We start from the raw sequence: 137,726 nt of genomic DNA, 5'->3' as shown, positions 1-137,726 counted from the left end.
GCCTGAAATTTTCAAATGTGGTAATACTTTGGGATTTTTCACTGATCGGTGGTAAAAGGATAGTTTTTTATCTTTTGAAAAGAGAATTAAATTCATCGTAATCGTGAATTGTTAGTAATGATTTCATCGCTTCTTTTTTCTTTTTCTTTTTACAAAGGCCTTCCTTGGTACACTACAAATCATTTGTACTGCCATAGAAAATCTCTTGTGAAATCATTTTCGTTTTTAGTTGATATTGGAAATGTAAAAATTGTTGTAATGATTTCTTATAAAAATAAAATATGAAAACAATTTTAATCATATATATATATATATATCTCGCTTTCAAAATTACAATAACTTACCTATTGAAATTATAAAAAATGCCCATCATCAAAGAAACTATTTAAATTATAAAAGTACCTTCAACATTTGTAAAGGGAATATATTCATACGAGGTTGAGTAGGTTAAAGAAGGTTTAAGTCTTTAAGTTCAGTTCATCAAGATAAATATTCTATTGGTCAAACATAGTTAAATGATCTAGTAATGTGGCCTCAACTCAGTGAGGCAACATAGTCATATTCTGATGAAAAAACAAAATTAAAATAAATTGATAAGAAGAAAGAGTTTACAAAAACAAGGATATCACATAAGATAAAAGGAGATATGTTACATGAAGTGGGATTAGAAGTTTACACAAATTGGACTCTTTCTATCACACACGCAGAGGCCCGAAAGTTGGTTTCAGTCATCTTTCTTTAGATTGCTTTGTTTATATATCGAGATAAGTTTGTATCAATACAATCATTATGTTTTGGACTTTAAGTTTCTTTATACTCTTTCTTTTTCATGGTATCAGAGCTCTAATAGATCCTGGCTTTCTTATTCAATGATATCTTTGAAATTCACGACTCAAACCTTATACCAGCTATCAAGCTTTGTGTCAATCAAACTTACATCAAACAATTACTTAATGTGGAAGGAACAACTCCAGTCAATTATGGAGAGCCAGGATGTGCTCGAATTCGTTTGCCCATATGACTAAAGATCGAGAAAGACTACTAATTACAAAACTTCATTTGTGCAAGAAAGGCATTTCCACCATGACTGGATATCTCAAGAAATTCAAAACCATATGTGATGAACTTTCTACAATGCAAAAGCCAATTTCAGATGATGATAAGGTCAGTTGGTTGGCCAATGGTGTTGGGTCACACAACTTGAATTTTGTTGATAGTCAACTTTCTAAGCCTCCTCTCTACCAACTTACTTCTCAATTTATCACCACATTGCATAATCATGAGCTTCGAGCTCAGGCTTATGGAGATGAGAAGCCTGTAACTCATACAATGGACTTTATGGTCATCTCTGTTATAATATATTTTTAATTATCCGATCTACCTTTTCTCTCATCTTCTTCACATTCTTAGGTTCTTCAATGGCGATTGTGATAATTTCCGCCAATTTTCGATCATGAATGATGTATGGAAGATGATATACTCCTAATTTCGAACATTTAGTATTTTTTTCAAATTGTATCGACGATTTATAAAAGAAAATTTGAAGAATGAGATTCTAAATTTTTTTTAAAGATTATGTCATAATTTTTTATTCTAGTGTCTGTTTCGCAATTATGATGTATGCATTTTAGGTATTTCAAGAGGATTTATCCAATAACAAAGTCAAAAAAATCGATAAAATTAAAAAGGAAAAGATCTGAATCACATTTACAGTGTCGAGTTTACCACTTTTTACTAATGAATTTGACATTTTTTATTGTCGAGCTCATCACTTTTTATCGTCAAGTTCAACATTTTATTCGTGACTTTGACAACTTTTAAAAAACTTGAAGGTAAGCATTTGCAACAGCCCATCAATCACCGCCCGTGCTAGCTAAATGGCTCACAAGAAGGTTAAATTTTTTTTGGGAAAATTACTTAATGGACCAGCTTTAGGGATTTGTTTCTAAGTAGTCCTTAACTTTTGGGTGGTATTTTAATAGTCTACTTGACAAAACTTTCTTTCTAAAAGGTCCCTCACCTTAAGGAAAATTTCCAGTGGATATCTTTTTATGGTGTACACCCATTGCAGGAAATTGAATTTTTATGATTTGTGGAGTCTAATGGTACTATTAGGATGAAGTATTGTTCATCATTTAACACAGTACTCACCGAAAATTTTCTCAATGGTGTTTTTGAAATTTTATTGGTATTATCTAAAATCCTAGTTATATTTTTTTGGAGTATATATTTCTCTTTTTTAGTGAAAATGGGTAATTTGTAACTACAAGTTTTCTCTACATAGTGGAATTAATGTGACCTGTAGAGTACTTCAATCTTAAGGGATCCACATAAAATCTTTGTGTGTCTGTGCGTGATTACATCTTTTCAGTTTCTTCTCATCCTCCGTTGCTTATGTTTTTCTTAACAAATGCAAAGATTAACGACAATTATTTTCGATCTCCTCCAAAAAGACATGCTCCTACCCACAACATCTCATCAAGTTTATGTTTGAATGTAAAAGTACACATATATGAACTTCCTATATGCATATGAAGCTACTTGAAGCTCACACTTCACAACTTGGCTCAAGGCATCTTGTAAAGAAACCCAATTTCTTCTGCAAAGATTAAAAAAAAGCTGTTACATGTAAAGCGAAAACTGGGAATTGGACTAACATTAGAATTAAAAAACAATTTTTGTACAACGACACTGCATCAGATAATCATTCTAAGTAAAAATCAGTTATATGTAACGTCGGTTTTTTCATAAACGACATTACAGTTAATCTATTTTAATGTCGATTTTAATATAATCGACGTTATAAATCTCTTTAGCGGAAAAAAAATAGCTTTTTAATGTCGTTTTAATTGAAAACCGATGTTAAAAAGTTAAAATGGGGCGATTCATATTCATCTCGGTGTAGTAGTGAACATAGCTGATTCTGTGGTTTTGGCAAAATAAATAGCTGTTTTAATAATCTACTTGAAGATATTTGTGACCAATACCTTAGGTGTCCTCTTGTTAATGTAAAGAATAGTAGATTATGAGCGGAGACTTATATACCTTCTTGGAGTTTGAGTGGAGTTTATGGGGAGGAATCATGTAGAGGTCTTCGTCAACAGCTTTAGGAGGTCTAGGAGTTGGGGATTCCTTCGTTTCACATACCCAGCCTTGCTTGTTCTCCTCATTATCAAGGGATGAACCTTGTCTAACCTTTTTCTGTACAATATAGTTCTCCATATCATTTATATATCTTCGACATCATACAAACATACAATATATATATAGTGCATAAATATGCAAATTTTTTAAGAAATTGGACTAGTATTTTACAGAAAATTAGAACCAACCAGTCATTTGTTTTTAATATTTACGAAATTAATTATATATCCAATTTTATAAATATATATATTTTTTACTAAAATGATTACTTGATGTACTAATCACATTTTCTATATATGTACTTATGGGTAACTTGTGGAAAAATGTATGATCCCGATCATTAAACCATTGAAAATCCAATGGTCAGGATTAATCAGCAGAATACGCATTATTGGGATATGTATTATTGAGATACACATAAATCTCAATCACTAGATTTCACATTTTAATTATTAGGGTCATGTGTTTTTCCATGAGTCATTTTTAACAATCCGTTCCTGTGAATTTACATTTAACTTAAGGCTTTAAGGTAGATTTATGAAATTGTTCGTGCAATAAATTGTCTCTTGTTATTTTTTTTCCCTTCGTGATAGGGGATCCAAACCCATAGGCCTAATTAACAGTGACGAGACAACTAGCCTCTTAGAGCATCATATCTCACAGAATCCCCTATTTAGATATATGTAATACCCCACAAATCATATATACCAAGTAAGTCAGGATAAATCCTTGTGTGTAGCCAATAAGGGCGTTTGAATTCAAAACCTCTCCTTTTTGGAGGGATGTCTTGGTCACTATGCCCAACCCTCATTAATTTAGATTGACTGTTTTGGTAAAATATAATTGTGAAATGGGTATATGATCATTTTTATAAATGTTAAAATTATAAGTGTAATTGTTTTAGTTATATAATTTCTCCAACATGTATATATGGTCATTTTCATAAATGTTCAAATTATGGGGGGAAAAAATACCCTTTTCAATTGAGAAAAGAATTTTAGATTTTTTTTTTTTAAACAAAAAAAAAAAAATACCTAAACTACGAATCTTTAGTCTTTTATAGTGATGAATAGAGAAAGGTAAGTCTGTTCACAATGGAATGCGTGTGGAAAAAGCAAAAAAGAGGTGTGGAAAAAGCGTACAAAATCTCTTCTTTAGGAGCACCTTTAACACACGTCTCTATCAAAACTTAGATAAAGACATATCAAATTGCCGAATTGGTGGACCTAAGCACTAAAAACAAAATTGACTAGTATTTTTATGTTGACTAGGTGGACCTCACGTGGCATTTCAAGCTTGTCTCACTCGGACTTTTGTCCTCATCATCATCGTATGAAAAAATGAAGAAAAAAGATGGGTTCTAATTCTTCTGTGATTTACATGCTTAATAAGGTTGGCATTAACAAAAGTTGGTGTGGTAATAGAATATCTTTAATTTTATCAAAGAAATTAGAAATTTCATAAGATATGTGCTTGGCCTCTAAATTCAAATGTATTGAACATGGTTTTCTATCTCATTCAAACAAAACATAAGATTTCTAATCACGTAAATATAAAATTCAACAATTAAAATTTATCCTCAAAATAAATATCTTTGAGATTTATGTAATATGTATACATGTAAATGCTGACCATTAGATTTTATGTTTGCATGATCGAGAGATCATGTGTTTTCTCATGCATTCTTCATGAGTCGTTGTAGCCCTACCCCTTTATAATAATTTTTATTTATTTATTTATTTATTTTTATAACAAGTATTACACTTACACAGCATGGTAAGGTAAGAATAAGATCACATTTACTATTTACTTATTTGCCCTTTATATGAATCAAAATTTTCCTAATAACAACGAGCATAAATCACATAACCATTTGGGTAATTTTGGTAAAATATATATGATAGTTTTTGAAAATATTAAAGAAACTTGGCTGATTCAGTAATTTTGGTAAAATATATATATATATATATTTGTTTTTAGGCAGATTTACCAAAACATGCACAACTTTTCCATTATTTACCAAAACGGTACATTGTAGCAATTAATTCCGAAAACGGTAAATTTACCGTTTTCGGAATTAATTTATTTTACCAAAACGGTAAAAACAGTAAACCAATAATTTTTTTTCCCGAAAATACCCTTTTGTTAATGTTTACTGAAAATACCATTTTGTCCTCGTCTCTTTTGATAAAAATGTCTGAAATTACAGTTGAAAGGGTTTCCTTCGAACAAGTGCAACAAGAAATCGAAGACGAAGAGGTATGACCGTAAATTTACCGTTTTCGGAATTAATTGCTACAGTGTACCGTTTTGGTAAATATTTTCCAAAACTGTACCGTTTTGGTAATTTTTCCTTGTTTTTATTTTAGGGAAAAAATTGAAAAAGGAAAGTTAATATTGCTCACACTTACGGCTTACCTTTGTACGAGAAATAAGAGTTACAGTAGTTGGTTTCTTGATCATCAGGTCTTCACCGTATAAATCGGAACCGTCCCTAACGTATAAATCGCGTTCTTCTCCAACACTTTTACTACTGTAGTGAAGCAGACCAGTGGCCTGTCTTGCAGACTCGAAGTATTGTGTCATCGGAACACCATCTGCGTAATCCCAGTCTCCAAATGCTGGAATTTTACTCGATTTCAATTCCTTCTAAATCAAACCAAACCAAATAAAGATTAAGCCAATAAACAAGTGAGAACGAAAAATAATTGTTTTTTTTTTTTTTTTTTTAAATCTGATAATCTACTTACATCCATCATGAGAAGAAAAAGAACCAACCAAGTAACAGAATTAAGTCTCTCTCTCTCTCTCTCTCTCTCTCTCTTCTTCTTCTTGAGAGCAATGTAGCTATGAAAGAGTTTGTTTTGCTTGCTTTTTAATTAATTGTTGGGGGTGGTTATCTTATGGGATGGGTTAAAGAAAAGAATACATATAAAAGTGGGAAAAGGAGTAGTTTAGTGGATCCAAACTCCAAGGCATAAATTCTGCTCAATTAAAATAACAATATATGAATTTCTTTTTCGAAAATGAATTCTACCCATTTGATAGCACCCTAGAAAATTTAGAAAAGAGAATTGGATTTTAGTTTTAAATGGGACTAGCCTTATTAACTTAGTAAGATTTCAACTCTTGCTAAGTACCGCTGACCTAGCTTGTGGTATCAAAAAATATGATCCGATACCACAGGGTTGTAGAGGACAAAATTATATCAACTTTGAAAAAATATATTTTGGAGTGAAATTTGAATTTTAAATTTGAGAGTTCTCTGATTGTTCATTTTCAAAAGCTTGGAAGAAGTCTACCTAAAAATATTTTGCTTTTTTTTCCTAATTAGAGTTTTACCATGAAATCGGGTGAGTTGTGACGTTAGATTGCCAATGTGGTAATCCATTTTAGCTTAGTAAGACTTAAAATCCAATTAAGTTTATAAGCAAAGTGTTTTCGTTGATTAGTGTCAAACCACGAACCACTGCGAGGTTCGCTTTGTAGTGGGTTCGTAAAAGCATTGAGTGAGACAAATCCCCTTGTTTTGGTGAAGTTTTAGAGACGCCTCCACAATTTGGTCAATATTAGAAATAACTCTTATTTTGAAAATTTCAAGATTTAATGAATGTTAAAGATACCATTTATTTTCAATCTAATGATATGCCCCCTTATCTGAGTCTTATTCTATAAGATTAACATAAATGACTTATCCATCCTCTACGAATTAGGTTCGTTCAAGAATGGCAAGCCATGAATCCAAATTTGCACCTATCGATCCAATGAACTAGATAACATAGGACGATAGTGATGATGAGAGCATTACAATAGGAGTTCGGGATATCTTTTTCCTCAGGTAAGGGTGAGAAACATTTTCCCTCCCTTGAACTGGAAAAAATGTGCGATATTCAATTCACATTTCCTCTCTCATTTTCCATTTGATTGGAGGGAATTCATTCTCATGTGATTATGAATTTCTTGAAAATTGTTATAGAAAAATGAATTTCAATGCTTGATTGTGCCTAGGAAAATATAAAAAAGAGGGTTTATTTTCGGCATAATTTTAAAACTCATCGTGTCAACCTAAACACGGTTGAATCAACTCAAATGTATTAGATTTTGAGGTGACCTACTCCCAAAACTCGATGGAACCAAATTGCTACATCAACTTGGAAAATTACCAAGTCAACTTGTCAATTTGACTAAATCAATGAGAAAATGCAACAAGTCATATTAGGAAGTAGACCAAGTTATCTGGTTATGCGAGTAATTGTTTGCTCATAGCGCTATGAGGAAATTTGCTCACAGACCAACACCATTTTGACATGTGGCATTGATGACGTAAGTAATAAGAAGAAAATTTCTCGCTCCTACCCACACATCCACTGCCCAGAAATCTTTATTTTTAGATTTCAAATTTTAAAAAGTATAGTGGGATCCAAATTAATTATCATATTGGCAATCGAACACCACAAACCTCTAGGTTTCATGAAAACTTCATGGTAAAAAAGAAACCAAAAAAAAAAAGAATTTCGAGCTTGATCAATGTTGTTGAAAATGGACGGCTACCTAGTACCTAAATTTAAAATTAAAATACAACGGTGAAAAATAATCTTTTTAAATTTTATTTTTTAAATTAATAGAATTTCATCCTCTACAACACTTTTGTGTTGGATCAAATTGTTGAATGTGATAAAATGATCTTATTAGGAAATTTCGATTTTTCTTATCATGGGTAGGAGAGACAAAAATTATCTTATTATTGTTTATGTCATCAATGCCACATGCCAAATCAATGTTGGCCTGTGAGGAAACAATCACTCTGGTTATGCATATTGTTTTGTTGATAATAATAAATAAATAAAATATTTAAAATTATTTTTAAAATATTTATAAGTTTAATATATTTTAATTTGACTTGTCCTAGAGGATGGATTCGTAACTTATCAATTTGACTAGAATTCTTAAGTTTTGGAACTATGGTTTCTAGTTTTGGAGTAAGATTAATCGTCTAAGATTAACAATAGAGATGGAAAGATCATTTTCTCAATAGGTGGGGTAGGAAAACATTTTCCCTCCTATGATTAAAATAAAAAAATCAGATAAAAAGAATTAAAATCCTAGAAAAATACATAATCAACTAAATTTTAAATTTTCAATAAAAATTATTTTCTATAGTGAAAGTAAAGCATATAATATACATTTAAAAGAGGGGAAAAGGTATAGTTTCATGGACACAAACTCTAAAGCATAAATTCTGCTCAACTAAAATAAATGGAGTGAAGGGAGAGGAGAGGATATAGAATCCTCATTTTCTAAAAGGAGAGGAGAGAAGAGTGCTTTGCTTTTTGGTTGTCGTCTCATTATTATGATTCGTACAAAGTCGGATTTCTCGAATCTCGAGGCAGACAGCAATGGTCCTTCCCCACGTTCACATCCCCAATCGATCGAGAAAGTATAAATCGCAAATAAAGGAATAAGCGTGATGATCTCATGCTCACGGGACCATGACAATTTATCTTGCTCAGTATACGTGGCAGTCAAAGATTTCAAAAAAATATATATTTAATTTTTGTTAAATTATTAAAGAGCTGCTATCGACACCCACCTTTATTTATTACATCCTAATTTCTTAAATTATTTATCACACCCCCAATTAAAGATTGAAACACACTCTTCAAATATGACAAATGTTTACCTCAAATTATAATCTTAACATTACAAAATATTATGACATTTATCCCAACAATTTCACATATTTGTTTACAATTATGAGTAGACTCATATAAAATGTTCCAAAAACCTTATAACAATAACAACAGAGAGAGCGAGCGAGAGAGAGAGAGAGAGAGAGAGAGTGCGCTTCTATTCTCACCCCAACTTTTTTTCATTCTCAACTATTCTTATATTTTCGTTATTTTTAATTGGGGTGTAATAAGTAGAAGTTGGGTGCCAATTATAGTCACGAAATTCTTTAAATTTTTCAAAAAAATCATAAAATTCTCTAAATTAGGGGTTAATCGATCAATTTGGCGAATTGACAAATTAATTGATGATCCCTCAATTAATCATGAAATATGGTAACATTTTTATCATTCACCTCCAAAATTTTATTTTTTTTCAACATTCAAACATCAAGAAGAAGATAGAATTTAGAGAGAGGTTGAAGATGATAGGTTTTGGTAAGAAATCCAATAAAATATTTTGTATCATTTTTAAAATTTTACCGATCTTTTATGAAAATTTTCAGAATTTATCTAAACCAACCAAATCACTACTACACCGAGTGGAATAGGAAGTACTCATGTTTTAATTTTTAATGTTGACTTTCAAGTAAAATGGCGTTATCAAAATTTAATTTTTGCAAAAAGTTGCACAAAATTTTTATAAAGGTATATAATGTCGATTTTTCATAAAACTTACGTTATAAACGTTATTTAAAAATTTATAACGTTTATAACGTCGGTTTTATGATAAATCGACGTTACAAAACTTTTTCTTTTCACGATTTTTCACGCGAACTCTAAAAAGGTTTATAAGAACAATTTTTACTCAAACTGGCATTATAAAACATTAAGTGTTTGAGGAAACCCACAAATTGATAAGCAATCATTGTGAGGTAGCTGGTTGGTGATCGAATGAAGTTCGATTATATATATATTATTTATTTTTGGATTAAGTAATATGGTCAAGAAGCAAAATATATATGGTTTATAATGTCGATTTTATAAAAAAACCGACATTATAAAATCTATATTTCGTGGATGGCATTTTCTTCATTATTTATTTCAATTATAACGTCGATTTAAAAAAAATCGATGTTATAAACTTGATGGCCTTTTCGTAGTATTTTATTTTAATTATACAATTTAATTTTTAAATATAATTTTAATAATTTTAATTTTAATTATAATGTCGGTATTTAGTGAAATTGACATTATAAAATTGATGACATTTTTGTAATATTTTATTTTTAATTACAACAGTGGTATTTAGTGTAACTAACGTTATATTGAATTTTTTATTTTAAATTATAACGTCAGTTTTAAGTAAAACCAACGTTATATAATTTGATGGCATTTTTCATAATTTTATTTTTTTAATTATAACATGGTTTTAATTAAAACCGATTTTATATACATTTTAAAAATTAGGGCTTTCTAACTCAATCGGTAAAAGTTTCTTAGCTTAATTTTTTCATTACTAAGTTGACCTAATCGAAAAAAAAAAAAAGTCTAAGTCATAAAAGGAAACAAGTAAGAGCTTCACAGACGGTTCGATATTGTTCTCCCTCAAACAAGGTATCGCTCTATAATTTGTTTTAGTTTCATTTTTTTTAAGTGGGTGATTTCACAACTAAAGTACAACCATATATAAATCAAAGTCCTATTGATCAAATAATATTGAATAATATTAGCTCTTGTATTAGTGATCCCATTTATCTGAGATACCAATCGTTGCATATGATGAAGAATGATTTTTAAGTTTTAGAATGACCAAAATATGATCATCTTTGTTACCGTATAACTATGTGTCTTCATATTTTTCTTTCGACCATAATTAGAGTCAATTCTATATTCATTCATCATTTAGGATTTGTAATGGCAAAGAAAATGATTTTACTTGAATTTGCTGACAAATTTCCTGACAAAATAACAGATAAAAAACAATTACAAAGGTTTCTAGGATGCCTCAATTATGTTCTTAACTTCATTAAAAATCTAAAACCAGAACGCAAAATTCTTTTTGACTTTCTTAAAAATCCAAAGAAAAATGGTCCTAAAAAGATTTGGACTACAGATCATACTCTTGCAGTTCAAAAAATAAAACAAACTGTTAAGGTACTGCCTTGTCTACATATTCATAATCCTAATCTACCAAAAATAATACAAACAGATGCATCCGAAACAGGATATGGAGGAATATTGCTACAAAAAACAGAAAAAGAAGAACAAATAATAAGGTATACTACTGGAATTTGGAATCCCTGTCAACAAAATTACTCTACAATAAAAAAAGAAATATTAGCCATTGTTCTAACTGTTTTGAAATTTCAAAGTGATATATTAAATCAAAAGTTTTTGTTAAAAATTGATTGTAAATCTGCTAAAGAAGTTTTAGAAAAAGATGTCAAAAATCTTGCTTCAAAACAAATTTTCGCCAGATGGCAAGCTTTACTTTCGATTTTTGAATTTGACATTGAATTTATCCCTAGGTCTCAAAACTGCCTTCCTGATTTTTTAACCAGAGAATTCCTTCAAAAGCCACAACAATGAGCACTTCCAAAAGTCATCAAAAGACCAAAGGAAAAGACAAGATACCCATTGAAATCTCCCCTTCTAAATTCTCTCCAATATCCCCAAAGTCTGAATATCTCCACAAAATGAGTCAAGCTTTATTTTCTCTATCTCAAAAGTCATATGAGTCTTTCTCAATACCCCAAATCCAAAAGCAATTGTTTCTTACAAACAATCTGTTTAATCCCAAACAATCCAACCTATCTTCAAAATTCTATGAAGCCATTCTTTCCCAAACACAAAGTGCGATTGTATCTCACAATCTCGATCAAGATGGCCAAATAGCTTATTCAAAAATAAAAATTCAAAAAATAATCTTTGAACAAGACTGGGGAAGTTCCTTTTGGACTTCCAGATATGTCAAATCCCCTTCCAACCAACAAATTCCTTTTACATACTGGGACTATCAAAACGCTTGGGAATACGTTCTACTCATTCAAAATACAAAAGGGTCTTCGTTTGAATATTACAAAGACTTTGAGACTGACTGACTGACTGAACTTGGCTCTGATACCACTTTTGAGGATCTTGAGGTTTGAGAGTTTCTTTTGAGAATTGAGAATGATGGTCGAAGATCTGGTCGGAAATGATGGTCGGAGATTGGTCGGAGACCACTTTTGAGGATCTTGAGGTTTGAGACCACTTTTGAGGATCTTGAGGTTTGAGAGTTTCTTTTGAGAATTGGGAGTTTGAAAGATAGAAATTATTTGAGGTTTGAGAGTTTCTTTTGAGAATTGGGAATGATGGTCGAAGATCTGGTCGGAAATGATGGTCGGAGATTTGTTGGTCGGAGGTTGGTCGGAGATTGGTCGGAGATGATGGTCGGAAATTTGATGATGGGTCTGAGAAGTCGGAGGTTGGTCGGAGATTGGTTAGATGATGATGGTCGGAAATTTAATGATGGGTCTGAGAAGTCGGAGGTTGGTCGGAGATTGGTTAGTCGGAGGTTGGTCGAAGATGATGATGGGTCTGAGATTTGTTTCCAACTTGTTTTAGAAGAAGGAGAGGTTCTCCTTATATAGACCCCTTTTGAATCCCCCAAAAGAGATAAGATTTGAGCCGAATTATTGACAGGCGCACTCACTCCACAGACAGCATAATTAAAGATAAAGAGAGCACTGACTACAGACAGCATAATTAAAAATAAAGAGAGCTCTGACCATATACAGACAAAGGACTTTTAAGTGCATGCACAACATAACACTATACAGACAAAGGACCTTTTAGAGCATGCGCACCGACATATCTCCGACCATCATTTCCGACCAGATCTTTGTTACCGTATAACTATGTGTCTTCATATTTTTCTTTCGACCCTAATTAGAGTCAATTCTATATTCATTCATCATTTAGGATTTGTAATGGCAAAGAAAATGATTTTACTTGAAAATGATTTGTGGTTAATTAATTCAGGAAAGTTTTCAAATAATTACAAGTATTTTTATTTATTCCAAAAGTGTTATATGGGTTGACAAAACTATCACATGGCGTTGATACTTAGAAAAACAGTTTATCAACACTATGTAATAACTCTATCAACACATGTACCACTTTGGATATTTCTCAAAAACTTCAGTAATTATTTGGAAACTTTTCCAATTATTTTCAACAAAAACTTCAATTATTTTTAACCTAAACTTCAATGTATTGTATGTCAACCTTATCTTAAGCACTTGTAGAAAACTCTGCTCGAAGTTCTATCATCTCTTCCATCTCTCAAACTTCAATCTTGTTTTCTAAATTTCGAAGGTTTAAGGGGATGGAATATTAAGATTTGAGACAAGGACGAAACAAATTATTTGAATGGTCCATTTCTTGGTGAATCTACACACAAAAGATCAATTTGATTGGTGATGTGCATCCATTGATAATACCATTGTCTTAAGAATGATATATAATCGTTGGACTTAAACTTTTTTTCAAGAGCTTAGATACAGTGGATACACGTTGTCAAACACTACGATTTTTGGTACATAGGTTCATCATATTTCTGTTTTTGATAACCTTCTTTCATTCACTTGGTAATCATTCATTCAACTATAGTATGTGAAGTCCTTCTAATATTTTAAATCATTATTCATCATTTTTTGACTTGTCATCAATGTTATATACTGGATTCAATTTTTTTTTTTTTTTTTTACCTTTTAGAAAAGAATATAATTACTTAAATGTATTATAATGTTATAGTTTTTGTCGTGTTGTGAGATCGAAGCATGCTTATTAAGGATTAATATTCATGAATCTAGAGGTAAAGGTTAAGGATATCGAAACTTGCTTATTTATTCTATTAAGAATAATTATTTGAGAATTAAGAAGTACGTAATTTAAATATTGATAAACTAAATTAATTTTATTAGTAGAATCAATTAACAATTATATGAGTTACCATTTTAAGTTAGAAACATAATCCAAAGTTAAGAACAATCTTTAAAGTTTGGTACTTAGAAAATGAACTTGTAGTATCACATATGATTCCTTCACCACAACTCGATTTTTAATATAGATTATTAATTAGGTTTATTTTTTAGTTATTATGAACAAAATATTTGACCATATTTCTAATTTTAATGTGTTAGAGTTGATTATTGATTTTAGAAACATGATCTAAAGTTAAGAACAATCTTTGAAACTTGGCACTTAGGAAACGAGCTTGTGGTATCACATGTAATCCCCTTACCACAACTTAATTCTTAATGTAGATTATTAATTCGATTTATTGGTTAGTTATTGTGAACAAAACATTTGTCAATCTTTCTAATATTTATGTGTTAGAGTTGATTATTGGGTTTAGAAATATAATCCAAGGTTAAGAACAATCATTGAAGCTTGGCGCTTAGGAAATGAATTTGTCATACCACATGTAATCCCCTCACTATAACTCGATTCTTAATACCGATTATTAATTAAGTTTATTGTTTAGTTATTGTGAACAAAACCCCTTATACTATCATTCCAATATGCATTTTTATAGTTGATTATTGTGTTAAATTGCTATTGTCAAAATTTATTGCAACCTATGATATGCAACTTGTATATGGATAGAATGTGAACCGGATTGATAGGAAATATAGAAAAAAGATAGTTAGGGTGCATATTTAGAGGTAGATGATTATATTCAAATTGGTAAAAAAATATGTTGAATGTATGAAATGGGTTTTTTTTTCCTTTATGACATGTGTTTAAAGTTAGAATGTTTTATGATTATTATAGATAGACAAATCTTGGATATATAAAAATAGATTATCAATAGAATATGAGGAGGTGAAAGCGCCCTCGATCCGTAGGGTGCCGATCCGCTTTTGATTTTTGAGGTTTGGGAGTCGTCACCTAGTTATTACGGTCTAGGAACCGAGCATTGACTCTAAATAGATAAAAACAACTAATCTATGAATATAAAAAAATATGGTCTGGGAATCATGTTACGGGGTTGGAAGGTGTTAGGCACCAACCCCGCCTAGCAAACGTCGGTCTCTACTATTTTTCAAAAATGATTACATAGCTAAAAGACCTAAAATCAATAAATAAATAAAAATAAAAAGTATACCTAAATGATCGCAATGATTTGTTCCCTTAGAACTGGTAGAGAGACTCATCATATGAGATTCTTTGCTTTGTTTCCGTCACTGGATCTGCTTCTGATCTCTAAGTTGAGGTATCTCGATCTGAGTGTTTTCTATATTTTTTTTAAAGGATTTCTAGATGTTTTTGAAAGTTTTATAAGTATTTTTTTAATAAAAATTGGGGTTTGGATGATAAATAGGGAGTTAAGACTTCAAAATTAGGGTTTGGAGAAGGCTAGGGAGATTTTTTGACCTACTTTTTCTAGAGTTTATTTTGACCTGCGAAATTAAGTTTTGGAGGCTCCTATTTATAGATTTTTCGAAAGAGTTGATATTTAATTAGGTTTCTTTTAGATAAGGTGAATTAGGGTTTAATTAGGATTTTGACTTAAGTCTTATTTGATTGACTAGGTTTCTTTAGATTAGGATTTTGATTTAAGTCTTATTTGATTAACTAGATTTCTTTAGATTAGGGTTTTTAATCTTGTATACAATGAAATAATATATTTTTAAATTTTTGAAGAACCCCTTAATTATATTTTAATTCTTTAGGCTCCTAGATGGAGGGGTCTTTTAATAAATATCAGGGGGCTCCATTTAAATACGTGGGCAACCATCAACAATTTTGCCTGAGAGCTTGATTAATTGATTTTCTTTGTTCAAAATTTTAATTTAATTTTATTAAGGTTTCACGTTACATTAATTAATTTTTAATTATTAATTTTGAAATTTTAAATTGTTAAAATTGAAAAATTATCGTTTTGCCCCCGAAGAAGACTTTTGCTTTGAAAAGTCATTTTTTGATATTTTGAAATTTTTTGAAATTAATTTTTCGTAAGGAATTTAATGAGATTATCGGTTTGTGTCATTTATGGATTTTTGATGTGAAATGATCGTAGACCCTATAAAGAGCATTTTCGTAATTTTGTCAAAATTGACAAAACAGTTTATTTGGTTTTAGTTTATTGTTTTATGCGTTCGAAAGGATTTTTCTAAGTGTAATGTAGGCTCTAAAGATGTTTTGAGGTTAGAGGTATTTTGATAATTTGATCATTTTTAGTGATTTTTATCGTAAAGCTTTTTTTTATCTAAAAAATGATGATTTCTACGATGTGAATCATATTTTCCTAGCATAGCGTGATTTCTAGAGTTTTGTTTGCTTGAGATACCTCATCTGAATTTCTGAAACATATCTAGTAACAGATATATCATTGGAATAATCATCCATCATTGGGAACCATCGCAATCGAATTGACAAGTTGACTAATCAGGCAAGCGTAAAAATGAGGTGTCTACAAATGCCTCTCTTTAGCAGAGGGTTGAAGCAAACTAGATAGCAAATCTATTTTGATAGATAGTACGATATCCAAATGCCAAAGCTAATGACAGTTCATTTTGCAGCCTGATTTAGCAATTCGTCGGGGCATTCGGATCCTTGAGGGTAAAACTCTCCCCAAACTAAAAATTGTCAGGTCTTCGAGCACGAGCTCTCATTGACAGTGTCAGATCCTTGAATTTTAAAAAATTCTCTCTGATTAAAAGAACAAATGTGCAAGTGTATACAATTGAAATCTGAGAAAAATCTCAAAGGGTCTGAGAAAAATTTGAGCAAAAACTGAGTAAAATCTGAGCATAATCTGAGGAAAAGTTGAATGTTTTACTCTACATACCCTAGGTGAAAGAGTAATGAACAAATTTTTTTTTGATGTCCTACTCTACCTACTCGGGGTGAAAAAGTAATAAATTAATTTTCTTGGAGTTCTACTCTACCTACTTGTGGTGAAAGAGTAATGAACTATTTTTTTTTGAAGTCCTACTCTACCTACTCGAGGTGAAAGAGTAATGAACTATTTTTTTTTTTGAAGTCCTACTTTACCTACTCGGGATGAAAGGGTAAAGAACTAATTTTCTGGGAGTTTTACTCTACCTACTCGGGGTGAAAGAGTAATGAACTATTTCTTTTTAGGAGTCCTACTCTACCTACTCAGGGTGAAAGAGTAATGGACTAATTTTGTGAAAGTTCTACTCTGCCTACTCTGGGTGAAAGAGTAATGAACTATTTTTCTGGGAGTTATACTCTACCTACTCTGGGTGAAAAAGTAATGAACTAATTTTCTGAGAGTTCTACTCTACCTACTCGGGGTGAAAGAGTAATGAACTATTTGAGTAAAATCTGAGTAAAACCTGAGAAAATCCTCGGTGGTATCTGGTTGAACAAAACCCGAGAAAACACTTGGCGATATCTGGCTGAGCATAATTCGAGAAAACCCTCAATGGTATCTGGCTGAGCATAATCCGAGAAAACTTCTTGGCGGTATCTGAGAAAATTTTGAGAAAACCCTCGGCGGTATCTAAGCAAAATCCAAGAAAACCCTTGGTGATATCTGGCTAAGCATAATCCGAGAAAACCCTCGGCGGTATCTGGCTAAGAAAAATCTGAGAAAGCCCTCGGTGGTATTTGACTAAGAAAAATCCAAGAAAACCCTCGGTGGTATCTGACTGAGCATAATCCGAGAAAACCCTCGGCAGCATCTGGCTGAGCAAAATCCGAGAAAATCCTTGGAGACATCTGAGCAAAATCAAAGTAAAATCTAAGAAAATCCTCGACGGTATCTGAGCAAAATCCAATAAAACTCCTTGCGGTATCTAAGCAAAATCTAAGAAAACCATCGGTGGTATCTGAGCAAAATTCGACAAACCCTCGAAGGTATCTGAGCAAAATCTGATAAAACCTTTGACAGGGTGAATCTGAGAAAGAATGAATGAATCTAGGACTTAATGAATGAATCTGAGAAATGATGAATAAATCTGGGAATAAATTAATGAATCTAGGAAAGAATGAATGAATCTGAGAAAGAAAAATGCCCTATCTCCTATTCTAGGTGAAAGGATAACCTATGCAAAGTTTTACAAAAGAAACTTTAGCATTAATGAATAAAGCATACTAAATCATTTTAACATATGCAAAGTTTTACAAAAGAAACTACGATTAACTGGTACATATAGTCAGGGATGTGCAACTAAATATTTTAAAACTCATATTACATCATCAGTAGTGGTTACTATAACATTTTCTTTTGTACAAATCTAATTGACTAAATGGAAACATTAAACATATATTTCATTTTATATGTCAAAATAAGGTAACAGATACATAATGCACAATGGTGGAGTAGTGGAATTAAAGAGTTGAGATTCACAACTGGATCGCTCCTAGTCGGGAGATGATGTTTTATAATAAAGTATTAGTTCCTGATTTTGTGGCTGCCGATTGTTTACCATACTTACGGGACCATTTATCCTACTCAAACTGATCGTTTGACATGATCGTAAGTAATGGGCCTCTTTTTGATATGTCAGAACGTTCGACTACTATAAATTATTAGTGATCACTAACTAATCATCTTCGTCTATGCCTATCAGGTGTGCATGTGATTCTCAAATATACAATCCATTCGTATACGACCACCTTTACATTACAAGTTCACTAGTAAATACAGAGGAATAAATTCAGATCCAGTTGTTACTCCACTCTCATACATGTCCCATACCATGTATGAGTTTGGTTGTCCTTACCGTATATTTCAGGATAATATATCACTCTAGATAATATGACAGACTATCCCTTCAAGTATTCACAAGCTCTTTAATAGTTCAAAAAATAGCTATATATACATATCATTTCTTTTCTTTGAAAACAAACAAAAAATTCTTTGAAAATAAATAAGAAAATTAATATTACAGAGTTGAGAATGGATATCTAGTTTCCTACCATGTAACTGTTGGCACACGACTAAAAATAAATAACAAAACATAACACAACTTGTACCTCGCGCTACAAAAAGTAAAAAAATATGTTACCAATATCATTATCCCTAGATATCGGTTCACCAACCCACACACAGCATTAAAATGTTAAATATGAACATCACCCCTCGGGTGTGATTCTTACATTTTACAATTTCATCCCCTTTTCTCTTTTTTCAATTCTTACATTTTTTTATGTTTTCTAACACATCATTCATTTTTAAGATTCATTCACTTAAATATTCATTTTTTCGATATCAAATCATTTTTTAAACTTTGAAATTCATTTTTATCATTTAAATTGAAACTTTACAAAATTTATATCAAAACAAGGTCTGAGTAGTGCATAGGACCCAACTGACAGATATAACCCAGTAAAATATCTTACCCACGTATAATTTGTTATAAAATATAATTAAATATATCAATTATACAAGATCTTGAGTGAATTTGAAATAACAAAAAAAATTCTATATTTTTGAAACATATAACAAATTTTCGTTCAAATCCTATATGTAATTTTTACAATATACGGTTATCAATAAAAATTGAAAGCCCTTACAAATCCCTGTGTGAGAGAATTAAAGCACATGCATGAAAATCGAGACAATCAACATGACAATCGAGGCAGAACGAATGTTGAGGCAACTGATTTTTGAATCTGACCCTGTGATTTTGAAGATCTTGATGTCATGGTCCTTTTTTCCTTTTGCATTGGAGGATGGTTTGACCCCAAAATGAATGAAATCAGAGGTTAAAAAATCGAAACCCCCATATCACATACGATTGATTTTTTATGATATGGAGCGAAAAAAGAAGAAAAAATGAAAGGAAATTGGGTGAATTTTGCAGAGGTCGAGGCTGCAGACATTTTTTTCCTTTTGCATCAGAAGTCAACGACAGCCCGTTCGAAACAATTCTGAGGTTGGAAGTCGAGAAAAATCTAAAATTATTTCATTAAAACCCACGGCTGGTTTTGGATGATTTTAAATGATGATCAATAGTAAATTAATTTAAAAAACTTATTTATATAAGTTTTTGGACAAAATCGGTATTTTACCTATTGTTTCGTTTGAAGATAACTTGATCATCCGCACTCCAAAAGTGGTGAATGAATACTCTATTTTATCTAATTTTTGTTTTGGATCAAATGGTGTGGTTAATTTCTATAAATTATTCTCTAACACAAATTTACTTTTTCGACCCAATGGGACCTTAAAATTAACATCGTTTTCGTTTTTGACGATAATTTAACTTTTTGAACTTCAAAAATGAAAAGTAAATGTCTATTTTCTCTAATTTTTTGTTACAAAAATAATGGTATGATCAAATTTTAAAAATTTTTACTATAGTTATTATTTAGTCTGGTCCGACTTGAAAATCGAGGATTTTACAACTTTTCTGTTCGGATTCGCATTTGAGTATGCTTATAAGCTAAAATATATTTTTCGACCATTTTGAATCTATTAGTGAGATCAGATTTTATTAAAAATGATTAAAACAAAATCCTACAATTTTACTTTAAGTCTCATTTTCAGAATTTTCTCAAAACTTTACTATTTATTTTTTCTCGAGATACGAATAAAAAATTTGGATTTTTACATTCTCCGCCTTTAATACAAATTTTGTTCTCAAAATTGAAATCATACCTTATCAAGCTTTGTCGCAATTCTACTAACACGACACGTGTAATAAACAACATCTCTTTTCGTTTATCATCTATTCTTGATTCTAAGTTAATCTCATTTTCAATTCATAAACCTTATGTCACATATTTTTCATCAACCCAATACATCCATCAATTAATCATTCCAAATCACTCTCATATTCCAACTAATCCATTATTTGTTTAACCCTAAGATAACAATGAACTCACATGATATCAATTCCCCACCAATATCTATCAACAACAATCTTTTCACATCTTCTTTATTTTTTATCTTTTTTTTACTTCTCTCACCAATTACACCGTCTATTATGCTTTACTCATACTTACCATGAATATTACTCTTCGATGCATAGACTTATTGTAAACACATCACTACTATTTGCACATTATTCAATACTTCTTAATAAAATAATACACAAAATCCACATTTAATATATCCCTACTATAATACAAATATCTACTAATACTAAATTCACAAACTGCATTAAAATCTCCATTCCCAATACACCAGTATCTTTATATTCAATGTAATATTTCATTTTTTACTCTACTTTATCGTACCTATTTCATTAATATTCTTTGTCCCATACTACTCAATAACTTTTTATCAATTATAGTCTCCTTGTAGTGTAGATAATTTCATTACTTGATCAATGTTAATAGTTTCCAACTCTTGTAAGTTTGCAAAATCTCAGTAGAATTATATGATCTAGAGGAACCAATATTAAATAGAACTCTATTTTTTAATATTATAATTAAAAATCATACTTTTCAAAACTTCGTCGAAGAGATGTATTTTCTCTTTGGTTACAACCTTTGCTTGTTACTGTGATAGAGGGCACTCTCTCTTAATATGTCTCACTTGACCACACTCTTAACATGTCAACGATCTTGTCTTCGTAAGTTTCTATGGAGTGGGCAGTTAGTTGACCGAGGTCTGTAGGCTTTGAACCTGTCTTGTTGGTTCCTTTGGCCTTGTTGGCATCATTGGAGCTCCAACTGCTCTATAACTCGGTGATGGGATAACTCTACAACTCAGTAGTTGAGGAATTTTATGTTGTGGGTTCGTTGATCCGAGGGAAATTGGCATCGAATACATCAACTTCTTGGCCGGGTCTGATCTCAAAGGAAGAGAGGTCTTGGGTTAACTGGTTTGTCCTCGGGACATCTGTAATTTCATTTCTTCTCACTTTCAACTGCTAGTTCGGTCTATTTGTCGTGGTATAAGTATGTTATCGACCTTGTTAAAATTCGATGGCCTTTTTGTTCATTGAATTGGCCCACATTTTTTTAAGCTACGTATCTTTAATTGGTTGACGTCGACCCGAATATTACTCCCCTTTATGTCCCAACTTACCACATTCGTAATATGCCACTACTATTTTTTTTGACTGATTTAATATTATATGTTGTTGTTTCTTATAAAATTCATCTATCTCCTGAGCGGGTATTTCTATAATATCGTTTCTTATGTATGGTTATTTTTTCCATGATTCTGCTAGTTTCGTAATTGTTTGCCTCTTATTGGATCCTAATTGCCTTTCTTCTACTAGGCTTTAAGGCGGTGATTATACTATCCCTATTTCCTCTCATAGTCCTCCCTGTGGTAGGATATTTACTCTTTGATCCTTTTGGGATTTATCCTTAAATTGGTGGTTGAGCATTTCTTCTATCCTCTCTAATATTTTTGTTAGTTGACCCACCATGATCATTTGGGTTTCAAACATCTTTGATTGTCTTATTTTCATACGAACTTGACTTTGGGATAATTCAGAGACTACTTTTATCAACTATTTTATCTTGGTGAGTTTACTAGACTTAGGTAGATCTTCCCCACCAGTTTGACTCCTTGTCGTGGGTCCAGTTGAACCTCTATTTCCTTACATCTTTCCTAACTTGCTAGTTTAGTAATCTTCTATTTATTAGAAGTAAGGCACTTCTCAGAATCACGCCAACATAATTTTCATGGAAGCATTAACTACTAGTATAATAAGGAATCTAGTAATGAACATCATTTTCATTACTAACAGAATGAACCTAAAATCTTATCCTACACTTACTAAGCTTTAAGGACTTTTAGACACCGAAAAGCTCGCAATCCCAATACGAAACTACTAATGAACTAGAATATCAGATTCGTAGTGACACTCTGTGATTATCTCCAATGTCTGTGATATCAGCTTATTCCTCAAAACATAGCAGATTTGTATCCCATAATTTAGTACTATGCTTTGATACCATTTGTGACGTCCCGCCAAACACTAACACAAAGCCCCATGTCAGATCTCGAGGTACTAGGTGGTGCCTCAAAATTTTGGCATGGTCTCCTTTGTTTATGTTAGCATTCCAAGGTGTTAAAAACCTGTACCCAGTAGAGAAGCAACAATTTCTACCAATAACATATCATAACATGAAACTACGATTAACTGGTATATATAGCCAGGGATGAGCAAATAAACATTTTAAAACTCACATTATATCATCAGTAGTACTAACTATAACATTTTCTTTTTATACAAATCTAATTAACTAAATGGAAACATTAAACATGCATTTCATTTTATATGTCAAAATAAGGTAACAAATACATAATACACAATGGTGGATTAGTAGAATTAGAGAGTTGGGATTCACTATTGGATCACTCCTAGTTGAGACATGATGTTTCATAATAAAGTATTAGTTCCTAATTTTGTGGCTGGTCGTTGTTTACCATACTTGCAGGACCATTTATCCAGCTCAAGCTGACCATTTGATGTAACCGTAAGCAATGAGTCTCTTTTAGATTTGTCAGAACGTTCAACTATTATAGATTGTTAGTGATCATTGACTAATCATATTCGTCTATGTCTATCAAGCGTGCATGTGATTCCCAAATATATAATCCATTAAAAATGATGAAAACAAAATCCCACAATTTTATCCTAAATTTCACTTTTAGGATTTTTTCAAAATTTTACTATTTATTTTTTCTCGAGATACGAATAAAAAACTTGGGTTTTTATAATGTATGTCATTGAACACTTGGTAAACATAACATCAATCATTTATTAAAACATAATACTACATAAATGTTCGAAGATGTGTATCATTAAACACTTGATCTACAGAACACAAATAATCGAACAAACATTTGAAAGTATATGGTTGTGATGTTTGTCGTGAGTTTTATGATGGTAGGCTTTTAAAAACATTTCTAACTTAATTTACACCTAAAAATAAATTTTAGAAGAAATTGATTGTGGTGTTCGTGATAAATCAACTTGGTGGTGGTGTTCACAGTGTTCAATGTGGTGGTGGTATTACTCATATGAAATAAAATAAAAACTTACTCGATACTCCGACAATTGATATTGATGAACTTCGATGGTTGTATTACGTAAAAAAAATGGAGAGGATTGCATTTTGTAAGGAACTCCGATAATGATGGCAATTCCGATGATTGTGTTGGATGAAGGGAATCTAAACTATTCAAACTGATGAAGAGAATGGTTGCACTAATCGCGAAATAAAACATATGAGGTTGTCTTTGGTACATGTGTGGTCCTAATGAATTACTAGGGTGCCTGTATAGTTTCTAAAAAAAGAAGGTAAAATGGTAATTATTTTTTTATTATTACAAAAATCACTTAAGTAAGTGCAATGATTTATTTTGGTGTGCAAATAGATCTACCCCATGTCGAATTCATACATCAAAGAATTTTTTCAGATTTGGATATAGCTGTATTCAAACCAGTAAGTGTAGACATAGACTTTTCGTTGAAAACTTAATTTCTATTTGGATTTAGAGTTGCTACCATTGTTTTTCAGAATAGAGTGTAAATGGGTACCCGAATTATTATTTTTTTGAAAAGATTAATTTTGTAGTGACTTTCGTATGGATTTGACACTAGCCTACCTAAAATCTAGGTAATGGGTCAATTTAAGAAATAAAGTAGGTGTTAGACACCTTATTTCCTCCACCTTATGTGGTAACCTATGCATTTGTTATTTTTTATTTTTTGAAAAAATCTATTAAAGAAAGTTGATAAAAAAAAAACTTGTATACTCAATCTTTTAGGGATTATATTTTAGGCCTTGATCATGGAGGATACCTCATTAAGAGAGGGACCCCATAGTGACTAGACCACAAGAACTTACATTTTAAGGGAGGTGAACCTTCAAAACTAAAAGAATAAGAAAAGTGAAAGTGGAAGATAAAAGATGGAGATGGATAAGGGGGACTTATTTTCTTACACCCGCCTTGAAACTTTGAATCGCTTTTTTGAATCTTCTTCTTTGTATTCTTGAAATGTTTCTTGATCTTAACTTCAATGTAAAATTTTGAGATATTTATAGTATGGGGATTTGAAGTTGATGGATTTTAGGTTAAGAGTTGAGTGAGTTGAAGTGATGAATTGAGAGGTTTTAGTAGGTTTGAGGGTTATGTGAGTTGAGAGGCCTTAATGGGTTTGAGAGTTGAATGAGTTGAAGTTTGAAATAGGAGGTTCAGGCCTTGGGTGGTTTGTGAGAAAGGGATGATATTTTATAAATTTTTAAGAGATTTTTTAAGGGTAGAATGGGGTGAAAATAGAAAATGATGGTAAATGACTTGAATTTGTGTATTAAGTGTAGGGAATTTGTGGTTAGGAGAGAGTAAACTTCGTAAAATGGGTTGAAATGAATTACTTGACCCATATAAGTTGGATCTCCCAACCCATATGAGTTGAGTGTTGGTAAGGTTAAGGGGTATAGATATTGGTTGGAAGAATGATTATATAAGGAGGATATGTATTTTGATTTTGGGAGGGTGAAGGATATTGTGACACATGACAAAAGGGTATGAAGGAGTATGGGTTATGTGAGTTGATTAAGGAGAAGGGGTGTGAGGATTGCTTATGATGAGGGTTTAGAGAAAATGATGGGGGTAGGTTATGACATGAGGTATGGATTGAGGATGAAGATGAGATTAGGGCTGTGGTGGTGACAAGTGTTCATCTTGATAATCATTGATTCTTTTTGTGGTGATTTGTTGAGAGCATGGACGTGGTTTTGATTTTGGGAATGAGTAGAGGTGTAAAATAAGCTTTTGTGTATGTTGAGCTTAAGTTTATGTTGGAATTGGTTTAGGTTAGGGTTAGGTTTAGGTTGAAGTTGGTTCAAATTTTATTGGATGGGATAACCTTAGGATTGGAATGAGTTAGGGTAAGGATGTTCTTAGTGGACTTGCAATGGGCTTAAGACTTGATAGTAGGTTGGAGTGAGGGGCTTAGGATTTTGAGAAATTTTTTGAGGAAAAGATTTGTGAAATGACCTTATAGGTTCTTTAAAACCTTGGAGTCTTTATTTGAATTGAGAAACAAACATCATAAGGTTTTGGGCCCTTTTTGACTTTAAAACTCAATATTTGGGTTGGTATATGCACGGGGCCTTTCAAATTGGGGTGTCTACATTAAGGATATATTTGTTATGACTTCTTTCACATGCTTTTTGAGCTTTTTTGTCTTTGAGTTGCAAAAGTCATTTATTTTAAAGCCAAAAGTTGAGTTTTATAAAAGAGTTGTGTTAGAGAGCCCTTAGACTAAAACCTTATATCGCACTTCTTGAGGTGAAAGTGGATAAGAACTATATCTTAATGAAAACATCATGGTTCCCATACATTTTCAAGAAGTATGATATGAGATTCCAGCCTGAGTCGTGCTGGAGTGACCTCATATTGGCATCTAGGGTTCTTATAGACTTTCACGTCAAGAAATGCGATACGACGCTCTAGCCCAAGGTCACTTCAACATTATACTTTATAAAAACAGGTACAAGCCTCCAAGGTTGCTTTTGCACGAGAGCCACTCAAGAAAGTCAATATGAAAAGACTATTCATGTGAATAGTCGAAAATACCCTCAAAATACAAAACAAAAAAAAACTTTTTTTTTTTAGTGCGATTTGTTGACGCATAGTAACCGCGCAATCCTATTGGAGGATTGCTTGGAATATTTTTGCAAAAGTCCCTATATCTTAATTTTGTTTACAATCTATATACTCTTTATTAATTAAATTCAAATCCAAACGCCGTCATTTTCAATTGAAATAGTAAAACACTTGTCTTACTAACATAATAAGATTTTAATCCTTACTAAGGGTCTTTTTACTCATATGGATAACCACATCACCAGTCCAATACTACCAAACCCTCTACATTTCATTGAAAGACTCATATATATAAAAAAAAAAAAACAAATTCAAGAAATAATTTATTTTTTTGAGCTTGAGGTAAGTTTTTGAAAATTACCGAACTTCCAAATAACTCCAAAACTTAAAATTGAACTACAACGGTGAAAAATAACTTCTTTGGGGATTTATTTTTCTAAAGTTCATATACTTTGGATGTCAAAAGGTGAGCCCAAGGTTAGTAGAAAATATTAAAATATTTTAGAGAAGCATTTTTCCTACTAACTTAGTAAGATTTGAAATCTTGCTAAGGATCATTGAGCTCAAATGGATTACCAAATTGGCAATCCGAAACTAAGGTTTCTGATCCTAAAAAAAAACATTTATGAAATAAAAACTATATTTTTTTCAATGAAAATGATTTCTTTGAAAAATTTAGATTAAAATAATAATAATGAATGAAAAATATTTTTCTAATTAACCTATAAAAATAAAATGAGGTGTTTCAACTTTTTACTATGAGAGATATTTTAAGAGAGGGGTATTGACACCCCAACTTTTAACTTATTATATCTCAATTACTTAAATTAATTATCACTCCCTAATTAAAGATCAAAACACACTCTTCAAATATTACTAAGGTTTACCTCAAATTACACATCTCATCATAATAAAATATTATAGCATTCATTCAAACAATTTTAGTAGCTTTTTACAATTAAAAAATGTTTATATAAAATCCTAAACCTAAAACAAGAGAATCTAAGAAAAAATAAATGAGAGTTTCTATTGGCACCCCAACTTTTACTTATTCTTAACCATTCAATTATTTTCTTTATTTATTACTATGGTTTGCCTCTAATTACAATCTCAATATAATAAAATATTATAGCACTCATTAAAAAAATTTCAATAGTTTTTTATAATTAAAAAAAAAATGTTCAAATAAAATTTTAAATCTAAAATAAAAGAATCAAAAGAAAAAAAAAATGAGAGTTTCTATTGGCACACCGACTTTTCCTTATTTTTAACCATTCACCTATTTTCTTTAATTATTATTAAAGTTTGCCTCAAATTACAATCTCAACATAATAAAATATTATAGTACTCATTCAAATAATTTTAGTAATTTTTTACAATTAAAAAAAGATTCATTTAAAATCCTAAACCCAAAACAAAAGAATATAGGCAAAATAAAAGAAAAAAATGAGAGAGTTTCTATTAGCACCTCAATTTTTACTTATTCTCAATCATTCAATTGTTTTCTTTATTTTTAATTGAGGTGTAATAGGCAAAAGTTGGGGTGCCAATAATACCTATCTTAAAATATCTCTCATAGTAAAAAGTCGAAACACCTCCTTTTATTTTTGCAGGTTAATTAGATAAATATTTTTCATTCATTATTATTTATTTATTTGTTCATTTTTTTATCTGATTTTTCAAGGAAATCATTTTCATTTAAAAAACATAATTTATTTTACATAAATTACTTTTTTGATTTTTTTCATAATCGAAAACCTTGGTATTGGATTTCCAATTTGATAATTCATTTGAGTTCAACAACCTATAGTAAGATTTCAAATTTTACTAAGTTAGTAGGAAAAGTGCGTCTCTAAAATACTTTATTGTGTCCAAGTAACCTTGGACTCATCTTGTGGCATCCAAATATATGATCTGTGGACAAAAGTATATGAACTTTGAAAATACAAATCCTTAAAAAATAGTTGTTTTCCCCCCGTTGTATTTCAATTTTAAGTTCGGGAGTTATTTGAAAGTTTGATAGTTATTAATTTTTAAAAACTTGGATCAAGCTTAAAAAAAAAAAAATTTGAATTTTTTTTTCTTTTATCTAAGTTTTTAACGAAACTTAGAGGGCTATGATAGTGTTGGGCTGGTGATGTGATTATCTATACGAGTAAAACGACCCTTAATAACGATTAAAATCTTATTGAATTAGTAAGACGAGTATTTTGCTATTTCAATTGAAAATGACGGTGTTTGGATTTGTATTTAATTAATAATAAAGAATATGAAGATTGTAAAAACAATTAAGACGGAGGGACTCGTGCAAAAATAAAATTCCAAGCAATCCTCCAATAGGATTGCGCGGTCACTATGTGTCTAACACTATAGGGGTGTCAATGGATAGTCGAAATCTGAATTCGAATTCGAAAAATCGGATATTATCCGAAATTTTTGGATATCGGATTCAGATGTTATTTTAAAATTCGAATGAATTTCGGATATTGTGAAATCCGATCGGATAATATCCGCTTCGATATAATATACATATTATGTATTCATGTTTTACAACAAAAATTTTATATATGTATATATAAGTATCGTGTATTCATGTTATACAACAAAACATAACTTTTTAACCTTTATCTTCTCTCACAACACACAAGAACCAGCAACCATTAACGATCGGTGAGGGGGGTTTCGACTGTGAGTTCCATACCCATCATCTTCTCCGGCCGACAACATCCAGGTACACATTTTCTCTCTCTCTCTCTCTCTCTCTCTCTCACCTCTAGGTAAAATCCAACCGACGGATCATAACTATCGTTTTCTCCGACCGACGAGCTTCCAAAGATACTCTCTCTCTCTCTCTTACACACACACACAAAAAATAAAATTCCATTTTATCCGATTTTGAAGACTGAAATAGTTAGAAGATTAAAAAAAAAAATGAAAATCGATTTGTTTTTTTACAAATTGAGAATGAGATTTTTTTATCGGATCGGATATCCATTACATTTTTCGAATTCGGATTCGAATGTTTGTTAGTGATATCTGATCGAATTCTGATATCATTATTTTTTTTTGGATTCGAATTCGGATATAGTACTATTCGATCGGATACCTATCCGTTGACAGCCCTATAACACTATGTGCATCAAACAAAATTGCACCCGTTTTTTTTTTTCCCCTCTCTGACACTGTGTTTGGATTGAAGGAAGGGAAGGGAAGATAATGCTATTTTCTCTTCCTTTCTCTTGTTTGGATTGTTTAGTGAGGAGGGAAGAGAAGAATAATAAAGGGAAGTGGAGGGAAGAGAAGGGAAAAAATAAAAAATTTTGTTCCCCCAAAAGTGGAGAGAGGGATGAGAACGTATTTTTTATTTCAAAATTGCCCTCGCTCTTTCATAAAATTTTCAAAAAAAATAGATATGGACAAGCCGTTTATTACCACTTACACCCCAAGTAATGAAATACACAGTCAAATTGCAGAAACCCTACACATGCTAATCTTCTTCTTCTTCTTCTTCAAAATCGAATCAGACCTACTGAGAGAGGAACGAAGGTTTCTCATCGATCACATCCAGGTAATCTATCTCTCTCTTTCTTTCTTGATTTAGATTTACCAGAGACTGATCGATCAATCGGTTCGTGCATGTTTCCATTAAAGATATATCGATCGATTCTCTCTTTGGATGGATTGTTTGTAACATCTAGGGTTTGGATTGAGCTTTCCCCATTTTCATTTTAATCTTATTTCGATTCCTAGAGATTAGAGTTCCTTTTATGATTAGAGAAGGGGCGATGTGGAACTACTTTCCTGAAGAAATCATCTTCGACATCTTTTCAAGGCTTCCTGTGAAGTCTCTGTTACGATTCAGGTCTGTATGTAAGCTTTTCTGCAACTTAATCAGTAACCCTAGTTTCGTTAAAGTGCACATCAGTCAATCAATAACTGAAACCAAGAACCTTGCTCTCATTAGAACGCCTCAAACCAACGGCCTTACTCTCATGTTAAACCATTCTCGTCTCTTGTCTATAGATCTTGACTTTGATGAAACATCATCTAAAGAAGTAGTTGTGATCAATTATCCATTTCAATCTCCAGATAATCAGCCTAAAATAGTGGGTTCTTGTAACGGATTGATATGTTTAAGACCTTGTGAAGATGTCATTTGTCTTTGGAATCCAGCAACCAAAGAATACAAGAACTTACCAACCTCTGTACTAATTGATTCTCAGAGGGATGGGAAGTTATTTTGTAGCATTGTATACGGATTCGGTTATGATCCCATTGTTGACGACTACAAGGTGGTTAAAATTTCCTACTTTGGTAGCATTGGTGCCAAAGATTTTGCTTTTGAAGTCACTATGTATGAATTGAGAACAAATTCATGGAGAAGAATCCGAGACATTCCTTATGACCTTTGTTGTACAGAACTACATGGGTCCGTTGTGAATGGAAATCTGCATTGGGTTGTGTTTCATCGTAATCGCATATCGGATTTATATTCTTGGGTAATCCCTTCTTTCGATATTAGGAATGAGCAGTTCCAAGAGGTGCCACAGCCTGATTATGTGGGTCCTGTATTTGGCATGAGTGTGGGGGTATTGGAAGGATACCTTTGCATGTATAATACTTCATGGTATTCTGTTATGAGGTATGGGGGATGAAGGATTATGGTGTGAGGGAGTCTTGGACTAAGTTATTCTCTATTGTAGAACCGACAGTTATGTCACGTAAGGTCTTGAAGCCGATTTGCTTTTCCAAGGATGGTGAGATTATAATAGATACTGATATGGAAGGTCTTATTTTGTATGACCCAAAGACTGAAATTATGAGGCATTTTGTGATATGTGGTAGGCCGATCATTTTTTAGATAGAGATGTACGTGGAAATAGTCATTTGACAATAATAATTTCTCTTCTCTTCTCTTATGAATCCTAATCAAACAGGAGAAATTTGATTTTTTTCTCTTCTCTTCTCTTTCAATCCAAACAGGGTGAAGAAAAACTAGTCTTCTCTTCCCTTCCCTTCCCTCAATCCAAACACAGCGTAACGTTTTCACTCGACAGAACCTCTCTCTCTCTCGACAGAACCTCTCGTCTGGGGTTAGGCCATGATCTAGCATCTAACGCAGAGCTCTGTCTGAGGTCCGATCGATCTTTGTTGATTTCCAAAGGTAAGAACCTCTTGCCGAACGCAAATAGATCATCCATTTGTGTTCCATCAACCCTTTAATCATTGTATTCTTCGATCTACTGGTGAGATAACGTGAGCATTGTGTTCTTTTGATTTTGTGCAGACTTCTCATCATTGAGCAGTGGTATCACTCCAAAATCCATTCAACTGAAATTTGAATGTCCTTAAAATAACTACTCAAACCAAACCAAACCAAATGAAGATGAGATTTTTTTAATTCTTATAGATTTTTCAATTTTTGTTTATATTATATCCATCTTATTTGAGAATAATAGATCTTATGTTTGTTGAATAATGTTATTATAGTGAATTATATCATCTGAGCAAATATACATCTGTTTTTGTATTTGATAGGAAGCGTCTTTACTCAACATAACAGATCAAGCTTGTGGAATTTTTACCTCTGCTGAGGTAATTCTGGTTTGAAAAATTAATTAATTAATGTTGGAGCTTATATTTCAAAAGCAAAAAAGAATTTGTTGGAACTTGGTAGATGTGAATATGATTTAAATACTTCTTCCTGCTTGTTTTTATACACTTTTGTAGCTTCAATTATCATGCTTGAAATGATTGGGGTTTGAACTTGGTAGATATGAATGTGATTTTCCAAATGATAGGGCTTTGAATGTCTTTTGAAACAATGTTTTCTTTTCCATGTCATTGTATATGATTGAATTCTTTTCAGTGTTTCAAATTAACCCCTATTCATAATGTAATATAATTTTTTTATTACTATTTTTAGAGTAACATTTTTTACTTCATCTTTGTTTGAAGGCATGTAATATGCTAAAACTTATTGATGACATGTTTATGTTATCTATTTTTATATATTTGTATGAACAGTTATCAAGGTTTTGGTCAAAATGTTGCATTTTACAATTTTTATACATGTAAGGGCATTTTGGTCATTATCACAGAATCCCACAAATAAAAACTGTGAAACAAACATGCTTTTTAGGCTTCTGTGCGAAGCCCAGTACTTCTGCTGCTTCTGTAACATACAAGATTTTCCTAGAGGCAGCTTCCCAAGCTTTGGGCTTCTACTTCCTTCTCTGCTCTCTTTGTGTAGTAGGTCTGCTGCGAATTCTAAGCTGAAGATGGTTCAGAAGAAAGGAGGCAGGGGGGCTTCCGAAGATGTGGAAGAGTTGGCTCACGTTCCCTTGCAAGCCATTCTCTTAGCTGACAGCTTCGCTCAGAAGTTTCGCCCCATCACGCTCGAGCGCCCTAAGGTATTACTACCCACCCTCCTCTCTCTTTTTCTCTTTTTGTATCTGATGAATTTGGATGTATGATCGATCGAAGGTACTCTTACCACTTGTTAACATCCCTATGATCGGCTACTCCTTAGCATGGCTCGAGTCAGCTGGGGTTGAAGAAGTTTATGTATTCTGCTGTGCTCACTCTAAGCAAGTTATTGATTATTTAGAGAATTCTCACTGGTTATCTCTCCCTAAATTCTCCGTCACAACGATTGAGTCCCACGATTCTGTTAGCGCTGGTGATGCACTTCGCTTGATTTATGATCGCCATGTGGTACGTATTTTATTATTATTTTTCAACAAAATCTGTAATCTTGCAATAATATGGCATCATGTTTTAAAATATTGGAATACCAATTGTAAACATTGACCTCAAAACATTCAATGTTTCGGTAGATACTGTTTCGTTCTTTTTTTCATTAACCAATCAATATGATATTTTAAACCGTGTGTGGCATTTCATTTGATTGTTTTCTAATTTTACAAGAATATCATGTCATTCGATTATTATTTTCCATCAAAATTTGTAATCTTGCAATAATGTGGCAATGTATCGGTTTAAAATATCGGAATGTTTCAGTCGATACTTATCGGTATTGGCCAATACTCTGATTCGAAACATTAACCTCAAAACATTCAATGTTTCAGGAATGTACTGATACTGTATCAGTTTTTCCATTAATCGCAACATTCAATCTATATGATATTTTAAACCTTGCGTGGCATTTCATTTGATTCTTTTCCAATTTTACTAGAATATTATATTTTACTAGATTATTATTTTCCATCAAAATTTGTAATCTTGCGATATTTTGTTAATTTATAGGTTTAAAATATTGGATGTGTCAGCCAATACTTAATCGCTATTGGCCAATATACAAAACATTGACCTTGAAACATTCAATGTTTTTGGAATGTATCGGTATGTATTGAATTTATCGATCGATACTGTGTCAGTTTTTCCATTAACCGAAACATTCAATCGAAATGATATTTTAAACCTTGTGTGGCATTTTATTTGATTATTTTCTAATTTAACAAGAATGTTATATTTGATTCAAATATTATTTTCTAATAAAATAACTTTCAGAATTTTTAATTTTGTAATAATCTAACATTTCTTCTTTTTTGCCATATGTGAAGATACATGGAGATTTTGTCCTAATTAGTGGAGATACTGTGAGCAATATGTCCCTTACAGAAGCACTTCAAGAACACAAGGAGAGAAGGAAGAAAGATAGTAATGCTGTAATGACTATGGTGATTAAGAAGTCGAAGCCTTCTTTGTTGACTCACCAAACTCGACTTGGTAATGATGAGCTATTTGTGGCAATTGATCCCGATACCAAGCAGCTTTTGTATTACGAGGATAAGGCTGATCACTTGAAAGGGATTTTATCTCTCGATCAGACATTGCTTGTGGATAATCCTGCTTTTTCTTTGCACAATGACAAGCAGGTTTTTTCTTAATTCGACTTATTTATTTATTTTTTGTCTTAAATTTTAGTGTTACTACTTTTCTATAATTAGCTAACCGAAACCTGGTAATATTTTCTTATTATTATTTTTTATCTTGGATAATGAAGATGATTTAGCTAGATCTTCGATTATACCATTGTTTCCCCTCTTTCGCTATGATAAGTAATTCAATTTATAAAGATCTATCCAGTGTTGAGGTCGTAAAATTGAAAGATTTGAAGTATCAAGATTGACATTTACAGTGTCGAAATCGATGTTTTGAAGTATTGATCTTGAAATTTTAAGCATTGATCTTGATGATTGGATCGAAATAAGTTGATCTCGATGTTTTCACCATATTTTTATGTTTTGTATGTCAAAATAGGTCCATCAACATCAAGAACAACACTTGAACATTAATCATTGAGATCGATGACTAGAATGTTGATCTCAACACTTTAAGAGTCGATCTAGACGTGTAAAAAATTCCTTGATTCAAACATGGATATCGATGATTTAACTATTTATTCTTGTGCTTCAGAGAGAGAGAGAGAGAGATAGAGAGAGGGTTCATTTCGGTCGTTATAATATATGCATTTTGGGAATATCTATCTAGTGTTGATCTAGAAAAAAAAAATTGAATCATCAAGGTCGATCTTTGAAGTGTTGAGATCAATGCTTCAAACTTTGAGATCGATCCTTCAAACTTCAAGATCATCACTTTAAATGTCGATCTCAACTCCGCAAACATCGATTGGAAGTTACAGCTAAATCTTCAAAACTATGAGTGTATCATCCTGTATTTGTCATTCGCATTCACAAATTGTTGGAATGGATTGCAATTGCCATGTGCAAACTTGTTTCTTTAAGAGAGGGATAAGGGCTAATTATTACGAATGAAGGGTATTTTCAACCTATTTTTTTTGGTTACTGTAGCAAATGGATCAATTTACTGTATTAGTTTTGAAGTCGTCCTATTTGCTGATTAACATATTGTTGTGGATTTTTGAGCTAAAAACTATTTCTTAAGATATATTTATGTCATGCAAGACCATGAATGCTTATTTGGAATATAAATGAAATCAGGACCCCCTGCCTTTTTTTATAGGAATTTTCACCCCCATAATCTGTAATACACAGAAATCTTCCGTAAATGTGCCATTGATTCACATATTTGACGTATTTACACCTCTAAACCCAATTTAGCATTATTTATCTTCATCTGCCCATTGATTTTGGCCTGTCGGATATGCATCTTTCTCCTAGATCCACTCCATAAACCCTCTATGAGGATCTCGAACAAATGCTGGATTGAGACGTCCAGGAATCATGGCTTTTTTAAACTGACTAGAAGGTGGTATGTGCAAATGTATATATATATATATATATATTTACTTATAAAAAAAATAAAAAAAAAAGGATATTTTTGTAATTTTGACAAATAACCAACGTGATTTGAGGGATGTGTGATTGCAATCTTCTTGGTTTTGATCAAAATGACCCTGATTATATTAAATTTAAATCTTAAGGTGGGGGCATTTGTGGAATCCAAATTTTGGTGTCGAACCACTTCTACTCCGCCTTCTCACATTATAATAATAAAGATAATGTTCCAACATTTGAATAAATTGTTACTAACTTGCTAAATGCATTCTTTGCAGGATTGCTACATTGATATCTGCTCTCCGGAAGTTCTTAGCCTTTTCACTGACAATTTTGATTATCAACATCTTCGGCGCCACTTTGTCAAGGGATTGCTTGTTGATGATGTAGGTTTGGTGTTCACTATAAGTAACATATTCCTAGGGCTGCTTGAAATCCTTTCATGAATTAACATTAGCATATGAGCTTATTAGAAATTTTGTGGGGATAACTATTGATACGATAATATGATATGGTTGAGTTATAGCCTTTATATATATATATATATATATTTTGATGAGTTTAGAAATTTTGAGAATGTATCCTTATTTCTTCTCAAAATATTCTGTACTTATCTCGTGAAGTTTATGATGTAAGACAAATTGGAGTGTTTAAAAGTAGTTCATGATAGGCTGTCTAAAAAGGGCAATCAAATTGCTGAAGAACCAGGGAATTGTGTGGTTAAACATATATTAATAGTTCTTGTCACTCTCAATCAATGTTTAAAATCTCGTCTTGAGGCAATGTTTTGTGGTTAGGAGAAAAATTGGTCTCATCTCTGCCTAAACATTCCGAGACTATCAGAAACATTCCCAAAACATTGAATTTTGTGATCAGTGTTTCATATTGGTCTTGGTTGAAACCATTGCGTTTCGAACGAAACATTCCGAAATGGTATGGAACTTTAAACCTTGCTCTCACTTCTTGTAATACCTAGTCAATGTTTGAACTTATTTTCTTCATGGAAACTTCTAAATGTGATGTGATTATGTTTTTGTTTTTTTGGTTGCTTAAGTTATTGGAAAACCCAATTTTTGAGCACATTTATGATATTTCACTCATGTATCTCGTAAATATGTGGTATGTAAATATTCTATGGGAGTCATGAATTCTTTTGTTTAGTTTGTGGGATTTTGTGTTGTACCTACTTATTTATGCAAATTTTCTTTTTTGAAATCTTGTCGAGTTCTTGGTTTTGCTTTTCAGATTATGGGGTACAAAATTTTCACTCATGAAATCCACTCAAGTTATGCGGCTCGAGTAGATAATTTCAGAAGCTATGACACAATTAGCAAGGATATAATACAAAGGTGGACATACCCTTTTGTTCCAGATGTTCAGTTTTTTGGGAATTTCCCAACTAAACTAGAAAGACAAGGGGTGTACAAAGCATCAGGTAAACAATATGATCATTAAATGGACCTCTCTTCAAATGAGCTTTAGCAAAAAGGCTTCTTTTCTATATGTACAATTTGATGGAATTAGTAGAGTTTCCTTTTTTAACTTCAGAAATTTATAGATGCATTCTTATTTGTTGCATTTCCGGTATTCTCCATGCTATGTCATGGAAACTCGTTGTGCTTATATATACTAGAGTTCACCCGTGCCTCCGGCACAAGCGTCCTCTTTGCAATTAGGGGGTAAAAGCAAAAAAAATAATTAAAGTTGAGTCCCACAAAAACTATAGTTGGATAGGATGTTTATCCTAGCTGGATGAAAGTTTGTCCCCCACAAAAGTGGTCCCTACAATTGTGTTTTAGTATATATACTAGAGTTTGCCCATGCCTATGGCACGGGCATTCTCTTTGGGAGTTAAGTGGTAAAAGAGGAAAAATATGGAGGGCTATTATTAAAAATCTTTGGGGTTGAAGGGATAAAAGAGGAAAGATATTAATGTTATAGGGGTATTATTGAAAAAAGGAAGAGAGTGGGGGAGGAGAAGAGTAAAGACAATAAATTTAAAGATAAAGGAGGAATGCAATAAATTGAGGTCGCTATAGCTAGATGGGACGTTTATCCCTCACAAGTGGGCCTCACCGTTGTTTTTTATTCTGAGTCGTGCTAGAGTGACCTCAAGATTGGACCTCATATCACACATCTTGACGTGAAAGTTGGTAGGATCCATAGATGTTTTTTCACTCGTATCTTGAGGAAAAACATCTATGATTCCCATTCACTTTCACGTCAGGGTGTGCGATAGCTTGATATGACATTTAACAAACTTTTTATTTCTTAATGGTCCCTCATTATGGGCGAACTCACAACTTTTTTGTTTATTGTCGAGTTCATCACTCTTTATTTATTGTTGAACTCAACGTTTTTTCACTTAGTGTCGAGGTCACAATTTTTACTGTTGAACTCACCACTATTTACTGCCGAACTAGATATTGGTAAAACCCACCCATTTTCAATTTTCGAGTTTTTTCGACTAAAATTGATGTATCACCGACGAGGGGAGATAAGAAAATGGAATTTGATTTAGGCAAAATCGGGGATTTTGGAAAATCTGGTTGTGGATTAGGTTGAGGATTTGGGTGACAATAGGAGATATAAGAAAATGGAATTTGATTTTTTGGAATTTGGGTAAGTATGAATCTTAATGTAAGAAAATGAAATTTGATTTTGGATTTTGGGCAAGTACGACTACAATCTCAATGTAAGAAAATGGAATTTGATTTTGGTTAGAAAAATGAGAATTTAGGGTATTTGGGTATAGGGTAGATTTAGTTTAGGAGTTAATGAAGTACGGATTAAAGGAACTGGGGGAGGATTAAAGGGTAAAACAGGATGGGGTTTGTAGGTTTCAAGAATCAAGAATCAAGAAAATCAAGAACAAATGATTAAAAGAAAATCAAGAACATGATTCTTTATGGATTCAAGAATTCAAGATTGCAAGAAAATCAAGAAAATTAAAAGAATAAAAAAAAGAAAAATAAAAATTAGATGAAGAAAGAGATATTGGACTCGCTCCAAAATGGCGTCACACCACACCCATTTTTGGGAAAATCAAGCTCAAGCTTTCTTTTTATTCATCATTGTTCATTCATTATTAAAAAAACCCTAATACAATCTATATAAAGAAAATAAATTTAAGAATCCTAGTCAAACTAAATACCAAATAAATAAACCTAATTTTCGTAATTTTTTCTCTCTTAATTTTCAAACCCTAATAAACTTAAATAAAAGATAAAATAAAGTTACTAAACTTCTCCTAAATATTATACTAAGACCATGGGCCAATAAAACACAAAATAAGTTCAAAAAATATGAAAATAAAGTCCTAAAACATAAATCTAGATAAAACTAAAATCTATTTTTTAAGATTTGATGTCCCCATCAATTCTCCTTGACTGGGAAGATTTCGCCACTTGCGAAATAAAATTGAAGTAGTTCTCATCATCAGTTGTGTTTCACATAAAAAATATATGGAAATATTGACTAAAAACTTGAGATAACGACTTGTTTAGATTATTTCAACCCAAAAGAACCATTCTAAATCGATTTTCATCTAAAAACTAAGAAAAAGTGAAAAAATCATAGTTTTTTACATATATCTTCAAAATGTTCGAAAATAATCCTTGAAAATGGCTTCTTCTTCCTTCTTGAATCTTTTCTGACAGAATGGAGTCTCTGAAACTCGATTTAGATGCCAAAAATCTAATTTTTTTGGATGAAAACGAAGAGTTCGAATGATTAGGGCATTCAATTGTGAGAAATGTGGGAGATGAGGTTTAGGGACTGTTAAGAAAAGAAAAATTTACGAAATGGACTATTAAGAGATCGCCCAAAACTTATGGATTATTTAGAAAAAAGTCCTTCCACCAGGGTCCTTTAAGTAATTTTCTTTTTATTATATATATATGTTTGCTACAAGTATGGGGGACAAACTTCCTATCCACCCCTTTGTGTGGCTCCCACTTTATTGCCTTCCCTTTTCACCCTTTCAACTTTATCGTGTTTCCTCTCCCTCCCCTTCCATCTCTTTTTTCAATAATACCCTTCTAACTATTATTTTTCCTCTTTTGCCCTTTTGACCCCAATTTTTATTAATAATACCTCTCTAATTTTATACCTTTTTTTAAGGTAAGATCTAGCAATTTCATTGTTGTCTTGCTAAAGCTTAATAAACCTGTATGCCCTTGAACAATGTCCCTGATAGTCTGAAACAATAGTGTGAGGAGTTAAAGATTGTTGGCCAGTGATAAGTTCAAAAGGACTCTTGTTGGAGGAAGAGCTTTTCTGAAGGTTAAAATAAAACTGTGCGACACTAAGAAGATTCGCCCAATCCTTCTGGTTGGTAGCAACACAATGCCTTAAGTACTCCTCCAACATGGGATTAAATCTTTCTGTCTGCCCATCTGTTTGAGGATGCTCGTTGCTCGAAAAGTCAAGCGGAGACCCAAGTAATCTGAACAGTTAGGTCCGCAACTTTCCTGTAAATCTTGAATTTCTATCACTGACAATGTTTTTGAGCACACCCCAATATTTGATGACATGCTTCAGAAATAAGTGAATTGTTTCCTCTGCTGAGTAATATGTTGATGCCGAGATAAACGTGGTGTATTTGGAAAAATGATCTACAATCACTAGGATGGAACCATACTCTGCAACTTTCGGCAAACCTGAGTCAAAGTCTATAGAAACACTTTTCCAAAGCCTTTGAGGGACTGGAAGATGTTCCAGCAACCCAATAGGTTTGTCCTGTTCGATCTTGTCTTGCTGGCAAATGAGGCAGGTCCTCACATAGTTTAACACATCATCTCGAATGTTCGGCTATTAGTATCTTCGTTCTAAGAGAGCTAATGTGCGGCGCCATCCTGGATGGCCAGCCCATGGAGTGTCATGGCATTCTCTCATTAGTTCTCGTTTCAGCCCGTCCGCATGTGGAACATACATGCAACTCTTGGTGGTATATAACAACCTATTCTGAAGCCAGAAACGATGTGTTTTCCCTTTCTTCACCATATCGAGTATGGTCTTCGCTTGGGGATATCACTGCTCAAATCATTTTGAATTCTTTGCTGTAAAGTGTTGGTGACTTGAGAAACGTGTTGTTGAAGGGCTGCTAGCTCTGCTTTGCGACTTAAGGCATCGGCCACACTATTGTTCTTCCCTGGTTTATAATCCAATCCTGGCCAAGTCAAATTCTGCGAGGAACTCTTGCCAACGAGTTTGTTTTGGGGTTAACTTCTTTTGAGTCAGGAAATAACTTACGGCCACATTATTAGTCTTCACCTGAACTTGTAATCTTAGCAAATAATGTCTTCAAATTCTCAAGCAATGGATGACGGCTAACAACTCTTTCTTTTCAGCGGTATAACGTCTCTCAACATCATTGAGCTTCCGACTTTCATATGCAAGTGGATGCCCATCTTGTAATAACACTTTACCAATAGTAAAATCAGATGCATCAATCTGAACTTCAAACGGCTTGGTGTTGTTGGGTAGAGTTAAGACAGGATTTTACATAACAGCAAGCTTGAGGTCTTCAAATGCCTCATGGCACTTGTCCGACCAGGACCAAGTGATATTTTTCTTCAATAGGTCTGTGAGAGGTGCGGTACGTTTGGAATACCCTTGGACGAAACGTTGATAGTAGTTCACAAGACCAAGGACTGACCTAAGTTCTGTGATGGTTGAGGGGGTTTTCTATTCATTAATGGCACGCATTTTCTCCATGTCCATTTGAATCTGTCCCCACAATATGGCCAAGAAACATGATTTGTTCTTGAGCAAATGAACACTAATCTAACTTGACATACAACTAATTGTTGCGAAGAACTTGGAAGACCTTGTGTAAATGCTGACCGTGTTCTTCAAGAGTGGAGTTATACACCACAATATTATCAAGGTTTATTACAACAAACTTGTTGAGGTACTCTCTGAAGAGGTCATTCATCAAGGTGTAGAATGTGGCAAGTGCATTGGTTAGGCCAAAGGGCATGACTAAGAATTCATAGGCACCATACCTGGTGGAACGGGGGGTAGGTTTCGGCTCATCTCCTTTTACAACCCGAACTTGATAGTAATCTGATCTCAAATCCAACTTCGAAAAGTACTTGGTTGCCCCAAGTTGATTAAATAAGTCGGCAATCAGTGGGATAGGATACTTGTTCTTGACAATAACCTTGTTCAACGCTCGGTAGTCAACACAAAGTCACAATGACCTATCATGTTTCTTCTGTAATAAAACAGACACCCTATAAGTTTCTTAGGAAGGTCTGATAAATCCAAACTCTAGAAGTCCATCAAGTTGCTTACGTAGCTCAGCTAGTTCCGGAGGACTCATCCTGGAAGGCCCTGTCGTTGGAGGCATGGTACCAGATACTAGTTCAATCTGATAGTCAATCGGCCTGCGTGGCGGTAAGGCCTTAGGAAGCTCATTCGGCATCACATCATCAAATTCACTCAATACCTGTTTAACCTGAGTGGGAGTTAAACTATGGTCCTGATTATCAGGTTTAACTCGTAGAGTAGCAATGTACGTTTGCTCTCCTTTCTTCAACCCTTTTTTCAGCTGAAGGGTTGAAATCATCTTTCCCTCTTCTTTGCCTGTGGAGACGGGAATGAAGTTTAGGCATTCACCTAACATGCCCAATGTGTTGGCGATTAGCATCGGAACGGTCTTGTTCTGTCGCAAGAAGTCCATCCCAATGATGACTTTGAATTCATCGAGTGGAACTATGAGCAAGTCAAGCTTACCCTTCTATATACCTATCTTGATGGACACGGACTTGGCCGACCCTTGGATACGAGTGGTTTGGGAATTTATAGCTTTCATACGGCTAAAATCTTTCTCGAGCCAGATATTGAGGTGTTTCGCCTCTACAGGGGAAATGAAGCTGTGCGTAGCTCCTGTATCAACTATTGTCTTGGTGGTCTTGCCATTAGTCTCAATGTCTACATACATGAGACCCTTCAAAGGTCTGTTTGAGTGCATTCAACAAATGCATTGCTCCCATGTGAGAAGAATCGTCATCATCTTGCCTACTTGTACTCTCGTGACTCGGGTCACTTTAGGAGGCTAGTAGTGCGTTCAACTTGCTTCACTGTAGGCACTTGAACGTCTTGTAATGACCACCACACAAATAGCATTTAAGCTTGTTGTGGTGCTTGTTAGGTGAGGTACTTTTGTTTTTTGAAGGGGAGGAATCCTGCTGGGATCCCTGGCTAGAATTGTATCTATGCCTTCCATTCTACTTTTAGAAGACCCATCGGTGTGCTCACGCTGTGGAGAGTACCCCTTCGATCGAGGGTGTACCTTCTTTCTACTCCCATTCACAGGAGTATAATCCGTTAACCGCTTGACTACGGCAATAGCAGTTGTAAGGTCTTGCACACGTCGCTTTTGGAGCTCTGTTTGAACCCAAGGCTTAAGTCCTTGGAATGAGAACAACTTGTCTTTCTTTGACATGTCACAGATATCAAGCATTAAGACGGAAAATTGCTTGATGTAGTCGTGCACTGTACCCGTCTGGTGGAGTTGCCTCAACTTTTTGCAGGCAATGAACTTTTCATTCTTGGGTAGAAATTGATTTTTCAGCCCCCCTTTAAGGTCATCCCATGTATTGATGGAACATTGACCACTTTCCATCTCGGTGTACTTGGTTTACTACCATAGTTTGGCATCACCTGAAAGATACATAAAAGTTGTGATGACCTTTACATCTTCTGAATGTGGACGAGCTGCACGGAAGTACTGCTCCATGTCAAATAGGAAATTTTCGAGCTCTTTCGTATCTCGAATACCACTGAAAGCGCGTGGCTCGGGGACTTGGAAATGCGAGGGAGGAGCTTCACTACTGGTAGGCCATTCATTGCCAACGGCTTTAACCAGGAGACCTACCTTGGTAGTAAGCTCCGTGATCTGTTCCTGTAACTTTGCTAAGGATCCTCGGGTATCTTCCTCGAGGTCAACTAATCTAGCGCTGATTGTCACAGATTCGTTATCCAGTGTGTTCTGACGATCATCTAGTTGTGCAATACCATCAACGAGACCCGATAGCTAGGCCATCTTATCTTCGAGTAACTCAATACGTTTCTTGTTTGTACGTGCGGGTGGTGGAGTTGGAGCGGGTTGGTCCATGGTACTTTTTTCTCTTCTTACCATTGTTCGCGTGAACTAAATGGAATTGGGGGAAGAGCTTGGTGTTGAAACCAACTTGAACCTGATACCAACTTGGCTCTGATACCAACTATCATGGTTGTGTTCTTTCGAAGCGAGGTCGTGCGGCGCAAGGGGTGTTAATCCACAAACAAGCCTGTAACAATAATCTCACACCACAAAACGTATATAGCAAGTAAGAGAATGGGGGCAATATGAGGCAAAGCCTGGAGGCAATTTTGTTGATGTATAAAAATTACATGATGTAACACATTACAAAAGCAAATAGGTGTGTTACAAGCAACTTATGATCTATGACATGCGGAACTCCACGTAGCTTGGTGTGAGGGCTTGAAGTCAATGTGGGTGTAGGCTGGGGATTGGGGCACTAGACACCCTTCCTACAAAGATTACGCTAAGAGTCAGAAAACGATAGAGAGAAAAGTGATTATGTTTATCTGCCCTAATTGGGCTTTAACTAAGAATTACAAGACTAAAAAATTGAAACGACTAAAAAGGACAACTAACTAAAAAACACTCTAATAACCCAGGATTATTCAACACTAAGTCCTTCCTAGGTTTCTAGAAGGAAACATCATAAGTAGAGCCCGGTCATACTCTTTTATTACTAAAATGCCACTAAGCTAATAGATATGCTCTGGCACGGGGTTGATATGGCTTCATATACGAGCCTTACATAAGATTACATGGGTGCTCCCGACTTTGGGGCAAGTTACACCTAACTCTAGGTGTCGAAGTGCATGGCCTTCACACGTAGGCAGGGGTGAACTCTAGTATATATATACCAACAAAGGTGGGCTCACTTACATCAATAAGTTATGGGCTCAATACTACCTACCACATAAAAATAATAAAAATAAATTCAGAACTCTAACACTTACTTAGGATGTTGGATTTTGTTTTCAAGTAAAAACAATTCCTTTTATATTGTGTGAACAATTTTTATTCAGATATTGTATTACCAGTTTAAGACTGTAAATCCGTACCCAAAAGGTCAATTGGTTAAGGAGAGAATGACCTTAACACACTTTTCTAGACAATGTGCATCAACCAGGAATTTGGCTAGATGTCCAAGAAATAAAAGAAAAAAATTATGCCATAATATTATATTCAGATGATATAGTCTGATTTCCTGGTTATTCAGAAATCAGCTGGACCAATGGTTGAAGTGAGCTTCGCAATTTCCTTTTGATAACCAAAAGAATTTTATTGAGAAGAGGACAAGAAGTCCTCTGGGAGAAATACAGCAGCGAAGGCCCTAAGGCAACAGAAGATAAAAAAAAATCAAGACAAACAAAACAAAATCCACAACACACTTAAGATCATTCATCATCACACACAAGATCGTACCTGAACAAGAAATCTTCAAATGAGAACCCCTTGAACTCTTGAAATTGCTTACACCAGTGGAACGAAAGACCACAATAGAAAAGATGATTTCCTGCAAAATGAGCTCCAACAAATGGCTGGAGGAATAATGGAAAAGATGACCTAGCTGAACAATTGATGGGTCCTTTGGTTGAACAATTATATCATGAAGAAAATCTTTACAAGTTGATGGTAACACTTTGTAATACTGATATATTAATATGATAAAAAAAAAAAAATACTTACATCTAGTCATTGATGCTATTGATATAATCAGTGCTTCCTATATATGGTGTTTTACAATTATATGCTTTTATAATGATCACTTCCGATGTCGTGCTTTGTATTACACTTCCTTGATGGAAAATATAACTCCTGGAGTGTAATGATGAAATACAATTCATGTTGAGTGGCCCAATGTTCAATCTTGATGATTATCCTGTTTTTATTTTTTTGGTCATGAGAGTTGCCATGTTAATAGTTGATGGTTGGCCTTCTTGTGTTTTAGCATTTCAATTAGCTGTCCTCTTAAAAAATTAATATTCTTCAGAGATAGGGCAATCACGTTCAGCACAAATGGGCCCTTTTACGGTTGTTGGAAAGGGGACAATTATTGGGGACCATTCCAAAATCTCAAATTCAGTTGTTGGTGAAGATTGCATTATTGGATCTGATGTATCAATTGAAGGTTCCTATATTTGGAACAATGTCACCATTCAAGATGGCTGTAAGCTAAGGCATGCAATAGTTTGTGATGGGGTAGTAATGAAGCAGGGAGCAGTTTTGGAACCTGGTGTGATTTTGTCGTTCAAGGTAAATGTCACTATGCTGGTCTTCAAATTACAAGATTCTTCCTTTTTTTTTTTTTTTCTGGTAGAAGTTTAAAACTATTTTAAAACTTAGGCGCTGTATGGAAAGCATAAAAACTAAATATATCTATAGAAAGAAACTTCTATTGTTTTATACATTTAAACACAGTAGAAATTTCTTTTTTTATAAAAATTTTCTAAGTTTCCATACAATACCTTAAATTGAACAATTTTTATTTGGATTCTTCCCTTGGCAAGCTATGGGTAACAAACTTGGTTTATGTCCATTAAACGACTCTCATATGAGAAAAACAATAGCAATGGCTAGCAATTGCAATATAATGTTATAAAATGCTACCACAAAGGGGGAACACTCCTATATTTCAAAATTAATCAGGATATAAATGACATTCTTGTGATTTTTTATTTGTATATTTTTAAGAAATATTGTGAGACTTTTATTTGAAACTAAGGAGGAGAAATGAAGATTGTTGTCATGCGTACTTACATACTCTTGTATCCTTCTCTGCAGTTCATCTGTGGGAGAATGGGAATTATTAACCAATACCACTATTTTACTAACAATATAAGCTTGAGAACCTATAGGTTAACCTGTAAAATTTTCTTCATTCCATATATTTGTATTTCTTTCATAGGTAACGATAATCTTCTATTAATGAAATATATATAAAAAACCAAAGAAGATGATTCCTAATTTACAATCTTTATTTCAATTCATCAATCAACCTACAAAGCCTTTTACCAACTATTGGGGTTAACAATACGAATCCTGTTCCATTGCTCCTCTCTATCTATGGCCATATTTTCTAGTAGAGTGTCTTCAAATCTTTCTTTTTTTACTTCAATCATGCTTTTCCACTTTCCCCTAGCTTGGTTGGATTTTTTATAGTTTGTAATCATGTGCCACTGTATACTCAAGGATCACATCTCATCCCTATTAGCTTTTGATGAGTGTACATATCTTTTTATTTTTTGGATGGCCAACATGTTACAATACCAATAACTAGAGATATGTGAGAAGCAGTAATATGTGTAAAAGAAAATATTTTAGTACAGGCTACAAGATAATTTATTTATTTATTTTTTGGTAAGACTTTTATTGCTAAAGGAACATAACAAAGTACCAAAAACTCCAAGAAGGCAGCCTAAGAACCCACCTTGCTCTGATGATCAAATCCCATTTAACGACGGAGTCCTTAAAAAATTAATCCCTACACTCAAAAAATATCATGGATAACTTAGAAAATATCATGGACCACTTGAACATTAAAGTTTTAATACTACGGATAGAAGTACATCTTTCTCTTTTGACATTGGGCATATGTTGACTCCTCTCCAAGTATCCCAAAAAACGCAAAAGGGAGGGTCCTTCAAAGTGGACGTCCTCTAGTTGAGAAGGAAGAGATAGTCTACGACAAACCTCTATTACAGATGTAGGTATTATCCATCTCTAAGAAACTTAGGCAAGATAGATCCTTAATGGCTTTTGCGAGATTTCAATGAAGTAATAAATATTGGAGCATGACAAAGGCAAGGGGATTGACTATCATAAATCGTGAAAGTGGTGGAGGCACAAAGCTGTCTAATGACAAAGGCAATCTCTATTGGTGCATTATGTAGGTTCCTGGTGAAAAGTGGGCTAGTGGTCTCCCACCTTCAGTTTGTTGGCAACCTCTAATCTTTCTTGGAGGCTGACTTTGATCAAGTAAGACTTCTAACTGCATTACTCTGTTGTTTTGGATCATTTTCTATATTGGTCATCAACCTTCAAAACATAAGTTGTTCAAAGTGATCTATTTCCAACATCCACATTCTTGCATGCTATCTTGTATGCGCTAGGAAGTTTCTCCTTTCTGCTTACTTGGGTCTTCATATAAAAGCGCAAGCATTTGAGACCCTATCATTGCAAGAGTAGGAAATGACTAAGGATCTTACAAAGCTAAATGCTTGTCTAAAGGAGGAAGATAGTTCTATCAAGAGCAGATTAACAAATATTCCAATATAATTTCTATCCTTATTTTCAATTCCTAGAAAGGTAGAACAATTATTGGAAAAGCCATTATGGTATTTTCTTATGGAATGATGAGGATGGAAATTAGAAATTTCACTTAAGGTGTGGTCGATTGAATGGGTTTTCATTTTCCATTGGAAAATGGATAGGTGGGAAAATCAAATTTTTTGTTTGATTACCTCTGGAAAACCCCCAAAAAAATAGAAGAGAGAGAGAGAGAGAGAGAGAGAGAGAGAGAGAGAGGCGATGGTGGTGGTGTTTGGGAAGAAAAAGAAGAGGTTTAAAATTTGGGGATGAGATTTTGGGGTGGATTTCATTTTCCCATGGGTATAGGTGGGAAAATGAAATCCAAATTTTCTGGATTTTGGGATGAGGATGGAAGTCCATTTTTCACGAGAGAATCCAATCAAACACATGGAAAATGTATTTCCAACTCAATCCATCTTCCTTGTGGAATCAAACACACTCTTAGTGAGTTGGAAATTGATTGTAATCTGAAGAAAAATGTGGGTTTTAGGTTTAGGAAATGAAGGACTATGAATTTGGCACTACTAGGCAAATGGCTATAAAGATTTGGGGATGATAATGATAGCCTATGGAAAGTTATTGCTAATAATTTGCTGGAAATTTGAAATAGAATAGCATTTAGAGCTGCTAGAGGTACTAAAATGAAGATTTTGGAAGGATCGCTGGCATATGATTTCCTTCGTACAAATGCAATTTCCATTACTATTTTGTAGTTTCTAATAAAAACAGGCCAATTCCATACTTTATGGTTTGGTCTGGACGCAACTTTCTTTGAATTTTGGCTTAAGGAAATGCATGAATGATCGGGAGATCCTGGACATGGCAAGCCTCATTGATTGTATTTCTCAAATTCTAATCGAGCCTTCTATTGAGGATCAAATGTGGTGGGCATGAAGTCAAATTCTAACATGAACGAATAAACATACTGAATCATTTTAAAATATACAAAATTTTACAGAAGAAATTACAATGAACAGGTAAATATAGTCAAAGATGAGCAACTAAACATTTTAAAACTGATATTACATCAACCAACAGTACTCAGTATAGCATTTTCTTTTTATACAAATCTAATTGATTAAATAGGAACATTAAACTTGCATTTCATTTTATATATTAAAATAATGCAACATATACATAATACACATGGTGGAGTAGTGGAATTAGAGAGTTGGGATTCACGATTGGATCGTTCCCAGTCGGGACATGATGTTACAATTCTTTACTGGCTTTTAGTTCCTGATTTTGTGGCCGGTCGCTGCATTTACCACACTTGGTTGACCATTTATCCGGCTCAGGCTGGTCATTTGACGTGACCGTAAGCAATGGGTCTCTTTTCGATGTGTCAGAACGTTCGACTACTATAGATTGTTAGTGATCACTGACTAATCATCTTCGTCTATGCTTATCAGGCGTACATGTGATTCTCAAATATACAAACCATTCATATACGACCACCTTTACATTACAAGTTCACTAGTAAAGATAGAGAGGAATATCCCGGATTCCAGTTGTGACTCCACTCTCATACGCGTCCCATACCACATATGAGCTTGGTGGTCCCTAGTGTACATCCCAGGGTAGTACACCACTCCGGATGATATGACGTACTATCCCTTTAGGCATTCACAAACTCTTTAACAGCTCACAAAATAGCTACATATATATATATATATATATATATATTACTTTCATTTGAAAACAAAAGAGAAATTAACAATACAAGGTTGATAATGGATATCCAGTTTTCTACCATGCAAGTGTGGCCAATCGGCCTAACATTAATAACAGAACGGAAAAGTAAACAGCGCCTTGCGCTAACAGAAAGTAAATAAACATGCAACCAGTAACATTATTCCTGGATATCCGTTCACCAACCTACACACAACACAACAATGTAAAATGCGGACATCACCCCTTGGGTGTGACTCTGACATTTTACCGTTTCATACCCTTTTTCCCTTTTTTCGAATTTTACAGTTTTCAATCTCTTAAATAAAATATCCACTTTTTGATATTCATCAACTCAATGTGAGTTAGTTGAATAAAAAATCATTTTTCTAACTATGAAGTTCATTTTTATCAAAAACCTTGAAAAAGTACAAAACTTATATTAAAACGGGGTCCGAGCGGTACACAGGACCCAACTGATAGAAATAACCTGATGAAACATCTTACCCATGTGTAATTTGTTATAAAATACAATTAAACATATCAAATATACAAGTTTTGACGTGAATTTGAAATAACCAATTGAATTCTATATTTTTGGAAACTCACCACAAATTTTTAATAAAAGTCTAAATGCAATTTTCACAATCTACGATTACTAATAGAAATTGAGAGTTCTTTACAATCTCTATGTGAAGGAATTGAAACACGTGCGCGGAAATCGAGGCGAATGGTGAGGAAATCGAGGTAACTCGTACTTCGTGATGGCTGATTTTTGAAATCGACTTGGTGGTTTCGAAGATTTCGATGTCGTTGTCATTTCTTTCTTCTGCGGCGGAGGACGGTTTGACCCCGAAACGGATGAAATCCGAGGTCGAAGTTTTGAAATCCCCGTATATACGTACGGCTGATTTTTGACGATACGGGGTGAAAATGATGAGAAAACGGAAGGAATTTAGGTGAGTTTTGTAGATGTCGAGGTTGCGGACGTTTCTCCCTTCTGCGTCGGTCGTTGACGGCGAGCCGTTTACGAGGAATCTAAGGTGGAAGATCGATGAAAAAAATAATTTTTTTTAAAAAAAAATTGGTTGCTGGTTGACGGGTTGGAGAAGACGAAGTGAAAAGAAAAGAAATTAAAATTTTATTTATATAAAAATTTGGGACAAAATCAGTATTTTGCCAATTGTTTTGATCGACGATAATTTGACCATCCGGACTTCAAAATTGACAAATGAATACTCTATTTCATCTAATTTTTCGTTCCGGATCTAATGGTATGGTCAATTTCGTTCCAGTTGGACAATGATGCCAGTCATTAGTAACGTTTGAAAGGAATGTATTGGGAGATGAATTGTTTTGAGTGGGTAGACTTCGAGATGATATATTTATATTCGAGACTGCTCGAGAAATCAAGCACTAAGAGTTTTTGAGGTTAGTGCAAGGAAATCTATCAATTATAGACTATGGTATGATGTTTACTACGTTGTCACGATATACGCTCGAGCTTATCTTGGCAGATCTGCAAAAGGCCTATAGATTCTTTAGAGGATTATAACCCTACTTAAGGACCAGGAGGTCAATAATTGAGACTACCAATTATAGAGATATGGTAAATCGAACTTGAAGGATAGAACGAAAAGAGATAGAGTTACAGACCTCCTAGGGACAAATTAGTTGACCTTAGATTTCTTTTCTTCCCAGATCAAATTCGGAAAAGAGGCCAATGTATTCGAGGCCAATCTCCCTCGGATCAGTGTATCCACAATATATAACTCCTCCACTATCAAGTTGTAGAGTTCTCCAATCATCGAGTTATAGAGCAGTTAGAGTTCTAATGATGCCAATAGGGCCTAAGGAACCAACAAGGCAGTTTCAGAGCCTACAGACCCTAGTCCACCAAGCGCCGGCTTTACAGAGATCTACGAAGACAAGATCGTTGACATGTTACGCATGTGATCAGGTGGGACATATAAAGAGAGAATGTTCTCTATCACAGGCGTGAGCAATACGACCCAGGAGAAAGTACCTGTCTCCGACGAAGTTTGAAAAGTACGATTTCTAATTATAATGTTAGAAATTAGAGTTCTATTCAATACTGGTTCTTCTAGATCATTTAATTCTGTTGAAAGTTTGCATACTTGCTAGAGTTGTTCTTCCCACTATTCATTATTCTAGTATAATATTTGGAGCGGACTAAACAACTAACTTTTCTCCTACCGCTTTCCACTTTCTATGCTATCATCCCATCCTCATCTTTAACCTCACCCTTTTTCTAGCGATTTGATATTTATTATAATTTGGAACTGCGAAGCTTCTGGAAGTGGGCGGAGTAGAAACTTCTCAACTAATAGTAAGGGGGTGAAGGAATGAAACTAATTCTGAACTAGAATGAAGAGGTGCAAGTTTATGAAAAAAATAAAAATAAAAATAAAAAGTTAACTGTAAACCAACTAGACTGCGTTTTGATAATTGATAGGTATGTTTTAGGTGTAAAGATGCTTGTAAAGTGTGAGAAGGCGAGTGCGATTTATAAGACTAGTAATGTGACTATATAGCAAGTGAAGGTATGGGTAATAACTAATACTATATATAGTTGAGTTGAGGAACTGGTGAAATTTGGAAAAGATATGGTACAATTTTGAAAGAGCATGTAGTATATATAAGAAAAGAGATTTAGTAGAGTATAAATTAGGAGGTGGGTCGATGTAAAATGTGAGAAAGAATAATCTTGTAACAATGTTGTATTAATGGTGACTTAATGGAATTGTGAGAAAATAGATGTAAGATTTATCCCCTCGAGTAAGAATTTAAATTATAAAGGTTATGACAGAGGTTTTGAGGAAATATCACAATAAGTAGAAAATGTAATATTGAATTAAATATAAAGATAGTAGTGTGTTTGCGGTAAGACTATGCATTGAGAAGTAATATTCACATCAATTATGAGTAAAACATAATAGATGGTGTAATTGATGAGAGAAATAAAGATAAAGAATAGAGAAGATGTGAAAGGATTATTGTTGATAGACATTGGTGGGGAAGTGATACAAGGTGAATTGATTGTTATCTTAGGGTTATACAAATAATGGATTAGTTGGAGTATGAGTTTGAATTAGAGTGATTAATTAATGAATGTGTTGGGTTGACAGAGTATGGGAGACATAAGGTTATGAATTATAAATGAGATTGATTTGGGACCAAGAATAGATGATAATCGAAAATATGTATTGCTCATTATACATGTTGTGTAAGTATGGTGAGGATGAAGTTTGATAATGTATGATTTCAATTTTGAGGACGAAATTTTTATTAAGGGGGGAGAATGTAAAATCTCAAATTTCTGATTCGTATATCGAGGAAATAAATAGTGAAATTTCGAGAAAATCTTGAAAGTGGGACTTAGGAGTCACCTCAGGCAAAAACTGTAAATTTTTATTAGAGATAGAATTTGTAGAAATTGACCATACCATTAGATCCGGAACGAAAAATTAGATGAAATAGAGTATTTATTTATCAGTTTTGGAGTCCGGATGGTCAAATTATCGTCGATAAAAACAATTGGCAACATACTGATTTTGTCCCAAATTTTTATATAAATAAAATTTTAAATTTTTTTCTTTTCACTTCGTCTTCTCCAACCCGTCCAATAGCAACCCATTTTTTAAAAGAAAAATTTGTTTTTTTCTTCGATCTTCCACCTTAGATTCCTCGCAAACGGCTTGCCGTGGACAACCGACGCAGAAGGGAGAAACGTCCGCAGTCTCGACATCTACAAAATCCCATCCAAATTCCTTTCGTTTTCTCGTCTTTTTCACTTCGTATCGTCAAAAATCAGCCGTATGTATATACGGGGATTTCAAAACTTCGACCTCGGATTTCATCCGTTTCGGGATCAAACTGTCCTCCGCCGTAGAAGGAAGAAATGACGACGACATCGAAATCTTCGAAACCACAGGGCCGGTTTCGAAAATCAGCCGCCTCGAAGTACGAGTTACCTCGATTTCCGTGTTGTTCGTCTCGATTTCCGCGCATGTGTTTCAATTCCTTTGCATAGAGATGGTAAGGAACTCTCAATTTCTATTAGTAATCGGAGATTGTGAAAATTGTATTTAGACTTTTATTAAAAATTTGTGGTAAGTTTCCAAAAATATAGAATTCAATTGGTTATTTCAAATTCACGTCAGAACTTGCATATTTGATATGTTTAATTGTATTTTATAAAAAATTACACATGGGTAAGATATTTCATCGGGTTATTTCTATCAATTGGGTCTTGTGCACCGTTCGGACCCCATTTTAATATAAGTTTTGTACTTTTTCAAGGTTTTTGATAAAAATGAACTTCATAGTTTTGCACATCAAACAAAAGGTTACTATGATCCAATTGCAAATGTACAAATGCTCCTCTATTAAGATTCCTTGGAAGTTGTCCAAACAAAGAATGCTATCTTGGATAGGGTCTTAGATCCCTAGACAAATGATGATGGAAATGGAGCAGAAATTAACTGATTTGACACTAGTCTTGCACATGAAGCAGAAATCAACAATGAATTTTCTTGTTCCCCAAATGATCCTTTTAATATTTGTCTAAATAAGTGGTGTAAATGAAGCAAACCACCTTGGAGAGGATTCTAGATACCAACACAATGAGGAAAATATAGATCTAGATGATGCTTCCAAATCCGAATAAAATTATCAAACTGAATAAAATTGCTTTCACAACTCCCAGTACAGTCGTAGACAACCGCTTATCTTGTATTGAAGGTAAGGAAGGATACAATTATATGATTAAGCTGGAATTGAGTCAAATTTCCCAATCATTTAAACTCCTAAAACCTGAAACTCCAACAAACTTCATCCCCTTCTCATGATGTGAATTTTTGTACTACTCATCCTTTTACATTTAGAAGGAGAAAAGATAGTTGGAACTCTTCTTAAAAGGGGCTCTTCACACATTGAGCAAAAGCTGTTCAGAAAATTATGACCAAATGTTTCATCTATCATAAAACTAAACCCTTCTAGCTACTCAACCAAAATTCCGATCTCCACAATTGTTTTTTCTAACAATAAAATAAAATAAAATAAAATAAAAATAAATAATGAACTTTATTAAGAAACGAAACGAAAATACACATGACCAGGAGATCGGGAAGATTAGGATACACAAAAAATAAAGCAACCAGCTTATCCATTTTCCTTTACAAGATACCGTCTTATTTGCATTAATTTCTTTGAAAATGAAAATATTTAATGTATTTTCTGAAAGTGTTAAAATTTTATACAAAGGGAAGATGCATGGTGGTTGTGAGAAGTTGAGGTAGTAAGACGTGGGATATACATGTTACATCTAAGTCTACTATTTTGTCAATGTGTTAAATTTTGGTTTTCGTGTCTATTTTGATCAACCTAGAAACAAATATATTTCAATCAACATGGAAATTAATGCAATTTTCATCGAAATGATGGAATTATCGAAGAAATTTTAGTTGCAAATGATAAAAAATAATGTAGGAGAAAGCAATGCCCATTAAGAGAAATAGACTAGTTTTGATACAAAATTAGAAAAAAAAAAGCAAAATACTGAAAAGAGTCTTCAAAAGTAGTTGAATCAATATATAGCCTACCAAAATCCATTTAAGTGAATCCGAAGGAACACTAAGGATAACAAATGTTAGCAAAGTTTCAATGATTACCAAAATAAACAAATCCTAACCATTAAAATGTTTTTGTATAAAACTTGGAAGTTCCCTTAATTTTCATCATTTCTAATATACAAAAACTTTCAATACATTTTTGTTATCCAAAACATCAGAATCCATCCATATGTCATGAATTAATTGTTGTAGATCATTCAACGAGCTTTTCAACGTAACTGAGGACTTCCCAATTAGATGTTGAGTAAAAAGTATTGACTTCTAAGTAGGATTTGAGAATATAAACCTCTTTTCCAAACATTTGTTCGTTTGAGTCTTAAAAATATCACACGAGATCTAGATTTTGAATGTATTAGTCGCCCCCTCTTGGAAAGAGTTCAACCCCAAAACTTAGTAGATGTTCGTCATGGCTCATTGTGAGCGATGGTGTGACAATAGGTAGTTTGATGATGGTTGATGTGATGTTAGAAGGTATGCTGTCCAATGATGTGATGATTTGATCATTTCATTTGACATAGCCCATATACAACATTCTACACATTGCCCACATCATTATGCGAATCTGTCTTTTTGTGTTGATTGCAATTGCTTCGGTTTGTTGATCGACACATGTTACCTAGTAAGGAGCTTGCTTTGATACCAATTGATGCAAGAGAAAGTGATTGCCACTAAGAAAAACAAATAGGTTTTTACATGAAACTAGAAAAGCATGCAAAAGGATTGAAAATTGTATTTCAAGGTGGTTGAATCAAGAGATAACCCACCAAATCTCTCTTCAAATGAATCCTAAGGAAAAGCATGGCCAACCGATGTTGGCAAAGCTTCAAAAGCTACTAGAATAATATTAATCAATGTATCCTCTATGTTTTAATAACCAAATTTTTATTAGGAAAGCAAGACACTAAAACCTAACTCAAAACCTAAGAAACAAATCCTATCCATTAATAAAAAATTACATAAATATTTTCTTTATAATACCTAAAATACTCTTAATTTTCATTACTTTTAATGTACTAAAACTTTCAATACATTTTTGACATCCAAAACATGAAACTTTGTCCTAAAGTCATGAAAGAATTGTAGATCATTGAACAATATTTCCAACGCATTTGATGGTTTTCCAATCAAATGTCTGAATAAAAGAGTTATTATGTATACCAAAAATAACTGTCGTCTTTTCTTAGCATCTCATCGCTGACATTGAGGGTTTAGAAAACTACTAATATTCGATTTTCAAATGAGTTCTATATGTTTGACTGCATCAATCACCCCTATTTGAAAAAGTTCAACTTCAATATTTTTAATGCTTGGGTATCTTCATCGGGTTCAAGTAGTGCGTGAGACTTAGGATTTAGAAGAGTTTCAATGATTGGGAGATTGATCAAGTTTTTTCGTTGGTTTATAGCTTATCTGAAGTAGTTCTAAATATGGGAAATGATGATGGTTGGAAGTGGGAGGGTTCTAAATAAGGAATATTCTCGGTGAGTTGGAGAAAAATTTGCTTACCGAATGTTACAGGGTGTTTGGGGCTCTGAAAAATTTCTATGATGAATTCTACTTTATTGTCTAAATGGTTGTGGAGGAAGGCTAGTTATATAGAGAGAAGTGGTGGCTAATAAGTTTGGGTTGCAAGAGTTGGGTTGGAAACAAAAGAAGTGAAAGGGGCATATGGGTGTGGGGTTTGGAAAGACATTTTTTGTTTCTTACCTTCGTTCTGAAAGAAGGTGAAATTCAAGGTGGGAGGGGTAAGAGGGTTTGCTTTTGGAAGGAAAAATGATGTGGAGACACTCTGTTGAAAGAACTCTTTTCAGATCTTTTTGCAGTGTCAGACGAAAAAGGGATGATTATTGATTATTTCTTGGTAGGTTATGGCTTGGAAAGAGCATGAGATTTTGATGATTGGGAATTGAGTAGTGTGGAGTGCCTTTTGGTGCTAGTTGATGCGGTATAACTCTTCTTGAGAACAACGATCGTAGGTTATGGGATGGTACAAGAGAGGTGGGCTTTTCTGTGCATTCAACGTATACGGCTGAATTACCGACTTCGACTTCTATCTTTCGCGCCATTATGATTTGGGGTACAAAGGTTCCTTAAAAAATTTCTATCTTTACATGGCCAACATCCTTGGGTAGGTTAACCACTTTGGATCAATTTATCAAATGAGGTTTTCAAATGCTAAATTGTTGTCTTGTGTATGAGAAATGAAGAGACGATAGATCATCTCCTTATGCATTGTGGAATGGCGAATAGGTTGTGGTCTCATTATCTTGGGCTATTTGGTATGGAAGGTTGCTTTCCACAAACAATCCAAGAACTTTTTGTTTGTGGCTGTTTTGGGGTTTCTCTTTTCGTCATTGTAAGCGAATTCTATAGAGATTATTAAAGAGTTTAAGGGGAATCATCGGATTTTTGAAGGAAAGAAGTTATCTTATTAAGATCTCAAGTTTAATGTGCTGGGATTGCTCTTTTTCTAGGGAAAAGTTTTTAAGGGGCTTTTCTTTGAAGATTTTGTTGCTCGATGAGATCTCATTTGTAATTTGGGAGATTAGTAGTTTTTTTTGTGGTTTTTCTTTTGCTTTTTTGCTCTTTTGATAAGTTTGAACTCCTGGGACATCTCGTCCCCTTTTTACTAATAAAATTTTAACTTATAAAAAAAAAAAATATTCTCGGTGAATCCCTTTTATATATCCTTGGATATTTCATTGAAACTTGGCTCGATCTTTTCTATTTAGACATTTTCGGGCATTAAAGTACCTTTTAAAGTATGCTTCTTTGTGTGGTTGGGGGTTTCTAGCAAGCTTGGATGATTGAGAATGTCATTAAGAGGGAGAGTTGCTTGCCAAACCGTTGTGTTATGTGTAAAGGTGATGCGAATCTGTCAGTCATCTCCTTATTCATTGTTGGGCGGCTTGTGAGATTTGGCATCATTTCCTCTCCCTCTTTGGCATATGTGGGCTGTTTCCCAATGTCCGTTAGACTCTTGTTAACCATCTAGTAGGTTATGGGTAGATCTTTCTTGGCTGCTAAAAGATTTCTTTTGACCCTTATGCCTTAATCTATTTTTTGGGTTTATGGAAGGAAAGAAATTCACGAATCTTCTACAATTATGACCAATCGATCAACAATTTAGTGATTTAAATTCTTGGTTTATTTACTTTTGGTGTAAAATCCTCAAATAGTTTAGGGGTGTTCTTTTTTAATAATTTTTGGGTCGTTAGGATTGGGTTTGTAATATACCCTTGAAGTAATAGGTTGCGTCTATCATATTGTGGAGTATTGTATCTTGTTCCTTGGTTGGTTTTTTCAAGCATCCTTGTCTAATGAAATTTTACTTATAAAGAACATTTCATCAAATAACTTCTTCATAGATGACCAGTTCGGCTTCTCATGATTGATGGCTGATGGTGTGATAACAGATGGTATTTTGATAGTTGATATGATGTTAGATGGCATGTTGTCTGATGAAGTGATGATTAGTGGCATGATGACTTATTCAATCTCTTCATCGTCATGGATGTGACCTTCATATAGAACATTCCAAGTGTTGCTCGTATCGCTCTTCAGATCCATTTGTTCGTGTTGATCGCAGTTGTTTCGATTTGTCAATCGACATGTGTTCCTAGGAAGAAATTTGCTCTAATACCAAATGATGTAGTAGTAAGCAATGCCCACTGAGAGAAATAAACTAGTTTTGATACAAAACCAAACAAAACTAGTAGAAGACTAAATCTAGGCTTCTACGGTAGTTGAATCAAGAGATAACCCCCCAAAATCTCTTTATACGTGAACACTAAGGTACTCAAAGGCTAATTAATGTTAGCAAAGTTTCAAAAGCTACGAAAATATTATTAATCAATCGAGTTCTACTTCCATGTTTTAATAACCAATTATTTGTAGATAAATAGAATTTTACTTAAATCCCAAGAATCAAATCATAACTATTCATATAAAATAACTTAAATATTTTCTTTTTAGTATCTAAAATACCCCTAATTTTTGTCATTTCTACTGTACATAAACTTTGATTTTTTTTTTTTTGGACATCTAAAACATCAACATCTACCCTCTACTCGTGAAATAGTTGTTGTTAAACATCTTGACCTGATAATATTTGAGAACATGAGCCTTTTTGCAAATGTAAGAAATTATTATAAAATAATGATGCAAAGGAAGCAATGCCTGTTAAGAAGTAGATTGGGTTTGATACAAGTTTAGAAAAACTTGCTACAAGATTGAAAATAGTCTTCTGAGAGGAATGACTGGATGAAGAGAAACAACCAAAGATATTTTTGGTCACCAACTTCAATGTATTTAAGTGAGCATAATGAGAGAATTCTCTAGGTTTTGTCCTCTTGTGGTTGGAAAGCTATTGTTTAAGGAAGAGGAATCTTTTGATGGTTTCTTTGTAGGAAATCTTGACCTAACTGGCATCTCTAGTGTTGCTCAAGATTGAACTAGAGAAATTTGAGCCCTATGTCTGCCTCCACAGGAGAAAAAGGATCCTAATGAGTTGGAATTTCTTTCCTTCTTAGGGATGGGGTGTTGTAAAATTGGATTGTTATATAACTTGCAATATTGATTAGACCGTACTGATTGCATGGCCTTTGGTAATTAGGTAGAGCATTCTGAAATTTGTAGAATTTTTTTTTCATTAAACTATTTAGAAACTAGTCTTATATCTAATTGTTTTGTCCCTGTGATTCACGCTTATTATTCATTGAACCATTTATAGACATTCCTGAAACTTTTGTTCCATACATGCACTATATTTTCTTGACATCATAATTTCTCATGCACACTGATGCATGTTCATTCTCCTCATCGGTCAATCTCAAAAGTCATGTCTATGTTCTATGAAAAAAACATGTCAAGGCATTATTAATTTTCCTACTTTTATTGTCCTCTAGGTCATTATTGGGCAACAATTTGTTGTTCCTGCATACTCAAAGGTATCTTTACTTCCTCAGCCAACCAAGCAAGACAGTGATGAAGAGCTTGAGTATGCTGACAGTAGCAGTGGGATTGTAGAAAGTCAATGTAAAATTCAAATGCTCCCAATGCTAAACTAGTTAGCTTGCTTGTTTCATCATTCTATATCTTTTTTTGGATTGAATTGCAAAACTATGGCTCAAATTATGCTTATCATATAATGTTATTGCTTTCAATTTTTCCCCCATGTTTATTAATGCCCAATGAGACACTCCATTATTTTACTTTTTGATTAGGGTGTGTGTTCCGCTAAAAGTCACTCTAAAGTTCTTGGGAGGGGTATGAATTTGATTCAATTGTGGAAGAAAAATAAATTATTGTAGGTTCGTGAAATGTTGGGAATACAATCATGTGAAATCTCTTCTCTTGGTCTACAACATTAGGCAAAACACAGGGCTTGGATACATGATGTTGAATGGGTCCATGATGGGGTTCCTCGTCCTAAGGGATGTTGTTGAGAGTCATTTAAAAAGTAGAGCATGTATTGGGAGAAGGGTGATTACGCTTAATGCATTGTTTTCTTATATACCTAAAATTTCCCAAGAAAAACCACATGTATATTTCTTTTTGATCAATAGGCTGAGAATATTTGTTGACTTGTGAGTTTTGAAATTCATCGTGGAAGAAAAAACCTATATCGTAAATTAGTGTTACCTAGGTTTCTGAGGTTTGTGCCGCATTTAGTGTTTTACAACTCAGTTTGACTTCGAAGTTTGTAGAGTTGAGTTTGCTTGGTGGTTTCATTATTATTCTAAAATATAAATTTATTACATACGCATACTATTTTCGTCTTCAATTAATTTTCAATTCCAATTTGACCTTTTTTTTTTTGGGGGGGGGGGGGGGGGGGGACTGATTATGTTAATTACTTTTGGGCATAAAAGAGACGAGAAAAGAAAATGAGTATGTTAATCTCCTTTAGGGATGAGGAGCAGCGGGCTTCAAGGGGGGGGGGGGGGGGGTTGCTGGTGTGTACATGTGACACTTTATGGCTGAACCTCGATGTTCACAAGTAAACCTTGGGTGGCATGCATCTCCTTTCTGTTTAAACCCATCTTCTTCCTGCTTCCCCTCCTTTCATTTTAAACCTTTTCTTTTGAATCCGAGTTCACTGACCTGACCTAGCTTTCAAATTACCATGTTGAGTAGCTACTACCCGACTCAGTAGCCTGATTCTAAATGAATTACAAACACTTGAATCAACTTGATTGTTTTGAGTCAAATAGGCGAGTTTGAAAATCATGTCTCAACCAACATAGATGCCTCCGTTCACCTAAATATTTGTATATATTTTTCAGTTAAATTGGATCTCTCACACTAGACTTATCGGCGTGTTTTAAAACATCCATTTAGTTTTTTGAAGCGAAAGGCTTTTTTATGATAAATAAAGTTAGACAAAATTATATATAAAGTTCTATTATGATGATATATAGATGGAATTTAATAATATAAGCATAGGATCTGTAGGGATGACTTTCACATTCTGGGATCGGTCAGGCATGTCATGGCTTGGGCATGGCATGGTCACTGCTTAGGATGGCATGAGCATTTCTTGGTCATGTCTGGGACTGTCATGTTTGCTTGTCAGAGTTGATGTTCTTATGATTTCTCATCTAGAGGACAAGTGAATTGTAAATTTCTATTTGTTCGGGGTTAGTTAAAGAAAGAAATAGAAGGGTCTTAAATGGGAAAGCGGAGTTGGCTCCAGCCAGTCTTAAGAATCAAAACTCTTTTGTTCAAATGATCTATAATTTTAAAGAATGTAAAGGAATTTATTTTGATGTCTGTTTGCTCAATTGTAAAAGGGGAGGACAACTTTTGTCTTTTTTATGTTTAGTCTTTGGTAGGTTGCTTTGACCTCCATGGAGTGTGCATTTTGTTGGGCTTTGACACTTTATTAATATAATTGTGCATATAAATTCGTGTTTGTTCAGAAAGCATATGGTTGTCTCCAAATTTATTGTTAACAATCTGACTTTGTAAATGTAATATTCGTGTTTGTTCAGAAAGCATATAGTTATCTACAATCAATTTAAGAGCACCTAATATGTCATCTAATGAGATAATCAACCGTACGACTTGTATTGTTCTTCTTATCAAGTTTTAGTTTTCTTCAAGATGTCTTATGTAAGCTTCTTCAAATTTGTCCAACTTTGTTTATTTTATTTTTCCATCATTTTACATCAAGTTTTGATATGTTTGTTTTCCATTGGTGATAATTTTATAGTTTTTATTATTACCTTTAAACATATGAAAATGTTTAATTGCAGCCATGATGGGATCGTTGGATATGCCCAATGGGGAGTTGACATCCACATCATCTGATTATTCTGAGGTTGGCTTGTTAATTGTTTTTTCTTGTTGGTTGTGTGTTCTACTTTTACCAACTATGCTCCTCTCTATCTGCCATTAGTATAACACAAGATGCCCTACATTCTTTTAGGTTTTAAAACCCTAGTCTTGTTCTCGACATCAGGAGTGATAGGTTGATTGATCTGTATCTCTTTTACATACCTCGAAGAGTGCTAAAAACTCATTAGGAGATTTGTTCCATTGTTTCAAACTAAACATGTTCTCAAACAATTGATAAATGTGAGACACATTCTTGTCCTGGGGTTACATCTCCTTTACAGTATCTCAAATCTGTTTTTCACGTGCATTGATTATTCCATACTATTCCATAACCATGGTTTAAAATAGCGGAATGTATCTATCAATTCGTGATGATATCCGCCAAGACCAATACGAAACATTGACCCCAAAACATTGAATGTTTTGGGAATGTATCGGGTTTGTATCGAATGTATCGGTCGATACCGTATCAGTTTTTTTATTTACTGAAACATTCAATCGATACGATATTTTAAACCATGTCATTACTAGATAATTTTCATTAAGCCAATCATCATATCCACCTTAATTTGACAAAAAGAGTGATCATTTGTAATCTATTTCCCATTCTTCTTTGTACACAAAAACACTTCCACCGATTGGGACCATAACAGGTAATTGATACTATTAAGTCTTAACAAATGTAATGTGTATTCCAACTCGATTAGACATATTCCAATTGGGGTTTTTAACATCACTAGTACCTGCCATATAGGACAGGGAGAAGGAAAAATCAAGAAAAAGCAAAATTTCTTGACACTCCAAGCAGAAATCAGCACATCAAAGGGTAATTGACACCCTAGGCATTCACCAACACACACAAATATGCTTGCATCCACCAGAAAGATACCTCACGGCATCCTCTACACCCACCAATCAGCATCTAGGGCTTCAAAACACATCACACAAACAAAAAAACAACCCATAAATACCCTACGGCAGCCTCTAAATGCATAAATCAGCATCATAGTTCCCTGTGACAACCTTAAATCACTCCATGGAAGGTGTGGCAGGTTTTAAACCACCATTTAGGTTTGAGATACTCCTTAGATCAAAACCTTTGGGTTAATAACTCTTTCTAGGGCTTGTGGTACTCAGGACGAAAAAGGAAAACAAAACCAAAAAAAGAAGGAAAAAAAAGAGAATAAGAAGAAAAATTGCTTCAGTAGTGCTGTGATACATGCGATAGAGTAGAAAGAATAAAGCAAAGAAGATAGAAAAGTTTTAGGAGGAGTTGAACTTAGAATGACTCAGCCTTCTCTATTGTGTTTTATGTATATAAAATCTAAAGTTACATTACTGCTCTTATACACACAATTTTAACTAAACCCTATATTCTAACAATTTTAAACCCGAGATGGTTGAAATGTGACCGAGGTAGTGAAAGTAGGTATGAGAACACTTTTAATAATAGAAGATGTGGTTCTGGTCAGAATTAAATGGACAGCAAGATTTATTCAGCCAAAGCTTTGGGATAAGGTTCCAATGTTGATGATGATGACAGTTGAAAAGTTAAATTTTTTTCCCTTAAACTTTGAATTATTATTTGTCAGGTTGGCGTTTCAGGAGTTGGTTACATTTGGTCGGTTTGTGAAGGAGGCCAAGAAGAAGAATGGAGGCACTCAATTGCACCTATTCCTGCAGATAAACTTACAGAATTCACAAATTCTGCACATGTTGACCTAGATTTATGTGCTCAAGATGGCAGTCTTCTCCCACCTTCTGGAGAGTTGAAACCCGACTCTGATGCTGCCAATTCTGAAGATTATGATAATGAAGATCAGAAAGATGATTCTGTCTATTTTGAGAGAGAGGTGATTATAGTGGACGTGAAGTGTGGTACTAAATCTTCTTTTTTGCAAGTAAAACCCAAATTTTACCCATTTATAGTTTTCAGGTGGAAGCAACATTTTTAAGAGCTGTTCATGAAAGCGTGGAGCAAGACCATGTGATCATTGAAGTGAATTCACTTCGGTATGCTCTCTATCTCTCTCTCTCTCTTTGGGCATGATATTGGTCTGGAGTGGATATGTTTGAAAAAATGAACTTTTTATAACACATTCAGATTTTCTGAAATTCTACAAGCATGGACATGTACTATCAATTAAAAAAAAAAACTAGTTATATAGTCATGTATAAGTAGTGCACAATATTGATATCGAGAGTCCAGTTAAACATATAAATGAAAGAAATCCTAAGTTGGAGTCAAAATAGTGGATCTTGCATTAACTAAGAGAGAATTAGGAGGAAGCAGATTTCAAATATGAAATTCGGATTATAGTTGCTTTGATACCACAAAGTCGATTTTGATCTAATGATTTCTTCCTCTTATGATGATTGTCTGATTCTCCTCGATTCATTCTTTGATGCTACCTTGGTTGACCTCTTCTAATGGTGGATTTGACTTTTCTTCTTCAAAACAGAAGGTAAGAAAGAAGAAGGATTGAGGCTTCGGTGTAATGCCTGCTAACAATTCTCCGAAGGTCTAGTTAGTACTCAGGTAAAAAGAATAAATGGAGAAGATGAATATTAGATTAATGAAGAGGAAGATGATTAATAGTAGTTTTGCAGAATGATTTTCCTCTTGTAAGATATTCTCTTACTTGTCAGCCAATTGGTAGTCAACCAACCTCTTATTTAGTTTACGGAGGGTATACTTATAAGCAAGCCTTGAGATAGGTGTCAACACATTACTTGTCTAGGTGTATGATGAGTTAGGTAGTTGAGATGCACTTGAGTGCTTTGGAAGATGGATTAATCATTTGTCAATAAAGACTTGAATTTAATGTGTAAGTGTTGCAGGTCTTCAATGTATAGTAGAGAAAAAAGATCTATGACATGATTGTCCCATCAATCTGATAATATCAGATATCTTGTTTGTATCTTATTTAATGTGAATGAATATACTTGAATTTAAATATGTCTAGGGATCATATATGAGCTCGGGTTCAGGTTAAATACGAGATGGGGTTTAGATATGGGCTCGGGCTTAGGTCGGATACGAGCTTGGGTTCAAGTCAGATATAAGTTCGGGTTTAGGTCATATATGAGCTCGGGCTTAAGTAAGATATGTACTCAGATTCAGGCTAGATACAAATTAGGGATCGGATATGAGTTCGGGCTTAGGTTAGATATAAGTTCGGGCTCAGGTCAGATATGAGATCCGGTTTAGGTCAGATACGAGCAATGTTGTTAAATAGCATATGCGACCAACACATGTTGTTCGCATATGCAATTTCGTACATGGGATATGTGGTAGCATATGTTGCAAGAAAAAAATTGAAAAAAATATGTAGAAAAATGTGCCATCACACAAATGGCATGTCATCCACAAAAATATGCCATGGCATATTGGCATATAACATAATTTGGGGTATGCGATTGTAGCATATGCAATTTTTACTTTGAAAATAGTATATGCGATCGCATTTGACAACATTGGATACGAGTTAGGGATTGGATACGAGCTCAGGTTTAGGCCAGATACGAGCTCGGACTTAGATCAGATATGAGCTCGGGTTCAGGTCAGATACGAGCTTGAGATTATATATGAATTGCTTTAAGATATTGATTTAAATATGCTCGGGAGCTTGGGTTCCGCCTTGTTATGTGAGGATCATAATTTTTTGGGGGGTACGTGTCACAATCTTTGGTATGGACAAAAATGGTTATCACAATTGTTCCCTTTTTGTTAGCTTGGTATACCGAGGTGGCAAAAATAACTCCAATTCATGATTTTAACGAGTAGCCAGGCTCGTTTTTTTTTTTTTGAAGCATAGTGAAAAATTCATTTAATGTTAGTAAGGTTTGAGGTGTTTGAAAACGACATCTGTGTTGATGAGTTGGGTAGTTGAGATACACTTTAGTGTTTTGGAAGATGAATCCGTCACTTGTTAGTAAATATTTGAATTTGATGTGTAAGTATTGCAGGTCTTCAATGCAAAGTAGATAAAAAAAATACTTGACACGATAGTCTCATTAGTCTGATAAGATCTTGTTTGTGTCTTTTTTAAGGTGAACGAATATACTTGTATTTAGATATGTGCTAGGGATCAAATATCAGCTCGGATTCAAATCAGATATGAGCTCGGACTTTGGTCAGATACGGGCTCTGGTTCAGGTCAGATACAAGCTTGGGATTAGATATGAATTCGGACTTTGGTAATATATGAACTTGGGCTTAAGTTAGATATGAGCCCAGGTTCAAGTTAGATACAAGTTAGGGATCATATACGAGTTCGGGCTTTGGTCAGATACGAGATCGGGCTTAGGTCAAATACGAGGTAGGACTCAGGTCAGATATGAGTTCTAGTTCTGGTCAGATATGAGCTAGGGATCAGATATGAATTTCTTTTAGATATTGATTTAAATATGCTTATGACTTGGGTTCCACCTTGTTATGTGACAATCATAATTTTTTGGGGAGTACGTGTCACAATCTTAGTTAAGGGAAAAACTACTTACTATAATTACTTTTTTGTTGTATGCTTTATTTTTTTCAAGCTATTACTTGTTCATCAATTAAATTTATTGATTCAGAATGATTTTCTGTGTTCTATTGAACACAATATCTTAATTCCTAACAGATCTATTGATTCACACACTTCCGTTACGTCATATACTCTAAAGAAGGTTGGATACACACAAATCTATATTGATCATACTCTCTTTGTTATAGAAAACTTTAGGTGAACAATGGCTCTCATTGTGTACGTGGATGACATAGTTGTGACGGGAGATGTTCACAAATGGATTCAACAGCTCAAGGCTTGGGAATAGAGTTTGAGATTTTAAGGATATGGGACATTAAAGTATTTTCTTGGGATTGAAGTTGCTAGATCCAAGAAAGGCACCTTTATTTCTCAAAATAAAGTATACCTTAGATATTTTTAAGAAACAAAATCTTGGTTGCAAACCTGCTGACACACCTATAGACCAAAATCACAAGTTGTATGATGATAATGGGCATAACATTATTGATGTAGGGAGATTTCAGAGTTTGGAAATCAAATTAATCTTCTTATATCTTACTCATCTTGATATTACATAAGTTGTGAGAGTTGCAAGTTAGTTTAGGCATCCCATTTGGAAGTTGTTCACTTGATTATCCGATATTTAAAGTAGTTTCCTAGTAAGAGATTGTTGTTTGCAAGACATGGCCATATGAAGATAGAAGTCTATATTGATGTAAACTGACCAAGATCTATTCTTGATAGTAGGTCAACTTCTGGTTATTGTACACTAGTTTGTGATGTGGATGAGTAAAACACCAATATGTGGTAACCATTTTTAAGGGAAGAACTGCAGCGGATGCAACTCCTTAACTAAGATTATGACAAGTATCCAACAAAAAAAAAAATTATGATTCTTACGTAATAAGGCGGGGCCTAAGCTCCTGAGTATATTTAAATTAATATCTTAAAGCAATTCGTATTTAATCCCGAGCTTATATCCGACCTGAGTTCGAACTCGCATTTGATTTAAGCCCAATCTCGTATTTGACCGAAGTCCGAACTCATGTATGATCCCTAGCTTGTATTTGACTTGAACCTGATCTTGTATTTGACTTAAGTCCAAGTTTGTATCTAACTTAAGTCCAAGCTTGTATATGATCCCTAACTTGTATCTGACCTGAATCCGGATTCATATCTAATTCCTAACACATATCTAATTCAAGTACATTCGTTCACATTAAATAAGATACAAACAAAATCTTATTAGACTAGTGGGACAATCGTGTCAGAGATCTTTTTTTTCTCTATTTTGCATTAACGACTTGCAACGCTTACACATCAAATTCAAGTATTTGTTGACAAGTGATGGATACATCTTCCAAAGCACTTAAGTACATCTCAACTACCCAACTCATCCTACACCTGGGCAAGTAATGTGTTGACACCTATCTTAAGGCTTGCCTATAAATATACCCTCCATAAACTATATAAGGGGTTGGTTGGTTGCTAGTTGGTTAACAAGTAAGATAATATCCTACAAGAGGAAAATCATTCTGTAAAACTACTATTCATCATCTTCCTCTTTATTAATCTAATATTCATTTTCTCCTTTATTCTTTTTACCTGAGTACTAACTAGACCTTCGGAGGATCGTTGGTAGGCATTACACCGAGGTCTCAATCTGTCTTCTTTCTTATCTTTTGTCATTCCAGAAATTGCAAAGGAGTAGAAGAGAACCGGGCCATTGTCTGGAAGAAGAAGAGTCAAATCCACTATTAGAGAAGGTCAACCAAGGTAGTAACAACGAATGAGTCGAAGAAAATCAGACAATCGTTATAAGAGGAAGAGATCGTTATATCAAAATCGAGTTCCCTATCATAAGACAGTGTTAATCTTGAGGAGTGGAAGGCCTAAAAAACCTCCACTATAATTAATAGAGAAAATATAATGGAATTGATTTATTAGGAATTCATAGAATTTTGTTTTTGAAGCTTCTTATATAGATAACTCTATCATAACAACTTAGAAACTTTTTAAAATAACTTTCCTAACCTATCTATAACATAATACCAACTTTCTAAACCTCTTGAAATTCAATTTGGATACTTCTAAACACTTCTGATTGAAGCTTAAATAATAAAATAGAAACTAATAAGGAATTGTACTATAGAAATCATACTAGAATTAAAAAATATAAATCCTACTAAACCTAGAAAATAAAACAAGTCATACTCGAATTAAGAAACTACTAAAACTGTAATTAGAATTGTAGATACCCTACATCAGGCCCCCGTTCTTAAAAAAAGCTCGCTCTCGAATTGTTCCTGAAGACCTGTTTCTTTTTTTCTTGTTTTCCATGCATCTTTTACTCTAATCCACTTCCAATGATATCCATTCTTCAGACTTAATTTAGAGAATATAATTGACCATAGCATATCATTAGGCAAATCCTTCACATAAGCATTATTGTTTATATTTTTCAAGATATAGAAGGATTCAATTTTTTTTTAACTTGGTCTTGTTTTAAATTCTAGTGGAAAAACGATCTTTACTAAGATAAGCCATGACCAAGTCACCTATTCTTACCTCTTGAATCTTCTATGCTTATCAACGTTGACTTTGTACTTGTTAATAGAAGCTTTAAGATTCTTTTCCACTTGTTCCTTCCTTCAATATGTCATACTCTTTCGAATTCATCCCATAATAGTGCAGATTTGGGAGGTTTGCACCAAGTATGAAATCTATGTGGTGGTGTATATTCCTTATGAGACGCAAGGAATTCGACAATTTTGAAGGAAAAAGACAGGAAAATTCTTCAAGGAGGGGTTGTACTTGAGGACAAACTTGAGTAGGAGGGTCTTGATTGAAAGGTTGCACTACCACCGGGAACACTAGGCTAGTTTAGCGGTGTCAATGGGTCAGTTCTGGTTTGGTTCTAAGCAACTTAGAACCGCGAACCATTTATTTTTTCGGTTCCGGTTTTGATTTTAAATTATTTGGAATCGAAACCGGAACTGGAACCGAAACCAATAAAACCCACGGTTGCCCATCGGTTCTGGTTCTATCCACATGACTCTAATTGGAACAACACCATGTAATGGACAAATCAAACACACACATGCAAAACAAAAACCCTTTAATCTTTCTAATAATAAACTCCATATTTCCTAAGAAAATTCATTAAGATTATGTGAGAATCAACCATGTTTCTAACTAACAAACTAGAAAATTACCCTTCAAAGTCATCAAAAGTTCTCAAAATTAGCTCCTAAACTTCCAAAAAGAAAAAAAAGATCGAACCCCAAACAATCTTTATAATAAAGAAACCTTATAGTTCAATCACTCACAAGATCCAGATCCACAAAAAATAGATCCAACGGAATAATACTTTATTTTGACACAAATTAAACAGAAATTAATTGAAATTTCAAACAACAAACAAAACATCACCAAATAAGTAGCACTCCATTCTTAAATATTTGTGTGGGGTCAAATTCTTAAGTTATTGATGTGTGATAAGCACTTGCCCTAACTAGCATATTTCAAGCAATACATGAATCCGATTCTAAATTTAAGAACAAACTAACACATTAGAAACGGTATTCACGACAAATGCAAACATACTGCCAAACCAATCTATTAGAAATGTTTCAAAGAGGCCTAGGCTCACTTAATCAATTGATGAATCACCTATCTAACTTCCCACAACAAAGTCTTTCCATTCGATGCTTCACGGCTATAAAGATTTCCAAATTTTGGGTTAAGAAAAAGGAAAAAATCAATTATTATACGAAACTAATTTCCTATATTTTGGATTATTCAATTAAGAAAGAAAATTTTTTCTTTAGATTTTTTAAATGATAAGTTAGTATTTGGGTTTCTGGGATTTTAAACTACAAATTCAACAAAACCCAAATGGGTTATTTGATTTTATTGGATTTCCAACAAATGAAGAAACCCAGTTAGAGATGAAACAAAAGAAACAAGAAAATCTCTGTAAGTAAAGTATTACAAGAAATTGATGAAAAAGAGAAGAAACGGATTGTAAGTAGCGTAACCAGCAATTGCAACAGCTCCACTAAGAGTTCCAAAGATCCCAAATTTGAGAAAACTCTATGATTTTTATTGTAATTATTTAGAGGAGGAGGAGGAGTAGAAGAATAAAGGGGGGGGGGGGGTTTGGTCAGTGCGAAGAGATGCAGAAGAGATAATGGGGTCTTTGGGAGGATTTATAGGATCGCTTGAACAAAAGGGTATTTTGTTCTTCAAGAGGAAGAAGATTGAGGAATTAACCCTTATTAGGGAATAAATCGGTTTGAACCGAATAACCGTGGGTACCTGTTGGATTATACCCATCGGTTTCGGTTCCTAACGGTTCGGATCTTAACAGACCTGATTCTAATCGGTTTCACTAAAATGGGATCCAGAACCTATGTTTTTGGTTCTGGTTCCGGTTTGGTTTCAGATAAATGGGTACCCATTGACACCCCTAGGCTTGTTTCCTTAAGTCCTCGTTAATGTTTGTAGAAACAAAGCATGTTCTATTCTCCTTTGCTAGTTAGGTAGCTTTGGGCTTTGAATGGGAAGGATTTATGATTACTTTGACACCATTATAATTTATACATGAAAGAATATCATGAAGCCAAGGTCTTCCCTAGAGGATGTGGCATGCTCTTATTGGGACGATGTCACATATAACCTCATCTTGATATTTTCCAATATTAAAAGAATGAGAGCATTGACTTGCCATATTCTTCTTGTACTCATTGTCCACCTAACCTATAGAATAAGGTATCGGGTGTTGCGTAATGGGTAGCTTGAGTGCATCGACCATGTGGCTTGAAATTATATTTTCCGAACTTCCACTATCTATAATTAATTGGCACAATTTGCCTTAGACTTTATGAGTAGTTCGAAAAAGATTATGTTGAGTTGAAGGATCAACATATTGTACTGGCAATAAGATACTAATAATACAACTGAGACGTTCACCTTCTTCAAACTTCTCGAGTTGGATTTCTAATTTAGTTTTAGTGATGAATTCTCTTTTATCAACCATGAATGTGGATCGTAGCAAAATCTTTGATACCATTTGACGTGGCGGAAGCGTGTGAATCAATAGATTCATTAGGAATTAAGATATTGTGTTCAATAGAATACACAATTAATTTAAATCAATAGATTCAATTGATAAACGTGTAATAGTTTGAAAGAAAATGAAGCATAAAACTAAAAACTAATTAAGAAAGAAAAGATAATTAAATTAATATATTTGGAATTTACAAAAAGTGTGTACACAATGTCAAACATAATATTCTCCCTGATGAAAAGCTGATCGACCTCTCTATGTTTTGTACTATTATGTTGAATTGGGTTGCGTGCAATGCTAATTGCTGTTTTGTTATCACAGTACAATCTCATTGAACCTTTCATAAGAAAGCCAAGCTCTTGAAGAAGAGTTCTTAACCATAACATTTCACTTACTCCATGAGCCATAAACTTGCCTCTACACTTGACTGATCTACTATGTGTTGCTTCTGCTTTTTTATATTTTGGAAATTAACTAGTGTTATTCTATGGATCATGGAATTGTGATTTCATTTGTTTTGACGAAAGTGACTTATATAATAGAAACATTAAATGCACTTGGCGGGGCATTTTTGTCTTCCAAATTTTGGAGTTGAACCACTCTTACTCGGTGTTCTCTCCTTATAATAGTAAGGATAACAGAAGAGAAAAGAGTACACTATTGCCCTTAATTAAAGACATGGAGTCCTATTTACATAACTAGGCCTCATTACATAAATACCCCTCTAATATAAATAGCTTCTCTCAACAAGTAGTGGTTGTCATAGATTTGATTATCTTATTCAAATGTGAATTATGCGACTGGAAATTGCATTTGTCATTGCTTATTAAATTATCCAATCAGTATTGTAGTGCATCACTAACTTGCCCTTTTTATTTTTTGAAAAGCTCAGATTGTCATACAATATGCCATTTACAGCTTGTGCTGGGGCTATATTTTATTCAGTTATGAAATTGGCATTAGAAACTCCCTATGATTCCAATAGTAAGTATTTTACTTTGTTTATACTTTGCTCTTGAATTGTTTTTCCTTTTCTGTAGTATATGATGCAATTGCTCATGTTTACTGAAGACATTAAAATAATCAAGAAATTTCATATGGTTCTGAAAATCCATAAATTTATGAAAAGCATTTAGGCTCCTAAGAGCATTTTAAAAGTTTGAGACTTTGTTTCACTTGGAGTTGCCATTGATTAAACAATACAATTACATTGACCACACACAAGAGACAATTTCACAAACATTTGGAGAGCATACTGGCACAAAACCAGTGTGGCAATTTTTTAAATACCCAAGGGCCTTAAAAACCAACTAAGACTTCATCCTCAACTGTAATACACAATCACCAAAAATTACAGCAACTTAACATGAGAGACATGACTGCAAATTTCATCCAGATTTAAACACAAGCCATAAACTCTTCGCAGATTTGATCCTGAGGCCCAAGACTCTGGTTTCCCAACCAATGCCTTCCAGATTTCATCGCCAGCCTTGGAAATGCACATAAAATCTTTGGCCCTCCTTAGATTATAACAAAACAGTGATTTCTTTGCCAGAAAACTCCACAGCATATCTGTCTTGATAGGAAGACATGCAACTAGGTTGATCTTCATCCTGGATTCATACCCAAACCAGCCCACAATAGCTTTCTTTCTATTTGCTGAATTAGAAGGTTCAACTCTTACCAACAGCACTACCAACAACTCAACCATATACCATCATAGTGGTTCATGACACACTGGAACAAGTGATCTAGCTTCTGAAGTCACGATCAACCAGTAGTAAGAATTTTTTTTTTTTTTTTTTTAAATGGGGTTGATAAGAATAAAAAATGAAACAAAACATAAGAAAGATAGCAGAGAAGAAGAGCAACCCTAGCAATCAGACGGCTCTGATACCTTGTTACATAGGTGATTTGTAGAGGAAGTATATAGAAAGAAGAAAGTGGAGCAAGAGAAGAAAAAAAATACAGATTCTATTTCTTCTGTATTGGTTAACAATTTTGTAGGGATTTTTTAGAAGCTCAAGTGGTTTGAGGTAGGGGACTTATTATCACTATTTTTTATATGCATCAAATGCAATGTTTTATGGTTCGTATGTTTGTTAGGGAATGTTGCGAAGAAATTCTAATGTGTATCGATGTGTATGCAATTCTAATTGTATCAATGTGAAAAATGTGCTTTTTTCCCCTTAAATTTTATTTTAAACACACTTAGAAAATAGATTTCTATACTTATTTAAGAATAAAAAATTATTTTATTTTAAGCTCTTAAAAAATAATTCTATATTTATTTAGTAAAGAAAAATAAAATTTAACAACTTAAAAAGTGATTGTTTTGGAGCGTTTTGAATATGTTTTGTTTACATCTCGATTTTTGGAATAACCAACACTACATTATAATACAAGATTTTAAACCTTGGTTAGTTCAACTATATATGTCTTCTTTATTCTCATCTATAGGTACAATGATACTTTTTTCTCTGTTCATCTGGCATATATTGGTCTTCAAAATATTATTGAAGAACTTTGTCAAGCAAGACAATCCGATGCTTCCCACATTTCCACACTTTTATTGGAATACCATCTGGTTTTAAAGCCATGCATGCATTCATCTTTGCTATTGCTATTTTCACTTCTGAAACTTTATTTTTATGCACGTATATAATGCTCCTGGATCTGTCATTAGTCACCCAGCTGCAACAGAGGTTTTTTGGTGCTCCAAGGCCTGCCTCTTCGAAAGTGCACTTTTTCATTTGGCTAGCTTCTTTCGATAGTTTATTCACCATTGATCATTTGATTAAAAAAGGTTTTTAGATGCCAACCTTTTATTTTCTTTGCAAATCCGATGGGGAATCCGTGGACCATATTTACTTAACTATCCTTTCTTCAACACTTTGGTATCACTTTCTAGCACACTTCGAAATCAATTGGGTATTGCCAAGTTCAATCTTGTTGGTGTTGCAAAGTTGGGATCAAAACTATTTTTGTGGCAGGAAAAGAATTCTTTGGAGGTTCCTTCCTTTCGAGGCTTTGAATACTAGATTTCAAGGTGCAAGATTATCTAACCCAATCCATGATAACATACAGTAATAAGTAACAATTCATATTTTATAACTATAAGGCAGCAGAAAACATATCTAATAACAGTGATTAGAGTTGTTGAAGCTAACATCAGTCATAATCCAAATCCATAAACAAACCTTAAAAGATATAATCCTTCTAAACTACATAAGTACACGATAAATAATAGTACAAGACACAGTGCCCAAACATATGTTTCTCAAAATCAAAATAGAAAAATCCTAAAACTATAATACGTCTCAAACTATAGGAGGTTGCTGCTTGTCAATATGCTCCTCCTTAGGAACCTCTTTGTAATACTCTTCTTCATAGATCTACTTTTCCACACTCGAGTAATTTGAAATGATGAATGGTAGGGTAAGTATCAGGGAGTTACTTAGTAGGAAATATACCGTTCTAACATCTAGTCACAACATGCAAAGTATAATTATGTTGAACATTTAAATAACGTAGGTTTTATCATAACATGACATTCGAATAATGACTAAATGAAGAGTAGTAGACATTCATATTAGTCATCTATCTATTAGTTCTATTATTAAAATATTCCATAATGCTTCAAAAATTTTAAAGTAAAACATATATCAATATTGCATCACAAAATAAGGAAAAAATACATAATACAAACACGATGTTGTAGTTAATAAGAGAGCTGAGGAGTATGCTGATATAACCGTCTCGGCTATAGCAAATCGATATTCCAATACTTAACCTCCGGTGTGGAATCCCACCGTTCTTATTTGATTTTGTAACCGGTCTAGCATACCACAATTGGGTGACCATTTATCCGGCTCAGACTGACCGTTGATTAAGTATCTAATACTGAGTTCAACTAATGGTGAGGTCGATCGTTTGGCGATTATAAACTCTTAGTGATCACTAATTAGTCCAGGAGAGACTCCTCGTGTCTAAAGCCTATCAAGAGGCAATACATGTGAACCTCGATTGTCTCTACACTTTACAAAGACCGTCTTTACACACAATGGTTCATCACGAAATAAGAAGAGAAATTATCGAATCTCACAATTTGTACCACTCTCCAAATTATCCCATACTACCAAGGAGCATAGAACCACAAGTGTTATCCTAGATTGTCTCGTTATGTCACGTCCCAAAATCCCAACATGAATCCCTATGATTCATCAGTCAGAATCTTGAGGTGTGAGGTAATCAATCACATAACCTAATATAACATTCACAAATAATAATACTTATGAAAAAGAAAGCGGAATAAACATTTAACTAACATCTATACGAGAGTCTAGATTAAACGGAAACGATGATCAAACACTGATATCATCCAAGTCCTCAGTCTCATAATATATGGAATTACAAAAATTTCCAAGACTAACATGTTTCTTATCTACAACCAAAAACCGCTAGGATCCTCTACTGGTCCTCAAAGATATGGCGGTGGCAAGACATCAATCTGATCTTCCTCGATGACCTCCTCAAAAGACTCCTCAAATAACGGCTCCTCAAGAGTTGAATAATTTGAAATGTGAAGGATAGGGTGAGTAACAAGAGAATGTTACTCAGCAGGATGAACGCCGTTCTAACAGCGAGTCATACATGCACGAGTAATCATCAGAACAATTAAATGATGCAAGTTTTTATGATGTAACATACGATAAATGTCTAAGCATACTCAGTAAACCGTTATAATAACTTTAATCTATCATTTTCAATTATTTAAAGTAGCATATGCATCTTTTAAATGAAAATATCTATCAATCATTACAAAATAAAGAAAAGATACATAATAAGAATACGGCAGTGTAATCGATAAGAGAGCAGAGGAACATGCCGATATAACCGCCTCGGCTATGGCAATACGATATTCCAAACTTAACCTCCGATGTAGAATTCCATCGTTATAATCTGATTTTGTGGCCGGTCTAGCATACCACGGTTGGATGACTATTTATCCGCCTCAGATTGACTGTTGACCAAGAACCCAATACTGAGTTCAACTAACGGTGAGGTTGACTGTTTGACGACTACAGACTAAAAGTGATCACTAACTAGCCCAGGAGACCCCTCGCGTCGAAGCCTATCAAGAGGCAATGCATGTGAATCCCGCCTAGCTCTACACTATACAGAGACCGCCTTTACATACAACGTTCCCCAGGGAATAAGTAGGAGAAATTCCCGGATCTCCTAAGCTGTAATATGCTCTAAGGTATCCCATACTACTGAAGAGCATATGACATCTAGCGCTATCCTAGATAGACACGCCACTTCCGGATACATAGCAACGCGTCACTCTTTATGGGTTTTCTACAAACCTTTACTGGTAAACAAAACAATTTATTTTGTATATAATATATCATTTCTTTTAATTGAAAATACAAACAAAGTCTGGTAGTGCTCTCCAGTGATAGTTATTTGTCATTTCCATCCATCAACCATCTCATCTCTCTATCAATCTATCACGTTTTACGTGGCATGGCCACTACGTAGAACTGGAGGCACTGTTCCATCAATCAGTCGATAACATACGTTCTCTCTATCCATCCATCAATTAAATAAATCAATCAATCTATCATCTAATTTCCTACATATCTATCAAAGTAATTTTATCTTTAAAGTAATTCGAAATCCATATAGCATTAACCAATTCCATTCGATGGTTTTGGTTGAGTCGAAAGACTCGGAAACAAAGATAAAATCATAAGATGTAAAAACTGAAAATCTGTGAAAATTTGGCTAAGTGTTGAAAAAAATGATTTTTCAAAGTCGAAATTTAAAACAGGTTATTTATTTAATTATTAAAGAACTTAAAGTAATACTTAACTGTTTTTAATGAAATAAAGGTAGGAAATGGGTATACATACTATATGGAAGCAACACAAAAAAAATTAGAACCAAACTCAACATTCGGATGCTTTCTGAATTGTTGATTTTTCGTCGAAACTTGACCAAAATCGATCCAAATATTATACCAACTATAAAATGCTTATATTACATCAAATGAACTAAAATCAATCATAAATAAGCATGCAAACATGATTCAAATCGTTCAAATATGTATAAACTTAATGAAACGATCGATTTATCGACGATCGCATGGATTTTCTAGGGAATTATCGCATAACTAGAAGGTAGAAGGGAAGGCAACCTACCTCAAGCTATATTCAACGGTTGAATGGAATTTAAAATCGCCTTCGGTCAATCTCCAAAGTTTTCTTCCGGTGAAAATATGATTTTTTTGCGTCCACGCGTAACCCTCGGCAAGAGGAACAACATTCCTTCTTGCGGCTAAGCTCAGATCGTTTTCGTTTGGTGTAGATCCGAGTTTCAAATATCGAGGGAAAATGGTTGAGATTTGTTTGGAGAGGAGAATAAGAAAGATTTGATTTTTCTAATAGAATTCAGATATTTATATAACTTAAGTTGGGACGTACTTGACATTTTGGGAATTGTTTTTCCCAAATGTCAAATTGGACAAATTTATACTCTATTTCGGATGATTTTTCGACATGAATCTAATGGTATGATCGATTTCTTCAAATTACGTCTCTAAAGTGTCGTTTACCTGTTGGAAAAATATCTAATGCGAAACTCGAGGATTTGATAACTTTTTTAATCGACTTCAGATTTAAGCGTGCTTACAGGCTAAAGTATGTTTCTCAATTCTTCTAAATCTATTGGTGAAGTTAATTTTCCTCAAATATTAAAAATTAAAAATCCATACTTTTAAATCAATGCACGGATCTAAAATTCTTTCCTTGAGATACATTTTAGGATTTTCAGGTCATTACACGCTGCATATTCTTGATTTGCTTGATGAGACAGGTATGCTGGGAAATAAACCTATGGACCTTCCAATGGACCCTAAATCAAAGTTGATAGTAGACAGTGGAAAGTTGTTTAATGATCTAGGAAAATATAGAAGACTAGTTGGTGAACTCAATTATTTGACTATCACTTGTCTAGATATTTCTTTTGTAGTAAGTGTAAGTCAATTTATGGAAACACAAAGGGTTCCATATTGGGAAGCTGTTGTTCGGGTCCTTCGATTTCTTAGGTGGTCTCCAAGACGGGGTTTGTGGTATAGTCCGGAGATCATTTGGACTTAGAGGGGTATTGTGATGCTGACTAGGCAGGTTCTCCATTTGATAGGAGGTTTACATTTGAGTATTGCATTTTCTTGGGAGAAAACTTGATTTCCTAAAGAAGTACGGAGCAAAATGTGGTTGCAAGGTCTAGTGCAGAGGCAGAATATAGAGCAATGACTCTTATGACATGTGAATTGAAAAGGGTTAAGAATTTTCTTGGAGAATTGGGTGTTAAGATAACTACTCCTATGTAATTATATTGTGATAAGCAAGCTGCAATTCATATTACTTCCAATCCAGTGTTTCATGAGCGAACAAAACACATAGAGACAGATTATCACTTTATCAGAGACAAGGTTTTATGTAGGGAAATTAATATACCGTTCATGAAGTTTGAAGATCAGTTGGCAGATATGCTCATTAAGACACTTAACTATAATCGCCTCAGTCTTATTTACTCCAAGCTGGATTTACTTGATATTTATGCTCTAACTTGAGGGGGAGTGTTATTTTTTCTTTTGTTTCTTTTATTTTCTTTTCTTTAGTAGTTTATTTTTTTTGTAGTTTCTTTAGTTTATTTCCTTTAGTTTTTCATTGCAAGTTAGACTTTCCAACTTGAGGGGGTGTTATTGGTATGTATAAGACGTGTAGGGGCAAACTAGTCTTTTGTCAATTTCACACGTCCCACTTAGTGTAGCCCTAATTCTCTTATATAAATATAAGAGAGGAGGCTCATAGAATATGCTTTTTTATTTTATTTTATGGAGTCTCTCAATGCTTCTCCTCTAAATCTCTCTTTCTCTTCTAAACAATAATAGTAATGAAAATAAGTTGTTGAATGTTTCTTACACTATGCTGAAAATGTGTTTGGCACAAAAATTATGATAAGAAGTCGCTATTATATCGACTAGATATTATAGCTATTATAGATCGTTATATTATAGCAATCAGACCATTATAGAGATTGGAGGGGTGAAACTTGAGTTCTTCGGGATTTCTTCTCAGGTTTTTCTCAAAAACTTCTCCAAAACTTGTTTTATCTTATTTTCTTCTCTACAACTTGTAAGATAATGTAAAAACAACTTATTTAACTTGAATATAAAGTAAATCTATGGAATCGAACACCTAAACATGCATGATTTAAAGTGAATTAATTTCCAATAAGAAACCCTAACAAAATACTTTTGATAAATCTATGTTTCTTCAGAAACTAGCAACTAAAAGGTAGAAGGTAAGATTTTCTACTTGTTTTGCTTATTCTACAATGCGATTACATTAAAAATGACTCCCAAAAACGCTCATTGCTCGAAACCCTAATTTTGCTTTTCATCTCAACACAAACTCTTCAATTTAGAGCAAAGATCTCGACGAGTCCAAACTTTTTCTCCTTTTTATGGATTTTCGGTTTTCTTACTAAAGTTCTTGAATCGTTGTTTGAAGGTCTAGGGTTTGTGTGTCCTTCGTTTGAGAAGAATGATGGAGAAAAAGAAAAATATGATTTTTCTCTCTTAAGTATGGTATTTATATGATACTAGGGACGTAATGGTTATTTAAGGTAATTGTTTTCTTTTGTTAATAACTTAACGTTCAAGACTCTGATTTATGCAAACTTGTAGTCCATTTTGAATTATATTTCGATACGAATCTAATGGTGCACTCGGATTTTTTTGAAATTTCTTTTATAAAATTGATCACTTTGCACGCTTATCGAGGCATATGCTAATTTCTCTCAACTCTTCTCCAAATATTTTTATAAACATTAATTCTAAATTTTTATTAGAATTCCTAGAGATGTACATAGTATAACAATCAATCACCTCGAGATACGAAATAGATTTTTAAGACATTACAACAATAGAGTATTTTACGGAGTAAAATCCTATTTTTAGGACTTCAAGAGGAATATTTTTCGGATGTTGTTTAATTGGCGTAAATTATTGATTTAGAACGGTGAGGGAAGAGGAAAATAAGGGTGGTTAGGGATTTTTGGTTTGGGATTAAGTTAAGGATTGTTGCTAGAATAGGATAAACCTAAAAGGTAAAATGACTTCTTTTGCAATTATTGTAGGGTAGAGAAAATTATTAAAGATTAAAGGTTGAGGTTTGTAGGTTTCAAGAATCGAGTATCAAGTATCAAGAATGCAAGAATTACAAGAATTCAAGAAAATTAAGAGAAAATAATAAAAAGAAAAATAAAGATTAGAAGAAAAAAAGAGAAGTGATAGAAAGACAGAACCATGGAATAACACCAAGGGTTTCTTGGAATCACACCAAGAATTGTGGAGAACCCATTTCACTTCATGAAAGAAATTCTTTATTCATTAAAATTTTCTTTAAGAAAAAACCCCTAACACAATCTATATATAAAGAAAATAAATCCAAAAACCCTAATCAAACTAAAATTTCAAATAAGTAATCTAATTTCGTAACTTTCTCTCTCCTAATTTTCTAATCCGAATAAACTTAAATAAAAGAAAAATTAAAGTTACTAAACTGCCTTTAAATATTATATTAAGACTACGTGCTAATAAAACATGAAAATAAGCCCAAAAACATAAAAAAAAAGTCATTTATAGAAAATTAAATAAAAATTAAAATCTACTCTTCAAGCTTTAATGCTCTCAAGAATTATTTTATGAGTTCAATGGAGTTTTTTTTAGGAGTTTGATTTTAGGTGGGAGTCTGCTTGTTCTGGGCAGTTTCTTGTTTTTCTTTTCCTTGTTTCCTAGGTTGGTCACCTCGACTACCTGGCTACTTGTTGTCTATTATTCTTTTTTTTTTCTTAATAAAATTTATACTTAATTAAAAAAAATTCTCTTGTTTGGTTTTCGTTTACTAATTTGATGGAGGACGAGGGAAGAAAATGAAAATAAGAGGATTACAGAATTTGGTTAGCTTTGATGTCCCCATCATAACTTTTGTAAATAACCCACCACCTTTTCCTAATTTCTCATCTTTTACCGAGTCTCTCATCATCATATTTAATGCACCCAACATTATCCAAGTCATTAGCTTCCTTTCTCTAATTTGCACCTCCTTCTTGGCTTCTTGCCCACCTTTCCTAGTACTCATGTTGTTATTTATATTATCATAGACCTTATGCTTAGCTTCACTAACCACTTTCTTTGTTTCTTTTTTTAGCATTTTTTATCATGCAGCTGTTGGCTAGTGGTCAGCCAAACAGATTGAGAGTTAGAATGGTCATCACTAGAATAAGCCTAATTGGGCCATGCTAGCTTACCATGTAGGCCCCAACACTAGTCTCGGTTGTATGATAGGGGAAGTCTAATAGAAGTTCCATGGTCCATGACCTACTGTACAATGTCTTCCTCCTAAATCATGACCATTATGCCCATTGCAACCACCATATGTACCACGGCCCCCATCAACTCATGTCCAAATGATGTAGCAAGAACAAATCTGAAACTGGGCAAATACCTTCGTTGCAGATTATGTCATGCTACCAAAAATTGAGCACGAATAGGCTCATATATGGAATAAAGTCCAGATAACAATTTAGCTACTTTCCAATCTTCAATTTACCACCTCTGTTTTCTAAATAAGATTCCCACAGCACCACCAAGCGAGAGTAATACTCACCAACGGTCTCATTTCCCTCTCTAAAGAGGAATAGTCTTCTCCAATGGTATACTCATGAACCTTTGTTAGGGCTACATAGATTGTTAAAATGCCATGTAATAAACTTAGGTTTTATTATCTTTGAGAAAGAATAAAAAGAGAACCCCAATGGATTAGTAATGTTTGTGTACCGCAGATTTGGGATCAAAAACTTAACTTCACACTTAAACATATCCAGAAAAAGAAAAAAAATAATAGGTGTGGAAGAACAAATGAGAAGGAAGTGGAGAGAGAACATTCCTATCAACTCTGGTATATGGAACCACAAACAATAACGAAGCTTTATCCTAAAGATTTGGGGTTCGCAAAATGAATCTTGTTCATCCATTCCACTTTGTCCAAACTGATGTCTTCTGCCATTGAAAGTGAGTGCATATTTGCTTTCACCATTTCATCCACATTCTCTTTGGTCTTTCTCTCTCTTTTAGGACCTTCAACTTAAATTGTTCTTTCTAATTGGGACTACAATTGGCTTTCATTGAACATGCTTAAACCATCTCACTTGACATTCTCTAATTTAATGCCTATTGGAGCTTCTCCTACATTACCTTGAATGCATAAGTTTCTAATCCTACCATTCGAGTCTTTCCACACATCTATCTCAACATCCTCTTTTTTGTTGCACTGATTGTTTAAATTTTCGTACCATTTTGGAATACTTCATTTGAGGCATTCTGATTTAATCCGAGACTGAAAATGAAACATTTACCCCGAAACATTGAATGTTTCAGATTGTCTTTGAATGTTTCAAAATCTTTTGGTTAAGACATTCTCAATTTTTCTCTTGACCAAAACATTATCTCGAGAAGGGATTTTAAACTTTTGTCATACACAACTTTTAATATGATGCTTGTTGACACCCAACTCCACCTTAGCCATCTAACTTTGATTCTATGGGCTACATCTTCCTCAATTTCTGACACCCAACTCCACCTTAGCCATCTAACTTTGATTCTATGGGCTACATCTTCCTCAATTTCTTCATACTTATGTATAATAAACTTGAGATAAAGGAAGTGGTCACTTTGAGTTATTTCTAGACCATCATATTTTTCTAGACATTCTTCTTCCTGGTTGTCAGCATTGAATTTACATTCCACATTTAGTTATACTTATTCTAAAATCCTTGGGCTCCAACATCTCTTTACATAATTCTTATTTTGGGTTGACTCTCCTTAGTCTCATCAACTTATATTACACCATCCATGACTAGCATACACCCAGGTGTGTGCTCTTGAATATGAGTAGTTACTTCATCTAATACTTGAGGAAAAAAACTACATACTTAAAACCAATCCTAGATGTAGACTAATTGAAATTGGGAACCTTTTCATCTCCTTTCATTTGTCCATCACACTAGTCACAACCCACCCTCACATACATATCCTTAATTATGTCGTTGCATCAACGAGGGACTCCCTTCTTTCTCTCTACTCTGAATATGTAGAACCTCAAAACAATATTTAGAAGAGTTCCACTACTGGTAATTGAATAAAAGTGAAACGATAGTACTAAACTAGTTATCTAATGGAATAAAGCATGATTGCATAGCTCCACTACATTAAGACTATATCAAGAGGAGCAATTATTTAACTCTCAAGAAATTGGTTTGTTTAGGTCTCTTTAAATGATCCCACTTCTCAAATGATCGAGGGCTTTAAAGTTCTGGGTACCAGAATTCTATCTAAAGGAGACAGTATGGATTTTGATTTTTCTGAGAGAGAGAGAGAAATATGCATTACTTTTAGTCTGCATCGCTCGTGCATTCATTTAGAAGTTTGGTCTCTTTTCTTACAATTGTTTTGTGTTTAGTTTGTGTATTACCACCATTATTGTGATACAATCTAACATTCTTTTTCTATACAGTCTTCTCTCCTTTCCTATTATTGTTCTCTGGTTTTTGGATTGATTTAACTATGATATTTTCCCAGTTGCACTTTGTTATGGTCATTAAAAAAAAAAATTTATTTGAAATATTAAGTTTAAATGTAAATTAGTTACAACACTCTTATTTTAAAAAATATTTTGCTGATTGTAAAATAACATTTACATATAAAAAAAGAAAAACGTTGCAAGGGTCATTACGTTGAAAACAGGCATTATTGATGGTGCATTATATAAATATAGAGGGGTTTTAGCATTACAACTGCATTTTATCCCTTTTATTGAACCATTTTTCATATTGAACTATATATATTTACAAACATCTGTCCCTTTATGCATTTGCTTTCGCCACATGTAGAAACTTTAGGCAAAACAATACTGCCTTTTAGCTTGGACTAACTTGATCATGGTGCTTTAGAACTTTTCTTATGTGGGACTTTCCTTTTTTCCATCTTTTCTTCCCAGTATAATGTTGAATAACATTAGTAACTAATGAAATACTTCCTGCTTTTAATTTGTTTCCAATTTATCTTTAAGGTGAGCTGCTTAAAAATGTTGCAACTGTAATTACGAGGTGGGGAGGCCTTTTGCAGCATTACCTACAGACCATGGACGAGGAGGTTTGTATTTTTAATTCTGACTAGTAACTGTGGTTCGTTTGTTGTATCTTTCTCTGTTTAAGAAGCTAATAAAAAAACTCTGCATACATTTCATTTTCATTATCCAAATTGGAAACATTGTATGTTGCTTTTAACTTTAATTGTTAAGCCCAAGTTTTTTGGGCTTCTAATTTTGATGTTTGATGTCTTTTTTATATGTTGTGTGTGAACCTCAAGTAATGCACTTACATGTCAGACGAATCGTTGGTTCTGTTTTGTTGGCCAAATCTGTAGGGTTTGATTGGTCCTAGATTCGAGTTATTGTTGACTGACCCCATTCGTAGTCTTTAACAAAAATTAGGCTTCTATGGGATGGCCATATTTTTTCGAAAATCGATAAAAATATTTAGTGCAATGGCAAAGTGGAATTTACAGTTGGAACCTTGTGGCTGAGAAATTTAACAAAAGACGGCAGAGAATACCATCATAGCTTTGCCAGACTTTTGAAATATTTTTTTAAGGATTCAAATTTGGGTATTTGGACTATTTTAAGCAAACCCAATCACTCAGTTGCTTGCATTACGAGAATCTGAATTGGTCAAAGACAACAGTACCCCACCTATGATGTTGAGTTTTATCCTATAATTCAAAAGCCTTGAAGTTTTAGAGGTGGTGTTTGACTCAAACAGGGTCCATTTCATATTCCGATTGTAGGACTTGTAATCTCAAAACAAATTGTGCGAAGGCATGTTCAGTGGATTGCTTTCCTTCAAGAGTACACTTTCTTTTTTGCGGAGTAAAGTGGGTCCATAATATTGTGTACTATGCATTGAGCCTAGAGATTATTTGGTGAAGACAATACTACCTGGGTTGTGGGGTTTGAGGTGATTAAGCATTTATACAAGGTTGATACGAATTTTCAACGTGTATGAAAAATGTTGTTCGTTTGATGAAGAGCCTTTATTGTTGTTTGAGGCTCTCCATCAAGCATACTACTGAGATGGGAAGAAAGAAAGGTTTCCTAGAGGTTAGTATTGATTATACCCATATCTTTTTTTTTTTTTGTTTGGAATTTCTAGGAATGCCCTATGTGGGCGTATATATTGTTATTTTTTTTCTCCTTTTTTTTTTGCCTCGTAAAAACTGTAACGTTAGCATTATAGTTCTATTCTTGTGGTCTAAGGTCAAATGAGTCCAACACCTAGACTTAAATCTTGACTTATCCTTGAACCCATAGTAATTTAGTTGTTTCCAGTATCATTGATAAATATATCTAATAATAAGATATTTATTTGTTTTGTTGCAGATTGAAGTAATAATGAAGTTTGAGGAAATGTGCTTGGAGTCTGGCAGAGATTTCTATCCGTTATTTGCGCAAGTATGTGTCCTATCTTATAAATTGGTTATAACCATGCCGTGTCCTACTACAATACATACTAGATGTAAGAAATGGAAAGACACCTTTCTTTCTTGGTTATGAGATGTGTTGATAAGGTCATTTATAGAGTTCTGTAGTTTGCTAGAACTGATCCATTATGAAATTCTATAAGATGGCTTCTTTCTCCTTGGTGCACTTAGATCCATAGATTTGATGTATTTATATTCCAAGAGTGATGAATCTACGAATAAGAAGAGTCAAATATATGGACAAATTAGGTTTTCCCTTTAAACAAATGAAGTAAACCACTTTTTAACCTTCAGGTCTAACAATCTAATGGTGAGATGTTGATATTCATAATGAAGTGGACAAGTAGTTTTTTAGGGATTATAAGTAAGATGGAAGGGGATGTATAGAATGGCTTCTAGGACACATGGTCAAAAAATTTCCTTTGGTTAGTATGCACGAAATGATAAGAAAAATAATGGGGTACTCTATGTGCAATTTGTAAGATTTTTCAGTTAAAATGACTGAAACATGTCTACATGAACTAGTCATGTAAATTCACCATTCCAGTTGAATGTTGTGTTTATCACAGTCAATCATAGTATTTTGACCATTTCAATTGAGATAAGTCATTTTCTTTTCATCTTTCAAGGTTGCCAGTCGTGTGTAAATTCTCCATTCCAGTTGAATGTTGTGTTGATCACAGTCAATCATATTATTTTGACAATTTCGATTGAGATAAGTCATTTTCTTTTCATCTTTCGAGGTTGCTTAAGGTTTTTATGGCTTGACACTTGTTTTTGGAGCCTAATTTTATTGGTTTGCGAGATGCTTGCGGGTGTACGATCTCAATCGACGTAGAAACATTTAGGGAGAGGACACTCTTTTAAATATGCAAGGACATATTTGCATCTGCATGGCAAAGTCAACTTCATCTTTGCTAAAAATCCTTTAGAAAAAGATGTTTTAAAAAGTATTTTTTTTTCTTTTTTTTGTCAATAACGATTGTTCACAATTGATGTGGACAAAGGTTAGTTGATCTATACTGGCATGTTCATTGTTTATTCTTCTTCTTATTATTATCATATAGACTCTGCCACAATGTAAATCATTGACCAACTAAAAATGAATTTGTATAACATCCAAAGAGTTGTTTACTAAAATGACCATGGAGTAATCGACAATAAAATGAGTATATTTCTCCTCAAAATTTTGTATTGTCTACTCTAACACTATATTTTTAATATATCTGAGCTGTGCTTCACTTCATGTCCGTTTTCCTTCATGGAGTCATATTCCCTACTTTTTTAGAGTCTTTTACTAAGCAGATCTCAAACCCACATACTTTTACACAAACTCCCCTAAAGTTGAAAAAACTCTCTTGAAACCTTACCTTTTTTTGATAAGTAAAATTTATTGAAAAAAGGACAAGAAGTCCTTGAATAAAGATACAAAGCAAAATAAAAAAGCAAAGAACTCAAAACAAAGCACAAAGCAAGCAAAAACTCCCTAATAATATTTTCCCATCTAAACATGAAGTCTTCAAAAAACAAACTCCTAAACTCCTTAAACTACTTCCACCAATAAAATAACAAGCCAAGAAAACTGAAAATTAGCTCATGCATATTGCTTTCCTTCCCATTAAATGTGTGCCCATTCCTCTCTTTCCACAAACCCCAACAAATTGCAAAGAGTGTTAAATTCCACAGAATCTCCAACCTACCAAAAAAGGGAGGGGATTTCCAACCAAACAGGAGAGAGACAACTGAAATAGGATGACACCAAGAAACCTTAAACAAAGAAAGGAAATGAGACCAAACACGAAAAGCTACACCGCAATGGGTAAGAGTATGCTCCTTTGACTCCCTGCTTACTTTACACATACAACAAAAATCAACCAACACAAGACCTTTACGTAAAAGTTTTTAGAGAGATTTTCCCGGCAGGCCTAAATGTTGCATTTTTATTGCAAAAACTTTCTTGGAGTTCTGACAACTCTAAGGGAACCTTACTTTATGAAGTTTGTTACCCACCAAACCTCACTTTATCAAGTTTGTTACCGAGCAAACCGTGGACTGGGGATCTATGTCATAAAATTCAAATTTATGTGGTTAATTTGTTAGTTAACATACTTTGGAGTGGATTCTAATTGCATCAATTTGTGCCATTCAAAAACATGATCTGATGCCATAGGGTTGTAAAGGATAAAATTATAAGAATTATTGAAAAACAAATAAAAAGCAAAAGTTAATTTTCATTGTTGAATTTTAGTTTTAAATCTGAGAGTTAGGTAGCTATCCACTTTCAACCCTTATGATCAAGCTCAAAAAGGGTTTCTTTTTGAATTTTTTCTGTTAAATCAGAGGTTTTTTCTTGAAATATGGAAGTCTGTGTTGTTGAGTTGCTAATTTGATAGTCCATGAAATATGGAAATCTTACTAAGTTAGTCATGGTAGCCTGATTCATAAAGTAAGGTTTGTTCAAGTAACAAACTTGATGAAGTAAGGCAGTTTTTGTAAAAAAATTACAACAGATAGGTCTGCCCGGTAAATCTCTCAAGCTTTTATTTTTAAATGGCAAGATTTCCCCTTTAGAGCAATGGTTGAGTACAAATGCCCAACACCATTAAAATATTACCTATTTTAAAATATAAAAATATCCTTTACTTTCAATCAAATTGTAAAGATTATGCTATTTATCTATTGCAAACCTAAATTCATGGTTGGCCCTATTGTATTTTTTTTTTTTTTTTAAATCTTTGAACCTGTAGTAAAAAAGTGTTCCTTTAATAAAGCCCCCTGTGTGGGTTTGTTTATGTGGTTCGCATACTTGTTTTAAATGTGATTCTTGTATGTCCATTATGAACATAAGAGTTGTTAAGAGCATTATTTTACATTTTAATTTAGTTCTTAAAAAAACAGTCATTCATTTTGTCTTCTTTAAAGTACTATTCTGAAGGCTTTTGCCCACAGACATGTCTGATCAGAAACAACCAATGTTTTGGCTTTAAATTAAAACCGAAGCGCTTGAAGCATTTTGTATTTTTTCCTGAATAATGTTTCATTATTGTCTGTTGTAGATTTTGCATCTGCTTTATGATAAAGACATTTTATCTGAAGATTCTATTGTCTCATGGGCATCTGAGAAAGAAGGGGCAGATGAATCAGATAAAATCTTTGTTAAGCAATCAGAAGCATTTATTCAGGTTAGCATATGTTTTTCAGTATGCTTTATTTATTTATTGGTAAATCAGAAAATTTTGTAAGAGAAACAAATACACAATATAAAGATAAAGAATTTCATTTGATTAAATACGAATTCCTTATTCACACTAACTGTTGTCTACAAAATCTTACCAACCTAGCAAGCTGACACTTTCATTTATCCATAATATATTTAAAGAGCTTCTATTTCCTCACCAACTTTTGCTAATGCCACCCTAAGATGTGTGCTGATTCTTTGGTGATTTACACATGAATTGGGGTGGCATTAGCAAAAGTTGGTGTAGCAGTAGAATCCCTCTATATTTATTAAACTGCGTTACTGTTATTTGTACCTTTTTAGTTTGTATCTCTAGTCAACAACAATATATGTATTTTATGTTATTGCAAGGTACATAAAATCTGTCTTGCACTTGTGAAAAAAATAAAAACTTGCAGTTATTTTTATGTCAGATGCAGAAACTCATTAATTGATGGCTCTTTAAATACATTGGGAATAAACGTTTATGACTTTACTTTGTAAAGTGTATGAATCTCTATATAGGAATATAAATGTCCTATTTAACTGTAATTGTTATCCAAATCAGATTCTTATGCTTTGTATACCATGTGCCTTTTTCTTTTTTCTGAAGTCTAAACCACAATATTGCAATGCCACGATTAGATTTGTTATGGCCTTGAGACAAAAAGACAAACATAGTCTGACGGTGCCACCTCGGTTAGGTGGTGAAGTCTGTAGTAATACTATGGACCTGGTATCAAGACCCACTCTTCATGCTTACGCATCCAAAAAAAAAGGAGACAATCATGGGGCTGCAACTTGGGCAGACCAAACCCGAACCCGCTGGCTTGAACCCAACCTAGGGTCATGTCTGAGTATGGTTAGCTTGGGTTCAGCTTCAGTTTCGGGTTCGGGCAACAAAAAGAAATGCCTGACTCAAATCGGGTTGGGTTCGGGCGTAGTTATCGACCAACCCAATTTGCCTGAACTTATATGATTATGGTTTAAAAACATTTCTTATATCTTGATTTCTTTCGCATTCATAATTCATATTTCAATATGTATGCTTTTGTTTATCTATATATCAAGACTAATGTGATCATTTTCATTAAATAAATAATTGCTTTGTTATTAATGATTTTGTTTAAGTGTAATTCTATATTTTCATACAATGATTATATTACAACTTTTATCGATAAAAAAAAATTATATTACAACTTTGAACTTTTTTTCTTTTCTTAGAAATTGCGATTAACAGTAAATAAAAATGATTATTTTAGTTAACCTCCTTATTCTTCTTCTCTCTTCTTTAAATTTGCTTATAATTTTATGTATATAAACTTTTGAAACACATTTTAGGAAAAATAATTGTAAATGTTAAGTTCTTCTACATGCCACTTATCTTTATATAAACCATTATCAGTACTAAATTACCTAGTATTAATGAAGATTGAATTGACCCGACCAACCCAACTTGGGTTGGGTTTGGATTGAGCACTTCATGCCCGAGGTTGGGTTGGTGTTTGTCAAGTGGGCACAGGTTGATCCCCAACCCACCCGAGTTGCAGCCCTAGACAATCATAGTCTCTTTATTTTTGTAGCCAGCAAGGATGTAACCACTATGTCACAATTATTCCATGTTATGCTATCACACTTAGCCTTTAGCTGGTGCTCTATCCGTGTTCGTTTTGGTTTGCCTCTGATCTTCCTCTATTTGATTGATAATTTTTTCATTGATAGCTTGCACTTTTAAGTAAGTTTTGACTGTTTGTTGTTTACCGGTGATTGATAATGGCATCTGGAAGATTATGGGGCCTTGTTCATGACTACTATTTCGGTGAAACTTTGATGATAAGAACTATTTTGGTTTGGGAATTTCACTTTGGTATTCCTTGAAGAAAAATGATTATGGAGCATTGTTCATGACTTTTCTTTTTTTAAGGATCAAGTAGAAAAGATGTACAAGTCTTGGATGTCAAGAAGACCAATACAACCAAAAGAGAGCTAAGTGCACAAAAGAGAAAAGAGTCCTAAAAAAATATGATGATGACGTCAAATATTGAAGAGTAAATTTTTATTTAGTTTTCTATTTTAAGGCTTTAATTTGATGTTTTTTGGGCTTATGCTGATATTTTATTAGCCCATGATGTTAGTATAGGTGTTAGGGGGCAATTTGATAATTTTACAATGAGTTTTCATAGGCTGAAAATTCATGGGAAATAAAGTTACGGGATTTGGACATAGATAGCATTTTCTTATTTTGTTTTATTTAAGTTGTTTTAAGTTTTATTTTCAACCGTTGGATCTCATTATTTTAGTTGGATGATTGAGATTAGATTTAGGGTTTAAAGAACATTATAAATACTTGTTTCTTGTTATAATTTTCTTCAATGAAGAATTATGATGAATAAAAAGAAAGCTTGAGCTTAATCTTCCCAACAATGGGTGTGGTGTGAGACCATTTTTGAGTGAGTCCAATATAACATTCTTTTCTTCTAATCTTTATTTTTCTTTTTTATTCTTTTGTTTTTCTTGATTTTCTAGAATTCTTGATTCTTGAAACCTATAAACCTCAACCCTTAATCATTTCCCCATTTTCTTTAGCCCTTATTTCATGAATTTCTTTTTCAAATCTTTTCACCCTTAATCCTTTTCTTACCCTACAAACCTTTAACCATTTTCATTGGGATTGTGGTCGCACTTGCAAAGGGTCATAATTAAATACCCTAAACCTTCCCCTAATCGTAATTTCAAAATATTGTAATTGGAAAACTTTGTGTTTTACATTTCAACATATATACAATTGGGATTTTGAAAATCTTTTCCTATTGTTGCCCAAATCTTTACCTAAAATCCTAAACCAAATTCCCTAAACCCCCTTACTTTCTTTTCTCCGCTTACCGTCTTGCATCAAAATAACCCTCTATATTGTTAATAATTTGAACCTAAAAAAGCATGGAGGATTCAATATTTTATACAATAGATTCGGTCTATTCTTCATTTCCTTTGAACTCTCTTGGTTTTATCCAAAGACCGCTACAAGCTCCAAAGGGTAAAATCTCCGAAGTATCACCCATTTTAGATGAATATGCTAAGAAAGATCAGCTCTAGAAGACAACCATCATCTACAAGCATCCAACTAACACAAACAAGCTAAAAAGGTTGTCTTGTGTATCCCTTGTGACATTGCAATGATTAAGGTGGTTAATAGTCTCCAAGATTTGCACAACAGTTCTAGGACTCTGTATTAGCTTTCATATGGGTTAATAGATATTTAGGCATGTCTAACATCAACTATAAAAGCTGTTTAATAGGTTAGTAATCCCCTATCCATGTACTTTGGACTATGTCCCACAACCAGGGTATTAGAGGCATGGGATACGTATTCATAAGGAGAAGATAATATGTTGAATAACTTGTCATGTGACCCATGATGCAAAATAAGTTTTTCCCATGCAGCCTTTCTATGGGGATCCAAGTGGTATCAACAATGCAATTATTCAAACAACTGTTTGAACATTTGCAGGTCATTTGCCACCTTTTCCATGACTTTCTCCTAACTATCACTATCATGTCCAAGTGAATTCATGAATGTGAATCTGTCACTACTGTTGGCACTATATCCAGTACCCAGTGAAACATAGTCGGGTCTCATGGCTTCCTAAAACTTTTCGAATATGTTCATGCTCGAAAGGAAGTCTACATAACTATTTAGCTACTTTCTCCTCTTCTCCATGTTTTTTTAAAAGAGGAGTTTAAATGTCACTTCAGAGAAATGCTTTTTCCTCTCACCTGAGTCATATGTTTGATGCACAACAACGTACATACGGCTGAGAAGGTTGGAAAAGTCTGAGAGAGAGAGAGAGTACCAAACGATGCCTCTCCCTTAGGTCTACAATGAATTTTGAACACATTAATGATTTTTTCTCAATCCCCCTCCCCTCCACCCAACCCAACAATCATACACATACTCATAAGCACTTGAGGCTTGAAGCTAAATTGTGTAGGTAGAGGCATGATCATCATCATTCCTTTTTCTTTCAAAACCATTGATTGCACCATTTTTATGTTCAATTGGTGTTGTAAATGGCCTTTATTATTTTTATTGTTTTTGCTTCCCCACCTTTCGGGTGAGTCTAATTCCACGATCACACGTACACTGCCCCCTCTGAAAGTCCTATGTGCAACTGGTTGAGTCTAGGGTCAACCGGACCTTGGAGGGTGAATTACTTCATTGCTTCTTGGGGTTTTGAACACTTGACCTACTCTTCCTGAGGAGCTTATCAAGGCTCAATTTGCCATTAGGCCAACCCCCTTGGACTTGTAAATGGCCTTTATTATACTTCATCATATATTGTGAGGGTTACCCTTTGACCAGTACAAATTGTACTTTAAAATTAATTCTTGCTTGCTTCTAAAATGACTTATGTTGGTGCATATTGTTGGATTCTGGGGTATGTATATTGATGTTTATGGCCGAGAGAATCAAGAATCTTATGACCATATATTGACGCTTATGACCATCTCCCTTATCCCCCTTTCTTTTTAATTTGGTGGTTCAAGCTCTGAGAAAGATGATAGCTAGGACGAATAAGGTGGGGGATTTGAGAGGGTTTGGAGTAGTGGGAGATGGTCTAGTCTTCTCTCATTTTCTGTTTGCTGATGATACTCTTTTGTTTCTTAAGGCTCAAACTAGTCAAGTTTGTTTTCTTCAGGGTCTTCTGTTGTGTTTCAAGGCAATCTCGGGTCATCTGATTAATTTGAGGAAGAGTACAATCTTTGCCTTGGGAAAGGTACTTGATATCCTTACTTGGGAAGATTTCTTGGGTTGCCAAGAGGGTTTCTTTCCGTCCAAGTATTTGGGCCTTCCTTTTGGTGCCCACCATAGGTCGTCTAGTGTGTGAGAATCTGTACTTGAAAGAATGAGAAGATGTTGGGATCTTGGAAAGCGAAGTATCTATCAAAAGTAAGAAAGCTTACTTTGATTAAAATACGTTGTCGAGTATCCTGATTCATCTCTTGTCCTTGTTTACCATGTCGAGAAAGGTGGAAGATCAATTTGAAAAGTTGGTGTGGGATTTTTTGTGGAATGATTGGCAAGGTAATCAGAAGTTTCACTGGGTGAATTGGAAGTTAGTGTGTTGTCCTAAGAATCTTATGCACATTGTTGGAAATTCATATATTGATGCTTATGACCATCTCCATTATCCCCCTTTCTTTTTAATTTGGTGGTTGAAGCTCTAGGAAAGGTGACAGCTAGAACGTAAGAGGTGAGGGCTTTGAGAGGGTTTGGAGTAGTGGGAGATTGTCCAATCTTCTCTCATTTACAATTTGTAGATGATACTCTTTTGTTTCTTGAGGCTCAAACTAGTCAAGTTTGTTTTCTTCGGGGTCTTCTGTTTTGTTTTGAGGCAATCTCGGGTCTTCCAATTAATTTGAGGAAGAGTACAATCTTTACCTTGGGAGAGGTGCCTGGTATCCTTGCTTGGGCAGATTTCTTGGGTTGCCCGTACACATATTTGGGCTTTTTCCCTCGTGCCCACTTTAGGTCGTCTACTGTGTGGGAGCTTGTGCTTGAAAGAGTGAGAAGAAGTTGGGCTCTTAGAAAGTGAGGTATCTATCGAAAGGAGGAAAGCTTACTTTGATTAAAAGTACATTGTCGAGTATCCCGATTCATCACTTGTCCTTGTTTACAATGCCGAGAGGTGGAAGATCAATTTGAAAAGTTGGTGAGAGATTTTTTTTGTGGAATGATCGGTCAGGTAATCAGAAGTTTCACTTGATGAATTGGAAGTTAGTGTGTCGTCCTAAGATGTTCTAAGGGTTGAGAATTAGAAGAGTTAGGCAAGTTTACAGAGTGTTGCTTGGTAATTGGCTTTGGAGGTTTGGCCTCGAAAGGGAGGGGTTGTGGGGAAAGCTTATTGTGGCCAAATATGGGGAGGACCCGATGGGGTTGGTGAGCAAACCAGTTAGATTTTCCTTTGGGTGTACTGTGTGGAAGGGTATTTGCAATCTGATTTCAGAGTTTGAGATAGAGGTAAGCTTTAGAGTGGGTAAAGGAGATCATCCTCAAATCTGGTAAGACTGCTGGCGTAGTGAAACCCCTCTTCGGGACTTATTTCCAGGTGTGTATCTTGTGTCCAACAGGAAAGGGATGCCAATTTCTGCCTTGTTGATTTTTGTAGACTGATTTCTCTTGGGATTTGGGGTTTTAGAAGAAGTCTGAATAATTGGGAGGTAGTCTCTCTCCTTCAGCTGTTGTTTTCTGCAATTCCATCTCCAGTTTTGGAAGATCGCAGGATCTGGGAGGGTAACCGGGAAGGTTTGTTTTTAGTTAGCTCATTCTATTCCCTTTTGGTTGGTAGCACTGAGTCTCCTTGTATTTATTTTTGATGCTCTTGTGGGATGGTTTCCCTTGGTCCCCTCTAAAGTGTTTTTCTTTGTGTGGTTGGCTGCCCTGAATACTTCCTACTATCGATTTTCTTAGATTGAGGGGGTTGTTCCTCGTGGATTGTTGCTGCGTTTCTAAGGCAAGTGAGGCGTCAGTAGATCATATTCTTCTGCATTGTAATTTGACATCAACTGTGTGGTCTCATTTCTTATCTTTATTTAATTTGACTTGGTGTCATCCTTTTTCGGTCTCTTCTTTTCAAATCTGCTGGTGTTCCCTAAACTGTTCTGGTAGAGAAAGGATTCATCTTAAGATTGTCCCCTTTGCCATTTGTTGGGGTCTTTGGAAAAGAAAGGAATGGGTTTACCTTCAAAGGAAAGGAGTTACTTCTCAAGCATTGATCTTAAACAATCTTAGTCTGTTGTTTTTCTGGTGTAAGCAATTTAAGAGTTTAGGAGTTTGTTTTTTTGAGGATTTTGTGTTTAGATTGGATTTGGTTCGTTCTAAGTCTGTATAATTCCACTTTGTTGCATCTTTCCGAGGATTTTTTACCCTCTTTTTAATAAAACTTTATCTTATAAAAAAAAAAGAGTCAGGAATCTTAGATTGGCAAGGTATAAACTACATTTCTGTATTATATTCACTACAATTAAGAAGCAAACTTTTTTGGGCCAGTAGGACGCTACTAGTTACGACCATTATGTGGTGTACCAAATTACATTTTCTAATTGTGAACTGAACCTTAACTGCCAAGTGTTGGTTAATTCATTTCTTACTCCATGTTGACAAAATCTGAAACTTAATTGCCCATTCCACCAAATACCCCATTGGAGTCTTCATGACAAATGACCATACTAAAGACTAAAGCTGACCTTGAACTGTTGTGCTTTTTCGTCCTTCATTGCCACAATGGTGAATGAATGGAGGCTTGGTTCAAGTTCAAGTGAGATTCATCATTTAGGTCATCTGATTCCCATCCAACAAGCACTCATCACATGCCCAAGATCATATCCGACATACAGCAAGGCACATTTGCATGAGAGATTATTCTATTGCCACGCCAACTTTTGTTAACGCCACTCAATTCATATGTAAATCACCAAAAAGTAATTAGCACACATCTTTGTGTGGCATTGGTAAAAGTTGGTGTGGCAGTAGATGCTCTCATTGCATTACATGCAACATCATCACATCTTCAACATCAACTTCATCGGCAAAATCCTTACCCTGAAAATTTGAACAGTTTTCTGTTTATTTTAAAACCTGACAGTGTTAGTTGTACTAGTATTTATGACTTGATACTTGTTGAATGTGGCTGCAGTGGTTGAAAGAGGCACCTGAAGAAGATGACTAATGGAACTGAAGATGATACCAAATTAAGCCCCTGTTCACTAGAGACTAAGAAGTGAAATATTAGAGAAATTTAAATATAGATATAGATGTGTTTTTTATTATTCTGACAATTTTAGATTTTGGTCCTAACTACAAGGAGAGCTGAATTTACTTGAAAAGCTTTGGCTTGATCTTAACAGATGAAAGAGGAAGCTTAGTCTGGCTTTAATTTGGTTGGACTGATATATATATATATATTTCCAGTATTTTGAAAAGGGTAGGGTTTGGTTGGGATCCTTAAACTTGTTGGTAAAGGAACTCATTTGTTCACAAACAAATAATTAGGATAAAAGGTCTATTTTCAGGATATATCATGGATCAGTAAAAGACAAATCCCAATTGTTGGATTTCGCATTTATACTGTTGGGATTATGTGAAAATCTACAGATCCCAGCCATAATATGTTTTACCTTATATTTATTATTATTATTCTTACAAAAATCCTGTATTTAATTGAACCAGACCGATTTTACGGAGCAACTAGTTGCACATTTTTTACTTAAAAGGAAAATAAATAGCCTTGCTTGTACTCTCACTATTATAATTGCACTCCAAAAACAAATGGTTGCACTGCTTTTCTTATTATTATTGAAAATAAAGAAAAATCACAGTACCAAAGCTTCGTAAACACTCTAATTTCAGTTTTCAAAGCTTCATGATCTTACAAGGGGTGGTTGCCAAAGAAAAAAAGTCAAAAGCAAGCATTTTTTTTTGGGGGGGTTGGAGTACTTGGTGATGTGAAACTAGTCGGTTCCGACTTCATAAAAAAAAAAAAAAACAAATTGGTCGGGACACTCACTTTTGGTTTTGATTTTTGTGTTGTCAAAATTCGGGTTCCACCTCATGTAGATACCTTTGTTGCATTTTTCAAAATGATGGGATACTTCTTTGTGCCTAAGCTATTATAGTATGCAATGTTCATTACATCTTTGACCTTAATTTCATGAATGTTGACAAATTCTGTTTTCCTCATATATTCTTGTCCGTCCTATTAATGCACTTGTAGGGTTGTAAATTGAGCTGGGTCGGGTCAGCCCAAGTCCTACGCCTAAGCCCGGTCATATTGTCAGGTTCAGGCTGGTTTGTTATTGATAGAAGCCTGTTTTTGTGGCCCTGTTCCAAGGCCCAATCTTCTTAGGTGTTCCAATTGCTCCCAAATCGGTATTGGTATCCAAATTAATCTCAAGTTTGATCAACAAAATTGTCTCAGAAGTCAGATTTAAATTTGACCATTGAGAAAGGAGTCCAAAAAGCTATCCATGCTTGGTTAGCCCCATCAGAAGTGAGCCAAATGAGTCGATCTCACCAATTTGGGTCGAGGTTATACAGTTGGTGTCAGATTAGGTTGATTTGGATCTTGGATGATTAGAAAGCTTGGAACCAATCTTGGTGTCTAGATTTATTTGGGATAGAACTAGCATGTTGTACAGAATTGGATTGATTGGTGGGAGAGAAGAAATCCAAATAGGAGAAAGAGGCAAACTTTTTCGATATAGGGATCCATATCTAAGTGCCTAGATAAGTCTAATTTGTAGGGCTGGTTTTGGACCCTTGGAGCAGTCCCGAATATGAAAATGGGTTGATATCCATTGATCTGATTGATTTTTGTCTAAGACACTACTGTTAAACAATCTAAATGCGTTTGTCTACAAACTTTCATCTTCAAGTTTTTAACTTATCCAAACATAGCTAATTATTTATATCTTGTGTAAAATCTTTCATTTTTTTTTTTTCCATCCAAAATCCTATCGTGTTCTTGAGATTTGAGGTCGAAGGAGAGAAAATTATAATGTAATGATTTTTTGACACATGTCCCATCCCCCTATGCCTTCATCACAGAACCGTACATCATTTGCCTCGGGATACACATAACCATAAATCTTTTTCTTGTGTATCCCGAGGCAAATGATCTATGGTTCTGTGATGAGGGCGTGTGTTAGAGGTAGGGCGTCATATTATCATGATTCAAAGTTTAATGATTAAAGACGAGGTTACCCTAAACACCTGTTGTCTTCAAGTTATTAACCTTTAAGATAAAATATTTTTAATCATTCAAACCAATAATGCTAGAGAAATTCTAGATATTTCTATAAAAAAAAAATCGATCCTTATGCTTCACCAAAATTTATATCTTATTCTCGAGGTTTGAAAAAGTAGAATCTTATATTAAATATAAGGGTAGAAAATAAGTTGAAGATGACTGATCTCGGAAGAAAATCAATGGGTTTTCAGTTAGAGGTTGAAGATGAGGATTGAATTTGTGGGAGAAAGAAATGCCTACACCAGTTATTTTAGTCTATCAAGCCTAATCACATGTAGAGTGAATCTTGTTTCACCATTCATGGTATGTTTGTGGCGAATATATTTCATGGCAAATTAATTTTTTTGCCCATAATCATGGAATATTTTATTTTATTTTGTTTTTTATTTTACGAAAAACCAATTTCTAGGAAAATGAAGGAAATAAACAAAACTAAAATTTCAACAACTTTTAAAATCAAATCTGCTATTAATTCAGGTATGCCAATATCTACTCTCACTATCTTGGGGTTTCAATGATTTGTGGATCTTAATAAAGTTGATTGTGAGGCAAAAATGACAGCACATCATTTATTACTCATTGGTTGAATATGATTGAGATAATAAATATGTGAGGCTATTAAATGTACTTATGAGTATTAATCAAAGTGAAAGATACATTATAGAATTGGATCCACAAAAATGATATATATATATATATATAGGTCCCGTTCGGCACCCTAAGTTTTACCACACACTTTAACAAACGCGTTTTGTCCTACATGGGTTAGAAGTTTCGGAATGGGCTGATTTTTGGTGAGGATGATCTCTATGGTGAGGAGATCATCCTCACCAAAAATCAGCTCATTCCAAAACTTCTAACCCCATCAAAAATGATTTATAAAAAATGGACGGTCCACGATTTTTCAACTTGTAAACATGGGGCTAAACATTTCGGAATGGGCTGATTTTTGGGGAGGATGATCTTCTAATCATAGAGATCATCCTCACCAAAAATCAGCCCATTCCAAAACTTCTAACCCATGTAGGACAAAAAACGTTTGTTAAAGTGTGTGGTAAAACTTAGGGTGCTGAACATTTCCCATATATATATATATATATAGGGTCCCGTTCGGCGTCAGTCCATAAATCAGTCGTTTTAACAAACGTTTTCAAACCGTTGGATATGAAGCAAACGGGCGCTTGAGATTAAAAGTTGCGTTTAAGTTATATTTTAAACGATATTTACAGAGACGTCCTCCATCTTTGTAATAATTAGTGCTACCCCCCTATATTCAATTAAAAAAAAAAACAGAGAGTTTAACTCTCTTGCTCTCGTTTCTCACTAAAACCCTTCCTCTCTCTCAACCCTCTCTCTCACTCTCTCATTCTCCATCTCAAGAAATTGAGCTACAAATTGTAGAGGCAGTATTTTCTTTGACTTCAACTATCGTGACTTTGGTGTTGGATGGGTTCAATGTCTGTATATTTGCTTATGGGCAGACAGGGACAAGAAAGACATTTACAATGGAAGGAAACTCGGAAAATCGGGGAGTTAACTATAGAACCTTAGAGGAATTGTTTCGGGTTTCCAATGAACGCAATGGTATTGTGAAATACGAGTTATTTGTGAGTATGTTGGAAGTTTACAATGAAAAGATTAGGGATCTTCTAGTCGAGAATTCCAACCTACCATCGAAAAAATAAGTATTTTTTTTCTCTTCACATTCTTCAATTGGTTTAAAATGGAAAGAAAGAAGAAATTTTTATGGGTTTTGGATGTTTGTGAAAATTTATAAAGATTGGAGATAAAGCAAACAACAGAGGGAACATAGGAAGTTCCAGGGCTAGTTGAAGCTTCTGTGTACAACACAGAGGAGGTATGGGAGCTGCTTAAGATTGGAAGCCGAAAGCGAGAGAGAATGAGATAGTGAGAGACAGGGTCGAGAAGGAGGCAGGGAGGGTATTAGCGAGAGAGGCGCGGAGACAAGAGAGAGAGAGAGGGTCGCACGTTCAAGCAGGGAGAAGGTGAAGGTGAAGGAGAAGAGAGAACTCTCTCTCTTTTTGTCTTCTTTTTGGGTTTTAAGTATTTAGGGAGGTAACATTAAATATCCCTAAGTTTAAGGATGGCGGTGTAAATAATGATACATTTTTAAGTTATACGCAAAACGGCTCCCTATTCAATCTGTGCCGTCCAAACGCATTTTATCTAACGGCTTGAAAACGTTTGTTAAAACGACTGATTTATGGACTGACGCCGAACGGGACCCATATATATATATATATATGGGAAATGTTCAGCACCCTAAGTTTTACCACACACTTTAACAAACGTTTTTTGTCCTACATGGGTTAGAAGTTTTGGAATGAGCTGATTTTTGGTGAGGATGATCTCTATGATTAGAAGATCATCCTCCCCAAAAATCAGCCCATTCCGAAATGTTTAGCCCCATGTTTACACGTTGAAAAATCGTGGACCGTCCATTTTTTGTAAATCAATTTTGATGGGGTTAGAAGTTTTGGAATGAGCTGATTTTTGGTGAGGATGATCTCCTCACCATAGAGATCATTCTCACCAAAAATCAGCCCATTCCAAAACTTCTAACCCATGTAAGACAAAACACGTTTGTTAAAGTGTGTGGTAAAACTTAGGGTGCTGAACGGGACCCATATATATATATATATATATATATATATATATATGGGTCCCGTTCAGCACCCTAAGTTTTACCACACACTTTAACAAACGTGTTTTGTCTTACATGGGTTAGAAGTTTTGGAATGGGCTGATTTTTGGTGAGGATGATCTCTATGGTGAGGAGATCATCCTCACCAAAAATCAGCTCATTCCAAAACTTCTAACCCCATCAAAAATGGTTTATAAAAAATGGACGGTCCACGATTTTTCAACGTGTAAACATGGGGCTAAACATTTCGGAATGGGCTAATTTTTGGAGATGATGATCTTCTAATCATAGAGATCATCCTCACCAAAACTCAGCCCATTCCAAAACTTCTAACCCATGTAGGACAAAAAACGTTTGTTAAAGTGTGTGGTAAAACTTAGGGTGCTGAACATTTCCTTATATATATATATATATATGGGAGGCGTTCGGAGGCATCAGTTTCATCAGTCATTTTAACAAAAGTAACCCGGCCGTTGGATATTATTAAATTGGACGGTTGAGATTGCTTATTGCGTTTAAATTATAACTTATAGGTTTTTACAGCGCCATCCCTCATCTTTTGATTTATTAGTGTCACCTCCTTGAGTGAAAAACAGCAGAGAGAACTCGTCTATTCTCTCTAAAAGTCTCGAACAACTCTCTCTCTCGTTCTCGCTCTAGCTTCGCTGAAACCCTCCTCTCTCTCGCTGCAACTCCTCGACGAAAACCTCTCTCTCTCTCGCTCGCGATGCTGAAACCCTCGAACCTCATCTGTTCTCTCTAAACCCTCGAAACCCAAAAACACCAGGACGATGCAGCCTCAAGAGGCGCTTCTGCTGGTCCTTGAAAGTAACCATTACCAAATGGGTTCGTACTGGTTCCAGCCAAAAGGCTAGCCAAGTTAATAACCATGCCATCCAAACCCACATCGTTGTTGGGTGCAACCAATGGTGGACTTTGTGGTCCATAAATCGGTTGATGAAACGGCCAAGCGCATTGACCCAGACACTGAGTCTCTGAGTTACCAACCCAGATGTAAGCAAACTTGTAATTCTTGTTCTTAACCTGGGAACTCGAAGAAGACGACCCATGGGTTCCACACCTGCTCGAGCAAAACCCTTCAACGATTACATCAGAAGAAGTTAAAACCACATTAATGGCATTCTTTTCCTCGCCTTTTGCTGCCAATCTCACGATTTGTTTACTTGTTAGAGATTTACCCATTGAGTAGTTCTCATCGAGGATTTGTTTCCCCATTATTGAGAGAAGAAGAGAATTGGATTTTTTGGAAGAGAGATGGTAGTATTTTTGGGTGGTTTCCCACCAAGTGGAGACAGATGAGTTGTTTTGGTTTTGGGGTTTGGAAGGGTAAAGAGAATTGAGGAAATCAGAGACGATAGCGCGTTGAGAGGGCTTGAATTTACCATACCAGATGAGATTGATAGAGATTTTTCCAGAAAGAAGAGGACTGTTGTGGTATTTTAGGAGAAGAGGTTGTTCTGTTACCAACTTGGTGAGTCTCCTTCCTGCAAAGGAGAAATGAAAGAAAGAGACCACTAAAAGGAGTTGTAGAAGCAGAGTTGAAACAGAGGAAGCCATGTTGAACAAGATCGAGAGCCTGAGAGAGAGAGAGAGAGAGGAGCGAACGAGCGAGCGAGAGAGATAGAGAGAGAGAGAGAGAGAGTGTTTCAGAGAGAGAAAGAGAGAGGAGACGAGAACTCTCTCTGTTGTTGTAATTGTGCCAGGGAGGTGGCACTAATAATCATAAAAACGAGGGATGGCGCTGTAAAAAACAATAATATATAACTTAAACGAAATCAACAATCTCGACCGTCCGATTCAACAATATCCAACGATCGGGTTTCTTTTGTTAAAACGACTGTTAAAATAGAGGCATCCGAACGCCTCCCTATATATATATATATATATAGGGTCACGTTCTTACGACCGTATTACGACTCACATTGCGACACACCGTTTTGTCTTATATGGGCAAAAATGTTTGGAATGGGCTGATTTTTTGTGAGGATGATCTCTATGGTGAGGAGATCATCCTTGCCAAAAATCAGCTCATTATGAAACTTCTAGACCGTCCAATTTTTGTTGAAAAATCATAGACCGTCCAATTTTTGTAAATCAATTTTGATGGGGTTAGAAGTTTTGGAATGGGATGAATTTTTTGCTAACCAAGTGTCCGGGCTAGTTTGCCCGCATCACGACTAATTTCGGGGAGGACTACCACAGCAACCCACCGCCAAAAATGATATATAGTTCACATGTTGAAAATAACTGTTAAATTGGCACACGTGCATGTGAAATGTGACTCTTTAGTGGGAGTTAATTGCAATCACCCCTCAGATTATTATTATTATTATTTTTTGTATATTTTTGGAATTCTTTGTAGATTTCAGCTGATCAAATAATTGTATGTTAATAATGTCAATAGATGTTAGCATCTTCTCTTGTGACCACCACAACATCAAGTTGCATATTTGTTCATAAATATTTGGGATTTGGTTGGGTATACCTACCCCCACCAAATACCCATCAAATGTAAATGAGGACAATACCATTATGTCCCTTAGGTAATTGAATACTCAATGACCCACAATCCAAAATTCCATGTGACATACTTTTTCTTTATCAGTAACTAGAAGGTTGCATGTGCAAACCCAAATGTATCTAAAGAGCTTATTTGTAATTTAAAATATTTATTAAAAAGTGATTTTGAAGATACATAATAAAAAAGGATATTTTTGTAATTTTAAAAATTAATCACCGTGATTATATTAAATTAAAATATAAAATGAGGGCGTTTATGGACACTCCAATTTTGGTGTCGAACCACTTCTACTATGCCTTGTCTCATCATAATAGGAAAGATATTTTGTACCCTGATAATATCAAAATGAGTCATGATGACACGAGTGAAAAACATCTACGGCTCCTACAAGCTTCCATGTCAGGAAAGTGAGATATGAGGTACAATCTTGAGGTCACTTCAGCATTATTCTATCGAAATTTCGCAGAGTTGCAAAGCATTACAATGCAAAATTCCATACAAACTCTTATGCAAACAAAATTTGGGCCTTCTACAATGACTTTCGTGATGGAAAAATTCTCTACCATTTCTTAAGAAAAATCGTGAGTGCCATTTGATAAAATTTTACCACGATATGTAGAAGGGCAATCAATCACTCGAAGACAACACAAATATTGTTTTATTTACCCAAAATAATTCTAAGATGATATGTAGAGGAGACAACCAATCACGCAAAGATGACAAATATTAATTTTACGCAAATTTAAGAGGATATGGGAGGATAGCAAGAAGGCCATAAAGTCAAAACCTAACTAATGAATCCAACTAAAATCACTATCAACCTTAATATTATAGGATAAGGTTTAAGCTGGTGAAGACCCATTTACAAGCATATATCAAGTTATTCATGGACAGCAGCCACACTTGGTTTAGCTTTAAGCACAATCAACATCAAGGATCCAATTAATAATCCAAATAAAAGAAAACATTACTTGATTTAATCAAAATCCAAATAAAACAAAACCAAAAGCTATTCATGTTAGAGTATTTGGATTGTGGGGTCGTTGTCTTTGATGGGTACTTTTACAGCTCCTAATGAAAGTGATCTTGTTGATTTATTGATTGATCCATCAATGGCAGACATCTCCATGATCTCTTCAGTTTGATCTCTAGGCTTAAAAACTGCTTTGATATGACATGCTTGAACTGCTTAAGATGAAAAGAACTGTTTTTCACCTTTACAATTCATGTTTTGTATAATTTCTAACGGTGCAAGATAGAAGAGAGCAAATGTAACACAACATCAACACCACCACAACCAACACAAAGCGTTATTCCACAGATTTGGAGTCTGCCGATTGAATGTCATAGATCATGAGAAATGTAGTTCCAAGGTACAGACAGTACAGTAATAGACCCAAAAATATACTCAATTGAGAAAGTTAATTTTTTTTTTTTTACAACAATGGGAACTGAAAGCTTTTTCGTAAGTGTTCCTCTTCCTTGAGAACTTGAGAGAAAAAAAAAACAATAATAACCCGCATCAACATTAGATGTCGTTTAAATACGATGCAAGCAAGTCATTCCAAGTGTCAGTAATGCCAGGTAGGCACCAATGCATACAATCATCATGTTTCTTCCCTCCTGCAGTCGATGGATGGGCATCTGCTCTGAACTCACTCATGTGGGTAACGTCCAAAATGTGGAAACTCGAGCCTTTGAGAGCTTTGTACAGGTGCAGATTGACGAGGCGTGCTTCCACATTTGTCCCATTGCTCTCCAAAGAAAACATTTGCTCAACCTGCAACCAGATAAGCCCAGAGGTTCAATCATTCTAATGATTCACTTTCATACAAATTTCCAATTAAGATAGATATGTTTGGGACCGAAAATACCTATTCCCACAAATAATATCTATTTATTTGTCATCGGTAAGCTTGTTAAGGTTGGAAGGGAAGACTATATGGGGATGATAGAACTTCAAAATGGGTCTGATTTCCAGGGCTTTGCCTGGCCATCATTGCCTTGCTTGAACTTGGAAGGACCCATACTGCCTAGTATCCCCTAATGCTTCTAACAACACATTTTTGTAAATATATGTTAAACTTAATATCATGGCTCCTTGAAATCCATAACCATATAATAAAGGATACCTGCTCTGGCAACAATGGCTGTGCACATTGACATGAACCACCTTGGTCCCAGTCACCCCCTTCAAAATGTCTTGGGGATTGTGTGCGAAAGAATTTGATGGCACCTGGTCGCATCTTTCTCTCTACAAATGAGATCTGCTTTGAAATATGTTGTTAGAAGAATTAAAATATTAAAGGCTCAATTAATCCTCATGGAAAATAAAGATGAGAGAAATATACCATATATCTTATAAAACAATAAGGGGTGTTTGGTTACTGTTACAATTCTACTCCAGATACACATTCTCACTGACAGAGTAGCCTTAAAGTTTTTGTGGAATCTACACCTCAACCACCCTGTTAGGCCTTTTTTAGGTGTAAAAAGTTCTACGTTCAAATAAAATGTGAAAGCTAATAGATGAAAGTGTACAGGGTGAAAATCAATTTTCATACATCTATTTCGTATTTTTCCAATCACAGGGGCTTGATAAAGAATGAATGAGACTGTTGACAGCCATTATGAAATCTCTCCACCCCCCCCGGGTGATGATTGCAGAAAAAAACGGAACACCCCCAAAATAATAGAACCATTCTACCTGAGAGCTACTGGACAATCAGTAGAAAGGCGAAGGTAGGATTGTCTGAAGAAAATAATTAACCTATAAATGAATTTATTTAATGATCACAACAGGTACGGTATCATTTAAAATAAATTAATAATAAATAAAAAAACAGCGGAGTGGGGAGGGAGGGGGGGGGGGGGTGTGGATGATGTGGTACCACAATTCCAGAAATGAAGTTTCAAGAAATCTGTTACTAAACACAGAAACAAACATGCAGATGAACATATTAGCAAAAATAACCAAGTACCTAAATTGTAAAATAAATGTACCAGTTCCAAATCAATACCAAGAGTTCAAGGGGGTACTCCTACATTACCTTGAAACTGAGCACATTTTTCTTTTTCTTTTTTATAAATGCTCAAGTAGAAATACACAAAAATTGCTAAGTATTCTTAACCTTTTCAAATCTGACTTAACCCAACCCAATTTGCAGCTTGGGGTGAACTCAGGCCTGACCTCGATTAGTTCAATTGTCTAAAGCTTGAGCTGGGCTCGGGCTAGACCTCAATCCAAACCAACCCACCCGACATATTGACAACATAGAGCTGCTGCTATAAAAGGGAAGGAAAGAAGATATTATCTGCATGAAACTTGTTCTGATAATAATGACAAGTTGAAAGTGGAAACTAGAATAAAAAGAGAATATTTTTCATAAAGAAAAGAGCCAGTGGAGGAAGAGAAGACCACCCATTCCCCAGAGAGACAGAGAGAGAGTTGTCCGAGGAGGGAGGAGCTGTGGGAGAGAGATACAGAAAATTAAAATGAAAGCTTGATCCTATTTCTATATAGTATATATAGAAATAATGGGTGAGGCCACTGGTTAGTTGGGTAGCACAAGGACTCAGCCCGATCCAACCCAATTTTCAGTCAGCCAGGAGTCTCCACCCAAGCCTAGTCTGAGCTTCAAAAGTACTGACCTGAAGTTGGGTTGAACCCTGACGGGCTTCGATTGGGCCCGTCCAAGTTGCAATCCTAATTGTTGAGGTCATCAGGTCATACTCAAGAACGACATGCGGCATGACATCATTTGATAGAGCACAACTTAGATGAATGATTGTGATTCATGTGCAAATTTTTGGAGCCATTTCAGGTTACTCAACTTCTTGGGGACATTTATGGATGTAAATAAGTGCATTTTTGTCAAAAACCAAGATAGTGCATATCCTTCTTTACCCTATGTGAAGCTTGGTCACACAGGCTATTTTGCCAATGTACATGTCTTGTGTTGGCCTGTCTTAATGCATTTACTCAGTAACAGTATATATCATGTCTTTTCCAAAAACAACAAAAGTTGGTAAATCTCATAGTACCATGTGTTTTAGAACCATATCTAAGCCGAGATCAGGCTGCGTGGGAGGTATTACAGGCAAGCCCTTTTCAAAGAAGATCATTGGAGATTTAATTGGATCAAACTTAGAAGGTGCCCACCACCTGAAAATAAGGAATTGAAACCAAAAGTCAACAAAATTTCTTATGGATGAAAGATAGTTAACTTCACTAGGACTAAAGAACAATTCATGTAATAAACTATAAATTGTAGCAGGTGAATGATTAGATGCACTACAGTGTTTTGACCATGTCACAGATAATAGTAATACACTTGCAACCCATAAAAACTAAGCAAGAAAGCATTATGAACCTTCATAGAGGAAGATCCATCTCGAAAATCATATTGTAGTCGTGAAAATATTAATTGGAAAATATAATTACCAGTGTCCTGTATTCAAGATAAGAATATCATGAAAGCTTGGAGCCTCTTCCCATGTGCTTTCTGGAACATCAACATCCACTCTAAAGCCTTGTTTGTATCCAAGGGATTCTAGCACACCTCCATTTGTATTGGCTGACCACCTATATACATAACATTCATGAAGCTTGAAGCCATAAAATATAACCAATGTATGAAAATGGGCTTAACCCAACTAATTCTTCTCCATATAGTAAAACCAATGAAGACCAAGTAAACAACTTAAGCACCAAAAAAAAAAAAAAAAAAATGAAATAAACATTCAGAATCAAATCCAAGCAATATGCACCATAACAAGACTATATATTTTGAAAAATGCTCTTCACCAACATGAAAAGTTGACGGCCAGATAGCTTGCCGCTTTTTCTTCTAGTTGCTCAAGGATTAAGCATACAATTACTTAGAAAATTGTGACACTAAAATTCAAGGATCTTAATTCTTTCTAAAAGTCCAAGACTTCTGAAGTTAGTTTGAACACCAACAACAAAGACCATAATCTATAAAACTGATGAGGACATCAGGATTTCTTATTTTAGAGTTTATCAGTGGAGGAGGACAGAGGCTACACTATCATTGTGGATGGATGACATTTGTTTGGGCCTAGTTTGAGGTTTCCATGATGATTAGAGGTTGAAGACCCCATATGCATTGCATCTAGAAGGCTCCACATTGGAAAGATGCACGAGGGATCATTTGATGAATTAATTATGGAAAGATGCACGACATCAGCTGCTCGAAGTAATTACAAAAATTTTGGGGCTGATTTCCTTTCAAGAGTAAATCATTTGACGAATTTAGAGGTTCTTTCTTTCATAATCTTGGTAGTTCTGCCCATGATCCTTACCTATTGGAAAAAAAGAAAAAGAAAGATGCATGTGGGATAGCTATTGGAGCAAGGAAGGCCCATTGTGCCACATTTAGAATTAGTTTATATTTCTTTATTCAGCCAAGGACGTATTTATTATTAGTTAGCTAAATTATGTTTAATCTTAACCATAGAATTATTTTAGTGGTTGAGATTAGTTCTAAGGCCAAGAATATCTATATGTATATACTCTAGTTACGTTTATCTTAGGAGAATGATAAATAAGAAGATGACTTTTGAGTTTCACCAAAGAATGTGAAGCCTTTTTTTTGGTGTGATTCCAAGGTATTTTCTGCACTGCCCTTTAGTTTTTTGTTAATTCTTCTCCCTTCTTCTCTTTTTCTTACATTACAAACCTAACTGTAGACCTAAAACCCAGCCGAACCTATCTAACCCAAATTCTATCCCAATCGAACCTATTTAGACCTAGATCTACCCAACTAAAACCCATTCAAAGCTAAAACTACAACCCTACCCACACGTATACCTCATCGGACCATAAATCAACCTATATACCCAGATGAATCCTTTTACCAGCCATAAACCCCTCAACCAAACCATATTTCAGCCTAAATCTGGTTCTTGACGTAACTCAATTACCAACTTGAGCCTAGCCATTCTTGAAATCCTTGAGAGGGTCAAGAAAATCTGCTAGTGTTGGTTTGGGATCCTAGTTTAGTGGAAGTAAGGTCTTCCATTGGGAACCTCCAATTAATATCTTTGAGATCCAACATTGTGGACTGTTAATTGCCTCTTAGACTTTCAGAGTAATTTATTATAGATTTACCCTTTATTTTATAAATAGAATCAATGTTTTCAGAGGCGTAAGCCTAGAGGCATGCCTCAATATGAGGCATACCAAAAACGTGTTGGGCCAGTAGACTGAAGCATTCAGACACTCTAGGCGTTGTTGATGCGTTACGAAGCGCTAAAAAGGCGTACGCCTCAGCCAAGGCTTGACTAAGGCGTAAGCCTCAATTGTAAATAGAATTTCCCTTTTTTTTAACTAATTTTTATTTCCATTTAAGGTGTAAGCCTCAATTTGTTGTTGCTGCCATACATAATATTATTAGAGTATTTAGAAATAAATTTGAATATAACTAGTAATATATGCAAGATAAATTGTTGATTTGATTGGATTCATAAATAGTATTTATAATATATCGTATTATGCAAAGAAACTCATTAAAAAATAGTATTTAGTTATATGTTGCAATAAATATTAAAAAGTTATTTATTGCAAAAAACTTTCAATTATTATTTAAGTATAAAATATTTGTTTCATGATAAAATATAAAATAGTAATACTTTACATAATTATTGATGTAGGGGATTAAAACTTGGATTCAATTATATGGATTTGAAACTTAAAATTCAAAAATATGTGGAGGTTTACCCTAATCTTTTTAGATTTAAATATTAATGATTTATATATTTCATTATTATTTATTTACGAATTACATGCAGGCGAGGCTTATGCCTAATACCTTGAAGCTCTTTTTAGCTACACTATTTCAGAGAATATGGAACTTACTCAATGGTCTTCTTCATTTGAATAATTAAAAATGTGACGTGGAATTTCAACTAAAATGCAGAAACTTGGCAATCCATCAAACACAGATTAAGAATTGAATTCCCAATAGAAATACTTGGTCAATTCTAATTTCATCAATGACCCAAATACCTAGTAACTAGCAGTATAATAAACAAGACAACTCTTTTCTCAGTAAATCAAGAAAGGAAAAGAGAGAAATGGATAAGTAATTAACAAAATACATCATCAACTCATCAAGCAAATATCACTTAATCAATGTAGCATAACAAACATAGCTTACCTACCGTAATGAGCCAAAAGACTCGTGCGATGGTACGCAACAGTAAGGTTGTAATGGAGAAAGGTATAGCCGCGGTCTGCCCCAGCTGGGCGCCACTTTTTTACTTCATTTGATACTTGTTTCAGAGTGCACACAAGAGAAACAAACATATTCCTATTTAATGAATCACCAACAAACCCTGCACCATTCAAAAGATTCATAAACACAATTTCCCTAATTTGACAGAATTCCCCAAATTTAGAACCAACTATTAAGCATTTGTTCTAAGAAAAAACATTTTTTTACCAATATTAGTGTTTCTGAACCTCTCTAGAAACCGAATCGGATCGAATCGAGGGAGATCACAGCCATTGGGCTGCCAACGCCATTTGATGATATCTTGAGCATTGGATTTGTTGTTGGAAATGCAATTCCAACCTTTGAAGATATCCTTGCAGTTGTTATCGTAATGCGTAGATCTGAAAGATGGATCGTAAATCCAAGTTCCATTAGAGAAATCACATAATTTCGGTTTATCTTCCGTGTTCTTGAATTCTAGGTCTTCGAAGGAAAAAAGAGATGTTTGTAGAGCCTTTGATAGCTGAGAAAAAGAAGAAAAGCGAAGAAACGAAGCAAAGGAAAGAGAGCAAGAGAAGAGGGATGAGATTGGTATTCTCCTTCGCTTTGTTGTTGTCTCTAGTGGCCATGAATGGTCCTCGCACACAGCTCACTTTAGCAGTGGGAATGTTAACAAACGAAAAACCATCGTTCCTTAATTCGCGTTGTTGTTGGCTGAAGGTAAAATTCTAGATAGAATAAAATGACATAATAAGATTCATAGTTAGAATAAGGCTTATTCATGGACAAAATAGCAAAAGCGCAAGCTTAACTTGTAACAATTTGTAATCCATTGAGATAATAGAAAACCCATTTTACATACAACATGAAACAAAGCAGAATTGAAGAAATATGAACAATAAGACAATTTTAACAAATTTGCTACTCAGATGCCAAACCAAACAAAATAGAATTAATAAATCAAACTGAAATCTTTCAATAAAAATTGAAAGCTATATGTTAGAATATATATAATTCAAATTTATACATCAAAAAGTAATATGATTCATAACAATTTGTGATCCATTTAGATAACAGAAAAACCATTTTACATACAACATGAAACAGGACAGAAATATCAAATTTGTAACTCAGATCCCAAATTAAAAAACACACCAAAAAAATAAATCAACATTTATGATGAATTTCCCCAGTGAGGGTTCAATTGCTTTAAAATGGATGAAATCTTAAGCTACTAAACGATTCCTGCCACTAAACCCTAGACCAAATCTGAGCTGAACAAAGTTTCTAGGGTTCATGGAACCAAATGATAAAAACCAGAAGAATGAGAGAGAGAGATGATACCTCAGGTCGTCTCCTACTCGAGAGAGAGGTTTCTTCGACTCCTTCGTTCCACTTCTCCGGGGTTTCTGAAATTAGATTAAATTTGTTTGTTGGGGATTAAGTAACAATAGCTGGTCTGCCAATATTACATATCTTTGGAAATTTTGAAAATAAGAGAACCAACATGGAATTAAAACTTCTTTCTCTTCTCTTACCTCCTCTCTCCACTTTTGGAGAGAAAATTTTGGCATTTTCCCCTTCTCTTCTCTTCTCTCCCCACTTAACAATCAAAATAGGAGAAATGGATAGAAAATTGCATATTTTCTCTTTTCTTGTCTTATCTTCTCTTCTCTTAATCCAAACAGACCGTTAGGGTTTTCTAGGGATTGGGTGAAGTGTGGCTTATGGGGGGAGGGGTTAAGGGTTTAATGAAGAATATCAATTTTTGGTAAAACATACATTCCTTCGTCACACCAGCATACGTTAAAGTAAATTGGAGCAACTCATCGAGTAATCCATGGCGAGTTCAAGAATCAAAGGAATTTGAATCGATTCTAGAATCACAATACCCATTCGAGTAATCCATGGCGAGTTCAAGAATCAAAGGAACCTAAATTGATTCTAGAATCACCATACCTTTTCTATCATACCCACCAAATCGATTTTGTGATTGAAGTATAAGTTACCTAGGGCTCCTAACTAAGCTGCTCACGTATCCCAATGCATTTATTCTAAAAAAAATATGCCACATAGACACCGTTTCTTTGTATAGGAACAATATATCGTACGGATCGTGGAGTATGGGCCTCTATCCTTTACGTTGTGTTTAGATTGAGAGAAACGGAGAGGAGAAAATAAACAACTCTCTCCATTTATCTTGATTGGATAGTTAAGTGGGAAAAGAAGAGAAAAGAGAAGTGAAAAAAAAAAGGTGAATTTTCTTTCTCTCCAAAAGTGGAGGGAAGAGAGAAATGGAGAGAAGATCTTTTAAAATATTTTATAATTTCAATTTTATCTCTAAATCTCTTTTAAGATATTTTAAAATTTCAAAATGGTCCCAATTTCTCTAATGTCAATCCAAGCATGGCGGAGCAAAATTAAGTTTCGCATCTTTTAATGGATTTCTCTTCTCTCATGTTCTCTCAATCCAAACAAAGTGTTAGGATCCATGGTTTAGAAGAATTCTAACCAAATTATGCTTAATAAAAGGATTTGAAAATGGACAATCACCCAATTATGAAATTAGAAATGCATTGATCAATGATGAATTTTTTTTCCTCAACATTTTTTGAAAATTCGCCAAATTTTGCATATACTTTCATGTGAACTTGAAGCTTTTAATATCTTTGAACTCATCAATAATTATCATCGAACTCAAAATATTAATATTATTAAACACGATAACATAGGTGATGAACTTGACATGTTATTTTTAATTACTATTGAGTTCGACAATATTTTCATTAAAAAAACCATCGAACTCGACAATCAATGTTGTTGGTATTTCCAATTGAGTCGTGATAATATGACGCCCCCCCTCTAACACACACCCCCATCATAGAACCATAAATCATTTGCCTCAGGATATATCAAAAACATATTTATGACTATGTGTATCCTAAAGCAAATGATCTACGATTCTATAATAGTTGTTTTGAAAAACCAGATTACACATGGCATTTTCAATTATCGAATAGAAACTAAATATCCTTTATTCCCATCACTACCCAACATGTCCAAGCAACTTTTAAAACAACTATTATACGATCCAATCCTCCACTTAACTTTTGTAAAATAAATACATTCCATTATTGATTACGATGACATATGCACTCCAATCAATTTGATTGAAAGATAATAACGTAAGGTAAATAAACATCCACGTGTCCAATTTTAAAAGGTCACACGTCATCTTTTAAATGGAAGTTTGGTAGTGCCATTTCAGAAAGGAAAAAACTTTGAAGCCGCCGCTTCGAAATTTTGAAGAAATCCTCCTCTTTGTAAGACATGTGGCTTTTTGAATTTATTTCACACCTCTATCTTTCCATCAAAATTGAAATTCCTCACATCCACATTTGGAGTTAAGAGAAAACAAAATGGGTTGGATATCATTTTAGCTCGAACTCAGATACAGATCCAAATAAAAAATTAAGACTTACTTGGATATTGATATACTTAGATCCGGCTTGAACCCGACCCATTTTAAGCCTTACACATTTGAGTTTAAATACCAACTTGGTTACCATTTGAGAATATGGATCAAAATGATTTATGACTCAAGGATTGGTTTTGCTTATATGATATTGTATAGTGTAATGTAATAGGTATTTGAATTAAAGAATTATTAAAAATAAAAATTTGGTTCACAGCCAAAGTGTTTTGTCCTATATGGCCTAAAAGTTTCGGAATGATTTGATTTTTTGTGAAGAGATCATCCTCACAAAAAAATGAGCCTATTCTAAAACTTCTAAGCCCCGTTTATAAATTGAAGAATCGTGGAGTGTTAATTTTTACTGTTAATATGTAAACCACTTTTGATGGGTTAGAAGTTTTGGAATTGGCGTTGATTTTTTTTGGAGGATGATCTCCTCACCCACAAAAAATCAACTCATTCTGAAACTTTTAGCCCATATAAAACAGTTTTGGCTAGGAATTTGGCTGTTAACTTGACCCACAGACATGTATAGAGGAGCATTTGGTTGACAATCATTGGGACAAAACGGAGTCAAAACTTTTGTCCTATGTGGGTTAGAAATTTTGTATTGAGCTGATTTTTTGTGAGGATGATCTCTATGGTGAGGAGATCATCCTCACAAAAAATCAGCCCAATTTGAAACTTCTAACCCCATCAAAAATATTTTAGAATTGTGAATCGTTGCTTTTTTATCGAAAATTTTTAACCACTCAGAAGTTTCATATTAAGCTATTTTTGGTGAGGATGATCTCCTCACCATAGAGATCATCCTCAAAAAAAATCAGACCAATCTGAAACTTTTAAGCCGTATAGGACAAAATTTGTTGGCCACAGTTGTCATCGTAAGATTGTCAGTCAAACGCTCCCCATTATATAAAAAGGGGAGACGTTGGGAGACAAAATTTTTCCTATGGTGACAAGATTATCCTTAGAAAAAATCAGTCCAATCTGAAACTTCTAACGCCATCAAAAGTGATTTACAAATTAATGATAAAAATTGATGGCCTACAATTCTTCAACTTTGTAAACCAGTTCTGATAGGGTTAGAAGTTTCAGATTGGGCTGGTTTTTGATAACTATCATCCTCACAAAAAACAGCAAAATCCAAAAAATTTAAGTCATATATGACAAATTTTGTCTCCCAACATTGTCCCCCTAAGGTTGTTTGTCGAAAGTTCCCCTTATATATATATAGGTGGCATCTTTTGACAAAATCCTAGACAAAACATTTTGTCTTATATAGGCTAAAATTTTTGGAATGGGCTGATTTTTTTTTTTTGTGAGGATGATCTCTATGATGAGAAAATCATCCTTACAAAAAATCAACAAGTTCTGAAATTTCTAACCCTAGTTTATAAGATGAAAAATTTTGAACCATCAATTTTTACCATTAGTTTGCAACCACTTTTCATAGGATTAGAAATTTTAGAATTGGTTGATTTTTTGTGAAGATGATCTACCGACTATAGAGATCATCCTCACAAAAAATCATTCCATTTTGAAATTTTTTAGTCATATAAGATAAAACTTTGTCTAGAATGTTGACTGTTGATCCGTTCCCATATATATATATCTGGAGCTGGGATCAATGGACCACTAAAAAAATATATGCATTTTGTCCTATATGGATTAGAAATTGTGAAATGAGCTGAATTTTGGCAAGGATGATTTATACAGTGAGGAGATCATCCTCACAAAAAAATCAGCCCATTCTGAAACTTCTATATGGGTTGGCGATCTTTATATAGAGAGAGATTGGACTTCTTGTATTTCTTGGAATTGTTAGCAAATAACCCTTTTGTATTTTGTGGTTTGCACTCTTTTCCTCTGCTTGTGACTTCCTCTATACAGGACACTTCTGCTAAAAATAACCATTCCACTTGTGAGATTATAATTTAAAACACCAAGAGAATTGGATTCAAAACACCTATACGACCAAGGTTTAAAATCTCGTCGTCTTGAGGTAATGTTTTGGAAGAGAAAAACCAAGTTACTATCGATTCACTATTTTGACGAAATAAGGTCAGCTTTTGATGGTCTTTAGTAATTATCGTTCACAGACTCTTCAATCCTTTTGATTAAAATACAAAAGGACCGAACTTATATAGTTCATTTATGCCTATTAAGTACCTCTCTCTTCCAAGATATGGTACATTATTAGGTTTTGCTGACTTAACCAACCATTGGAAAGTTTGCATCAATGTTTGAGAGCAGAATGAGGATGATGTTTTGGTCAGCATAAAGAAGCTATCAAACCCCATTTAGGTTTGAGCAGTTTATTTTTGGGGTTCCATAATTGCTTCTTTATACTCATATGATGTCATGTCATGTCATGTCATGCTCGCCTTTTGGTACTCCAGAGAAACAAATCTCGATCGTACTCACATTTGCCCAAGTATGCTCATAGTAAAACATCATATGGGATCAATAAAAGTAGAATGAGTAATCATTTATCTAACAATTGTAATGACAAGTATCATGGCATCACAGAACCCATGTCCCAAATCCAAATCACTAACTCTCGGGTCCATCCAAATGCATCACAATCTTACACGGCAAAAAGATTCACAACTCTTCCACAAGAACAAACACTAAATAATAGAGTAATCCACCAATTTATTGAAGCAAGTTTGCTACTACAACAGAACAATTAACTTGAACAGCTAGCAGCTCCTCAAGTCAACTTGTGAATGGTTTTCATGTCAGCAGCTTTATCAAGTGTCCCTTGTTCGACATGATCCCACCATTTCAATAAGAAGTTATCCACAACAAGTCTGAACCAAGGGGATAGCTTCAGACCCTCTTCACCCGCATCTGCTTTCCTCAATAACTCTTTCAAGTCCTCTCGACTGACATACTTAATGTCGGCAACTTCATCAGGGTTTGGATGAACTTTAACGTCTCGGACAATGAAGAGTAGGTAGTCCACTGCAAATTAAAACACAGGATCAGATGTCAACAAAATATTACAAATGGTATATTAAAACTGTTGTAATACATGCTTTGAATCCAGTTTGTGATTGATCACCGGTGATGTAATTAATGAGCACGTATACCCAAATTTGAGGTCACGGGCAATTTTAGAATTTCAGTGTGTTAGGTGTATACATATGTACTTGAAACTTGTTTTAGGATTGTGGGGGAGTAATCTCGAACATGGTGTGTGGAGAGTTCATCCCATGACCTAGGTTCCAACCCCATTGAACCCACTTTCACATTGACAACTAATCACCTTGCTTGCCTAGCATAAAAAAAAATCTCAAACAAGGAAACTAGGTTTTTGGGATATTAGGTTTGAGAGAGGTTTTGGAATAAAATCGAGGCAGTAATTTCTTTCTAAAAAGATAAGAGAATTGTTCTCACCTCTACAATGGACATAGGCACTTCCAAATCTTATGCATTATATTTTATCTTTTATTGTTTTCGTTATTTGATCTAGGGTTTCATGTTCACAATAATGCAAACGTAGAAGATCAATCAAGTTATCAGTATTACATTCATGCTCCCCCCACATTCCATCTGATGGGGCCTTGTACAACATGCGTCCAAGGGGAGTGAACTCATCAACTGGCACATCTTTTGCAGGAATGCCAAGTTCATCTAACAGCTTCCTTTGCGCAGCATTTCTTACACCTGCAAAGAAATCACCCATATTGGTGTGGTCTTAGTAAAAGTTGGCATGGCAAAAGATCTCAAAGAAAATCATAACTGCTAAGAAGAGCTCGGAAACTGAATCTCAGAAATTACTTAATGGGTGAAAAAGAAAAAGAAAATACCAAGGAAGTTCTCCTTTATAAGCTCAGAATCACGATATAGGGGATGGCTGCAACAGGTATTTGTCCACACCAAAGGGAATGTCACCTTTGTTGCAGACCGTTGCTGTCACGGAAACAGAAGATGTAGATCATATGTCAATATTGAGATCCATTTCGAAATTGCTACAATGAAAGAGTACAGAACAGTTCATCATATCTCTATTTTATAAATCACAATTTATAAGAATGATGGACCAATCACAAGCAGATTAGGGCCGGATCATGTAAAGTTAGTCTCTTCATGAGTCAAATCTGCACTCACTACGTCAATCCATCTACTTTGGTCTTTCTCTGTTTCAGAACCTTCAATTTGCATGTCCCTCCTAACTTGGGATGTTATCGGCTTTCATTGCACATGACCAAATCATTTCAGTCAACTTTCTTAGTTTATCACTTACTGAGGCAACTGCATTTTCATGAATATGTTCAGTATTTCCATTCATACATCTCAATACCCTCTTCTCTACCACACGTTGTATATGAAAATAGTGTTTCTCGATTGTCCAACATTCAAAAAGCGTGGCTGGTCTAAATGTTGAGTACGGTCAAACTCCATATATGCGTACTCTTAACTAAAGTTGCAGTCCATAGTCTTGACCCTATGAATTTGAAAAATTAGATATTGCCAGAAAATTTTGGATATTGGATTCAGATGAATTTTAATATTCAAATGGTTTTTAAATACGAATTCAGATAGTAACACATCCATTCAGATAATATCCAAATCTGAATTTATTATATAGTAAATACAATAATGATATTTATTATATCATATAAGATAGAACATTTTTCTTTTTAAATACTGTTTCACACACACACACACACACACACACACACGCACATCTCTAAGCTCCATGGATTGATCAACTTCTCCGATGGATGTCTCGGCAACAACCAAGGAAGATCCTCCCTCTCCCCTCTCTCATCTTAGACCTCCAACCGAATGACATTTTGATTTTTATATCAAAATCCACCATCTTCAAATTTTTTTTTTCACCTCCAGGGAAAATTTATTTTAACATATTCAATCTGATCTTCAACACATTGTTCCAACCATGCCCCAACCCTTTGTAGAAGTCAACTTGTTTTTCTCCCAAGATTTCATTGTTTTCTACTTCCCCCAAAATCCTATTCTTCAGTGCATAGTGTGTATAGGTTCAAGATGGTTGGTTTTGAAGATGAAAAATCAATGGGTTGAAGATGACTGGTTTAGAGGGGAAAAATCTAAGGTTTTAGTTATGGGCTTGAAGATGAGGGTATTCAAGTAGTCTTTATTGGTCTCACATAAGACTGAGTTTACTCAGGGCTTCAAATTGAATATTATCAGATATCCAATAAATTAATCGGATTCAAATTCAAATAAAGATTCATTACATCTGTTGGATTCGAATTCTGATACCAAATATATATATATATATATATATATATTGTTTGGATTCAAATTAGGATATACCTATATTCGGTTTGAAAAAAATCTGTTTATAGGCCTACGCATGCACCCACAAGCACACACTCACACAACAGGGGGTTAGTCAAATTTCTGTAATTTAGTTATAACCACAAGTTAGCAAAGAAATTAGAAAAGATTTTACATGCTACAAACCAGATTATCTGAATAAGTGTCATGATATGAAGCACGTAGCAATAATATGATCAAACAAGATCTTGCGTGTAATTGGAAATGCAGTTCCTCCAAATAGACTAAGATGAAACAAACAATATGATATTCTATATTTTAAGTACTCCCTCCATTTTTTTTTTCTTTTAATAGTACTCCCCTCATTTTTTGAGGTATACAAATATCAGCGTACCTGAAGAAGCAACTCATATTTTGAGTTAAACAGAAACACACTAAAAGCTCTATGTAGCAAATTCTCAGATTCTATTTTTTCCATTAAATGACCTGCACATAAGCAGACCAGTTGACAATGAAGAGACCAAGCAAATAGGCTACCATCAAGAAAAATACACATCAATGCCATCATTATGGACGTGAGAAGTATTTGTAAAGAAAATGAACACAAGAATTTTAGGAAAAAGAAGCATGTAACAGTACATTGAGTGATATTCTTTTAGTATAAATTGTTAGAATTTTCAGTTATTTGCGGGCTTACCAAGATCACATGTTTTGTTAGATTGATCAAATCAGATGAGCAAAGATATAATCATGAGTGCCTGTATGTCCTAATACAGTGAAAGTGGTCATTACTTAAGGCATGAAGGGTCAGTGCATCTAATATCATGTAATGTTTGTCTTGGAACTGTGTAGAGGCGTGTGACTTTTGAACTCCTTGATGAGTTTGCATCCTTAGAGCTACTGTAAATTAATTAGTCTTAGCCCCTATTTTCTCTCAAACTGCATCTGCAAAATTTCATCCTCCTATGCATCTAAGAGAGAAGATAATAGAAGATCAAGAGCAAGAAGATTGTCTTCTTCTTAAAGTTTCTCATCCGTTATATGGTATTAATAATATGCATCTTTAATTTTAATTTTCTCTTTCTATATATTGATGCAAGATCCTGGTGTTCTGTGAATTAAGTTCACAGATTGAAGTGATGTAAAGTTTTAATTTTACTAACATGTGTTATCAGAGCCTAATGCATTAATCTTTAGTTAAGAGATTAAGAAAGATTTGAAATTTATTTTTCACTATTATCCATGCATCAATTTTAATTCATAAATTTTATGCCTGTTGTTAAATGTTCTCTAATTTAAAGGGATTTTAGATTTAAAGGCATGCAGTCTTTCTCTTATATGAAACGATCTTGAACCCTCTAAAGTAGATCAGTCATGTTTGATCGTGAAACTTGGGATTGTTATAGCATAAGAAATAAAAGTGTTTTTATAATAATTCATTAGTTGTTGGAATGATCCATAAATTTTGGTGATTTCAATTCTCAAAGAACCTAACTTTATCACCCCTCGCAATTTTGAAGATTACTCTTTTTCGAAACTGCGGTAAAACTTGAAGAATCCCCTTCTAGAATCCACACATAAACAGAACCTTAGTCCCACTACTTCTCCAACCAAACCTATCCTCTAAGAATTTAGCCGCAATCACCTTACGCCACAGACTACCTCCATAGTCATTTCCCCAACAAGGCCCCATTCAACCACCCCATCTTTTTGAACCCCAAGACACCAACCTCCTTAGCCATACAAAACCTCTTCCAGCTCATCAGGTGAGGCTTACTTTTCCTATCCTTGTCATGCCACAGGAACTCCTTGAACATCCTGTCCAACTTCACCTCCACACTCTTGGGAATCGTAAATAATGTAGAAAGTAAATGGGAAGAGTAGTCATTTTGGTTTTATTAACTCATTAAGGGGACAAGTGTAGCCTTTTTTTTCCTTCTCTCAAATAAATATAAGTTAAGGGAGGGGGGAGGGGGGAGGGGGGGACAGAAAAGTGTGGTTGTACCCCTCTTATCTTTTCTTTCTTCAGACCCTAGCGTAAATTCAAATCAACATAAAGATTAGATACAACCATTATTCTACAGTCTTAGGTAAAATTGTGTACTAGAATGTTCATCTTTTTGAACTACAGCTGCATGTTCCTCTAAAACAGAGAGTTTAGAGGCACAGAAGAGAATTTTTCAAGTGATTTCAAATAATAAAAACTACAAAGAGAGTGGTATTTACGAAGAAAAGAAAACAGAAGAGAAATTTTCAAATGATTTCGAATAGTAAAAAGTTTGTGGCAGTGCAAAATGGCAACAGTCTCAAACCCACAGTGTAGCACAAGTAGAGTGTATGCTTATCAAATGAATGAAAATATTCAAGTGATGTAAAAAAGCCAAAGTGATTTGTGCAATGTGAAACTCCAACTTACAGTTGTATTTAGAATCATGTCCAATAACATTATCATTCTCATCCACTAAAATACATCTGCACAAAATTGGAGAACAAAATGTTAAATCCATAACAACAAATATGGAAGTTAGACAATTATTAGATCCGTATCTTGTAGATTTGAAGAGCAATTTGCAAGTAACCATGTGTTAAGGGGATACAATGCATGAGATAAAATGTATCATTGTCAATGTATCTCATCACAAAAGAAAGATTGTGACGGAGAATAATATATTTAGCAATATCAATTTGGCTTTTATATATTAGGAATTATAGATAATTAGCATTTTTATATTAGGCTACTTCTATATCTTGGTTGATGTAATAGCTATAAATACCTATTAGGATTCATATAATAATCACCCATGAATTATCAATAAAGTTTGGTTTTCTACATAGTATCAGAACCTAAGCTCTACTGAACACAATCTTGGTGCTCCCGCTCCTCTTCTGTGATGGCACTATGCCATCGCTGAACCTAATCTTCTTATATTTTCATTTTCCTTCACTACTATTTTAGTTTTCCTTAATAAAAATTACACCTTTCTTAATATCTCTACAAACCTATCTTAGTCCGCACACTATGCCTTATGATCTCCATCTTCTTTCATTTAAAATCTCTACAATGAGAATTCTTTTCAAGCAGCACAATCCCAATTTGCATGTTTTTGGAAGAAATCTTGATGGACCTAATCGAATGAGCTATCGATTATGATAGGTTCAAGAATGAGCGAGATACAACAGTGATGGACTTTATAGACGAGATAATTGGAGACATCAAAGACATATGCATATATATATATAGGGACAGGATTGCCAGCCAACTATATGGCCAACGATATAGCCACTGTGTTTTGAAAATATGGGCTAGAAGTTTCGGAATGGGCTTATTTTTGGTGAGGATCATCTCTATTGTGAGGAGATCATCCTCACAAAAAATTAGCCCATTATGAAACTTCGAACACCATGAAAAGTGGTTTACAAAAGATGGACGTTCCACGATTTTTGGGGTTATTTTTGGTGAGGATCATCTCCATTGTAAACTGGGGTTAAAAGTTTCAGAATGGGCTGATTTTGGTGAGGATGATCTCACCACCATAGAGATGATCCTCACCGAAAATCAGCCCATTCCAAAACTTCTAACCCATATAGGAAAAAACACGTTGGCCATATAGTTGGCTTGCATATATATATATATATATATATATATATATATATATATATATATATAGGGTGGCGTTCCGAGGCCCTAAAGAGAGCCAAACATTTTTTCAATGTATGGGTTAGAAGTTTTGGAATGGGCTGTTTTTGGTATGGATTATTCTTCACCATAGAGATCATCCTCACAAAAAATCAGCCCATTCCAAAACTCCTAACCCCTATTTTGAAATATGTTTGGCTCTCTTTAGGGCCTCCGAACGCTTCCCATAAATATATAAATACATGTCTGACCTATGGCTATCAGGGCATGTCGAACTTGCAAGAGGGAAGGAAGGTCGTAAGTTGAGGGATTTCGATATGAAACAAAATGAATAAAGTTTATAAAGTTGGGGACTTACCAAGGCGATGGCTTGACAAGCAATGTTGTAGAACCCCACAAGGTTCTCTCCAAAATTCCAAGGCACCAATGCCATGTTATTGGGCCAAATAGGAAACTTCGAAGACAACCCTAGTTGTCCAAGCATTAGACAACATAGTCTTGGTTGGCGATCAGGCGATCACCAATAGAAGGCATGACTGATAAGGGGTAAGTTGGAGGGTCAATAGGCATGGACCCAAACCCTGAGGAACAGGGAAGAGAGAAAGATATATTGGGGGTAGAAAAGAAGTAGTGGAAAAAAGGGGGTCATCCCAGCCTTAGAAGAAGGCTTGGAGGTCAAACCACCCCATTGGAGGTTTGCTTGGTGGGAGTAGTCTTCTTCAACCTCTTAAAGGGAGGTCGGTCGACAACAACAACAAAGGGGTTGACACAGTAGGTGGGGTAAATGCATTAGAAGGAGGCCTCTCCCAGACCTCTGAATCATCAGTGGCTGGAGAGCACTTGGAATAGAAGTGGATCAAGTCATTCAAGGAATCCTCAAACTCATTGCTCAGTTGGAGAAGTGGATTTGAAGGAATTGCCTCAAGGGAAGAACGCCTCTCTTGCTCATCCTTTTTTTCTCCTTCTACTTCATGATGCTTGGAAATAACTTCCCGAACTAAGAAGTTGGTGACTTGGACATATACCTCTCTTATCTTATCTTTGGACGGATCTACAGTAAAAAAAAACTAATTACGATAAAACAAAAAAGATTGGGGAAAAGTAAATGGTAAACTCTAAAAAATATAAAAGACCTTGCCTTAGTGGTTAAAAGTGTTGAAGTCAAGGGAGGATCTGTATTCTCGGCTCCATGCTCCCAGGACCCCGTAAGCTTGATCGGATATAGGAACCAATCCTTATCCGAGTCAAGGAGGGAGAAAAAATGATCATTCCCCCTCCTCTTGGTCAAATAAAAGTATCTTGACCTATTAGGGCACTTTTTAAGGGTGTGAATTGGGCCTTGATATCTAGCGGTCCGAGTTGTTGAGTCCAATCGAGCTGCTCGTTCATGAGCTTGATAATTTGGATGAGTCAGTAGAAATTACCGTTCATCTGGATAGGAGCCCTTCTATTAAAATTAGTAACTTCCTGAGTCAACCGATTAAGCAGAACTTAGAGTCATGCCTTAAATTTCTCCTTATACATCATTGTGGTGCTTGAGAGGAGATCTTGAAAGAACATGGGCTTCTCAGTAAAGGAAGTCCCCACATTTCCAAGAATACCATAGACATTTTTGATCTCAGACATGGGAGGGTAACTAGAATGTATGATTTTTCCTTTGCCATCTAGTTTTAGGTTTTTGGGGCACAAAATGGAAGCAAACTAGAAAATAACCGTCAAGGTTGCTAAGATTGTAGAGCGGGAAAATAAAAGGAAAAATAGAGAAGAAAGAGGTTGAAAAGAAAGGAAAAAAACAAAAAAAATAGAGGAAACAGAGAAAGAAAGAAAGAAATTAAAGAAAAGAAATGGGGAAAATGGAACAAGTAAAGTGAGAAAGAGGAAAGAAGGGGGTATTTATAAGTAAAAATACCTAGAAATTAGTATTATGAATCAATGGTCAAAATGCTTGGGGAACGGAGGTACCAATGTGTTGTAAAAGCCCTACTTACCATGCAAAAATCAAGGCAACACATAAAGGCATGCAGAAAAAAAAAAAAAAAAAAACAATGGAGGATTGCCACGTGGCGTAGGATATAAATGCGTTGACATTGGAAATGATGAAAGATAGACATTGAAGTAGACGACTAGGAAATCATGGCAATACCTCGAGATTAGTATCATGAATCAACGGTCAAAAATGTTTGGGGAATGGAGGTAATAATGTGTTGTAAAAGCCCTCCTTACCATGCAAAAAATCAAGGCCACACATAAAGGCATGGAAAAAAAAAATTTATAATAATGGTGGATTGCCACATGGCATAGGGCATAAATGCGCTGACATTGGATATGATGAAAGATAGATGTTGAAGTTGACGACTAGGAAATCGTAGCAATCATGACTAGCATGCTCTAAAGACGAAACAGTCAAAGAACACGTGGCAATGCATATTCATTGCGCTATCCTCGAAACCTCATAAATGTAAGAAGAAATGGCGTAGCCCAAGGATAAGATGGCGTATGCCACCTGCCTTTTATGAAAGTATTCTAGAGGGGCTTGGATAAGGGTCCCAACCCTTGAAAGCAGGTAATTGTGGAGAATAAAATTCGTAAACCATGTGTTGATGACACGTGTCACCTGGGGACACGAGCTAACCCACACAATCCGACCAAATAACACTAAGTCCAAGCAGAGGCGGAGCCAGGATTTTGTCTATGTGGGGGCAACCAAGAGTAGAAAAAATTGTGTGGGCCAACTAAGAGTGAAAAAACATAGTTGTGGGGACAATTAAGAGAATTTACCTCTTATGGGGGCCATAGTGGCAGATTTTTGTTTATCCTTTGCTAAAATCTGTAGCAATAGCTCACTAAGCCATAGACTTTGAAAATTCTTGTGGGGGCAAGTGCCCCATAGCCTCCAATGTAAATCTACCCCTAAATCCAAGTGATAATAACTCAATTGACTAGGTTGTTGGCTTAAGCCTATCTTAACTCCTTGGTCGGGAAACATCAGAAAAGATTTACCGATTTAGCAGGTAAGCCCAAATCCCCAAAAATCAGGGATCTGATCATATCAATAACTCAAAATCTTGGATAGGAAAGGATTCCAACACAAAAGAGAATGAATAAGGAAAGGATCTTGATTAGATACATTCCTAATCAAGATTTACCTTTAAAAAGAATAAGGAAATCAGATTAAAGGAGATCCTGGTATTTTTCTCTATAAATAGGGGATCAAATATATCAAAGATATGCTTTTAGACACCCATGCATTTTTACTCTATTAATTTCTCTTTTTACTTGACTTGAGCGTCAAAGGGGCTGTGTTGCAGGCACACCCAAGAGCTCGAAGATCCAACAAGCAATCAAGAAGTAGAGCAATTTTTTTAGCATCCACAATATATACATTAGCAAAACCATCAATAACAATCACCAACTGATTCAAGAGAGCCTTCTATTACTTGCAAAAGAGATCAACTAACTGGTTTGTTATCAATTTCAATTACAAAATTCGTTGGATTTTATAAAAATAAATCACTGAATTTAGCACTATTAGAACTCTTAAATATCATTATATTTTTCCTCCTTTTTTTTTATTTTTATTTTTTTTCTGTTGAAATAAATGAACCTTAGAATGGAGAGGTTAGATAATAATACTCATGTAAATTGTAGGGTTTGTACATGGATCTTGAATGTCATATATTAAGCTCTGAGTTTCATTACAATCATAAATGGAAGCAGACTCTAACGAGAAAAGGCATGAAAATAGAAAAGTGACAAAAAACTGATTGAAGGGAAAAATTAAAATACTTAAAAAAAACAACTTTGAGGTATTTTATTGAAACAAATATTAGTTTATTCAAATACCTCTTTAAGTATTTGAAAATTAGTTTAATCAAATATTTTTTTCTTCAATTATTATTTATGTATTCTAAATATGTTCATTTATCACCACGCCAAAAAATTAGTGGTTGCCTTTATGTTGTGCAATTAAGATGAACTTAAAAGTATTTTAAATACTCTCTTCCTCCCACCCTCAGAAGGAATAAGGTGTATAGACGTGTTAGAAGCAGTAGTTTGACACTACTCACTCATGTTCTTTTTGGTTTTTTATAAGAAACTAAGCAAGCAAGTTAGTGGTTAGTAATTAGTAGGCAATGGCAGGTTTTGAACACAAATCGTGATATCAACACTCATGGACAGAAGTCCAACTTAGCAAGCTGGCACCTTGAATTAGCACTCACGTTCATGTCTCTATTACGTACATTGATTTAAATACTGAACAAAGATAACAAGACTGAAAATGCAGCCCCTCTTACCGATTCTTGAACAACTCCTTTAAGAGTGTTATCCAATATCACTTGTCTTATTTGATCAACTAAACAGGACTTGTGTCCTATGCTAGGCTTGTTACCAGTTACCAGTTACCAGTTACCACCCAAGTGTGGAATTGCAATGATGCCCTTGAAAATTAATAAACACAACTCCTTTCAATCTAAACTCTCAAAAATGCCAGATCAGTGTTCTTATACTATTCTAATTTTCTAGAGCACGACCATGAATTTCCTATTCCATGCAATATATAGGGCAGTTGGTAAGCACTAGTAAGAGTTGTGTCTTTTCAATCCTCTGAAATATTGCCTACACTTCAAGTTCATTTTTAATTCAAGACCTAGTAAATTGGCTTAGAGCTACCCACCAACATTCCTTCAAAGTGGTCCAAGCCATTTGATTAATCACGGATGGTTCACTTACTTCCAGAATATGAGGCTTTAGTCAGCATAAAAGGTCAACGATCCCTCTCCCAACATTTCTAACAAACAAAAAAATGGCATAAGACTACATAACTACGACAATAAAAACATAACTAATACACCAAGGCACATAGGTGGTAACGGTACTGAAAGTTAGGCTCTTATTCTTGTGGTTGTAGCACACCACCACGATGTTTGTGGTGAGGGCGGGGCCCAGGTAGTCTCTTTCAAGGTTTGATGCCGACAAGTGGTGTTGGCTCTAATACCATTTGATAAGAACCTAACCAATACACCAAAAGCACCTAGGTGTTAATGGTGGTGAAAGTTAAGGCCTAGAGATAGGGGGGTGTAACATACAATCACCACTCTATGATTCTAAGATATGGATTACGTATTTCAAATCAAATCGTTCGATAGACTTTTCTTCTGACATTCATAAATGGGGGACAAATATGACCGACAAACGAAATAAACACATATATACAAGATGAAAAGAATTGCAATGTTCCCGAAGGAATGATTACAAAATTTATAATAGATTTGGTTGATTGAAACCCAACCTTGATCAATTCAAGATGATCAATCTCCTAAATACAAAACATTTCTTTTATTCAAAAATAGAAAAATACAAATAGAAAAGAAACACAAGTGATAATTAAGAGACAATTGCAATGAAAAATCAATAAGTCAAGAAAACGAAATCATTTGAGGACAATGAAGAAGAAGCATGGGTTTAAATATCAGGCAAAGACCGAGCCATCTTGTTTTCTAATGATGAAATCAATCGATCAAGTGGTTGCAAGATTTTTTTATTTTGAACCCATATTTTCTATTTGTTATTCTTTAGAGCATCCACAATGGATGTGTTATTGGGTCTATTTGTGTCAGACCCACGAATTTTACTTGCTTTAAGTGCTCCAATGGACTAGTTAAAGTGTGTTAAACATGTTAGAAGTTAAGGATCAAGTTAACAGTAGACTGTCCTTTAGCTAACCACATTAAACCTAAAAAATTCTCAATTCAATCAATTTTTAATATTAAAAAAAAGAAAAAGAAATCTTAGACTAAAAGTTTACATGTACATGAAAAGAACAAGTTTGTTTGTTAGCATGTCTTAAAAGGTGCCTCCATGGCACCTTTTAACATCTCCATCGGAGACATGGTTTTAAAACTCGTTTTGGCGTCTCGTCTCGACCATGAACGAGACCACAAACCATGTCTTTGAAACAACTTGTCAACTCGTCTCGTTGGTGGAGGATACCGAGACAACTCGGACGAGTCGTCTCGGTCTCCGACGAGATTTAAAAACATGATTGGAGATGCTTTATCTTCTCATTTCAGAGGTCTCAAGTCAACCTCTGTTTTTTTTTTCCAGACATGAGAGCTCTCTGTCTGTGACTATTCCTCAACTGTTTCAAGGTTTTGACTCGTCCGAGACGATTTGACTCGTCGGTGGGTGCCGAGACGAGCCGAGCCGAACAACCGATATTAAAATCCACGAGAAGAAGAGAAACAGATCCAATCATCATCATATAAAAATGGAAAAAAGAAAGAAAGATGCGAATCCAACGAAGAGAAGATTTCAACATGAATCAATTAAGAGAGAGAGAGAGAGGATCGACTGACTCGTCTTCGAACATGAGACGCTTCTGGACGATGTCCATGGTGGAATCAGAAACTTCGCACGGAGTAGAAGCCATGGTGAGGCTGAAGAAGGTGAAGGTGAAGATGAAGATGAAGATGAAGATATTCTATGGTGGAGAGACCAAACTCTGCTCTGCTCACGCGTCATGAATTGTGTCTAATATATATATATTTTTAATATAAAATAGATTAAAAGAAAATTTATTTATTGCAACTTGCAGGGTTGGTGTTCCACAGTAACTTGACGGTGGATTTAGTAATTTTCTTTTTCTTTCTAATTAATGGTATCTTATCCCGTTTTAATTGACGGGTTCAACCATCCAAATAATTGATATCAACCTTTGTTCCAAAAGTTAAAATTTACCTTTTAAAATCGTTGAGATAAAAGATTATAAATTGTTGATGTCGACAATTGAATTTAAATCATCAAGATAGACAATCAAATTGTCGAGATCTACCTTGTTACAATTGTTGATCTCAGCATTTCAATATGAAATATGCAGATCAATGATTCAAATTGTTGAGATCAAGAATTGTCAATCTCGATGATTTGCGTTCATCGTATTTATCATGATGAGGGGGCATTATAACGATTTTAATAAATGTGTTGTTAAGATTCCCCAAAACTCAAGGTGTATTTAAAAACACTCCTGCGAGATCTATTAGGTAAGAATCTTGATAATTTGACTACCCCACGTGGTATACTCAATCGACTACCTGACGTGACAAATTCGAAAACTGTAGATCTGTGTTTCTTGGGATACATGATTCCCTCGCGATATATTTTTTTATGGGAAAGTGCAAATGTATATCCTGTGGAGTGCAGGTCTATGGTTCTCAAACTTATCGCGTCAGGATAGTCATTGAATTTTTCACATGGGATAGTGAGATTATCACGGTTCAAGAGGTAATTATGTTTCTTGATGTCCCACAAAAAAAAAAAATATATGAAAAATATGAAGTGAGTTCAAAAAGATTTTACTTTTTTAAGTCAAAGATCAACTCCATTCTCTTGGTCAAAATTGCTTTTTATGATATGGAAATAATAAGAATATGTTTCCTAAAGATTAACATAAAATCTGTTTTCTTTGATCATTTCGGCCATCAATTCCCTATCCTAAAGCTTGGTACTGGCTATATCACAACAATCTAAATATTCTTTGAGATTGGAACTAATTAAGTTGTAGGAGTAGGAGGCATGGTTTTCAGTCTTGAAGAAGATGAAGATCAACCCGACCCGTTGATGGTGTCTACGAACAACACCAATATGATTTCTCTGATCATCTCTGTCTCAGACGATTTTTGAAATAATGGTACAATGGTGGACTCATTGATTATCCTTCTAGGGATTCTTCCCCCACTATCCTGTGATTTGAACCTAGTTTTGAAAATAACTTCAAAATGAAAAAAAATATCATAAATCAATATTTGATTAATTAATTATCATTTATAAAATGGGCTTGAATCGAATGGTCCGAAGTAGCCGAATTTGAGTGATGTTTAATGCATCGATAAGGTCAGTGGACTCCAAAAAGTTAAGCATCGTAGCACTATAGAACATATCTATCAAAACTTAGATAGATATTATAGGAACAAAGTTTTCCTGCTTGAAATATTCTTGTGTAGAGAGCGTCCCATTTAATTATTTTTCGAGTCAAAGGTCGCAATACATTAATATTAAAAATAGCACATGTTCAACAATGGTGGACTCCCCTCCCCACCAACTTTGACCATTGAAATGGAAATGAGAAAATTACTTAGTGGATATGATACCCATTTTTTTTCCTTAACCCCTAAAGTGCACTCTTTCTAAATTTCCCTCAACCTCTTATTATAATTTTTAATATACTCAATATGGCTTTAAAGTACAACGAAATTTTATTCTTAAAGAGATGATTCAATGTCGATGTTGAACAAACAAGGTGTAATTGTCAAATTCAAGTGGATTTTCTGGGTCAAAAGATGTGTTACGACAATTTTCTGCATCAAGACATGACATTTTAAGCTTCAAATCTAGATTTTTATTTTTATTTTTTTGTTAGCTTAGGAAAAAATAATATCGACATCCAGAATCTACTTTTTAAACTTATTGATGAAAAAAATGACATTTAGGAGATTCCATGGAAAAAAAAAAAAAAAAAAAAAAAAACATAGATAGAGATTGTTGTTGGAAATTTTATTTCAAAAAAGTCATTTCTTTTAAATTGCATGTTTATATTTTAATAAAATTTCTTGGTGGTTCAAGCAAATTTAGTTTTATAAAAGGATTGAGAAATTGATTAATTTTCTAATTTATGGGATATATTATTTCCTAAATTAAAGAGTAATATACTCTCACTACGTCATACTGTGCAAGCCCATGACAGTTGTTTTTGAAAAAAAAAACGATTGCTCTAAACGTCACCAGAATAGTCGTTCTGAAAGGAGTTGCTTTGTCTTTGTGACAGACCAAAAATTTCAGCAAAAATAACTGTCTTCGACAGTAAAAAAAAAAGACTATTGTTTATAGTCGTGTATTAACAACTAATTAGACTAATCATTTTAAGTCGACGCCATAAATGACATTCTATGGCCATCGTTTTTCTAGATTTAATAAGTAACGACGAAAAAAATATTGAACAATTAAGTGAATTTTGATTCAGAATTTTGCTTGAAATTTTAAATATTTTCAAATAAATGAAATATATAAAAAGACAAATAAAAGGAAGATAATAGAGATTTTTTTGCAAACATGATTGAAGAAGATAAGGAGGGTTTTGGAAAGGATGGCTAACATCACCTTCTCCATTTCAGCTTTATACATAATAGTACTCCGTCACCTTCTTTGTAATTCTTTTCTCGCCTTTAACAGAACCAAAGAATTTAGAAGTCTCACTCTCCTCAACCTTAAAACATTAGACAATAAACGAAAACACAAGAATCATTCGAGAGAAATCACAAAAAGAATTTCATCAGTGAAGATGTGGGATATATGTTAAACATCAACAACAAATGGAAAACTAGTAGCTCACCTTTTCAATTTCAGTCATGAAATAATCATCCATGGAATGAATTCGGTATGTCACCCCCATTTTCAACCTCAAGATCATGCAACATCTTTGCTAAGTAGCTCTTTCCACTACTTGATAAAAGTAAATTATAAGCAATCAATTTCCCATATACATGCATACCTCCAAGATAGCACGAAATTTTTCTTTGGCTATTATCAGCCTATCAATGCCACTTGAATCAATGACATATATGATGGCTTGAGTATTTGGGAAATAACATCTCCAATATGGTTTGTAGCACAAAAACAAATATGTAGATGGTGAGCTATAATATGTTTAACTTGACTCTCTTTCGAATTTGTTTTCAAACTTAAAATATACATATATGTGGAAATATTTACTATTTCAATCCACATTTTTTGGGCTTATGTCTTTCTAAATATATCTTTCTTAGTCTTACACTCAATCTATTGATGTTGCTTCTATGACATACTATATTCTATTCCATAAAGAACACCCTGTGTTGTTATTTTTTTTTAATCTTTCTTTTAATTTGATTAACATAAGTAGCACACATCCACTTTAAGCATTCAATTCTAATTTTATGGGTACATCATCCTTGATCTCTTCATTCCACATATGGAAGAACAAATGTAATGAAAAAGACACTAAGATTTACTTAAATCCTTATGCTCCATAATGATCTTTTCATTGCACAAGTTAAGATTTAAGATCTTAGATGCAACATACGGGCATGCAAATAGCAGGGCCGCAACAAATAGCATAGGGAGTCCAAGGGTCCAATGGAAATATAAAAGTACTCGAAAATTTTACAAAAATTTAATGATCAAGATATGGGGAGATAAATCATACCAAAATGGTAATGGCTTCCTTAACAATTCCTGCTATTATTACTGTTGCTACAATGGTTTCTGAGACAAGAATGAACTCTGCCAAAACCTATGAATGAAAGAAATGATTGGATTTTGAGATCATAAACTTTTACCAGTAAACATATGAGCATTGTATTTAATTCTAACCTATTTCTAATAAATATACTGAAATTTCTATTTACACAAGGCTTGAAATGAAATTTAAACCACAGTTTATTTTTGTATATATTTTGGTAGAAATAATCATTTCAGAAATGAGCACCTAAGAGATCATACACAAATGACAACAATCATGGACAACTAGCAACATGTGCTAACTAGTCATTCCATACCTGGCAAAAGGCCTTGTCATGCCTTTTATGAAGCACTCATATTTGTTGCTTGATAGAGGGATCAAGGTTCACATTCATGAACACAGAGTACAACCATTGTAGGGTCATGGCAGCATTATAACATCTACCAAAAAAATGTTGGAAAAGAACAAATAATTTCAATCACACCTTTTAACTGCTTCTAGTTGCTCTTCAAACTGCCCATCTAAAACAATATTGCTAGATTTTCCATCCAATCAACTACTGAACCCAGATGCCTCGGCAAAGAAAATACTTTTAGCAATAATATATAAGTTGGATTAATCAAGTACAAGATGACACCATATAAAAAAAGTACAAGAATGACAGTAGTATAGAAACCAATAATAAAAAGAACACAAAGATACAAGGAAAAAAAGCAAGAAAAAAATCAACTTACAATTGGGTTTTACCTGTAGGACTAAAGGCACTATAGGTAAGTCCCGTTTCAATTAACCACCAACTATCCTAGGTTGCACAAATCTATAAAAGGCCAAATGTCTTTTTATCATATAGAGATTATATGAAGAGATCAACTTCAGATCAGGAAAAAGCAACATTATTGTGCACAAAATTAAAATCTAATAGGAAATATAAAGTTACATCTATAAATCACATACAAGTAAGTGTAGGAAAGATTTTGTTTTACATGATCAATTATAATCATTTATGGGTTCTGATGGAGTTATGTTATTTATGCCTTCTAATTTATATCGACGAATAATAAAGAAAAAAAGAACAAAGTTGAAATTTGCATATAAAAGGGAGACAATGAGTCACAATGCAAAAAAAGCCAAAATTTGACGGCCCTAGGCCATCAAATTTCATAAAATTCGATAGATAAGGGTCGAATTGGCGTTGAATTTTTCATTGTCAAATTTTTTTTGTTCGATGGGTCAAAAAAGTCAAATTAATGAAGGATGGGAGAAATTCGACAGCTCTAAGCCATCAAATCTGGGAATATCCAGAATTTTGATGGTCTTAGACCGTCAAAATTCATTTTCTAAAATTTGTGGGCCTTGGTCCGTTAATTTTTTATGTCGAATTTTTCAATTTTTACGTAGTGAGTCCAACCATGTTAATGCCGAAGTGAATCTCTTCTTTGAGACTGTGAGTAGTTAGCATGATCTAAATATATGGGATTGTAGTATTTCTAACTTGGAAGTTGAACTCCCTGTACAAAAGCTTCATTAAATGAAAGATTGTTATGGTAATTAAGAGGGTGTTTTAATGACTTGTGGAAAAGTTGAAGATTTGTAGACCATCAGTTTATAAACCACTTTTGATGGGGTTAGAAGTTTCGAAATGGACTGATTTTTTGTGAGAATGATCTCTTCACCGTAGAATTCATGCTCAGCTCATTTCGAAACTTTTAGCCCATATAACACAAAACTTTGGCTGTTAAACCTGACCTAATATATATTCAATCTACACAAATTTTATTAGAAAAACTAACTTTTATATTGGAGGAAAGAGATTTCCATATGAGAAGGAAATGTAAAGAATAAAATATAAGAATGGATCACAACCACAGTCAACCTAACAACGGTGCATACTTTAATCCTGAATTAAGTAACTCCAATTATCAATGAACTCCTCTAAAATTTACCTCCCTAAGATTTCCATACTTTAGTTTACTTTCTTTAGCTCTTTGAAGTGGTCCTACTAGAATCTATTGTTCTTATTACTACTAGCCTGGTACATCGAGTTTATATCTCAAAATGATAATGCTTTATATCTTTACAAGTGAAGTATGCTATCTTCTCATACTCGACTTTACTAACATAATATGGACACACGTGTAAATATTACCTCTCCAACAAAATATTTTGTGCCAACTACAACTATGACAATGTTCTGTGCAAGTTAACATTCTCGTCAACTTTTCTTCAAACTTCTCAACAAGCAAAAAAAAAATTGGTAGTTAGTAATAAGTATACTTATTTCAGATTATATAGTAAATTTTTTAAAACATTATTGTTTTAATAGTAAAGTAACTTCTATTTCAAATTATATAAAAGAATTGCCTCTTGGCCAGGTGCATCAAGCGAACTACTCCTTGCTTCATCCTTCTCCCTCCATTTGTATCCGAGTTTGGGATCAGTAATGTAAATTGTTTAAATTTACATTGGCAGAGTTAAAAAAAGTTTACCGAATAAGCAAAACAAATATAAATTTGTAACAAGTAAAAACAATGATATAATAAGAAACATAAAATATGAGATATGAGATACTAATAATAAAAAAAAAATATGAGGTACTAACAAGCAACAAATATGATATGAGTTAGGGAAAGTG

At 34.2% G+C, this 137,726-nt stretch overlaps 6 protein-coding genes across 19 annotated transcripts; 2 read left to right on the top strand and 4 right to left on the bottom strand.

Moving 5' to 3' along the window:
* Nucleotides 1-2,347: 2,347 nt before the first annotated feature.
* LOC147382512 (uncharacterized) lies at nt 2,348-6,006 on the bottom strand. 2 transcript variants are annotated; one of them, XM_086429040.1, is made up of 4 exons: nt 5,895-6,006; nt 5,563-5,793; nt 3,046-3,201; nt 2,348-2,599 (listed from the first exon to the last, which is right to left on the bottom strand). In XM_086429040.1, exons 1-4 carry the CDS (start codon nt 5,901-5,903, stop codon nt 2,549-2,551), a joined length of 447 nt encoding a protein of 148 aa, XP_086285166.1. In that variant the 5' UTR covers nt 5,904-6,006; the 3' UTR covers nt 2,348-2,548. The 2 variants fall into 2 exon arrangements, with proteins under 2 accessions (XP_086285166.1, XP_086285167.1); XM_086429041.1 differs by having other exon boundaries at nt 5,563-5,790; nt 5,895-5,997.
* Nucleotides 6,007-29,017: 23,011 nt separating this feature from the next.
* On the top strand, nt 29,018-98,086 carry LOC147382510 (Trimeric LpxA-like enzyme). Of its 12 annotated transcripts, none has more exons than XM_086429448.1 (19): nt 29,914-29,932; nt 31,348-31,528; nt 31,652-31,672; nt 31,903-31,959; nt 32,618-32,777; nt 32,851-33,081; nt 33,951-34,265; nt 35,927-36,034; nt 36,894-37,083; nt 45,731-45,993; nt 60,281-60,410; nt 62,633-62,697; nt 64,307-64,567; nt 64,651-64,727; nt 73,189-73,280; nt 85,499-85,581; nt 86,867-86,938; nt 90,024-90,149; nt 97,879-98,086. In XM_086429448.1, exons 5-19 carry the CDS (start codon nt 32,646-32,648, stop codon nt 97,909-97,911), a joined length of 2,178 nt encoding a protein of 725 aa, XP_086285574.1. In that variant the 5' UTR covers nt 29,914-29,932; nt 31,348-31,528; nt 31,652-31,672; nt 31,903-31,959; nt 32,618-32,645; the 3' UTR covers nt 97,912-98,086. The 12 variants fall into 12 exon arrangements, 11 of the variants coding, with proteins under 11 accessions (XP_086285576.1, XP_086285573.1, XP_086285572.1 ...); XM_086429445.1 differs by having other exon boundaries at nt 29,915-29,932; nt 32,621-32,777; XM_086429443.1 differs by lacking the exon at nt 31,652-31,672.
* Nucleotides 30,150-31,164, top strand: LOC147382511 (F-box/kelch-repeat protein At3g06240-like). Its single transcript, XM_086427174.1, has one exon. The coding sequence runs from the start codon at nt 30,150-30,152 to the stop codon at nt 31,017-31,019; it is 870 nt and encodes a 289-aa protein (XP_086283300.1). The 3' UTR covers nt 31,020-31,164.
* A 5,328-nt stretch (nt 98,087-103,414) lies between the features above and the next one.
* On the bottom strand, nt 103,415-104,266 carry LOC147382509 (protein PHOSPHATE-INDUCED 1-like). The gene has a single exon (XM_086427173.1). It carries the CDS (start codon nt 104,231-104,233, stop codon nt 103,415-103,417), a length of 819 nt encoding a protein of 272 aa, XP_086283299.1. The 5' UTR covers nt 104,234-104,266.
* Nucleotides 104,267-106,507: 2,241 nt separating this feature from the next.
* Nucleotides 106,508-114,024, bottom strand: LOC147382508 (protein trichome birefringence-like 13). The gene is made up of 8 exons (XM_086428017.1): nt 113,974-114,024; nt 113,780-113,844; nt 112,664-112,836; nt 112,379-112,556; nt 109,642-109,782; nt 109,242-109,362; nt 107,330-107,464; nt 106,508-106,977 (listed from the first exon to the last, which is right to left on the bottom strand). The coding sequence occupies exons 1-8, from the start codon at nt 114,007-114,009 to the stop codon at nt 106,726-106,728; spliced, it is 1,101 nt and encodes a 366-aa protein (XP_086284143.1). The 5' UTR covers nt 114,010-114,024; the 3' UTR covers nt 106,508-106,725.
* Nucleotides 114,025-118,371: 4,347 nt separating this feature from the next.
* On the bottom strand, nt 118,372-134,077 carry LOC147382507 (isopentenyl-diphosphate Delta-isomerase I). 2 transcript variants are annotated; one of them, XM_086427596.1, is made up of 6 exons: nt 133,975-134,077; nt 123,601-123,656; nt 121,579-121,670; nt 119,729-119,831; nt 119,448-119,585; nt 118,372-118,880 (listed from the first exon to the last, which is right to left on the bottom strand). In XM_086427596.1, the coding sequence occupies exons 3-6, from the start codon at nt 121,660-121,662 to the stop codon at nt 118,627-118,629; spliced, it is 579 nt and encodes a 192-aa protein (XP_086283722.1). In that variant the 5' UTR covers nt 121,663-121,670; nt 123,601-123,656; nt 133,975-134,077; the 3' UTR covers nt 118,372-118,626. The 2 variants fall into 2 exon arrangements, with proteins under 2 accessions (XP_086283722.1, XP_086283721.1); XM_086427595.1 differs by lacking the exon at nt 133,975-134,077 and adding an exon at nt 131,178-131,356.
* Between the last annotated feature and the right edge of the window lie 3,649 nt (nt 134,078-137,726).

The sequence above is a fragment of the Akebia trifoliata genome, chromosome 16 (assembly GCF_017979445.1).
Source record: "Akebia trifoliata isolate Shusen 1 chromosome 16, ASM1797944v1, whole genome shotgun sequence".
NCBI classification, from domain to species: Eukaryota; Viridiplantae; Streptophyta; class Magnoliopsida; order Ranunculales; family Lardizabalaceae; genus Akebia; species Akebia trifoliata.
Note: the sequence above shows the minus strand (reverse complement) of the source record. Positions and strands in the feature narration are given on the sequence as shown.

Excerpts from the sequence above, each read along its gene's own strand:
- LOC147382512 (XM_086429040.1), bottom strand. Across the intron at positions 3,202-5,562 it reads CTCTTATTTCTCGTACAAAG|AAAAAGGTTAGACAAGGTTC; the intron begins GTAAGCCGTAAG and ends TATATTGTACAG. Across the intron at positions 2,600-3,045 it reads TCCACTCAAACTCCAAGAAG|AAGAAATTGGGTTTCTTTAC; the intron begins GTATATAAGTCT and ends TAATCTTTGCAG.
- LOC147382511 (XM_086427174.1), top strand. The coding sequence starts at position 30,150 with ATGTGGAACTACTTTCCTGAAGAAATCATCTTCGACATCTTTTCAAGG.
- LOC147382510 (XM_086429450.1), top strand. The coding sequence starts at position 32,646 with ATGGTTCAGAAGAAAGGAGGCAGGGGGGCTTCCGAAGATGTGGAAGAG. Across the intron at positions 64,568-64,650 it reads CTGTCTATTTTGAGAGAGAG|GTGGAAGCAACATTTTTAAG; the intron begins GTGATTATAGTG and ends TATAGTTTTCAG. Across the intron at positions 73,281-85,498 it reads AACTCCCTATGATTCCAATA|GTGAGCTGCTTAAAAATGTT; the intron begins GTAAGTATTTTA and ends TTTATCTTTAAG.
- LOC147382509 (XM_086427173.1), bottom strand. The coding sequence starts at position 104,233 with ATGGCTTCCTCTGTTTCAACTCTGCTTCTACAACTCCTTTTAGTGGTC.
- LOC147382508 (XM_086428017.1), bottom strand. The coding sequence starts at position 114,009 with ATGCCAAAATTTTCTCTCCAAAAGTGGAGAGAGGAG. Across the intron at positions 113,845-113,973 it reads TCCAAAAGTGGAGAGAGGAG|AAACCCCGGAGAAGTGGAAC; the intron begins GTAAGAGAAGAG and ends ATCTAATTTCAG. Across the intron at positions 112,557-112,663 it reads GTTCAGAAACACTAATATTG|GGTTTGTTGGTGATTCATTA; the intron begins GTAAAAAAATGT and ends TGAATGGTGCAG.
- LOC147382507 (XM_086427595.1), bottom strand. The coding sequence starts at position 131,251 with ATGGCTTCTACTCCGTGCGAAGTTTCTGATTCCACCATGGACATCGTC. Across the intron at positions 121,671-123,600 it reads ACATGATTCTAAATACAACT|GTCATTTAATGGAAAAAATA; the intron begins GTAAGTTGGAGT and ends GCTTATGTGCAG. Across the intron at positions 119,586-119,728 it reads TATAAAGGAGAACTTCCTTG|GTGTAAGAAATGCTGCGCAA; the intron begins GTATTTTCTTTT and ends ATTTCTTTGCAG.